The sequence below is a fragment of the Eublepharis macularius genome, chromosome 10 (assembly GCF_028583425.1).
Source record: "Eublepharis macularius isolate TG4126 chromosome 10, MPM_Emac_v1.0, whole genome shotgun sequence".
In the NCBI taxonomy this organism is placed as follows: domain Eukaryota; kingdom Metazoa; phylum Chordata; class Lepidosauria; order Squamata; family Eublepharidae; genus Eublepharis; species Eublepharis macularius.
The window spans coordinates 5716724-5860902 of record NC_072799.1 but is presented as its reverse complement, the minus strand read 5'-3'; the positions used below and the strand labels follow the sequence as shown (position 1 = coordinate 5860902).

Genomic DNA, 144179 nt, shown 5'->3' with positions numbered 1-144179 from the left:
TGCCAACTTCCAGGTGTGGCCTGGAAATCTCCAGGAGTTCCCCAGCCTGGAGTTGGCAGCCCTTTCCAGGCAGTGATCCCTTTGAAAATGCCACTGCAAATCATATCCTCCACCAAATAACTGATTATATATTTGCTTAGTTTATACTCCGCTTTTCTCCCCAGAGTGGCTGACAACATTCTCCCCTTATGTGTTTTATCCTCCCAGCAACCCTGTGAGGTAGGTTAGGCTGACCGTGAGTGACTGACCCAAGGTCACTCAGCAAACTTCCACAGCAGAGCGGAGATTTGAACCTTGGTCTCCCAGAGTCTGACTCTAACCTAGGGTTGCCAGATCCAGGCTGGGAAATTCCTGGAGATTTGGGGGGTGGAGCCTGAAGAGAGTGGGTTTTGAGGAGGAGAGGGACCTCAGTGGGGTATAATTCCATGGAGTTCGCTCTCCAAAGCAGCCATTTTCTCCAGGGGAACTGATCTCTGTTGCCTGGAGATCAGCTGTAATTCCAGGAGATCTCCAGCTATCACCTGGAGGCTGGCAAGCCTACTGTACTCTACTGGCCAAGAAGGGGCCATGAAGGGCATTTGCATCACCTCTGAGCAGCAATTGAGGTGAGGGGGACTGCCCAGTTTGTTTAATGCCAGGATTTGCCATTCTGAACCTGCCTGATTGGCACCGCATTATAGGGTTGCCAGTGCTGGATTGGGAAATTCCAGGAGATTTTGGGGGTGGAGCTTGGAGAGGGCGGGATTTGGGGAGGGGAGGTGCTTCAGTTGAGTATAATGCCATAGAGTCCACTCTCCAGAGCAGCCATTTTCTCCTGGGGAACTTATCTTTGTGGTCTGAAGACTAGGAGCCAAGCTACTGATCAAGTGGAGAGCAAGTGAATGGCAAGTGAACAGGGAGGAATACCCGTGAGTCTGTTCAAGTATAATTCTTCACTTGTAGCTTGGCTCTAGCTGTACTCCCTGGAGATCTCCGCCTACCACCTGGAGGCCTACCCTCTCTGCAAGCAGGCCTGCAGTCCTCCACCACCAATATTCAATGGCAATGGTGCGTACATGCATAAACCTCCCCGCCCCCAGCTAGCACATGCACACTGGTGCATTGACCACTGTATGCTCTGAATGAACCTTTTCATATTTAAATACAATACCTTTCAATTTTTTTTAAAAAAATAAGATTATGGCAGAACGGCTGACTTTTCAAACAGCACCATAATTTCAAAATTCAGACCACACCAGATTCATGGGATCAGCCAAAGAGACAGCAGAGGCAGACGATAACTTCAAGCAGGGCTTTTTTTCAGCAGGAACGCAGTGGAACGGAGTTCCGGCACCTCTTGAAAATGGTCACATGGCTGGTGGCCCCGCCCCCTGATCTCCAGGCAGAGGGGAGTTGAGATTGCAGCGCGGAAGGCAATCTAAACTCCCCTCTGTCTGGAGATCAGGGGGCGGGGCCACCAGCCATGTGACCATTTTCTCCGAGGGCAACCCACTGAGTTCCGCCACCTCTTTTCCCAGAAAAAAAGCCCTGACTTCAAGTATTACATGCAATGTTTAAAATTATGTATACAGTAGCATAAGAGGGAAGGTGGCATGGTATAACTTGATCTCATCAGATCTCAGAAGCTAAGCAGGGTCAGTACTTGGATGGGAGACCACCAAGGAAGACTCTGCAGAGGAAGGCAATGCAAACCACCTCTGCTTCCCTCTTTCCTTGAAAGTCCCAGCAAGAGTCGCCATAAATCAGTTGTGACTTGACGGTGCTTTACACACACATACAGTAACATCAGTATACCCTGAAAATCTTGTTGGTCTCTCAGGTGCCACTGGACCCGAATCCTGCTGTTCTACTGCAGACCAACATGGCTACCCACCTGAAACTAGTAACATCAGTATGTAACTTCTGCAGGCTATGCAAAACTGAATTATTCAAGAGGGCTTTTTATTCAACAGGAAGGCTGTACTGTACGGAAGCGTTCTCAAAGAGATGCATCAGTAAAAAGATAGGGACTGTAGACTTTGCTACTATGTACAGTCTGTTGCTGTAAGTTTGATCTTACTGGGTAGTTTCTACGTTGTTTAATATGCCCATCTTAGAATGGCTTGTGCTCTGTTTTAGCATTTCTTCAACTCCGGATGTCTGCTTAAATCTTTACAAATTTGCATTTATATCTCCTATTACATTGTTTATTGAAACGTCTTTGACTGTACTGACTCACGGTGTAATTTGCCTCGAGTCTCAGTGAGAAAGGCAGACTATAAATGACATAAAGAAATATAAAGAAAAGTTTATAGGCAAAAATGAAAACGGACAGATCTGTGACGACAAAGCACTCAGAATCCAGAATAAACAAGGAGGCAAAGAGCCAGTGAGTAAGGACGGAGACAGAGAGGTGAATGTACACCGAGATGTACGCAGAGAATGTACACACACCTACATTTTGGGGTGAGGATTAAGGGGACAAGTCCAGGAAGAAGTGGCAGCGAGGATAAGCTTTCAGCACTTCAGGTCCTTTCCTGGGGCACAGAATCAAACACACACAAGGAAACTAATAGCGCCCCTTAAAACAGTCCTACATAGTAGGCCAGAACTATTACTCAGTATTGCAGATGAAGAACTGAGGCTGAGAAAAGAAGGGCTTACTTTGTCTGAATTTGCAACTTCCTGGCTCATAGCTCCTGCCCTGCACCAGTCTTCAGTTGGTTCTCTCCCCCGCCCCCACAATAAACTCTGCCCTTCCCCTTCATCTTCAGAGTACAGGTTGCTATCAGATATAGTCACTTCCAGGTTAAGAAGCACCTTTGATGGTTGCTAGGATACCATCTTCCTTGCTCCCTCCTTGATGCTTATCTTTGACCTGCGGGCCACTAGGTAGCGACATCCTAACTCTCCCTATGGCATGGGCATACCGCTGTTTGAGATGTGCAAGAGCTGGCGTGGCCCTGCATGCATCTTCGGACACCAGAAACATGGAAGAAAGTCAGATCTGCAGGATTCATGTGACTCATTGGTAGGTACACGAATACTTCTTGCATAATAACACACATTCCCCCCCCCCCCCACATACACACAAATCAGAATTCCAAATGCAGTTCTCTGAAATTTTTGCTCTCCAAACCCACAAAAAGGCTCATCTCGCATTATAATAAAAGCGATTTCACGTGTCCTATTTTTTCCAGACCTCTTAAGGTTTTTGTTTATTTATTTACATCATTTATAGTCCACCTTTCTCACTGAGACTCAAGGGGCATCACACAGTGTGAGTCGGTTCAGTCAATTCCAAAGATGTTTCAATTAACATGTAATAGGGTATATACGTGCAAATTTGCAAAGATTTAAACCAGTAGAAATCCAATACAGAGTTCAGGAAACATTGAAAGAGAGCTTTAGCAATTCTAAGACTGACATTGCATGCTTTTTTTTCTTTTTTGCTAATATTCTGCACCAAGATTCTCCAAATTTTGCACAAACAGAACCTGAATTCTGCTTTGCTTGTATGCATTTCTATCTGTTATGCTGAAGCTCTGCTACTACCGGGTCGTTTCTGCGTTATTTAATATGTCCTGTCAAATTACTTATGTTTTGGTTCAGTAATGTTTTTCATTTCTATGCTTGTTTTCATATTTCTAATCAGGGCTTTTTTCAGCTGGAACGCGGTGGAACGGAGTTCTAGAACTTCTTGAAAATGGTCACATGGCTGGTGGTCCCGCCCCCTGATCTCCAGACAGAGGGGAGTTGAGATTCTGTCTGGAGATCAGGGGGCGGGGCCAACAGCCATGTGACCATTTTCTCGGAGGGCAACCCACTGAGTTCCACCACCTCTTTTCCCAGAAAAAAAGCCCTGTTTCTAATCAACTTTATTGTAAGCATAAGCTTTCGAGAACCACAGCTTGCTTCGTCAGATGCATCTGACAAAGAGAACTGTGGTTCTTGAAAGCAGGGCCGTAGCAAGGATTGTCAGCATCTGGGGGCAGCTCCAGGGCTGTTGCCGCCCCCCTGAGTACTCTTGCGCACATGCGAAACACGTGTGTGCGCCCGGACTGCGCGATGACATCACTGTGCATGACATCATCACACAGGGCATGCCGCTGCGAGCCAGCTGCTCCATCGGCGCAGCAGGCAGCCAGGACAGCGCGTGGGTGGCCTCCCAGCCCTCCCGCTCAGTTGGCCCATGTACCATCCTGGCTGCCTGCCATGCCTGGCCCACAGCTGCTGCGCCCGGCTGGGAGCACGTGCTGGCAGCAGCGGCAGCACGGGGCAACTGAGCAGGAGGGCTGGGAGGTTGCCCACTCAGTTGCCCTGTGCTGCCACTGCTGCCAACATGCACTCCCAACTGGGAGCAGCAGCTGCGAGTCAGGCGTGGCTGTTGGCACAGCAGGCAGCTGGGGTGGCCTCCCAGCCCTCCCGTTCAGCTCTGCAGCAGGCGCTCCTGGCTGGCAGCCACGCCCAGCACCCCCTCTTTATCGGTGCTAGGGGCAGGTGATCCCCCTGCCCCTCCCGTAGATCCGGCCCTGCTTGAAAGCTTCTGCTACAATAAAGTTTGTTAGTCTTAAAGGTGCTACTGGACTCTTTACTATTTTGCAACTAGAGACTAATACGGAAAACTCCTCGGGACCTATTTCATATTTCTGCAATCCATAGGTTATTGTATGGTTGATTGAATGTCCAAGCCGTTGATCGTATTGACTCACACCGTGTAATCTGCCTTGAGTCTCAGGGAGAAAGGTGGACTAAAAATATATTAATAAAAACTAAAGACTGATCCTATGCCTGCCCAGGTGGGCTCCCCCTAAGCTATCTGCCTACAGTGTCCTCAAGCCTTCTGCACTCAGCCCAAATCAGTCCATCCAGGGACGGTCTTAGCCAATAGGCAATTGGGGAAGCTCTATTGAGCCCTACACTGTGGGGCCCATTGAACACCAATGGCCCCACCCCACCCCAAATCGGCAGGAGCCAGCTGTCTGCAAGCCCAAGAGACCGTTGCTGCAAGTGAGTGGCCTGAGCCCTGAATGATTTGGGTATGAATAGTAACAGCAGAAGCCTATTCTAGTATTCTGCTGCCACCATTTGTACTCAAGTCAAGAGTCTTTTTACACAAGATACCTCCGCACATGTTGGTCAAGTGTAAGGAGACGCAATGTTAGCCAGGAAGCGTAGTTTAAAAAGACAGAGCCTATGGAGATTGCTCCTCAGAGGGTTTGTTAATTTCATCTTTGCCTCCCTGAAGGCTCTGTCAATTTCACCTCTCCAGTCTAAAACTGTGTGGAATTGCAACCAGAGGGCAGCGAGGAATGAAAATGGTCTGGAGCTGCCTTCCAGAGCCGGGCTTGGACCTGGAGGGGTTCTAATGGGCTGAAGTTTCCCTTCTGGCATTTCACAGCCCCTTCACTCAGCTCCAGTGTATATCAAAGCCTTTGCCCTGCTGCCGACTCTGTCTTTTTAAACTACCCTTCCCGGCTAACATTGCGTCTTGTGCAGAGGGACTCTCATTTGGGGCTGGGTCCATCCACTCACAGCAACAGCTGCTTGTGCCTGTAAGCGTCTGGCTTCTGCCATCTTTCATGGGGTGAGGGCCACCTTTTGCTTGGACCCTGCTGAGGCAGGGAGTGGGACTGGCAGCAGGGCCCAGTGAGGGGCGGCAGTCATCCTAGGCCTTTTGCACAAGGCCCCCAAATTTCTAACACCACCCCTGAGTCCATCCTTACCCAGACGGCAGCGCTCCCAAGTCAGAGGGCTGATGCTTTGCACCACTGAAAGCTTTGCTCCAGCCATCTGATCCAAGCAGGCCCCAGATAGAAAGATATTCCCTTTAACTCATGGCCTACCCCTTGGAACGGTGCCCGAGCTGGGAATCTGCTTGTTGATACAACTTTGCCAACTGTGGTTTTAAAATTTGTTCTGCTTTCCGTTAAGCACACAAATATTTGTGGGCGTTGCAGAATCTTAGCTGCTTGGGACATGTTGGGTTTTCAGGCTTAGTCGCTCTGAGTAACGCATTCAGGCAAAGGCAAGAATAGAAAAGTGCTAGAGGTCTGTCTGCTTTGCCACAGGAAGCTACTTCATACACTGTGCAGAACAAAGTAGAAGACTCCTGGGAATGAACCACTTCAGACTGTTTCACTCCTTTCCCTTTATTAAAAGCCCCCTACAGGTAGTAAAGTTACTAGCCGTCAATTTACTATTAGGTGGTCCACTTATTAGGGTTGCCAGCTCCAAGTAGGGAAATTACTGGAAATCTTGGGATGGAGTCTAGAGAAAATGGGGCTTGGGGCGGGGAGGAACCTCAGTAGGATATAATGCCATAGAGTCCACCCTTCAAAGCAGCCGTTTTCTCCAGGGGAACTGAGCTCTATGGTCTGATCAGTTGTAATTCCAGGAGATCTGCAGCCGTAATGTGGAGGTTAGTAATTTCCACCTACATACAATACAAGGTCTCCACTTACTCAGTAGATCTTCAAGGTAAGCAGAGAAATATGACCTTGTAAATGAACTGTAAGAAAGAAAGAAAACTTCCCCCCAAAATCCTGGCATGATGAGGAGTAAATATTCCCTACGAGGGATGGGATGTTGAGAGTGGCTCAGAGTCAGTTAAAGCAGAGAGGAGAAATCAGCTCTAGTCCCCAAAAGCTTAGAGTCCTGGAGGGGAAGATTTTGAGGGAGGAAGAGATTTCCAGTTTGTCATTCCCTCCTCCAAATAGGGTTGCCAGCCTCCAGGTGGTGGCTGGAGATCTCCTGTAATTACAACTGATCTCCAGGTGACAAAGATCAGTTCCCCTGGAGAAAACGGCTGCTTTGGAGGGTGGACTCTATGGCATTACACCCCATTGAGGCCCCTCCCTTCTCCAAACCCTGCCCTCTTCAGGCTCCACCCCAAAAATCTCCAGGAATTGCCTGACCTGGACCTGGCAACCCTACCTCCAAACCCTTGTGGATTGCTTGCCTGCCACTATATATAACAATAAAGTGGTTGGCCCCTGTAAAGATGCCAGTAGTCGTGAAGCAAACTTTCTGCCCACAGACAGAACAGGGGTCTCTACATACTCGGGGTCTAGGCATGCCAAAGAAGATGGTTTTGTAAATTAACCAAAAGAGGGGGGAAAGTCCTTATGCAATGGATTGGATCCAGATAGGTTTTCCGCTGATGAAAAAGGGAGGAGGGGGGAGGTTCCTTTTGGCCACTAAAAAAGTTTCTCTTGGGAATAATGGACGCTGCTAGGGTTGCCAGCCTCCAGGTAGTGGCTGGAGATCTCCTGGAATTACACCTGGTCTCCAGGCCACAGAGATCAGTTCACCTGGAGAAAATGGCTACTTTGGGGGATGGACTCTATGGAATTATGCCATGCCAAGGTCCTTTCCCTCCCCAAACCCCTTTCTCCAGGTTTCACCCCCCACCCCAAATCTCCAGGAATTTCCCAACTTGGAACTGGCAACCCTAGATGCTGCTAGGGTTTCCAGCTCCAAGTTGGGAAATTCCTTGAGATCTGGAGTGGAAACCACTCCTCAAAGTAGCCATTTTTTCCAGGTGGACTGATGTCTGTGGCCTGGAGACCAGGTGTAATTCCGGGAGATCTCCAGCCACTACCTGGAGGCTGGCAACCCTAGATGATGCATATGCAAAATTCATGTGGGACAGATGAGTGTAGGCGTACTCCCGGAGGCACAGAGGAGCAGCTGAGAGTGAGTTCAAGTGAAAATGGGGAGGCAGAGGGAAAACCAGTCTTCTCAGGTTCCTGAATCCTGGAGGGGAGAAATGGCAAATTGGCCTCTGTTCCCACAATGCCTTGAGGAGCCCCCATCTTGTACCAGATTATGGCCAGCAGCCACCTACATAGCAAGGGACAGTCAGCCAACAGTTTGTTGGAAGCAATGTTTGAATTCCTGCAGCTTCAGTATTTATGTAGACCCCACCCCTAGCCCCTACTAGGGCTAGGCCCTCTTCAAATCCCCCCTTCTACCCAGTTTTTAAAGTTCTTGGAGCTCTGTCTTTTTCTGCTAGTTGGCAACCTTGCACAGGCAAGCAGTTGATGTCTAGGATTGAGTAGGAGGCTTTTTCAACTGTTTGTTTCAGCGAGTGGTTTTTCTTAAAAAAATATTATGTAAGCGTTAAACTTAATTGTCTTATGAGCCAGTCTGTTCTGCTCTGCTAAGCAGAGAAATGGCTATCTAAGCAGGCTTTGTGGGGCCTGGCAGGATGTTGTAGGGGACGAGGGACAGAATTGAATGCAAAAGATGTGTCAAACCCGTCTGCCAGAGTTGGGACTCAGACCAGTTCAGCTTAACTAGGGATCCCCAACGTGGTGCTCATGGCACCTGCTGACACTTTTCCTGGTGCCTACCAAGTTTTTTTTAGAAAGTGGGTGGGGTCAGAAGGGGCTTTTATCCAAGAGGGCTTCTGATTGGCTGAGCAGAATTTTTAAAATGTTGCTTAGGGAGCAGCTGCCACCACTGCCCAAGGATCTTCTCTGAGAGCGGAACTACAAGTGACAAAAGGCACAGATTGGACACTTGTCAGCTTCCCTCAAGTTTTGATGGGAAATGTAGGCAGCTTGGCGGAATGTTGGACAAGTGACAGTTGAAAAGTCCGTTGGACAGCAGTCAGAGAGCGAAGCTGCGAGACCGGGACGCCTACATTTCCCATCAAAACTTGAGGGAAGCTGACAAGTGTCCAATCTGTGCCTTTTGTCACTTGTAGTTCTGCTCTGAGTGACTGATGGTTAGCTGAGTGTACATGCAGGGATATTTTGAAACAGTATGTTCATTTTAAAAGGCATCCTGTTAAAGCAGGCTGCTGCCTGAAATGTTCAAGAGTTACTATTAGAGTTATGCATAACCTCACTGAATAAGATTTTGAGGTTCGTTTTGCCTCCTGTGAAAGCCATTTTGTGGTTGGTTCTGTCTAGGGTTGCCAGCCACCAGGTAGTGGCTGGAGATCCCCCAGAATTACAACTGGTCTCCAGGCCACAGAGATCAGTTCACCTGGAGAAAATAGCTACTTTGGGGGGTGGACTCTATGGAATTATGCCATGTCAAGGTCCTTTCCCTCTCCAAACCCCTGTTTCTCCAGGTTTCACCCCCTAGATCTCCAGGGATTTCCCAACTTGGAGCTGGCAACCCTAGTTCAGTCACCTGTGGCAGCCATTTTGTGGTTAGCTCCACCTCCTGTGGCAGCCATTTTGTGGTTGGCTCGGCCTCCTGTGGCAGCCATTTTGTGGTTGGCTTGGCCTCCTGTGGCAGCCATTTTGTGGTTGGCTCCACCTCCCATGGCAGCCATTTTGCTGCTGTGCCCTCCACCCTGTGTCAGAATCCCAAAGGCGCTCATAAAGATTGAAGACTCTGTGCTTGACAATGCACGTAAGGAATTCAGAGAAGCGGCTTGGGATTGGTGGTCTTAAGGACAGTCTTGTGTGATTGCTCCCACACCTCTGAAAGCATTGTTCGAGCTGGATGTTTGTAAATAAACTGGGCATTCCAATGTTGCCATAAAAGTCTATAAGTTTCTCCCCTATGGTTGCCAGCTCCAGGTTGGGAAATTCCAGGATATTTGGGGGTGGAGCTTGGAGTGGATGGGGTTTGGGAGGGGAGGGGCCTCAGCAGGGAATAATGCCATAGATTCCACCCTCCAAAGCAGCCATTTTCTCCAGGGGAACTGATCTCTGTCGGCTGGAGATCAGTTGTAATTCTGGGAGAGCTCCAGCCACCACCTGGCAATCCTATTGTCTCCCCATTTAGGAAGGTGGCCTTGCAACAGGGTTGCCAGCTCTAAGTTGGGAAATTCCTGGAGATTTGGGACATGAAGCCTGGAGAAGGCAGGGTTTGGGGAGGAAAACGACCTCGGCATGGTATAATGCCATACAGTCAACCCTACAAATCAGCCATTTTCTCCAGGTGAACTGATCACTGTGGCCTGGAGATCAGTTGTAATTCTGGGAGAGCGCCAGCCACCACCTGGAGGCTGGCAACCCTACCTTGCAACAACTTCCTCGCTGCTCTGGGAAAGGAAGATGTCTGGAAGTACTGATTTTGGAAATGCTCTTACCAATGCCCAATAATGATAATGATAATGATAATGATAGTAACAACAACATTTGATTTATATGCCGCCCTTCAGGACAACTTAATGCCCACTCAAAGCGGTTTACAAAATATGTTATTATTATCCCCACAACAATCACCCTGTGAAGTGGGTGGGGCTGAGAGAGCTCTGAGAGAGCTGTGACTGACCCAAGGTCCCCCAGCTGGCTTCAAGTGGAGGAGTGGGGAATCAAACCCGGCTCTCCAGAGTCCCGCGCTCTTAACTACTACACCAAACTGGCTCTCGACTTTGGCGAGAGTGGTGTCTGGGTTTAGGAATGCCACCAATAGGAAAATAAGCAAAGATTGTGTTAAGTCCATAGCAATTTGAATGGAAGATGTGTTATTTACTGCCTCAATGCAGCAGGATCCAGTGTGACTGTGGTTACTCAGAACAAGTGGGTGCACCAACTCCTCGGCATCAAGCCGTCTTCTCTTTGCAGGGACCTAAGGAAAATGAAGAAACTGGAGCAGATGGCTTGAGGAGGCTGGTGGCAATTTCCATCAGAGGTTGCTAACCAAAAAGGACATTGAATAGCAGTTGCTTTTGCTGAGATTATTGGAGGGGTGGGGGGTAAATACTCAGGTAGGAAAAATGTACATTAATGAATAAAACCGATTAACTGGAAAGAGCTGATGAATAATCAAGTAAGGCTGCAATTATATGCACGTTTGGGTCTATGAGAATACAAGAGTCACTGGAAAAGGCAATAACAGAGCAATTCTAAGGAGAGTTACTCCAGTCTAAGCCCATTAAAACCATTGGGCTTAGACTGGAGTAACTGCTTAGGATTGTGCTGTAAGTCTAAGGACCAAACTACAAGTGATGAATGACACAGGTTGGACACTTGTCAGCTTCCCTCAAGTTTTGATGGGAAATGTAGGCAGCTTGGCGGAATGTTGGACAAGTGACAGTTGAAAAGTCCATTGGACAGCAGTCGGAGAGCCAAGCTGCAAGACCAGGATGCCTACATTTCCCATCAAAACTTGAGGGAAGCTGACAAGTGTCCAACCTTGTAGCTTGGCCCACAGAAAAGCAGAAGGAAAAAAGGAAGACTCAAAATGAGATGGCTTGACTCAATAAAGGAAGCCACGTCCTCCAGTTTGCAAGATCTGAGGAAGTCTGTTAACGATAGGATGTTTTGGAGGTCTTTCATTCATAGGGTTGCCCTAAGTCGGAAGCAGCTTGAGGGCATGTAACACGTACAAACACCTGGGAGTAAGTCTTGCTAAGTCATACATTGAAGCAGCGTAAGATCAGGCTGTCCAAATTCTACCATATGTTGACAGTTCCAAAAGTGGAGGAGGAGGACTTTTGTTCTTAGGAATTTTGCAGTGGGATGCCCCATTTCCCTGTTTACCTGCACCAAAAGATGTGACTGATTCATCTGATAAGGTTAGTTTTAAGCAGTGCTCATTTTTGAAACCATGCTGGTTCCAGTCTGTTTCTGCAGTAAGGAATGAAAAGATACAATAAATGGCCTTTCCTTCTAATACAGAGGCTGCATTATGGAGTATGCAGGAGCAGGGGAGGCTGTAGCTCAGTGGTAAAGCCTCCGCTTGGCATGCGAACGTCCCAGGTTCAATCCCTGACACCTCCAGATGAAAGGATCTGCCAGTGAGAGCAGGCAGTATAGACTGTGATGGACCCAAGGTCTGATTCAGTATAAGGCAGTTTCTCTGCTCCTCCCCTTTTGATGGTGGCCAGAAGATCTACAACCCCTTCCAATCGTCTCTGTTTGTCTCTGGGGTTAGCCATGTTAGCCATGTTAGTCTGTAGTTTCAAAATAGTAAAGGGACGTGCTTTTTTTCTGGGAAAAGAGGGGGTGGAACTCAGTGGTGGAACTCAGGACTGCACAATGACGTCACTTTGGGTCAGCTGGAACAAGGGGGGAGTTTTTTAAAGTTTAAATTGCCCTTGGCAAAAATGGTCACATGGCTGGTGGCCCTACCCCCTGGTCTCCGGACAGAGGGGAGTTTAGATTGCCCTCCACGCCGCCCGGCAGTGCGGAGGGCAATTTAAACTCCCCTCTGTCCAGAGATCAGGGGGTGGGGCCACCAGCCATGTGACCCCTTTTAAGAGGTGCCGGAACTCCGTTCCACCGCATTCCTGCTGAAAAAAAGCCCTGGTAAAGAGTCCAGTAGCACCTTTAAGACTAGCCAACTTTATTGTAGCATAAACTTTTGAGAACCAAGCTTATGCTACAATAAAGCTGGTTAGTCTTAAAGGTGCTACTGGACTCTTTACTATTTAGCTGTAACGGGAGCCAAGCTCTCACATTAACCTATGGATCTGGACGCCGTTCAGTGAGCATTCTCGGTTCAGCGCACACCAATGCTATGGGGAGAAATGTGCATGCTTTCTCCCCTGTGCCTGCAGCATCAGCTTCATATTTACCAGCCTCGCATGCAGTGTCACCGGGCTCCTACACACCCCAGCCTTGGAAGCAAAACTGTTTCCTACACAGCTTCTTTTTTGCCCAAATTATACATCTTTCAACCTCCTCCAACATCCATCAACGCTTGCAATCAGATCTCGGTTTTGCCAGTATTTGAGAGACTTTGGGTACCACATGAAGATGGAGAAAGCACAGGCTGTATGTGCATATGTATGAGAGAGGTAAAGGGGCAGGAGGAGGATGCATTTTCAGCAGACTCTTTAGAGTTGCCAACTCTGGGCTGGGAAATTCCTGGAGATTTGGGGTGGATCCTGCGAATGGTAGGGTTTGGAGAAGGGAGGGACCTCAGTGGGGTATAAGGTCATAGAGCCCACCTTCAAAGGCAGCCATTTCCTCCAGGGGAACTGATCTATGTCACCTGGAGGTCAGCTGTAATGCCAGAAGATCTCCAGGAACCACCTAGAGGTTGGCAAGCCCCTTCAAAGTGTTAGAGATTATGTATTTTATATATTTAGTTTAGTAACTTAGCAGAGTAACATATAGCAGAGTAATTTAGTCAGAAGTGTTTAAACCCTCACTAACGTGCATTAATTAATCCTCAGACAAAATTCATAGAAAGATAGAACGTACAGTTTATTGTAGCAGATTTCTCCATAGCAATATCTTCTGGTAATAACAAGGGAAAGATCCTATCTAAAGAGTTACATTCTCTAGGCTAATACCACGGCCTGAAACTAGGCAGCGAGGTTGTAGGTGCAGGTTTGTGGACAAAGAGAAGGGCTCCATGAGGAACATGGTGGCTTTTCATCTTTTCTCTTGGAAGAGCATGAGGGAAGGTGTGAAATCTCCCAAGAGGCACAGAGGCAAGAGAGGAGGAGTCAGTAGGCGTTCCCACCTTAGACAAGAGAGTGGCAGATTGCTAGACTTATACATTACATTCAAAGAGACATGCAGCGCCCCCCAGTGTACAAAGGCAGGCTGAGTCACCTATTCCAACACAAAGATGGCTGGGAGCACCGTGGAAAGCAGTCATTCAGCTCAGAGGGGCAGGATCAGGCCTTCTGGCTGGTTCAACTGCAGAGCAGCTGAGAGATCCACAGGGCAGAGCTCTATGAGGCAGCACATGGTGCGTGGACATACTTTTCACATGCAGTTGAGAAATTACTGAAGATTTGGGGGTGGAGCCCAGGGAGGGTGGAGTTTGGAGAGGGGAGGGACCTCGGTAGGGTGCAATGTCATAGAGTCAGTTTCCCTGGAAAGAACAACGGCTTCAGAGGGTGGACTGTACGGCATCCCATCTTTCCCGAGTTCCATCTCCTCCCCAAAGTCCAGCAATTTCCCAACCCAAATCTCCAGGAATTTCCCAAATTGGGGCCCTTTTCACACTACTTACCTGCTCCTGGAACGTTGCGAAATATCACGCAAAAACCGTGGAAGATAGCGTCTTCTCGCGAGAGTTTTGCGCGACGTTGCACAAAACTCTCACGAGAAGATGCTATCTTCCGCGTTTTTTGTGCAATGTTTCGCAATGTTCCGGGGGCAGGTAAGTAGTGTGAAAAGGGCCTGGAGCCTGCAGTCCTAACCCCACAACAATCCTAATCCAAGTCAGGATCCCGTGTGGCTGCTATTTTGCTTTTTTAAAACAAATGTTACAAAGATCTGTTATCTCTTGTTTAGTTTGGCCCCCACTAATTCCCTCTCACTCACACACATACACACAAACATGAGGTGTGTGCTTCGTATGGTGTGCAGCAACAAGCACCAAGCTTGCATGTTAGCCCTCCCATGTGGAATATTTAGTACAAACTATGAAAACATACTAATGTTTAGCATGAACTTAGAGTTTCTCTAACTGAAGCCTCTTACATGAGAATGCTAAAGTGTCGAGAGACACAATGCTAGCCGGGAAGAATAGTTTAAAAAGATAGAGCCAAAGGCCTAACTTCGACTAGAGCCAGGGCCTTTTCAGTCCTGGCTCCCACCTGGTGGAGCGCTCTGTCTGCTGAAATCAGGGCCCGGCAGGACCTACTATCTTTTCGCCAGTCCTGCAAGACAGAGTTGTTCCGACAGGTATATGGCTGAGGCTGGGCCTCCGCTGGCCTGGAAAAAGGGGTGTATAAAACCCTCCCTGTGAAGGCTGTCCACCATCCTGTTTTAAATGAACATGAATTTTTAATTGTATTTTAATTGTATTTTTAATATGTTTTTATCCGCCCTGAGCCCGCTCGCGGGGAGGGCAGAATACAAATTTGAAATAAATAAAATAAAATAAAAATAATTTCACCTCTCTACAGAGCTGCAAAGATCCTTCCTCAGAGGGTTTGTTAATTTCCTCTTCCCAAAGGGGAGGTGAAATTGACAGAGCCTTCCAGGAAGCTATGAAGAAATTGACAAACCCTCTGAGGAGCAATCTTGGCTCACTTTGTAGAGAGGTGAAATTGACAGAGCCTTTGACTCTGTCTTTTTAAACTATGCTTCCCAGCTAGCATTGCATCTCTCTGCACTTGAGCATTCAAGTGCAGAGAGGTCTGGTGTAGAGAGACTCTTGAGTTACACCCAGAATGCTGCACACCTTTTGTACCAGATGGTTGTTGCATTCATGTATGAATGTACACATATAAACTTTGGTTTATTCAAAATATTTGTTGCACAATGAAGTGTGTGTGTGTGTGGGGGGGTGCTATTAGCTGTGAACCTTGCACTCCATCAGTTTCCCTGGAAAAAATGGCAACCTTGGAGGGTGGGCTTTATAGCTGAAGTCCCTCCCCTCCCCAGCCCCCAAGTCTCCAGTAATTTCATGACCCGCAGTTGGTAAGCCCTGGCCCGTACTGGCAGTGGAATAGCCGCTCTCTCTCTTCTTCTTAAAAGCAATGAGCCGAAGTGATAAAGAATGAGTAATAAAAGATTATTCTCATAATAATAACACAAAGAGTGCAGGGAATTGAAACAGCTTCCCAGAGTTAAGCTGCTGTGAGTAATTATAACTTAGTTCAATATGGGTGCTATTTAAAGATAATATTAAAAGTGCCTTTGATAGCAATAGCTTGATTGGGCAATCATAGTCCGCCCTCCTCCCCGCCCCCCCCCCCAAGCCTGGTTTGGAGCTAACTCACAGTTTGCACAAGGATGCTTGCTTTGGAAGCATAGAAGCATTTTCTTAAGGAAATCATTTGGTAGGATCAGCAGTTGTTTATTATTAACCCCCTCTAGGGACATTGGTGCTTCCCAAATTTCTGAGAAATTACATTCCCACCCCCCTTGAAACTTTATTTTAAATATGTACAAGAATTACTGTCCCCTGCCATCAAAGGAGGCCACTGTATGAGTCACTGATCTAGGCATGCCTTCTGATTTTAAAAAGAGCAGTGACTCATACAGAGATGCAGAGGACAGACTCCTCCGAGGTTGAATATTCTGTCTAAGCACATCAGTCTCCCCAATGGGAACGAAATGTAACTCACAACATTGTCCTCCTCTCTTCTATTTTATCCTCACAACAACAGCCCTGGGAGGTAGGTGATGCTGAGAGAAAGTGACGGTCTGAAGGTCAACCAGAGAGCTTTCATGGCAGTGTGGGGATTCGAACCTGGATCTCCTGTGAAGTTTCCCTGGCTACTTCCTGGAATTCTCATTTAGAGCCTTGTACATGACCAGATGACATAACCAGAAATACCTGGAAGAGAAATAAGACCTGCCTGCCAATAAGTTAGTCTTTCTACAAGAATGAGACACTCATTGGTGAATGGGATCCTTATCTTGAAAGACCATCAGATGTGATCCAAAAGGATTATAACGCAGCCACCCTTCCCTTCTGAAGCCACTCTAAACTCAGACCCATGGAACATGTGTCAGCCAGTATTGTGTAGTGATTACAAAGCCAGTGTGGTGTAGTGGTTAGAGTACTAGACTAGGATCTGGGATTGTGTGTGTTATGTGCTGTGAAGTTGCTCCGACCTATGGTGACCCTATGAAGGAAAGACCTCCAAAATGTCCTGTCATTAACAAACTTGCTCAGATCCTTCAAACTGGAGGAGGTGGCTTCTTTGATTGAGTCCAGCCATCTCCTTTTAGGTCTTCTTCCTCTTTTCCTACTGCCTTCCACTTTTCCTAGCATTATTGACTTTTCCAGAGAATCTTGTCTTCTCATGATGTGACCAAAGTACAATTGCCTTGATTTTGTCATTTTAGCTTCTAGGGAGAATTCAGGCTTGATGTGACCTAGAACCCACTTATTTGTCTTTTTGGCCATCCATGGTATCCACAAAGCTCTCTGCCAGAACCACATTTCAAATGAATCCATTTTCTTCCTGTCAGCTTTCTTTACCGTCCAACTTTCACATCCATACATGGCAGTGGGGAATACCATAGTTTGGATTATCTTGATCTTGGTCCCCAGAGAGACATCTTTATCTTTAAGGATGTTTTCTAGCTCCCTCACAGCAGCTCTTCCAAGTCCCAATCTTCTTCTGATTTCTTCATTGCAGCCTCCGTTTTGGTTGATGATTGAGCCAAGGAATAGTGGTTAGAGTACTAGACTGAGATCTGGGAGAGACAGGTTCAAATCCCCACTCCGCTATGGAAGTTTGCTGGGTAACTTTGGGCCACTCGCATATTCTCAGCCTAACCTACCTCACAGGGCTGTTATGAGGATAAACTGGAGGGGATGAGAATGATGGATGCTGCTCTGGGGCCCATTGGGGACAAAGGTGGGGTATAAATGGTCAATAAGTAATAAATAAATAAACCCTTTTACAGTCCTTTTTGTTTTTATACATTAGAAAAGAGCAAGAGGCCAGTAGCACCTATAAAACTAACAAAATTTGTGGTAGTGTATGAGCTTTCGCGAGTCACAGCTCACTTCTTCAGTCTCGCAAAAGCTCATACCCTTCCACAAATGTTATTAGTCTTACAGGTGCTACTGGACTCTTGCTCTTTTCTACTGCTACAGACAGACTAACACAACTCCCCATCTTGCTCTATTTTCATACATTGTTATTGCGAGTCTTTTTGTTTCGCCCATTTTCATTGCTGCTGTTCCCAATTTGTTTGTTCCGTGCAGTTTTTTACGCCACTGATATGCAATCAGTGCAAAAACAATGGTGTGTGTCTTCATTTAACAGCAGAGGTTCAGCCCAAAGACACAGATAAGCAGTGTGAAAATTAAGAGTTGCCGGTTCAGTCCGCATCAGGGTGATGGTGGCTGTTATTTAGTTGAAAGGATTTGCCCAGTTTGGTAGCACCTCCAATTTCCCTTCTGATATCAGCTGGTGAAACGGTTGGGGAATTGATTTCTGAGCATAGCAGACCTTCCTGCATGAATGAATTGTAGCCCGTTTCAGACATTCCGTTGGGCAATCCAATGTGTGCTATAGGTAGGAATGATGCGACCTGCATATTTCCCATGTGCTTCGCTATGTGGAAACAGAACTCCAGATTTTTGGAGGGAATGCATTTCCGTGTACCAAAGATATCCACATGGCTCATCTTCCTTTTACCATCTTTGACAGACCAGGCAGCTTGACCCCTATGTTTCGACCCGCGATTTAACTACAGTGATTCAGGCAACGGTCACCGCTAGGTTAGATTACTGTAACACGCTCTACGCAGGGTTTCCCTTGAGTCTGGTCCAGCGATTGCAGCTGGTTCAAAATGCAGCGGCGCATGTCATCACCGGAGTGCCGAGTGGTACACATATAACACCGGTATTGCATCAGCTGCATTGGCTGCCAGTGGAGTACCGAATCAGATTCGAGGGTTTGGTACTAACCTATAAAGCCCTATGCGGACTGGGACCAGCGTATCTGCGGGACCGCCTCTCCCCATATGTGCCCCAGAGGACACTCCGATCAGGGGATAAACAACTATTGGTGGTCCCTGGCCCCAGGGAGGCCCGCCTAGCCTTGACAAGAGCCAGGGCCTTTTTGGCCCTGGCTCCAACCTGGTGGAATTCTCTGTCTAATGAGACCAGGGCCCGGCAGGATTTACTGTCCTTCCACCAGGCCTGCAAGACATAGCTGTTCTGCCAGGCATATGGTTGAGGCTGAGCTGGGCCAGCACAGGCTGAATAGAGGAGATTGGACCCCTCCCTGTTAGAGGTATCCACCACCTGTCTCTTTAGGAGATGGTTGGTTGGCAGATTGACTACCTTCCTGCTGCTATCTTGTATCTTTTAAATGTTTATATCATATTGTCTGTTTATTGCTGTTTTAAACTGTTTAAATGTAAATTTTATGGAAATGTTTTTATTGAATGTAATCCGCCCTGAGCCTGTCTGTGCGGGGAGGGTGGAATAAAAACCAAAAACAAACAAATAAATAAAACGAAAACCTCAAGAATTGGGAGGCTTGGCACAATGCTTGCTCCCCAGATCAACCCGAATTGGGGTTGATTCGGGTTTGCTTCGGGTTTCTGAAACCCGAAGCGCACATCTCTATTCCCCTTACCTGCAGTTGCAACACCAACAGTGAATGCATGAAAAGGACTTTGTCCGGGGCGGGAATTCTTCCTGCCTTGCCAAATGGGGATGCTGTGAAATGTCTAATGGGTGCTCTGATCCACAGATTACCAGGATGCTACTTATGGGTGTTAACCCACAGGTTACAGCACTCAGCGCGAGATTCCTCGCAGCTGCCTGTAAAATCCACCAGGAAGTTTTATGCACCAAACAAGAATTTTAACCATCTAAAAATTTAATCTCTGATGCCGCCTGCACTATTAGAAATTTTTAATTGGTGTGTCCTTGTAAGGCTTCTAAATTTAAATTTTAAGAACTGTGTTTCTTCTATGAACTGCATGCCCTTCTGAATGACTCTTTTATTTATTTATTTATTTTATTTATTTCAAATTTGTATTCTGCCCTCCCCACAAACGGGCTCAGGGCGGATACCAACATATTCAAAATACAATTAAAATACAATAAAAAATTCATATTCATTAAAAACAACACATTGAAAACAAGATGGTGGACAGCCTTCACAGGGAGGGTTTTATACACCCCTCTTTTCCAGGCTGGCGGAGGCCCAGCCTCAGCCATATGCCTGTCGGAACAACTGTCTTGCAGGACCGGCGAAAAGATAGTAGGTGTTTTAAGAATGGTATTTATACGACTTGTGCTGGTCATTGACCGTATCAATAAGATTGAATTGAATCGAAAATGTCTAACTGTCCGATGATCCAAGTATCCCCAAGTGGGTTTTCACAGCTGAGGCCTGCGGGGTCATGACCCTCACCAGCACCGATTTTCCTTTGCTTAGCTGGCAGGTTTGGCACAGGCGATGGAGGCGGTTTTAATTTTTTATGCCCGTAGCAATCAATATACTTGACAGGCTGAACAACTCAATAGCAGAGCAGAGCAGCCATAGTTGCTGCTTGCTTGCACTCGTCGGCCCGTAAAGATTTTGCTCTCCAGCTCTCTCCAAGGCCGTAATTCCATGTGCAACCCTTGAATGTCCTTCAGGAATGAGGCATTCATTTCCTGGCCTGACAGAAAAATGTTTGACAGCTACCATTCCCCTCTCCTCTCACCATGGGCAGGCAGTGATAAGCAGAGTTGCACTGCCGAAATTTCTGCCTGACATGGAGCTATTAAAGGCACAGGCAGAGCCCTTAATGTGGAGGGCGGGGGAGAGGGGATGGAATCTCTTCTCCATTCTTGCCTCTCGCCTACGCTTTTTGTCCATCTGTCTTAGAAAGTTGTACCTGAGGTCTCTCCCCCACTCTGTAAAACTTCTTGCCTGGAGCTCCTGACAATTGATCAGTGTCTGAAGTTAATCACGATAATATTTAGTATTCATACAGTGCCTTTCAAGCATCCCTAAATGCCCAACACATGGAGTACAATTGCCAACTCCAGGGGGGGAAATTGCTAGAGATTTGGGGGTGGAAACTGGGGAGGGCAGAGTCCAAGGAAGGGACGCAATTCTGCAGGGATGTGATGCCATAGAGTCCACCTTCCATAGGTGCCATTTTCTCCAGGGGTACTGATCTCTGAATGGATTGGCTTTGCGTTTACAATAATAGGGTAAGTTTTATCATAATACTAGCAATAAAGCCCGTTGTGGCAAAAAATACAACAGGCTGTAAAAAGGACAGGGGAGCCGGGCCGGGCATTGCCCCCTCCCCAGTGCCCCGATCATGGTGAGGAAGGGCTGGGAGTTGCGGCCGCCCGTCCTGCTGCCTCCTCGCCCCGAGCGGAAGGCTGTGCAGGCAGGTGGGCCCTTCCCTTGGCCAGCTGATCATCTGCGGGGGGGAGGCTGCTGGCTCACCCGCTGCCCCTTTCCTGGCTGATCAGCGGTGCAGGTAGGCTGACTTTTCCTGCGGCCAGTGCTAACCGATTGCAGCAGGGAAGGGCTGGGAAAAGGGCCTGTCCTTCTCGCTGGCAGGCAGATTGCACCTCTGCCACATAAAAGGTTTCTTTCAATTGTACAGTGATTAGACATTGTGTTTTTTCCTTATTGTCCACTTCACACATTGGCCTCCCTTTCTTGGTTTGGCATTGCTTGCCTGGAGATTGGCAACCCTAAGTGGGGGTGGACCCAGTAGAGAGTCCAGCCCTTTCCCCACATCGTTTTTCCAGTTGAAATGAAATCCCACTAGATGTAACTTAGTGTTGCCAGGTCCCCTTACCCTCCCAGCGGGAGGTGGAGAGACCTGGCTCTTTCCTCCTTCTTCCCGTCTTCTAACTCTTACAGCTGCGCCATGATATCATTTGCGATGACGTCACTTCTGGTGATGTCACTGTGCAGGCTCAGGAGTGGACGCTCGCTTCACAGCAGGCTGATTTGGGCCTCAAAGGGGCCTGATTCGGCCTGTTTAGGGCCCAAATCAGCCTGTGATGAAGCACAGGAGTCCTCTCGTGGTGGCACGATGAAGTCAATGACATTGTCATGTTGCCCTGGGAGCGCTCCCAGGAGGCCCATTCCCATGCCTTCCTCCTCTGCCGGCCGAGTAAGTGGAGGTGGGGGGGGGTGGAGGGTGAAAGACTTTAAATAGACTTGTCGATACCATCCCCCGCCCCCACTGGATGTATCGACAAGTCTATTTAAAGTGATTTTAAAATGCTACATGGGGAGATCAGGGTTGGACACTCACAGCATTTTAAAATCACTTTAAATAGAGTGGTGGCATCCACGTGTGACGCGTGGCTGCTGTAACGTCTAGTTTGGCCCAGAGACTCAAGCAGATCTATTTATTTCCCAACGTCTCATCTAGTTTGGCCATAAATCTCTGTTCAAGTTTTCTTAATGCTTATTTTGCAGAGAGCCATAATCAGCCTGTTCAAAAGTCGCCCTGGTTCTAGTGGTCTCTGTCTAACAGTTTCTGTCCACCTCACCCCAATCTTCCTTAAGCTCTGCCGTGTTAAAAATCTAAACTTGATGAAGGATGTGTCATTTGGTAGCTGTTGACCTCATAAACAGGGTTGCAAATCTGGCATCCAGGTCACCGAAGAGCCAACTGATGAGTGGCAAGAGATTTTTAAAAGCAATCTTTATTGTAAATGGTTAGGATTCTGTTTCTTGATGGTCTCTCCAGATGTTGGAGTGGGTTCCAAAGATTTCTGATCGAGCTTGAATCCCTCAGGGGAGAGAAAAAATAGAACTGCAACATACCCAGTTCCATTATTCAGAATATTTGGTCTTTTAATGAGGAGAAACTACAAGGGAACTGGCAAATATCTGTGATACTTTTGTGTGGCCCTTTGGTAATCTTGAACATTGTGCAAAACAGAAATGTTCCAGAGAGCATTTTAAAGGGATTAGAACTGCGATGACATCATGGTTCAGCTCAGAAGGTTTCTTCTATAAGGAAAAATACGTATGTTGTACATATCACCTTTTTTAAACACACTGTCCTTTACTTTCACAACTCCTTTCTTCATTATTGTATATCATGCTTCAGACCGCTTTTTGTTTGCACTGTTTCCCAGTTCTGTCATTCGAGACCTACCCCATTGTTTATTGGAGGTCTTTGCTGCCTCACTGAATTCTCTCCCTCACTTTCTCAGTGAGAAAGGAGGCCAAAAATGAAGTTAATGATAACAACATTAGCACAGAAGTGATATCAGCGCTTCGCTGGCGATACTCTAGCATTCAGTCAAAAGTCTATGGTTAAATGATAAGTTTGGGGAGGGGAGAGAGACCTCAGTGGGTGCAATGTGTCCTTTATAGCAGCCATTTTCTCAGGGGGAACTGATCTCTGTTGTCTGGAATTCTGGGAGATCTCCAAAACCCACCTGGGGGCTGGCAACCCTACCCCTACCAGCCAGTTTTCCTCCACTGCTGCTGGTCCAAATCACATCGTCTCAGCTAGAGTTGCCAACCTCCAGGTGTGGCCTGGAAATCTTTCAGAATTGCAACTGATCTCCAGGTTACCGAAATGAATTCCCCTGGAGAAAATAGCTGCTTTGGACAGCAGACTATATGGCATTATACCCTACTGAGGTCCCCAGGTTCTACCCCCAAATCACCAGGTATTCTTAGGGCTGCCAGGTTCCCTAGTGGGGACGAGAGATTCCTCGCTCCCACTATCCACCCCGCACCACCACTCACCTGGCTGGCAGGGGGAAAAGGTGGGGGAACATGCTCCTTGAATGTGCTCCTGGAGCATCACAAAGATGTCACTCTCAGCGTGGGAGCGCCCCTGGGCTTACGCGTTGATATCACTCCCAGAAATGACATCATCGCGCCATGCCAGGAGTGTGTGCCAGAGAAGTGTGTGCGCGAGGAGAGGGAAAAGGCAAGTACACTCCCCCACAGCAGGAGGGTAAGGGGTCCTGGCCACCCTAGGTATTCCCCAAAGAGGAAGGTGGGAATCCTGCCCTCAGCTAGTGATATTGAGAATCTTGATAGCAAATGGAATGTGGAAAATGGAGTAATCTTGCGGACTGGTAACTGATATTTGTGTATTCATGCATTATTTGAAATCCGACCTTTTCTTCCCTGGGTACTTGGACTCGCTTCAAGGTTGTCAAGGGCAGTCGGAGAGATCCTGAAAAACATGGTGTAATTGCTCAGTGTGCCAAAGAAGGCACTTGGGTAGGAGTAATTAAATGTCAAGTTCTCTCTCCCTAATCCAGCGCTTGGAAAAAAAACTCTGGCTGTTTCCATGTAAAGAGCAAGGAAAGAAACTCTAAATCTTCCTCTCCATTGAGGCTGGAGGCCCAGAACTATGTCATCAAAGATGAACATCCCAGGCAGGATGATATATCTCTATTCTCTATTCTCTTTGGCCCCTCCCATTCAGAGTTGGGTCAATGAACGGCTCCAGACAATATCCCAGCGTAGCACTATGAAAACAGAACAGTCGCCTTACGAGATCTGACTACAGATCCACCGAATTCAAGACCAAGTCCCCCTCTGTCCCGTGCCTGATTAATATCTGGTGTAGTGGTTAAGAACGGCAGGACTCTAATCTGGAGAGCCAAGTTTGAGACACTGCTCTTCCACTTGAAGCCAGCTGGGTGACCTTGAGTCAGTCACAGCTCTCTCAGAGCTCTCTCAGCCCCATCCAATTTTGGAAGAAGATGAAGGCATTTGCCAGTACGTAGCATCGGATATTCAGGCGTATACTGCTTCTGTTGGTTTGCTTGAACATCCTATTCTTTGGTATATTTCAGGCAAGAGGGTAAAACAGGCTTTTGAAATATAGCCATGCTAGCTACACAATGGGCATTATTCCTCTGATCAACAAGTAATTTTACGAGAAGATAATAGCGGGTGGTGGGCTACATCAGTTCAGCTGCAACCATGTCCCCTCGTACATGCAATTTTTGGTGCCTGACAAGAGAAGACATCTGTCTTTATAGTGAATTGGGAAGTTATTTTTCCCAAGGAGACACACCCATAACATTCTGCCAATATGAAATCTTGAGTCTATTTGCTTCTATCTGAAAAAACTCAGTATGATTTAGAAGGTCGGCTGAACCGCATGTTTAAACAAAAACAATTTAATATCAAATGACACCAACAAATAAGGACATGTGATTCAGTCATTGTGCTATTGTTACTGAGCAGACAGGAATGTTGGCTTAAGAGAAAATATTACCTAAAAATGGATATCAGTCAACTGAGGTGCCAGACTGGAAGAGTGCTTGTAAAGAATATGTGCCTTGCCTTGTGACAGGCTTCACATGACTCACACGCTGGCAACCTTAGGGCCACAGCATGGAAAGACCAAGTCTCCCTCTGTCCCATGCGCAATTATTATCTGGTGTAGTGGTTAAGAGCGGCAGGACTCTAATTTGGAGAGCCAGGTTTGATTCCCCACTCCTCCACTTGAAGCCGGCTGAGTGACCTTGGGTCAGTCACAGTTCTCTAAGAGCTCTCTCAGCTCCACCTACCCCACAGGGTGATTGTCGTGAGGAGAATAACAACACACTTTGTAAACCTCTTTGAGTGGGTGTTAAGTTATCCTGAAGAGTGGTATATAAATTGAATGTTACTATAATTTATTATTATTATATGTCTTCTTGCAGAGCTGTAACTAGCAACCTGGGTAGAACCCTATTTAAGATCTCTCAATACTTACCATGTTGTTTCTGTTTATTTACTTTAATAATTACCATATAGTCATTGGCCCTTTTCACAGTACTTACTTGCTTCCGAAACATCGCAATATGTAGCGCAAAAACTGTGGAAGATAGCGTCTTCTCGTGAGAGTTTTGCGCAACATCGTGCAAAACTCTCGCAAGAAGACGCTATCTTCCGCGGTTTTTGTGCTACATATCGCAATGTTTCGGAAGCAAGTAAGTACTGTAAAAAGGGCCAAGGTCATAGGTATGTGTGTACTGTCAGGTCACAACCAACTTATGGACAAGGAGTTTTCAAGGAAACTTAGAAGCAGAGGTGTCAACTACCAGGACTGAATCAGAACATAGGATTTTTTCCCCATTACAGATGCTAATTTTCAGCACTTTGCACCCATGCTGTATCAAGCTAATTGCAACATGTATTAAAGCTAGTTTCCTGGCACTGTCACCCCCTGCCTGGGCTATAAGGACTCCTTTCTTTTCCCACTCTTCGTATCTTACGAAGGGAGCTCTAACTCTCGAAAGCTCATATCTTTGGAATCTAGTTGGTCTTTAAGGTGCTACTGGATCCAAATCTTACTACACACCAACATGACTACTCACCTGAAACTATCCTCTGTTAAGCAACCCCAGTCTCCCATCCAAGTACTGATGGGAGCCAACCACGGTTAGATTCGAAGATCTGAGAAGATGAAGTTACATCAGGAGTCCCCAACATGTTGCCTGTGGGTACCATTGCGCCCCCTGACACCTTTCCTGGTGCCCGCCAAGTGTTTTTAGAAAGTGGGTGGGGCTTTTACCAAGCATGGCTTCTGATTGGCCATTGGAGATTTGATTATCTTCCACAGCATAAGGATCTTCACTGTATAACTGAAGGTAAGCTGTGGCAGCCATTTTGTAGCAGGCTCCGCCTCCTGCAGCAGCCATTTTGTGGCAGCCATTTTGTAGCCGTACCCACCATACCGTTTCAGAATTCCAAATGTGTCCACAGGCTCAAAAAAAGTTGAGGACTCTTGAGTTATACATGTCACCTTTGCACTATCTTTGTTTGCTTCGGTCTTTTTAAGGTGGCAGAGCCCGTGCTTTGCATTCTGCCTATCCTCCTTGCATCTCCACTGAGAAGGACCTAAGGGTGGCAAAGATCTTGCTCTGCTAGAGAGCTTCTGCCAATCAGAGTAGGTTATCCAGAGCTAGATGGGCCAAAGGTATGTCAGCTTCATAGGTGTTTGCCTGGCAGATGAGCTGTTATGCTGCTGGCGAGCACCACCAGGAAAAGTGACCGCTTCCTCTCCAAGGCATTTATGCAGCTGATACAAAAGCCTATGGAATTTTCGTGCCTCAGACCACTGCCTAGTTTAGCTGTATGGCTGAACGGGCCCTACCTGCTAGCAAATATGCCAATCCTCCTGCCAGCAAGCAAAAAAAAGCCATAGAGTTGTACCATAGAGTTTCCAGCAATCCCTAGAGCTACCTTGGTACAGGGCCGTATTAACCCATGGCTGACCCCCTAGGCTTTCAGGTATTTCGGGCTCCCTCCAGCACTTCAATCTTTCACCTCACTGCAGCTGACAGCCTGACCCTGGTACGGGAGGTGCTAGACCGCAGTACATAGCCCTGTATCCATTTTGAGGGTCTCCTGAAGAATTCTATTCACAATTTTAAATATATTTTTATTGCGCAAGTAGAACTCTTCAGGAAATCACATTTTGGGGGTATAATTGTTCAATACTGTAATATTTTGAAGTGAATAATTTTTTAAATTATTTATTAAAATACATAATGTATGGATAATTGTTTTAATATAAGAGACAATTTGTTTCACTTCAGTAAGGAAGCAGTAAATTATTAATAGAGGTTATATAAGAGAATCAATTAATTGTAATTTATGTGAGGGTGTGCCTCAGCAAAAAGAATTGATGGGCCCCTAGTCCCTGCGGGGTCCCTAGGCCCTGCCTTGGTAATTTCCAGTTTGTTCTTGCAGGTGACGTAGCGATGTAACCGATGGCAAACACCTCCTTGTCCCCTCCCACAGCACTTCTGCCAGCTGTCAGGAGTGGACTGGCAACAGTATGTCACGTTTGCACTTTACATCTAAGAGATTCATCTAAATATGTGCATGTGACTTCGCCCTGTCCCAGAAATGTAATGCATGAATCAGTCCATCAAAAGAATTCCCGATATGATTTCCGTTCACATACCTGAAGAAATGCTCTGACCTGGATAGCCCAGGTGAGGATGATCTCATCCGTTTCCAGATGGCTTACCTGGCTCCGGAACGTTGCGCCATCTTACGGGGAAAACGTGAAATATCACCTTTTCTCGCGTGAGTTTTGCGCGACATCGCATGACATCGCGCAAAACTCGCGCGAGAAAATGCGATATTTCACGTTTTCCCCGCAAGATGGCGCAACGTTCCAGAGCCAGGTAAGCCGTCTGGAAACGGCCCCTATCTAAGAAGCTAAGCAGGATCGGCCTTGGCTAGTAATTGGATGGGAGACCTCCAACAAAGACAAAGGCAGGCAATGGCCACCTCCGATAGTTTCTTGCCGTGGAAGCCCCACCAGGGGTCGCCATAAGTCAACTCTGACTTGAGGGCACCACACACATCTGAAGAAGTAAACTCAGACTCATAAAAGCTCATATTGAAATCAATGCAGTTGGTTCTTTAAAGTGCTACAGCCCGTCTCCCAATCCAGTTTTGCAAGTAAACAGACATCTGTGTGCCTGAATGGCATGCAAAATAACAACACACCCATTTATTTACACACTGTTTTTGAGTGTGAAACCTTCCAAAACCTTTTTTTATGCTCTTCCACAGGGGCAAGGCTAGATCAAATGGGTTAAAGTTACAGAAAGACAGTTACTGGCTGAACATTAGGAGAAACGCCCTAAGAATATCAGCCGTTTGACAATAGAACCAAATACAAGGGAGGAATTTTTCCTTACTAGAAGTCTTCAAGCTGAGGCTGACAGCAATTTCTGTGGGCAACGCTCTAGTTTTGGATTTCTTGCACTGACCAGGAAGTTGGTTTAGATAGCCTAAAAAAAAGTTCCACTTGACTCAGTGGTTTAAGTTCCTAAACTGGAAAGTGAGCAGTCAACAGAAGATATTGTAGAGTTCATTGCTTTGGAGGGGACTACATTTAGTCAGCTTCTAGATAAGGGTAGCCGTGTTGTTCTGCAAGAGAACAAGATTAGAATCCAGCAGCACCTTACAGAGTTTCAGCTTTTGAGATTCAATGCTCCCTTCTTCAGATAGCTTTCAAAAATCTTGTTGATCTCTATGCCACTGAACTCACCTCCTGCTATTCTAGATAATGGACTGTGTCTGAACAAAGATTATGTTTGCGGAGGTGGGGGTGCCATCAACTTGACTAGAAATCGCTTCTCAAGTGACCGCTCTGAAACGGTGCTTCACCAGTCTGCTATGTAGAGGGCTGAATGCCAAGCGCTTGTATTCCAGTCTAGCTGTTCAGTAGTTTCAATACAATTTTGGCCTTCAAAACAATACCAGTGACTCTCGGAGGTTAAATGAGAGGGCAGCTTATGCTGGTAGGGGAAGAAGGAGAATGGGAAGGGATAGATTTACTCAGAACATTTTCCAGTCCACTAATATAAAGATGAGATAAATATTCCCAACCCCCTAATATATAGTGTTCTATGTTTTCTGGGTTTTTTTCTTTTTAAATTTTCCTTTTTTATCTTTTTTATATTCTGTTTAAGCTACCTGAGCTCTTTTTGACCATCACAACCTTGCTGTACAGAATATCCCTCCAGGCAGGATGTATATACCTTAACCATAGTTAGTTTAATTAAATCATAGTCTTGTGTGATGTCTGAAGTGAGCCAGAGACCATTTAAGATCTGTTGTCTAATCTAGCCCATTTCTCCTGGGCTAGATTAAGGCGCTTTCCGGAGGAGGAGGAGGAAAAATGCATTTGTCCAAATTCCTTGGAGAAGCTCTGGTGTTAATTTGTTTCTTATTTAACTCTTTCTTCTCCAATTGTCACAACCTGGATCAAAATCAGCCCCGCCCCCCCGCCCCAGTCCATTGCTAAAGAAAATAGATCTCTCATGTAATGTGCAATTTGGCCCTTTAAAAAAATTGGAGTGGGAAAAATAGATCAACCCTGACTTTTGCTTTTCTGCCCATAGACACTCTCTAGGCTGGGTTTTAGATCCAGAGGAGTTAGCCGTGTTAGTCTGTAGTTGCAAGACAGTAAAAGGTCCCGTAGCACCTTTAAGACTAACCAACGTTATCGCAGCATAAGCTTTCAAGAACCACAGCTCTGATGCATCTGACAAAGAGAGCTGTGGTTCTCAAAAGCTTATGCAGATGAAGGGAGCTGTGGTTCTCGAAAATTTATGCTACAATAAAGTTGGTTAGTCTTAAAGATGCTTCTGGACGCTCTACTATTAGGCTGGGTTTGGTTCTGCTCCGTTGCAAGCAGGGGCCTGTGAAGATCTTCAAAGCCTTTCCAGCCCATTGATTCTATAGCTTAGCAGCCCTGGCAAACCTTATATTTGCTATTTCAGTCACTGGCTTCTTTAGAGCGCAGTGTCCATTTGAACTGTTTCCCACCAGATGTTCATATTATCATATAAGGAGATTCCAAGCCTTGGGGAGAAATCACATGGGTAGATTTCCCAGGACTAACTAAAATGCTTCCAGGAGAGAAAAAAGTGTATCCTGGCTATACATACATACTCTGCAAAAAGCAGAGAGCCAGATTTCATGACAAAAACAAAACTGAATATTAAAAGAAATGAAATCGGAAGCTTTGCTTGACTTTGCTGAGGGAGGTCAGTAAGCAAACCTTTATTTTTAAAAATTGGCAAAAACTTGGTTGCTATAGCATTATAATGTTATTATGGTCAGTCTAGTAGGTCTGAATTCCTAGCTTCTGCTTTCTTGCTTGCTTCCTTCCTTCCTAAAAGGTAAAACTCTAGCTCTTTTCGTTGCTGAGATAGACCTTTTCCTTTCTATCTCTTTAATGAAATGAGCTTAAGACTTACTGTTTAAAAAATGAGAGCTTCAGATTCAGAGAACCTAATAGATTGTTATAACGTTACAATGCTATGACGATTTAGCTATTATGGATTCTTTTACAAAACCTGAAAATGGTGGTGGGAATGGCAAAGGAACAGGGCAGGGGGAGTGCAGAGTAACCTACCATCTGGCAGCCCTGTTGCCAATGTGTTGAATCGGCAGCCACAGTGGCACCGGGAAAACTACAGAGAATTGTTGCTGTGTGGAAGACCTTCTATTATAATCCGCTCTGATCTATATAATTCCTTTAAACTATACTAACAGCTTCATTGTTTACTGTTATTAGGGTAGGTCAAACCATCCCCCAAGTTGCCTAAGGAGCCTTCCTCCATCTTACGTGGCTCTCCCTCCAAGGGAAAGAGCCACCTAATTTGGACATAGATCCAGAGGAGTTAGCCGTGTTAGTCTGTAGTAGCAAAATCAAAAACAGTCCAGTAGCACCTTTAAGACTAACCAATTTTATTGTAGCATAAGCTTTCAAGAGAAGAGAACTTGATTCTCGAAAGCTTATGCTACAATAAAATTGGTTAGTCTTAAAGGTGCTACTGGACTCTTTTTGATTTTGCTAATTTGGACAAAAGTTCTTTAGATTAGAGTAAGGCTTCAGTCTTGAGCCAAAAGGAAACACTGCTCCACTTGAAGCCAGCTGGGTGACCTCGTGTCAGTCACAGCTCTCTCAGAGCTCTCTCAGCATAGAATCATAGATTCATGGGGTTGGAAGGGACCTCCAGGGTCATCTAGTCCAACCCCCTTCACAATGCAGGAAATTCACAACCAACTCCCCTTCCTCCCCACACCCCCAGTGACCCCTGCTCCGTGCCCAGAAGAAGGCAAAACACCTCCAGGATCCCTAGCCACACTGGCATGTGAAAAATTGCTACCTGACCCCAAGGTAGCGATCAGCATTACCCTGGGCATTGTCATGAGGATAATAATAACACACTTTGTAAGCTGCTTAGTGGGTGTTAAGTTGTCCTGATGGTTGATATATAAATTGAATGTTATTACTATTATTCCAGAGGAGTTAGCCTTGTATCTGACGAAGAGAGCTGTGGCTCTCGAAAGCTTATGCCACAAATAAGTTGGTTAGTCTTAAAGGTGCTACTTAACTCAATACTATTACTATTACTATTACTATTACTATTACTATTACTATCATATTCAAATAAACAAACGTTGCTCAGTGAAGCTGTACGATAGGAGTATGATTCAACCGGTGGTGGCTGTTAAGTTACTGACATTATATCCATGATTGAATGAGGATTTTTCATTCTACAGTAAGTTTTTAAAGACGTTTTATACCAGTGTTCTAATAATTATATTTTGTTTTGCTTTAATGCCGTATGCTGCCTTAAGTGTTATTTTGCTAGGGAAGAAGCGGACAAACATCTTGTCATTAAATACATAAACAAAGCGTTAGATCTTACACTTGCACAAGAAAAAGATGCTTGTACGAAGGGATCTTTCCTTTCCCACAGCAGCCCTCTGCAACTTGCAACATGACACATTGCCAGGGGTCATGTCTGGAGATGGGCACGAACTGGAGAAAAACCGAACCATGCGGTTCGTGGTTCGTCAAATTTCACGAACCATGAACCACGAACTTTCATGAACCTGCCCCTGGTTCACGAACCGGTTTGTTTGGTTTGTGAAAACGGTTAATCCGGGTCAGAAAACCATCACTTCCGGGCCAGCAGAAGGTCACTTCCAGGTCAACAGAAGGTCTGCAGGAAGTCCATCCCCTGTTGCCTAGGAAACTGATTGATTGGCACCAGGCTGTCTGCCATGATGAACCAAAAAACGAACCAAACAAACCAGCCTAAAAAGTTCATGGCAGTTTGTCGGAAATGGGATCTGATGAGCCGTGGTTCGCGAACCACGAACCAGCCTGGTTCATGCTTAATTTTGGTTCGTATTTCGGTTCGTGCCCATCTCTAGTCATGTCACCCATAGATCCAAAGCCATCAAACATGGAGGGGCTGCAGTGATGAAGGAGAACCAGACAAGCCCATCTTTGCTCTTGCACCAATGGAGTTTCCCTCCCACCGAGTTCCTCTGCCAAGTTTTCCACGGTACAGGAGCGGGAGGGGGATTTTGCCTGATTCTTCTCACTGTACCATGTCTAGTATCTTTTTGCTCACAGGGATCTTATGATTTCCAGCAATGCCTGCAGCACGCCAAGCCCATTTTGCTTCTCTCTCACGCTCTCTCGCAGTGCTTCTACAGCAGCATTGCACATACCTCTGTAGCAACAGGGAGAAACGTGCGCACCTGTTCTTTGCTCAGTGGGCATGCTGCCAGGGCTGCTAGGGAGATGCATGAACGAAGCCAGCGCTGAACAGCTTAATCATGGGAGGATTTTTTAAAAAAGAGCATGACCTAAGCAACGTTTGGATTGATTCCTCTAGCCTCAATGGCATGAGCCGGTTCAGTCGAGAAGAATCCTGAACCTGCCTCCTGTTATTTCTAAAGAAATGAGTCACCAGTACTCGCTGTGAGCAGATGTTTCCCTGCACTTGGCAAGTCCGGAGAGCGGAACGAGGTCAAGGGAAGATCACAAAACCTGAATGGGAAAACGGACAGAGATCCAGGTGTTTGTTCCTGAAGCTTTTAGGAAGAGTACAGAAAGAAAATGATGGATGAGAAAGGTTTACTGAGCCCCGGCTCAAACAGCAAAGGCAAGGCTGCCCAGGGTGATTTGATGTTTGTGGTGGGCATATAATACTGCCACAGGTTCCTGCCTGGAGGCAGGAGGAGCAGTGGATTGCTGGAGACTGGAGAGAAGGATCCAGTGCCCTTTCCAGGGGGCATCAAATGGAGGCAGAGGAACCACTGATATCATATTGGTACAGGGCTGTTGAATGGCGAACAGCTCCTGGCATGGGCTGAGGATGGCATCGTCAGCAGTAGCACCCCCTAACAACAACAGCGGCAACAACAACTGTTCTTATATACTACTTTTCTAGACAGATTAATGTCCTGCTCAGAGTGGTGAACAAGGTCAGTGTTGTTATTATTCCCCCAATACAACTGGGGCTGAGAGGAGTGGCTTGCCTAGAACCAGCTGCAGAGCTCATGGCAGGAGTGGGAGTCGAACCAGCAGAGTGCTGATTCGCAGTCCAACCATTTAACTGCTATGCTAGAGCAGCTCCTATAATAATAACAATGAGTTTATGTCCAGAGGAGTTAGCCGTGTTATTCTGTAGTATCAAAATAGTAGTACTGTTTTGCATCTGACGAAGAGAGCTGTGGTTCTCGAAAGCTTATGCTACAATAAAGTTGGTTAGTCTTAAAGGTGCTACTGGACTCTACTATTACTACCAGTCCTTTGAGTTGGAGATGCCGAGGATTGAACCTGGGACCTTCTGCATTCCAAGCAGACGCTTTACCCATGAGCCACATCCCTTCATCAGGTTGTGTGTGAACTGGTGTGTTACAAGAATAGCCCCATGGAATGTTGGAGGGTGTTTAGAAATCTGTGCTTACCTGTGACATAGCAACATCATTCCTAACAACAACAACAACAATATTCAATTTATATACTGCCCTTCAAGATGACTTAACACCTATTCAGAGCAGTTTACAAAGTATGTTATCATTATCCACACAACAACAATCCCCCTGTGAGGTGGATGGGGCTGAGAGAACTCCTAGAAGCTGTGACTGTCCCAAGGTAACCCAGCTGGCTTCAAGCGGAGGAGTGGGGAATCAAACCTGGCTCTCCAGATTAGAGTCCTGCCGCTCTTAAGTGACTGGCCCAAGGTCACCCAGCTGGCTTCAAGCGGAGGAGTGGGGAATCAAACCTGGCTCTCCAGATTAGAGTCCTGTCGCTCTTAAGTGACTGGCCCAAGGTCACCCAGCTGGCTTCAAGTGGAGGAGTGAGGAATCAAACCCGGCTCTCCAGATTAGAGTCCTGTTGCTCTTAACCATTACACCAAACTGAATGACCAGCACAGAGAGAATAAGAATCATCTTGTGTTTATATATCAATCTTCAGGACAACATAATGCCACACTCAGAGTGGTTTACAAAGTTTGTTATTATTGTCGATATATTGTTTGTTATTATTATCTTCACAACAATCACCCTATGAGTTGAGTGGGGCTGAGAGTGCTTTGAGAAGCTGTGACTGACCCAAGGTCACCCAGCTGGCTTCAAGCGGAGGAGGGGGGAATCAAACCTGGCTCTCCAGATTAGAGTCCTGCCGCTCTTAACCACGACACCAAACTGCCTCTCTGTTCATCCTACACATGCATTCTTCTAGCCAGAGTACATAGTACAAAACCAGGGTTTTAATTCAGCTGCATACTTCCATGTGACAACTGTGACATAAGGAAATGTGACAGTCTTTAATACGATGCTGTTTAAACATCTCCAGCCTATATTAGAGAATTATTGGCACAAGAGCATCGTTGAGCTGGTGGGGCTGAAAGAATTTTATCCTGCATCCCCCCAAATCCCCAGATGTGTCACTGATATATCTACTAAATTTGGTTGCATAACTGCATTAAAAAAAATCTCATCTAGTAAGCGTGGATATTTTTAGCTCAGTTATCCAGCGAGTGCATCCAGGAAACATATGCTTCTTCCCTCAGCAAACTGCCGCTGGAAATATTTGGTCGCTCTGGAGTTTTGTCCTCCCGCTGGTGTACAGCTCAAATGAAATTGCATTGAATTCTGACAGCACTTGCCTTTTGAACCCAGACAAGGTCAAGGGTAATAGACCTCTCTTTGCCTTTCAAAAAAACTAAGTCCACATATCAAGCGGGTTCAGCCAGGTAATAAACTAAGGGCAGTTCATGAGGTTGCCAGCCCAGTGCTGGTGGCAACTGGTGGGAGATTTAGTGGGATGGGGACATGCAGGCAAGTGGTCTTCCAATGCCTCAGTGTCAATTCTGGTGCAAACCCAGATGCGATATCATTGCATCAGTGCCACACTCTAGGATTCCCCTCCAAACTTTATGGTTACCATAGAATTTTGGGGATCCCCTAGTGCATTGTGGCAATGGAATCATGTCCCTTCTGGAGAAGTGATCTTGTGGCATTAGAATTATGCCTATCTCCCCCACCCCATTCCACCTTCCCACCCCACCCCATTTTCCTCTGCCACTCAACTGAGTGCTGGTGAGTAACAGGGACAGCCTGGAAAATCAAGAGAGCCCCCCAGGAAGTATAGAAAGCAAACAACCAGAAGGAAATTCCGCATCCGGAGTCATACATCCCGATGGGTATGAAAAAGAACAATACATCAAATTCACAAAGTAGAAGTATGTATTCACAGAAAGTTCATGAAAACCTAAAGTGTCACGTGCTTATAATAAATCGTCAATTTCATATTACAATAAATGCATACGAATATCCTATCCACACATGTCAATCAGTACATCAATGAATTTCTTGATAAATATATAATAGTAATATCCAGCAATAATTTATGAGTCCAGTAGTTCACGGCCATATCAAACAACAGGTTAGTCCCATATCCATATAATTAATGCAGATTCTTGTCTTGTCTTGTGCCAAAGAAAGTCGTCACAAGAACTGCGGAGGAATGGTAAGTGTCGTTACCATTGGAGGAATGGAGGAATACCTGTGGAGGAATGGTAAGTCCCAGGTCAAGGCTCATGAGTAATGTTGTTATGTTCTTTCCACAGAGTGGACCATTGCATCATCTTGGGGGCTTGAAACCCGAGCTCAATAGCCCCCAGCCCCACAAGACGCCAGCTAACCAGCTCAGCTCGTTTCAGAATTCAGATGTACACTTTATCAAGGGCACTGAAATGGTCTTTCTTTTAACCATATCCAGGATAAATTCAGGAGAGATTCAAAATTCAAGTTGGCATAACCCTGCACCATCAGGACACCTGGCAGCCTTAGTCCCACATTAGGGACTGTTGGCGAACATGGAGGGATGAAGTTGATGGAAAGATTTAGACTGCTATGGCCTATTCCAGGCCTTTGCAGTAGTCCCCCTTACCCTGTGGGTTTTCCTGTTACAGCATTAGCGGCATATGGAATTACAATGGAAGATCCACACACTGAACCACTGAAATAATTCACATGGGTGGATTGTTTTGTCCAGACAGAGTAGTGTTATCTGATCAGAACTCCACCCTCTTCCCCTATTCATGGAGGGATGATACCTTTGTTCAGGGCTTTTTTTCTGGGAAAAGAGGTGGTGGAACTCAGGACCGCACAATGTCACTTTGGGTCAGCTGGATCAAGGGGGAGTTTTTTAAAGTTTAAATCACCCTTGGCGAAAATGGTCACATGGCCAGTGGCCTCGCCCCCTGATCTCCAGACAGAGGGGAGTTTAGATTGCCCTCCACGCCGCTCGGCGCGAAGGGCAATCTAAACTCCTCTCTGTCTGGAGATCAGGGGGTGGGGCCACCGGCCATGTGACCATTTTCAAGAGGTGCCGGAACTCCGTTCCACCGCGTTCCCGCTGAAAAAAAAGCCCTGCCTTTGTTACCTCGAACCGTTCTGCACAATTTCTTCACGGCACCGTATCACCCGTCTCCTGTTCACATGCTACTAAGCGGAAAATGCTCTATCCAATTCCTGGGAAGCAACTTGTCCTCCCACCCCAGCCATACAATTGCAGCCAACTCTAGCTAGAAACTTCAAGCTGTCCCTCTGAAATATAAAATTTCCTCTGAGAAATCCCATGCTGAGAAACGGCAGCAATGCTTTTGGGTGTTACAGAACCAATGTAAAAATAATAATAATTAAAGAACTGCAGGAGTTGTTCTTGCCTCCTGGAGGTTACAGGTAATAAGACGAGAAACTTCAGTGAACAGGAAAGATCAGCTGGCTTTTGGGAGATGTTACTTAATGGCAGATCCCTGAACAGCATCAAAGAACATGTCATTCTGAGAGTGTAGTGGAATAGTAGCGCAAAGAAGTTGCATTTCTCTTCCATAATGGGAACGGCACCTCTTGACAAAATCAAGAGTGTAAAAAGGAGAATTGTACACTGTTAACTGACACTGTCTGAAACCACCCTACAACTGAGGGCGACTGTTCCACCACTGACTGATTTGGAACCACCTAAATCCACGGATTCTCAACATCCATCTGAGGAAAACGGGGGGGGGGGGTTCTTTCAAAACCAATTGAGCTTTGCTGAGAAGGGAAATCAGGAGTGGTAGAGAAGTTCATCTTGCCTTCACTGCTGAGATTTTCATATAACAGGCACAATATAACACAAGGGTGCTTTTCTATGTTGCATTTTTGGATCAAATGGAGGAAAGGTGAGGCCTAAAGTGCCAAGATGGCAGGGAGAAGGGGAACAAAATCAAGGGGTTAAGTGACAACCTAAATAGAGATAGAGATAGAGATAGAGATAGAGATAGAGATAGAGATAGAGATAGAGATAGAGATAGAGATAGAGATAGAGATAGAGATAGAGATAGAGATAGATAAAACAAAATAAGAGTATTTATTATAGATGTGCACCAATATAGATGAAAAACAAGTTTAAAACATAAGGCCTGAAAACATAAGGCTACATATATATACTAAAACTTGCTAAAACATCTCAAAATACTATTCTAGCACTGAATAATAGGCTATATTATATTAAAAATTTTCCTCCCCCCTTCTCCTTTTGTTACAGCTCTAGATAAATCACCGGGAGCATTGCATGATTGGTTTCTATATGTGTGGGTGTGTTGGATCACAAATTGTTTACAACTGACCACTGAGGAAGGCCTAAGGGCCGAAACGCGTCTGGTCAGTTTTGTAGTGTACCTTGGTCTATTTGTGTTGGTCATTGCACTGTATTTGCAATCTGTATTTTGAGATGTTTTAGCAAGTTTTAGTATGTATAGGTAGCCTGCCATTCAGGCCTTATGTTTTCAACTTGTTTTTAATCTATATTGGTGCACATCTATAATAAATACTCTTATATATAGGTTGTTACTTAACCCCTTGATTTTGTTCCCCGGCTTGTTTGGGTTGAGTTTGTGGGGATCCCCCCCCCTTTTTTGTGCTTGCTGGGGATCCCCAGCACGGGGATGTTATCTGGCAGATCTGACGTGGCCAAGTGGCATAAAATTGGATCCTTTTGGGGGGGGGGCAGAGGGCTGAAAAAGTTTGGTTTTGCCTCACCCACCTAGGAAGGGGGGTGAGTCGATGGAAAGATTTTGATAGCTACCACAACCTTCCCAGGCCTTCTCAGCAATGGTTCCTCACCGGTGGAAATTTGGAATAGTTCTGAACACATCAGGAAAGTCTCCCAGATGATACAATTTTGAAACTTTGCAAGTCTGAATTGTTCATCTCTTGGAGTGGACGCAGAACTGCTCCTTTGGGGACTTCTTTCTTTGCATCTGGTTTATCCCTGTTTCATGCTTAAAACGATATCAGGGTGATGTAGCCAAAGCTAAACTAACGATTGGCCTAGAAGGAGTTTTCTTTTTATGCTTTCATCTATTACTGGCGTCCTGTGACCTGCACATAAAGAGATCAGAGGCCCCAGACTTTGATTACAGATTTCAGTGGTCCAAGAGTGGCACGTACTCTTTCATTTTGCACAGCCACGGCATCCGGAAGGGTAAACAGAGCACAAAAGGGTCTGTGAGTTGGTTGTAGAATGCTGAATGGCATGCTTGCTGCTGGAAGTCGCTGTGCAATAATGCACGCCGTCGCTAACGGCGTAATTTAATTAGCCTTTTCTATGCATTTTGCCTAGAATGCTAAGGGCCTCCTCTTGAGCCATTGTGCCTGCTTGTGCAGGGTTAGATGAGAGTCGGCAAGAAGACGATGAATGCTCCATCAGAAAGTTAAATATTAAAAGGGTGAACTTCGACATTGGACTGCCGGCTTTTCCTCCTGCCGTTCGTCTGGCTGGCTGTTTTTTATTTTCTGATCTTCTTTCATTCAGGATATGCACTGAGGATTTCTGTGATACAAACGTGCACTCTAGTCCACTCCAATCATGACATAATTGTCTAAGTGCCTTCACAACCAAAATGAAGTTTCATGTCTAGCTGCAACGGCTCACGTTCATTGTTTATTACACCGAGGCGGAAAAGATACAGGTGGATTAGACCAAAAAGCCATTGAGCCCAGCATGTTGTTGCCAACGTGGTCAGCCAGATATTCCTGGGAAGCCCACAGGCAAAAAGCGAAGAGCATCTGTCAGAGATGTATTGCCAGAGTGGAGTAGCACAAGAGTAGCAGTTAGTGTTAGTAGTCGAACCTCTGCTCCTGCGGAGGGACAGTTTATAGACATCTATATATATAAATGGGAAACTGTGTTCCCAACGACACACTTTTATCTTGGTGTGCCTGTGCAGGAGCACCAGGATAAAAAGTGTGTGCTGGCCAATGTGGCCTCCAGAGGGTGCCGCCGCCACAGGACAACCGGGCAAGCCTGCCTGCCCCTTTGGAGGGAGCTGTGGCAGCGGGAGTACCCCCAAAGTAGCCATTTTCTCCAGGTGAACTGATCTCTGTGGCCTGGAGACTGGTTGTAATTCCAGGAGATCTCCAACCACTACCTGGAGGCTGGCAACCCTAGACCCTCTCCACATCCTGGAGAGATACATAATTTAGGACAGTGGGTCTTCCAAGAACTCCTGACTAATCTCATTCACACCCAGCCTTACTTCCTCTCATCCATTTACCCTGATGAAGTACCACCAACACTATTCACCAAACCTGGCAGATTTCCCCACCCGGTACTCAAAGGGTCATAAAGCACCAGTTACACCTATTATCCATCTCCGGAAAACCCATCAAGTTATTGTTTGGGGGGTGGACACATCAACTTATCCCAGGGAGCATTTTACCCTAAATCTGTAATCCTTAGCCACCAGTGTGTGTGTGTGTGTGTGTGTGTGTGTGTGTGTGTGAGTTCTGGGACCCATATATACACCCCCAAATCCATTTGGGCCTTCCTTTCCATGAAATGCTGGCCATTTTGCTGCTGCCTCCATGTCTGTCTATCTTCAAGACTGGTAACTATAGCTTTCCCTGAAATTGATTTCTCCCCTTTTCCTCCCTGATTTTCTCTTAGCCTCGTATATGTGCTATGTGTGCTTTTTGTACACTTGCCCTTTAGAAATCTTTCTGGTTGTTCATCTGGTTGGTTTATTTTGAGAGTTCTCTTAAGTGAATAATCCCATAAACACTGATGGAGAATCCCAGTTACACCTTCTCACTCTGTCTCCTTTAAGCTAATTTCTCCCAACAAATTAGGAGACCAACCTATTTGTGTAACATTATGTTCAAATTTCTCCTTAACTGTGAAATTAACTGGATGACCTTGTATATGTGAAGCTGTCTTATCCTGACACAGACTGTGCACTTTACAGGGTCTACTCTGACTGGAAGTGGCTCTCTAGTGTCTTAGGCAGAAGGTCTTTCACATCACCCAGTACCTGATCATTTTAACTGGAGATTCTGGAGGTTGAACCTAGGACCTTTTGCGTGCCAAGCAGATGCTCTACCACTCAGTCATGGCTGGTCTCCATAACTCCTTTATTCCTTTATATTTTTAATGCTGTTTGTGTACACAGTTTTTAATAAATAATTGAAAAATTTTAAACACTTTTAGATGTTAGCTTGACCCTCCCAGTTCATTCTTTACTTTGGGTTGAGTTGTTAAACATTTTCCTTTTGTTTTTGGTCTCCATAACTCATCATCTGGCTAGATGTGTGTGGGGATCTTTTAGACCAGGGGTGGGCAATTGTTTTGGCTCGGGGGCCACTTTGTGGGAGCGGAGGTTAGCGGAGGGCCGCACCTTTTAAAATGATTGCATTCATTAGTTAACTTTGCATTTCAGAAAAGGTATAAACTGTATCATAAAAAATTTTTCTGACTGTCTTGGCAGGCCACAAAAAACTCTGTAGTGGGCCGCATGTGGCCTGCGGGCCGCAATTTGCCCACCCCTGTTTTAGACTATGATCTTAAGGATTTGTACATCCTGTGTACAGTGCTAAGCAGATTTCAATAGTTATTGGTGTCAGGTTGCACCTTTAGCCTTCTCAGAAGTAGCAACCAAAATGGAAGCACCCAACTGAAAATACAAACACCAGCAGATGAGCAAATGTCTTTCAATCTAGGCCCAAACTGACCACACAGTCACCTTCTCTGAGCCTAAAGTGGATATAATGAGGAAAGGGAGAAGCATGCAATAGGTACAAGATGACCCTGAATGAGAGGTGAGGAGAGGTGGCTCAGTGCTAGAGCATCTGATCTGCATGCAGAAAATCCCAGGTTCATTCTCCCTCATCTCCAGTTAAAAAGTAGGAGATGATGGGAAAGACTTCTGCTTGAAACCCTGGAGAACCGCTGCCAGTCTGAGTAGACAATACTAGGAATGTATGTTTCAGGTTTCCGATCCAGGTTTTTAACACGAATTGGGGGCCCCATTCGGAAAGATTCGGGATTTCTGAATTGGCCTCAGCATTGCTGGGCCAATTCGGGAATCCCGAAGCAAAGCTTTCCGCTTTGGGATTCGGGTTATTCCCAAACCCAAATCTTTTTCGGTGCCATACTCCTCAACGATACTAACCTTGAGTTAACTTACACGTTACTTTTTTTACAAGCTCTCCATGGAGCCAACCCATGCTCTGCACAGACAAGACATCAGCTTGGGGGATTGACTTCTGTTAAAAAAGGAGAGTGCAGCTGGGCTCTGAAAGCTGCTGCCAGGGAAGGGAGAGCTCTTGCCTTTCTCCCAAGGGGTTTTCCCTGTGCACAAACAGGGTGAAAGGGAGATTTCCCCCCATTTCTGCTGCTCCAAGTGGAGGTATTGTGTGCACGTGCAGCAGCAGACGGGAAAATTCTCTCCTACTGCACTGTTTTTGCATGGGGGAAAAATAGCTTGGGGGAAAGGCAGGAGGTATCCCTTACCCGGTGGCAGCTTTCTGAGCCCATCTGCACTCTCCTTTTTTAATAGAAGCCAATTCCCAAGGTGATGTATGTCTGCAAGGAACATGAGTTGGCTCCATGGAGAACTCGTAGTATGTGTAGAGTAACTCCTTGATGGACCAATGGTCTGATTCAGTATAGGGCAGCTTCGTTCATTCACTATACTGGACCAGTTTCAGGTGGAGCCCTCCTGGAGGGCTCTATCAACCCTGTTGGTCTGTAGTAGAAGAGCAAGATTTGACTCTCAAAAGCTCCTACCCTATAAATCTGGTTGGTCTTTAAGATGCTACTGGGCTCGAATCTTGCCCTTATACCAGACTACTTTCTTCGGTCAGGAAGTAACACTCGATTAACTGTGCAATCCTATGCAAAGTGACTCCAGTCTAAATCTCTTGAACCCCATAAGCTTAGACCAGAGTAATTCTGCAAAGGATTGCACTGCCTGTCCTCTGCAGCTCTGTGCTTCTGTAACCAAGCTGAGTAGCGATTTCGATACTACAGATTCCCATTCAGGCAAGTGAGCTGGAAACATCAAAGGGAAGGGGGGGTGTCCATTGCCATAGCAACCCTTCCTTGTGAAGGCTTGCTTACATCATAGGGTCAGGTGAGCTGGGTCATACTGGGGTGGCACCTTATTTTGCCAACAGGGCTTTCATAGCCCAACAGGAAACAACGGATCTCCCCTTCTTGAGATTCAACAAAACCCTAGCAGCTGTCCTGGTGGTTACCCCTCCTGGCCACAATCCAATCCAAGCACAGCTCAAATCCTGCAAATATTCAAATATAAGGGGAGGGGGAATCCATGCAAGCTGGACGGCTCTCTGCAGAACTTGCTCCGTGTAGATTATGATAGCACTTAAAGTCAGCATGCAGAAGAAAAGTTAGCTGAAGGAACTTGTGCAGCAGGCATCTGGAAAGACCTTCCTTGGTTCAGTTGCCAACTCCAGGTTGGGAAATTCCTGGAGATTCAGAGGCAGAGCGTGTAAAGGATGACGTTTGCAGAGGGGTGTGAACTCAGCAGGGATGTAGTGCCATGGAGTCAACCCTCCAAAGCTCCATTTGATTCAGGAGAACTGATCTCTGTCATCTGGAGATCGGTTGCACTTCCAGAAAAACTCTACCTCCATCTGAAATTTGGCAACCTACTTCTTGAACTCCAAAAACGAGGGGAATACTCCCCAACAGGGCAACAATGTTAAGGTTATTTAAACATACTCTCATGAATGGAATAATAAATTACTATACACCCATAATAAATAACTTCTTTTAAAAAAATCAATATAATAATAACATTCAATTTATATACCGCTCTTCAGGATGACTTAACACCCACGCAAAGCGGTTTACAAAGTATGTTATCATTATCCCCACAACAACAATCACCCTGTGAGGCAGATGCAGCTGAGAGAGCTCCGAGAAACTGTGATTAATACAAGGTCACCAAGCTGGCTTCAAGCGGAGGAGTGGGGAATCAAACCTGGTTCTCCAGATTAGAGTCCTGTGCTCTTAACCACTACACCAACCTGGCTCTCTATTCTGAATATACTAAATATACTGAAGTGCAAAGTGCTCAATTACCTACTTATAATCAATGGTGCTATATTATAGTAGACATTACAGAGACAAAATACAACACCTAATTAACAAAATCAACTTTAAAGTCCACAATGGCCATAGAAAAGGCACCGTTCCTTTTTGGATGTAATTTTGATCTGTTATGTTCTATTGTAGATGTATTGAATGGATCTTCCCAAGACTGTATACACTGGAAGTATGTATTTACAGGAAGCAATACATGTCAGCTCGGTCATGATGTACTCTATCCTTTTGTTTTCATAGGCACATTGGAAAAAGTCAGAGGACTGGATGACTCCCTTGGCCCCGCCCAACAACGAACTCGATGCTAGCAAAGACTATTGTTTCGCTCACTGCTTTGTCAAGGGCAACCAATACTGTTAAAAAATTTTTAATCCTATTTCTTGGCCTGAGAATCCAGAGAGTTGTTGCCAGTCAGAGCAGACAATATTGAGCTAGACCGACTGATGGTCTAATAAAATAATAAAATTGTCACTTCCAGGTTTTCCCAGAAGTGATGTCATGCTGTCATCAACGGTGACTTTTAAAAGAATCTCTCTCTCCTTAGGGCCGCCAGGCCTCCCACTGGCCACCCTCTTTGCCCATCGATGCTTGGAGAGATGACGGGGTGGCGGGGGGAGGCTGGTGTTGTCTGTGCCACTATGCAGCGCCGGATTTAGGGTCGCCCGCACCCAGGGCTACCCTAGGCTGACCACTTTGCGTGTGCAGCACGCATGTGCTCCCCGCGCAGCGTTATGATGGCACTTTGGTGACATCATCATGCAGGGCGGAACGGTGGGGGCAGCATGCGGGGCTGGGAAGCCGCTCGCGCCATTCGCCTCCCCGCAGGTGAATGGTGTGGGCAGCCTCGCAGTCCCCCGCACTGCTTTCACCTGCCCCGCAGGATAGGGGGTGGCCTGCTTGCCATGCACCCCCTGCCCTGCAGGGCAGGCAAAAGGCCGCACGGCCACCTGTGCCATTCACCTGTCCCGAATGGCATGGGCGGCCCCGCAGCCCCCCGTGCTGCCTTTTGCCTGCCCTGCAGGACAGGGGGTGCGCAGCAAGCCGGCCATCCCCTGTCCTGCGGGGTAGGTGAAAGGCAGCGTGGGGGGCTGCAAGGCTGCCCGTGCTGCTGCCTGTGTCCTCTGGCAGCTGCTCCCGGCGCCTCCTCCCTGGTGGCGCCGGGGGCAGAATACCCACTGCCCCCCCCTCGATCCAGCCCTGCCACTATGTCACTTCTGGGGGAAATCCAGCAGTGACATAGGGTAGCTCTAGTAATCACTATCCTCTTAACAACATTTTATTCTCATAACTCTGTGAGGTAAATGAGGTTGAGAGAAGTACAGAAGAGGGCAACCGAAATGGTGGGAGGGGGAGTTGGAGCACCTTTCCTATGAGTTTGGGACGTTTTAGTGTAGAAAGAAGATGACCAAGAGGGGACATGATAGAAGTTTCTAAAATTATGCCTGTGGGAGAACTTTTTCTCCCTCTGCCAAAATGCTAGAACTTGAGGACATCCTATGAAGCTGATGGGCTGTAGATTTGGAACCAACGAAAGGAAATACTTCTTTACACAAGGAGCAATTCAATTGAAGAATTCACTGTCAGAGGATGTAGTGATGGCCAGAGGCACAGACAGCTTTAAAGGGGAATTAGATACATGGAGGAGAGGTCAATCCTTGGTTACTAACCATGGTGACGAAAGGGAACCTCCACCTTCAGAGGCAGTCAACCTCTGAATACCAGTGCCAGGAGCAGGGCTTTTTTCCAGCAGGAATGCAGTGGAACGGAGTTCCGGAACCTCTTGAAAATGGTCACATGGCCGGTGGCCCCGCCCCCTGATCTCCAGACAGAGGGGAGTTTAGATTGCCCTTTGCACTGCGGTCGAGGGCAATTTAAACTTTTTAAAAACTTCCCCCTTGTTCCAGCTGACCCACAGTGACATCATTGGTCCTGGGAGCACGCGTGCACTTTGCGCACATGCATGTGGTACCAGGGGCACCACCTCTAGCCAAGAGTTGCCTCCTGTGCTGGCAATGCAGTGAGTTCCACCACCTCTTTTCCCCGAAAAAAGGCCCTGGCCAGGAGGCAACCTCAGGGAAAGGCCTCAGCCTCTGCCCTGCTGTGGTCCTCCAGTGTAACTGGTTGGCCACTGTGTGAGACGGGATGCAGGAATGGATGGGCCGCCCGTCTGATGCATCCCAGCTCTTCTTATGTTCATCCGAAAGTGAATGGCCCAAAGTCATCCAGAATGCTTCGTGGCCGGGTGAGGGGCAAGTTAAACACAAAACTCTTTGATTCTAGGTCAGTATCTAACCACTACACCACATGGTTCAAGATTTGCCTCCAAATGATTATTTAGACAAATCCCCACAGCATATAATAACATAATAATCTTCAATTTATATACCACCCTTCAGGACAACTTAATGTGCATTCAGAGCAGTTTACAAAATATGTTATTATTATCCCCACAACAAAACTCCTTGTGAGGTGGGTGGGGCTGAGAGAGCTCTGAGAGAGCTGTGACTGACCCAAGGTCACCCAGCTGGCTTCAAGCAAAGGAGTGGGGAATCAAACCCGGCTCTCCAGATTAGAGTCCTGCGCTCTTAACCACTACACCAAATTGGCTCTCTCCTAGCTTCCTAAGGATATATGGAGCGCAAAAAAACACACAGACAAGCAAGAACTGTTATCGATCATAATATTTTTATTTTCCTTGATAATCCTGAGCAGGATTTTTTAAATTTGCCTTGAAATTATACTTAGGGCAAAATTCAACTGCGCCTCTCATAATGAAGTTTTTCCTTGAGGTACTGTTTATCATACGGGGATATAGGAATGCTCCTCTCTCATCCTAAAGAGTTTTGTTCCCTCAGCCAACTGCCAGTTGCTGTTGTGAATGTTGTGTAGCACTCTGAGTCTTTCTACATGAGAACACTCAAGTGTAGGGAGACGCAAGGTTAGCCAGGAAGCATAGTTTAAAAAGACAGAGCCAAAAGTTCATCAATTTCACCTCTACAAAAAAGCCAGAAGATCACTTTTCAAAGGGTTTGTTAATTTCATCTTCGCCTCCCGGAGGGCTCTATCAATTTCACCTCCCCTTCTGAGGTGCAAAAGAGTCACAGATACCGGCTGGCTAGTACCTGGGAAGTCACTAGGAATGAGTAACACAAATGCCCTCCCATGCTATTTTGTAGATTTCTGCATGAAACTTCAAATGTTACAGGCATTTACACCATTTCTCAAGTCAGTCCCATGATGTACATGTTTCTTCAAAACATTCTCATCGGCATAAAAGATGTTAATAAATGAGTTTTCATGAAACTTATTCTCAATGTTTCATTAAATACCAGTTGGGTGGGGGGACTACAGTGGTCCAGGCAATGGTCACCTCTAGGTTAGACTACTGTAACGCGCTCTACGCTGGGCTTCCCTTGAACTTGATCCAGCGATTACAACTGGTCCAAAATGCAGCTGTGCGTGTCATCACCAGAGTGCCTTCTAATGCACACGTTACGCCAGCTGCATTGGTTACCGGCAGGGATTTTTTTCTGGGAAAAGAGGTGGCAGAACTCTCAAGAGGAAAATGAGGAAGAAACACATGGGATTCTTTGAAATCATATTATTTTCAAGCACTGTTGCAGAGTATTTTCAAGAGATGCGGGAACTCCGTTCCCACGCATTCCCCCTGAAAAAAACCCTTGGTTACCGGTGGAGTACCGGATCAGATTCAAAGTTTTGGTATTAACCTATAAAGCCCTATGTGGACTGGGACCGGCATATCTGCGGGACCATCTCTCCCTATATGAGCTCCAGAGGATGCTTCGATCCAGCGACAAACAGCTGTTAATGGTCCCTGGCCCCAGGGAGGCCCGCCTAGCATCGACCAGGGCCAGGGCCTTTTCGGACCTGGTTCCAACCTGGTGGAACGCTCTGTCTAAAGAGACCGGGGCCCGGCCAGATTTGTTATCCTTCCGCCGGGCCTGCAAGACGGAGCTGTTCCGCCAGGCATATGGTTTGACGCTGGTTGGGCCTCCCCACCAGCCGACTGGAGGAAAACATACCCCCCAACCCACCCAGCCTGTTAAATACTTTGGAGATGGTGGGGTGGTGGTGATTGGAGAAGTCTGCTGCCGTGTGTTTTAAATATTTATGTGGTTTTATTGGATTTAAAGTTATATGTATTTTAAATTACTATACCGATTGTAATCCGCCCTGAGCCTGCTGATGCGGGGAGGGCAGAATATAAATTGAACTGAGTAAATAAATAAGTAAGTAAATAAATAAATAAAATATTAAAACAGATAGGCATGTTTTTTTCTCATAATAAGACTCCATTTTAGTAACATTTTGCTAATCATATTTTGTTAAATAACTCCAACCAATATTTAAAGACATTAGAGCTCGATTACGTTATAAGTAGCAAGCGGTTTATAGTGAGGTTAGCTTATTAGGGGAGGGGGATGCAAAGGGATTAGGAGGGGGTGGGGGAGGACGGACAACTGTGAATCAGCTACCGACGATTCCAGGGGTTCGGTACTGGATATGCCATTGCTCTGGCAGTGTTATTATCCTTGGCAGAAGCTCTGGTTAAATATCTCGTCTTTCCACTTTACGCTTTTCCTCAGTTCATTGTCTAGGGCTACGCCTCACTTTCCCTTCACACAATGCTTCTATTCATGTAAACTGTTGGCTTGGCAACTCCCCCCTCTCCAAAAAAACCCCCTAAAAGTGAATGAATAACCTTTAATGGATACCAAGTCCACCGGAGCGCTCAGACAGGTGGTGCCTTGCCCGAGGCTGGTATGCGTGTAAAGAATTCTAGCCGAGAAGAAGAATATGGAAAGAAAGTTGGCTACTGCAGGCGAGTAAACCACTTGCGGATCTTTGCCCTGCCTTGTTTTTGCTGACCAGACTTTCTTGATCCTGGGTATGTTGCTATAGCGATGTGACACAGGCATTCAAGAGAGACTGCTGCCATCACCTGGACAAGTCATGGATTGCCCTTTTGGGAGAACCAGTTTACCTTAAGTTCATAAATCCCTTTTAAAAAATATTTATTTTACTTCACTTATTCTCTGCCTTCCTCCCCAATGGGAAGCCAGAGCAGCTTACATCGTTCGCCTCGCCTCCATTTTATCTCAACAACGGTCCTGCAAGGTTGGTTAGTCTGAGCATATGTGACAGGCCTGAGGTTACCCATCGAGCTTCCATGGCACAGAGGGGGTTTGAACCTGGTTCCTCCATATCCTAGTCCAGGGGTGGCCAAACTTGCTTAATGTAAGAGCCACATAGAATAAATGTCAGATGTTTGAGAGCTGCAAGACATGAAACATTGAAGTGACTTCAGAGGAGGTGGGTTTAGGGGAGCGTCCTGAAAGTGACATCACAGAAAGGGGTGGGGTTTTGGTGCAGTATGCTGGAAGTGACATCATTGGAAGGGGTGGTGCTTGGGAAGAGCCATCACCTGACCTTTGACTCGGAAGTGAGATCACAGAAGTCACATCACATCCTTGCTAGGCTTCACCCCTAGATATTTTCTGAGTCAGACCTGGCAACCCCAATATTTTTATTGAAAATATGAAAGACATGGAAAAAACAGAAGGAAGGAAAGAAGGAAAAAAGGAAAAGAGAGGGAAAGACATGGAAAGAAAGGAGGAAAGAGAGGGAGGGAAATAAATGAGACTAAAATAAAATGTATGGCCATGGTGATACTGAGACACCTCTGGGAGCTGCGCAATATGTCTAGAAGCGCCACGTATGGCTCCTGAGCATATGGCCACCTGTCCTAGTCTATCACTAGGATAAAGTGTTGCCAGTACACCCCCCTGGCTCTACAGTTGCCAGTCTCCTGGCAATGGCTGGAGATCTGGAATTACACCTGGTCTCCCAGTGACAAAAATCAGTTCCTCCGGAGAAAATGGGTGACTTGGAAGTTGAATTATATGGCATGATATCCAGCCGAGGACCCTCCTCTCCCCAAACCCCGCCCTCCCTAGGATCCATCCCCCAAATCTCCAGGAATTTCCCAACATTTCCCGATGGCAACCCTAAGTCTGGCTCTCATAGTGGTTTGGAGACCGTTCCCAGATGTGTCTCACAAGGAGCTGCTGAGATGATTTTTAAAGCTCTGAACCCTGCTATGGGACAGGCCACGTTGGTGGCTTTAGCAAATGATCTCCATTTGAACTGGTTGCTCTTCTGGAATTTCTCAGCAGCCTTTAATACCGTGGGTCATGTCATCCCGGAGGCGTTTGGAGACAGAAGCAGGGATGAATGGATATGCTTTGGACTGGTTTAAATCAGTCCTTATGGACAGGACTCGGAGGGTTGCTATTGGAGACCAGTTGTCATCTGCGTGGGTCATGTCTCGTGGAGGTCTACAGGGCGCAGTTTTATCCCCTCTGCTATTCAATCGCTGTGCAAAGCCTTTAGAAGAAATCACCTTCGTCCTAATCCCTTTATAAAAATATCCTCCTGAGCATTTGTTTTGCACATTCTGTGATAGAAATGTGCCGCCTTCCTGCTCTTCAGGCATTCCGCAAGACAGGAGCTACCACAGAGAATGTTTATGTACAGGCTTTTGCTGAGATTTTGCATATTCAGGGTGGAGCCCTCAGAAGACTTTGATCAGGTGAGTGACACTCGTTCCGTGGAACATAGAAGGAGAGGTGGTCCTACACGTATGTAGGTCCAAGGCCATGAAAGGCTTTGCAGGTGATGACCAGTAACTTAAATGGACACCAGTACCCAATGGAGTGACAACAGAATGGGTGCAATATGCATGTTCTGCCGAGCTCACCATAGCATGCATGCGTGCATGCACACAGCCACAGAGACATGGTTCCCCGCCGCTGCCCTATCAAGTGGTGGCAGGCAACAAAGATCAATGGAGAGCAGTTGTCCACTAAAGTGGGCAACCTGGCCACTTTAGGTTGAGACAGGGAATGGTGTGAGCCACTGTGTTGTGTGCTAAAGCAAGAAAAATTAAGATCATGCACCAAGAAAACCAGAATCCTGTGTCTTGTGTCCGTCAGAACGATGGAGCTCACTTTTGCTATTAAATTTCTGCGATTTCAACCTCTCCGTTCTGTTGCCATGACTGCTCGGAGTTCTGAGCGGGACAAAGAGAATTTGAGAAGCAACCACACAGCTGAAGGAGTGGTTGAACTGACCCTGAGGTTATGGTCCTATAGAGCAAAGGAGCAGAAAGTTTGGACTAATTACTTGCGTGACGCTTGTAGATGTGTGCAGAGCCCTACTGGATCCCACCAATGAACTTTCACAAACAGTCAACTTCTAGCTGTATAAATGTTTGCTTTACAGAGCTTTCAAAAATGCACCTCTGCTTTTGTAGCATATTTCTCCTGGCTTTCTGCAAACGATGCAAAACAGAATTATTCAAAAAGGCTTTTCACTCAGATAGGAGGGTTGTATTGTAGGGAGGAGGTCTCAGATGCTTCAGTAGGGACCATAGACTTCACCACCATGTTGCCTTACATACTATCTCTTGCATTAAGTATGTGCTTCTATGCGCTACCTGTGCTTCATGTGGTCTAATGTCAGCCCTAGAATTGCTTATGTTCTGTTTCAGCATTTCTTCAACTCTTTATTGGATTCTTGCTAATGCAATGTCTTTGTAAACTTGCATCTGTTTACCCTATGGCATTGTTTATGGAAATGTCCTCGATATTGACTGTACTAATCTTGCACTGTGTAATCCGGCTTGAGTTGCAGTGAGAATGGCGGACTAGAAATGAAATAAATAAATAGGTAAATAAATTCCAAGCCTTGAAATCCATGCCACAGCACTGAAACGTGATTGTTTTGAAATTCAAATATAACAGTGTGCATACAAACTTCAAATGCTGCGCGCAAACAAAGGAGAAACAAAACTGCTCCAAAGAGCAGAATGGTTGTGTGCGTCAGTCCTCCCTTGGGACACAATTGGTGAAAAAGATAGCCCTGTCATTTGTACTCTCATGGTGAGTAAACCGCCAACCTCAGCCCAAATCCCTTGCACCCTTGAAAATCTGAACCAGCACAAAAATGGCTGAAAAAGGGCCTCCATAGTGATGCTCTAGGAATTTCCCCATGTCTTTATAGTCTTTGCTATAGAGATTACAGCTAATTCCTAGAAGGGCAAGAATTGGGTCCAGTAGCACCTTATAGACCAACTAGATTTCCAAGGTATGAGCTTTTGAGAGTCAGAGCTCTCCATCTGACAGAGAGAGCTCTGATTCTCAAAAGCTCATACCTTGGTCTTTAAGGTGCTACTGGACCGGATTCTTGCTCTTCTACTACAGACCAACATGGCTACTCACCTGAAACCATCTTCAAGGAAATTCCTACAACGTCACCCAGAAGTGATGACACATCCCCAAATTCCACCCTCTCCTGGCACCATTCTCAAAATCTTCTGGCATTTACTGAAGCAGTGCTGGCATCCCTAGTTAGGGGATGTGAATTCCTCCTGCTTTTGACTCGCCATAAATTGCAGTACTGCAGCCCAAGCTCTGCTCCCGACCTGAGTTCGATCCTGGTGGAAGCTGGGCTCAGGTAGCCGGCTGAAGGCTGACTCAGCCTTCCATCCTTCCGAGGTCGGTAAAATGAGTACCCAGTTTCCTGGGGGTAAAGTGTAGATGACTGGGGAAGGCAATGGCAAACCACCTCGTAAAAAGTCTGCCAAGAAAACATCATAATGCGATGTTCACCCATGGGTCAGTAATGACTTGGTGCTTGCACAGGGGACTACCTTTACCTATTATACAAATCAGAAGCAAGTTCACCTAAAGGGGTGCAATCCTCAGACCCAAGCCCACTAAGACACACCTGTATGAACTTGTTTCAATTTTAAGCAGACCCTCGCCCACAAACCAAAAGAAGAAGCTGAGTTTGAACAGTTTACCACGAGAAAGGCAGGAGTGTCCCATTTTTATAATGTGGAAATAAGAGAGTGACGATGTATACCTCTCTGAATTAAATATCTCTATTAAAAGGCAGCACCGGTTGAGAACAAAAACTACAATTAGATTATTTTGAGCTCCCAAACCATATGTAGAACACAGAGATCAAACACCAGTGGAAGAAGTGACACCCTTGAAGTTTTCAGAGCGTGAATTCAAAGCATGCCTGTGTTAAGAGTTCTCTTTGGTGGCACCCTGAAGTGCCCTTTATAACTGTTCTCCCAGGTGCATGGAAGAGGCTTACTCATGAGTAGTTACCACATGGCTGGGTGCTGCATCTCAATGTCTTATCCACATGGAAGAAGTCCTTCTGTCAAGATGACCCATGCGAAAGCAGATGTGTGCCCTGAGACATCAGAGTGGACAGATATAGTCTATGAATAAGTATCAATGGCCAAATAAACTGTTTATGTACATAACAGACCAATAGCTGAATTTTGGGGGAAATGGAAGGATTTCTTTGACTGCTTAGGCCAGTGGTAACTCAGTATAAAGATAAGAGGATAAAACACAAGGAAATGACTAATCAAAATAGTTGCTATTAAAGTTTATACAGGGCTTTTTTTCTGGGAAAAGAGGTGGTGGAACTCAGTGGGTTGCCCTTGTTGAAAATGGTCACATGGCTGGTGGCCCCGCCCCCTGATCTCCAGACCGAGGGGAGTTGAAATTGCCCTCCGCGCCGAGCGGCGCGGAGGGCAATCTAAACTCCCCCGTCTGGAGATCAGGGGGCGGGGCCACCAGCCATGTGACCATTTTCAAGAGGTTCCAGAACTCCGTTCCACCGTGTTCCAGCTGAAAAAAAGCCCCGAGTTTATATAACTATAAGTAATCAAGGAGAGGGAAGGAGAGCTATTATACAATTAAGTTCTGTTATTAAAAAAATATTTGAATGTATTTTTCTATCACTTTAATCCAATTTCAAATGTAGTGCTGAAGTTGTAAACCAATCCTAAATCTCCTGATTGCATAAATTAGTATAAGTCTAAAATTAATCTCAATGTACCGTTTGTTTCTTTTTATGCATTTTCTATTGTTATATCTTGTCTTTTTAAATAAAATTTCTATACGTAAAAAAAAATGATGACAATATGCGATTACATGCCTGGGCAAGTCAGAGGTTCTTCTAGCCACGTAAGAACTATTCACGAATAAGTGGGTCCAATATGATTGAGAGAACCTTTAAAGGGTACCTCAGCATCAAGGTTAGGGCCATGTTCGAATAGACGCTTCCCCTGTGCTAATCAAGTGAGTGGAAGTGGCACAGCGCAGAACCACAACCCGCTGTGTGTGCAACCTGTATCCATTTCAAAGAGAATGATTATTCAGATCTCGAGGCTGGAGAGGATGGCTCTCTTCCAGGGAGTCAATGCTGGGGTATTTACTCAAAGATAACGGCAGGTATTAATGTTAGAGCCTAAGAGCCGAAACAGATGAGACACCTGATGCGTGGAGGACACGCGTCGGTTTCACGCAAGGTTCCACAGGAAGTGTAGCGAAAAAGAACCTCAGCCAGGGAGAAGAGAGAATTCCTCTTCTCCCTAGCAGAGGTTATTTCTGTAGTCGTCTTGTCTAGTCTGCTCGGTTCCTTCTCGCCATCGCCAACTTGCTCCCCTAAAAGCACTCCACAGCCAGAGGGAGCCAAGCACACTGGCGACAACGAGAGGGAGCTCGGCTCCTGCTGGCTGCAGAGTGCTTTTAAGGGAGCAAGAGGAGCTGGCAGTGGCGAGAAGGAGCCAAGAGGACTAGATGAGACACCTAGAGAAAAAAACCTCTGCCAAGGAGAAGAGAGATTCTCTCCTTCTTCTCCCTGGCAGAGGTTCTTTCTCATTACACTTCCCGTGGAATCTTGCAGGAAACCAATGTGTGTCCTCCATGCGTCAGGCATCTCCGTTTTGGCTCTCAGGCTATGGGCCTCAGCCACACAATGCAGGTACCTTAAAGAGAGCTACCTCTCCCCTCCATCTATGTCATCCTGAATTCCTTTCTGGAAGAAAAGAAGGGTATAATAAAAATGGGGTAGGCCTAATTGGGTGGAAACAAAATGTGCCATTCAATGCTGCCGTTTGCCGTGGCCATTCTGCATTCATTTTGTGGTCCCAGTATTTATGTATCTTGGGTCTGGGACCAGCCCACCTCTCCTGCCATCTTAGAAAAGCTTGTCCCCTGTTTACTAAGTTATTTGCTAAGAAAATCGTGTGAACCGCTGCTGGGGTGTGTGCATGAGTCAAAGGAGGTTTAGACTGGCTAGGAGAATAGAAAGGAGCAGAATGAATTTTAATCATGGAATATAAGGCCGTTTTCACACTGCTTACTGGCCACAGAACATCGTGCCAAGCTCCTGGAACGACAGCGTCTTCCTGGCGCGATTTCGCTCGGAAGACACTGTCGTTCCAGGAGCTTGGAGCGATGTTCCGTGGCCGGTAAGCAGTGTGAAAACGGCCTAAATGAGGTGCTGTGACAGGGGCTCATAACTCCTGTCCCAAAGTAGAAAGCCCTTTCAGCAGGTTCAGGAAGATGCTGCCAGAGAGAAATGCCTTAGCCACAAGACTTTTTCAAAGCGTCCTTTATATTATATCCATTAGAAATTGTTTAAAAATGGCGAATGCTTCCTTGCAACTTAAAAAAAAAAACCCAAATGTTTTAGAGAGCTATAAAACATGTGGAGACTTCACTGGGTTTTTCATCACAGTTTATTTTCCCAAAACCGAGAAGCTGGCTTTCTTAGGCCGCTCCCTTAGCTATAGCTCTGGCCTCGGGCTGAAGGTTGATGAGAGAATTGCTCTGCTGAGCCAGCTCCGTAATGGAGACACGGCCCCTCCGGCGAATGAACTCGGCCACCGCTGTCATCTCCTCTGGCGAGATGTAGATGAACTTGCCACGGTCATCTATAACACCTATAATACCAGACCAAATGGGATTAAACTTTAGACTCTGCAGATAACGGTTTTAATTAGCTAACTAGGCCTTCTAACTGGTCTCCCTAAAGTCTGGGAGAGTTTACCAAATATAAATTCCTGGATTGCAATCTTTAATTGATTAACTGACACCGTTAGGGTGGTACAAGTGATTTCAAAAGTCCACCAATTAATTAGCGGGGCTGTTACTTGGCAGATTTCTCCAGCTCACTCTATCAGTGTGGGTCAGGATACTTTCTGGGATGAGTGTATCTACAGAACATCACTTACAAGCAGGAAGAGAGCTAATGAACTCCAAAGATAAACGAATTAAGAGTCAAACTAAACCTGCAGCAGAATCACGAGTCAGCCTATCCCAGACGGAAGAGGAAACTTGTCTGAATGCTCCTCGGAGTTTAAAAAAAATCAAAACCCATGCCCGAGAAACCAGACAAGCGGATTTCCTGGGCACATGGCAGTTTGATGGGAAAAGCAGAGCAAACATGATTGCCTTCATTCGGAATATGAACTATACAGTCCCTTTTAAAAAAACCTGAACCATGCGATTCTGCTACACATATCTATTAGCTATAAGGAATGTAAACTACAATATTTCTTGAAAGTTGGTTAACCCAGATGGGCAAATATCCACAGACATGCTCATAGGGGAGGCCAAGAAATGAAGCTCTTCTGAAGAACAGAACTCTGCTGGATTGGCTGAAGGTCCACCAAAACTAGCACCCTGCTTCTCAACACGGGCCAGATGCCTCTGGGAAGTTCATAAACAGGACATTTAATTATTCATTTACTTCATTCCTAGTACAGCTTTCTTGCAGAGACTCTTGAAGGCATAAAGGATCGAGCTCTCCTTGCTGTCTGACTACCAGCTACTGATGTCCGGAGCATAATTTGCTTCCTTTCCAACCCGCCGTCTGTTTCCGGGGCAAAAGGACCAGTTGTCCTAATTAGAGATAGGCACGAACTGAAATATGGACCAAAATGAAGCATGAACCAGGCCGGTTCATGGTTCGCGAACCACGGTTTGTCAGATCCCATTTTCTGACGAACCGCCATGAACTTTTAGGCTGGTTCGTTTGGTTCGTTTTTTGGTTCATGACTGAAGACAGCCAGGTGCCAATCAATCAGTTTCCTAGGCAACAGGGGATGGACTTCCTGCAGACCTTCTGCTGACCTGGAAGTGACCTTCTGCTGGCCCGGATGTGACATTTTCCTGACCCAGATGTGATGTTTTTACGAACCAAACAAACCGGATCGTGAACCAGGGGCAGTTTCATGGAAGTCTGTGGTTCATGGTTTGTGAAATTTAACAAACCACAAACCACATGGTTCGGTTTTTTTCCGGTCCATGCCCATCTCTAGTCCTAATCAACCGTTTTGGTCACCATATCAGTACCACAAAGGCAAAGTACCACCAGGTGCCCTCTTTCTTCCCATTGCCTTCCACCTCGCTTTTACTGTTTCACTCTCCATGTCCGGTCCATCTCTTCTACCCCTTCAGAAGCTTGTAACTCTGATCAGCCAAAAGCCAACACATTTGAGTCTTCTCAAAAGCAGCTCTTTACGTTTCCATTTATTTTGAATCAATTTGCAACTTTTTTAAAAACACAAATAGCTGAAATCTCACCACCTCAGGGCTGCAAGCTGGAAGAGCAGCTGCCTAAAACTGAACATGAAATCAACAGAAAATGTTCAGGTGTGCAACTACTGTGAGACAGACATCTGCTTCCATCTAAACCAGACAAACAAACTCCGTAATGTTTTCACTGGTACCTGTTAGTGTTCCATCTGCCATCAGGTCCTGTACTCTATTAATTGCTTCCTGTTAAGAGAAAAAAATCCAGTAAGCAGCACGTCTTGCAGGTTCACCAGAACGTTTTCAGAAAACACATGCATTTCCGAAGAGGCTTGTCAAGTGTCCATTTGAGGAGCGGGCGGACTATCCTGCGGGTCTCTCGCCTGGTCTGCTCCACTTCTGCCATCTTAATCAGATCTACTGTACCTGCCCCACACAAGTTTGTGACTGAAATTGTGGGGTAAGAGCCGCATCTTGGAGGGTCCTTGTGGATTGTGTTTATTGTTTTTATACTTTATTTTATAATATTGTATTGTTTTATGGATTGTTATATTTATTGATATTTATGATACTGTGACCCGCCCTTAGCCCACTTGGGGGAAGGGTGGGATATAAATCTAATTAATAAATAAACAAATTAAGGGACATTAAGAACATACTAAAGGTCAGCCGAGATCCTATGCCAGAAATAGTAGAGTCCAGTAGCACCATTAAGACTAACCAACTTATTTGTAGCATAAGCTTTCGAGAACCATAGCTCTCTTCATCAGATGCATCGTTAGCTTTTGAGAACCACAGCTCTCTTCATCAGATGCATCGTCAGCTTTTGAGAACCACAGCTCTCTCAGATGCATCTGACGAAGAGAGCTGTGGTTCTCGAAAGCTGACAATGCATCTGACGAGGAGAGCTGTGGTTCTCAAAAGCTAACGATGCATCTGACAAAGAGCTGTGGGTCTCGAAAGCTGACGATGCATCTGATGAAGAGAGCTGTGGGTCTTGAAAGCTTATGCTACAAATAAGTTGGTTGGTCTTAAAGGTGCTACTGGACTCTACTATTTTGCAACTACAGACTAACACAGCTAACTCCTCTGGATCTATGCCAGAAATGTTTTTCAATGGGTATCTGGGATTCCATGTATTGAATGGGGAACCTTGGGAGCCACCAGTTAACTAACCAGACATCTTTAAGTGCAGCCAAAAGAGCGTGACACCAGCCCGACATCAGCAGGCAGTACGGGGACTCTAGATGAGACAGGCCCGACATAAAAGACACTGGCTTGGATCCTAAGAACAAGTTCCATGGGCACTAGTCACCACCACCAAGTAAGTTTCCCCTTGTGCCAGCACTTCTGTTTGCATGAGTCTTGATGAAAATCACTGATCTCCAAATGGAAGTGACAGAGCAAGAGCAAGCTCTGTGGCAGAGAATATCTAGCCTGCATGCAGACATGGAACTTGTTCGTAGGATCCAAGCTTAGGAGCCCAACTGTCTGCTTTTGCCTGTTGCCTGCTTTCCAGCTTGCCACTTCCGTATCACCTATGATCTAGTCCTACTGAAGACGCCGGGGACTGAACCCGGGACCTTCTGCATGCAAAGCAGGTACAGAGCCATGGCCCCACCATTGCCAGATGTGCTGGTATCCAAGGGCGGGAGAGATGTCCAGTTGTCTGCCCACGTCACTGGCTGTTGCTGACAGGAAATGCACAGGACGCCGTGACACAGTGCCATGTTCAAACACGTGGCTTAGAGTGCAGAAGTGAAGGACTCAAAACACAGCCGTTTTCAGTGGCGTCCCCATGTTGCCTACAACGTGTGCAATTCTGCCATAGTCTCTCATGCAAACATATACCTGCGTCCTTAATCCCAGGTGAGAAGCCAGGTCTTCCAAAAGAACCACTTTCATGCTCTGTAGAAAGAGATAAGAAACGGGCTAACCAAAATGAAGATTTTTGTGGGGCTGAAACACCCTGACTTGTCTGTTTTAATTATCAGTGTAACTGCTGATCCCAAGTGTGCACTGGTGTGCCTGCAGGGGGCTTCTCAAATCTGCTGTAAACGGGCATTTATATTCACACCACCTAGAAACCCAACAGCTTTTGGGAAGGAAACTGTTTAAACCCGGGGGGAAGAACATATGCTGGGAAAGGCCCCAAGTCAAACTGTACTTCAGCCACCAACTTACCAGATGTTTTCCATTAAGGCCATCCTCTCTCTCCTTCACTCTCACAACTGCAATATGGGGATAATCATACCAGGCCTGCCTTACAGGGCTGGTGTGAGGATCACTGAGATTGTATACGTTAAGCAGTTTGAGCATGGGCTATAGAAATGCTATTATTGTTCTTGCACTTGAGAGCCCTGCCCCTATATCTCGGGAGGTGTAGCAAGTGGCGGGGGGCGGGAGCTCAATAGAGCATTACTTCTACATATTTTCTAGGGTCAAGGGCCCATCGCTTAAAATGGATTTGGGGACTGAGCCCTGGCTTATACAAAGCTTTGCAAATGTAACCAAAGACAATTCAGGCAGAAATCAGAGACAGTTAAGGACACTTGAGATGTACAGCTATAGATAAAATCATTTCAGTTTTGTTTCTCATCTATTACCTAAAGAATTTTCTAAGAAGGTTTGGACTTTAGGCTCCGGGTATTGCCACAGCATAGGCTGACATTTTCAGGTTTTAATATAAAGGATTAGATCACTTTATAAGCATGTAAGAATACCACGGCCCCACCCGAACCAGTATTCTGTTTCAGAGGATGCCCGGGCAGATGCTTTGGGAAAGCCCACAAGCAAAGCGGGGAGCCAACGGTTCTTACTTAATGTACACCCGCAGAAACTGCTGTTCAGAAACATGCCGCTTTTGTAGAAGTAGGTTCTGTTTTGAAAACTCGGCCCTTGATATATCATCCTCCTTAAATTAGTCAGATTCTTCGTTAGAGCTATCTAAGCTAACGGTGCTCATTACATCATGTGACAATGAGTCCCACCGACTGTGTTCTTTTAATTTCAGCTTTTGCGATTATTATTCTTATATGCCTTGGGTGTGTGTGCGTGTGTGTGTGAAGGACTACTAGTCATCCTAAATTCCTGGCCCAGATTCTGGCTATAAAACATATATTCCTATGTCTAAGTTCTATAGCAAGGAGTGGAAATAGCTTCTCAAAAGGCAGTACGAGGAAATAAAATCACACATTATATAAAACTCAGCCCCACAAGCCCCTTAGTTATGAAGTCAGATACAGTCAAGCTAGAGAACTAAGTATTATGGACTGAACATATGGAACTAGAACCAGTCCATGAAAACCAGTTCTCAGAGCTTGGAACTGCCAGGGTTCTGCACGTCTTCTTTTAAAAGGGTATGGGGCGGGGGGGGGCGGGTAAAACAACAGGCAGGCCTGATCGTGTGGCATTGCTCTGCCAGGCAGCAGCCTTGCTAATATTAATGCTGGCATAACGCTGCAACGGCCCTATGTGCTCCACCGAGCAAAGCGAAAAGCCCAATAGCCGTGGAAACAGAGACGCTAATGCAGCAACACAGCCAGCCGTGCCCATGGCATTCCCAGAAACTCTGCTGCTACCAGCCGCACAGTACACCATTGCGTCCCGATGATGACCACACAGGGGAAGCACTCCTCAACACACGGTGGTGGCCGGAACGCCAGATAACGTTACCCTCCCCGCGCACAGTCTCCTTACCCACCAAATGCTGCAGAGAGGGTGTCTACAACAGTGGATAAGTGGCTAATTTAGTGCACCTGGTGGTTGTCCTGGATTAGGCGGCTCCTCCCCCAGGCTTAAGAAAAGTCTGGTATAAACAGGCGGGGCATACTACTCTGGGAGAGCTTTTGGGGTACCGTGTGGCTATCAGCACCAGAACCAGGCCCACAGGGCAGTACCCCAAAAGCTCTCCCAGAGTAGTATGCCCCGCCTGTTTATACCAGACTCACCGGTTTCAGGGTTCTTAGCTGGAAGCCCTTGTGCACAGCAGGCAGACACTCAAGACACAGGAAAGATAACTATTTAACTATTTATGAGCTCAAGAGAATAGCCAAAATAACAATACTCGCTCTTGAGGCAAAGCAATGGCAATAAAAAAAAAGAGCTTGACCTAATCTTAGCTAAAACAAAGCCCTCGAGACAAATAGGTACTCAACCTGCATGCTCCTGTGATTCAGCTCCTGTGATTCAGCCCACTCTTTACAGAGGGATCATAGCATCTCTCCGTGAGGTCATGGCCTAGTGGTTAGAAGGCCAGTAAGTGGCCAAGGTTTATCTTAGAGAAAGGTCTGAATCCTCCGGAAGCTCAGCACAGCCTACAGCAGCTTCCCAAACCCCCCATTCTTCTGCCACACAGTGAAGTAAGAGATGCTGCTCTATTCATACCAGCCACTCAGCGCCACTCAGAGGCGTGGAAGGCAATCTAAACTCCCCTCTGTCTGGAGATCAGGGGGTGGGGCTACCAGCCATGTGACCATTTTCAAGAGGTTCCGGAACTCTGGTCCCCTGTGTTCCCCCTGAAAAAAAGCCCTCAGCATCATCATCATCACCACCATCATCATCACCACCATCAACCTTTATTGGCATCACAGCAATCACAAGATTGGAAAGGTATCCGAACCATAACGTATAAAAACTCCAACGGTACAAATCCATACAGACTACTCATTAAAATTACCTTTAAATTTACGAACTTCCACAAGAAATTTGGCAACCGCTTCAGTAATTTCAGGAACCAAATCATTTAAAAGAAACTGACGCTACAGGAAAGACAATCAGCTCACAGCAGGCAAAGCCTTTATCCTGGCCAGGACGGAGCCCGCTGGGGAAAGCGTGACGCAATACTCAACAGCAGATGCAAATTCAAGTCCCAGCCCGGGGAGACTGCAGAGTGGTCTCCACGAGGCAAGGCCTAACTGTTGCATGCGCTGTTGCATACTTAGCAAAAAAAACAGCTTGTCGGACTGAAAGAAAAGGGAGAGACTGAGCCCGTGCCGGTCTTCCCAGTTCTGGAGCTCCATTGCAGCACCGCCAGTGTTTCAGAATAAGCCATTTTGTTCCCGCCCCGTCTCCAGGTCTTTGCACTCTTTGGGTGCAAAGTAGCATGCTGCATGCCTCTCGGCCTCTTCTCCCATCACCTTGACTTATTTTCACCATAATTTCTACAGGGTGGTTAAACCTGGTATCAATCGAGGGCAACAAAATGGCTTCAGTTGCTGCTACTGAGCACGCTCTATTGTAAGCTTCCTCAGGCGTGTTTAGCCGTGAAATGTGACTCTCTGCTTTATGACACAGACTTGGGCTAGGAAAGGTCAACGAACGGAGACAATTTAAAAAATAAACTGGCTGTGGTAATTACCCGAGAAACAACTGCTTCGAGTATTTCACGTGAAAGTCACATACACCCCAACACACACACACCATTTACTGTTTTATGTTTCATTTTTTCCATCCTCTTTAGAAAAGATTTGCAAAGATTGGCACTGAGGTCAAGGTTTTCTCTTACCGACTGGCAAGAGTGGGAGGGATTCTTAAATGCACTAAATGGGGTGATTCACGTTTCCAGGCTTGAAAACCTGATGGTGAGCACGCAGACTGGAAGCTGCGCCAAAAGGTCGGTGCGACCTTTTGAAGGTAGTATGTGCTTTGCACGTGCATGAAAAAAAAGAATTTCCTCGGAAAAGGAGCAAATTAACAGGATGTTACCTGGTAAATGCAGATAGTTTCAGGTGGGTGGCCTTGTTGATCTGTAGTAGAAGAGCAAGATCTGGGTCCCGTAGCACCTTAAAGATCACCTAGATTTCCAGGGTACGAGCTTTTTGAGAGTCAAAGCTCCCTAGCATGAAAATGCCTTATTGTGATTCAGACCCTTGGACTATCAAGGTCAGCAGGGCCTACCACAATCCACAATCCTACCACATAATGAAATGCTGGGGATTGAACCTAGGACCTTCTGAACACTTGTACCTCTGAGCTACAGCCCTTTACCTTGAAATGCCAAGAACAGAGTTTGGGAGGCGACCCTTGTAGAACAGGAAAGTGGTTTGGGGTGGCTGGAAGGAGAGGCTGCTGGGGAGAAATCAGCAGGCAAGGGAAAAGTGAAGCATTCATTCACCCTCCAGCCTGTAAACATGTTTGCCGAGATCAAGGTTCTCCCCACCGGAGAAAGCAACCCCATGGGATGGTCCGCCTAGCTCAGACTGGAGAAGTCCCAGGCAGAGAAAGGTCTTTCCCAAGACCTGCTACTTGAGGTTCATTAACTGGAGGTCAAACTTGGGACTTATTACATGCAAAGCGTTCACGGATGCCTCTTGCCATCCTATGCCAAGGATGTGACTGCCATCTAGCCCTGGTCTAGCCCATATGTCAGGCAAAGGCCACAGTTTGCTGTAGCTGAGTGCTATCTCCTCTGGGGGTCTTGGGCGGTGACAGGTCTTCGCCAACGCCTGCCCTATCCGAAATACTTTAGCTGCAGGACTTAACTGGGAGCCTGCTGCAGGCAAAGCATGGGCTCTACAACGGAGCACCTCCCCAGAGACAAAGCGGTCCCTCTATCGACTCTATTTGTACCCAGCCCCTTCTGCTGTAAGGAGATCCCGATGGCATAAATGGCTGTTATCTCTTTATCCTTACAACAACCCTGTGTGGATGGGCTAGGCTGGGAAAGGGACTGGACTCAGTTGCGTGTGGCTGCTGAGCAGTAACTTGAACCCAGATCTCACACAAACACACAGGAAGCTGCCTTACACTGAATCGGACCATCAGTCTATCAAGGCAAGTATTGTCTACTCAGACTGGCAGCTGCTCTCCAGGGTCTTCAGTGGAGGTCTTTCACCCTCATCTACCACCTGATACTTTTAAACTGAAGATGATAATAATAAGTAATACCATTTGATTTATATACCACCCTTCAGGACACTCCGAGCAGTTTACAAAGTGTGTCATTATTATCCCCACAACAAAACACCCTGTGAGCTGGGTGGGGCTGAGAGAGCTCCTAGAAGCTGTGACTGACCCAAGGTCACTCAGCTGGCTTCAAGTGGAGGAGCTGGGAATCAAACCTGGCTCTCCAGATTGGAGTCCTGCTGCTCTTAACCACTACACCGAACTGGGAATGAACCCGGGACCTTCTGCACGCAACTTGAAAACCTGATGGGCGAGTATACATAGACAGGAGTACTCCTGCTTCAAGTCCAACATGCTACCTGCTAGCTCACACTGGTGGTCTCGGATCTTTACACACCTACCTTGCAAGGCAGGTCATTAGGATTACCATTTACACGGTAGTCAAAAAGGGTGGAAGAGCATCGTGCGCTCAAGGTCGCCCTGAGAGCTACTGGCTGAGCGTGGATTTGGAACTAACTTTCCAGACTGACGGCAGTAATCTGTTTGCTAGGGCACACTGCAGGTCATCCCACTGGCACATTTTAAAAATTCATATTAAGCATTCGAAAGAAGCAACACGTAGAAAATAATTGCTACATCCAACAGGAATCCAGCCGAAAAAATTACTCCCATAATTAAGAAAATTGAGACCATGTATCTGAACAATCGTCTCTCAGTCTGGTGCCTTCCCTCATTTATTATTATTAAATTTATATCCCGCAAGCTCCACCGAAAAAAGGCTTTCACAACAGCTTACAAAATATTAACATACAACAATAAAAACAATCTTAAGCCAGCTACTATACAATCAGCAGCAAGCCATTAATTTCTCCCCTTTCAGCTCTTTCAAGCTGCTTTGGAGACTTAGCAGAGTTCCATGTTTTTGCAATCACAACACTCACAGCCATTAAAAGATTTGCTACAATAGATCTCTCTTGGGCGCTTTTAAGAGAATTCACGGATACTGAAAAGAATCGAGGTAACGTGCTGGTCCCTGCCTTGTCGCTATGTGAATTCTTCTTCTTCTTTTTTTAAAAAATCCCTCTATTGTTTAATAGATTTACATTCTGGTCACATAAAGCAGAACTCAAACCTCGGGGAAGAGGATGCTTTTGAAGATCTAAAGATTCGGCAAACCGGCAGAGCAATTCCACTTTATTTTAAGGCCGCGCAGTATCTCCTGCTTTTTGCAAAAGTGCAGGGAATAAGACGTGCAAACTTCCACACCGTTTCAAAGTGTTTTGTCTGTCTAGTACACTGTTCTCCCTTTCTTTCTCCAAGGAGCTCAGGAGAGCAGATTCGTCTCTTGTCCTCATTTTACCCTTGCAACGGCCCAGGATGTTAGGTTAGGCTTAGAGGCTGTGTGACTGGCCAGAGGTTAGCAGAAGGCTTCATGGGAGAGAGAGGATTTCCACCGTCTCCCGGATCTTAGTCCCAACATTCTAACCCAGATTGTGCAAAAAGGAAACATATTCATAAGGAGCTACACAGGTTCAGAGCTGCACGAAAACTGGCCTGCCAAACCCCCTCTACACGTTAGGCATGGCAGCGATTCACGGACAGGTGGTGGCTATACTGACTGCATTTATTTATTATGCACTTTATTTTAAATATTTCTATCCTGCCTTTCAGCCCAAAGCTTCTGAGAGTGGGCTTATGGGGAAAAAATGGAGTAAAAGACAGTCTAATATACACTAACCAACCCCCAGTTCAGTTATCGATGTCAAAAGGCTGACCGCTTACTTTGGAATTAAAAGCAGAATTAAGGAGGGCGGGAAATAGCAGTAGAGCGCCATCAAAAACGAAACAGCAGTAAAAATGTGAAAAGATGCAGCCTACTGATATTAAAATGGCAGAGCAATAACGAAAGCAGCAAAGAATTTGAACAAACCAAATAGCCACAGAATATATTCAGAAACAATGTTATGTTCACGAAAGAAGGGGACGCAGCAGAATGCTTGAGGAAAGAAACAAGTCCTACCCTGATGCCAATAAAGAGAATAGTTCTGGGAGGATGTTACACCTGTGGGGAGGCGGCTGTAAAGGAAAAAGCCTGGCTTCTGTCGTACCAGCCTGCCTCATCTCAGTTACTCAAGCTGGGTGGCCTCGGATGATAAGCTCAATGGATGGGCTGGGCTGAAGCCCTCTGGTCCCAAGCCACTTACTGCCTTGGATCGCACCCAGTAATGCATCAGCAGCCGGCGCAACATGCCAGCAGTGCCCACCTAGGAACCAGCACCTGATCCGCAGAGAACATGGGCTGCCGGGTAACACTCCCCCGTCCAAGAAGTCTCTTTTTTACACATTTGGCATCGCTTTGAAAACAGGAGTCGGTTGCATGCAGGCAAGCATTCCTACAAACAGGGGATCAGCTCAGCCTTGCCCTGTTTTCCCTCCTCAAATGACACATGTGCTTGCCTCTGAACCCAAGAGATTGATCCCCCCCCCGACACACACACCCTGAATCAGGCAGGCAGGCAGCCTTCTTTCCCAATGTTTTCAGCGCACTGCAAGGTTATCCTATTAAACATTTCCTAGATGCCTCATTTTTTTTTTAACTCCCAGATATTTTTTTTTAACTCGAAAAGCTGCTTTGGGGGGAATAGAGGAGTCGAGGTGGTTCTGTGATTGTCACAAAGGCCAGCCAATGAATGCAGTGCTCAGGTCCCGCAGTGGTAGAGAGGAAATATGAGTCTTCCCTGTGCTCCATGCTTAATGATCTACATCTGATGAAAATGGGAGGGGGGGGCAGTTTCAACGATGGCTTGCAACCTACGTTATGCATATCTGGAGACACCCACAATCTACCTCTCAACCCTTGATGAATGCCCCTAACCCCAATGTCATTGTCCCTTAACCACGTTCCTAAAAAGTAGCTCTCTCTGCTCCTTCTTGCCGTCCCTTTTACACCCAAGCGCATGTCCATTTATTAAGTCACGAGCGCTCGTTTATTCCGATATTACAGGCTGCAAACTTGTAGCACTCAATATCCAGAATACCCAATGCAGAGCAAAAGACCATATAAAATGGGCCCGGGAGTTTGTGGTCCACAGGCCCCGATTCTGGTTTCCCAGTAGCACAAGAAGAAGGGGGGGGGGGGACGGAAGGCCTAGCCCCTCAAGCTATACCGCTGCAGCCCAGTGAAAATATCAGCCACCAGCGGCCCAGATTCATGGTGGTTATTGGCTGCTACATGACATCTCTTTTTAGATATCGTTTGGTTGTCAAAGCAACACAGACCTGTTACGACAAAGGATTATTTGTTTAAACAAAATATCATAGAAGGGTGGAGAAAGGGGAAGAGAAAGGGGAGAGTCAGAATCACGTACCTTAATGTAGTTGAGCAGTTCCGTGAGGAAGCTACGAGACTAGGCACAGCAAGAAAAAGAGTCATTAATTCAAATGTGTAGGAAGCATGAGAAATGAAAACCATGTTGCCATGAAAAATACGAGATTTTGGCTGCAAATCGACACAGGAGGTAAGCCATGAGAAGGGTTACCACCTGAAGGCCCCCCCTCACCCACTGCCTCCAACCAGAACAACCTCCATCCTCCCCAATCATGTTCAATTCCTTGAGTTTGGTAATCCCTTCTGGGCAGGTAGTTCCCAAACCCCTGCGACCGAACTAATCTGGGGGAGGTAGGAGAGAAGCAATGGGAGTTGCTCAGGCTCCTGGGTGGGGTAGTGACCATCCGGTCAGGCAGTAACCAAGGTTGGCACCCCCTAAAATCTGCCATTTTTGGTTGCCTGACCCTTGAAGGGCAGTGGCTGCCAACTTCCAGGCCGTGTCATTGAGAATGACTGGACTGTCACTTTAAGAGAAACGTCAGTTTCCAGCTATGCACCTGCCCAATTCTTAGAGATTTTTAGAAGCAGTTTCAAAAGCTGCCTCCCACCACTGAGAGTTACTGTCACATTTTCTGTAGAAGATTTAGTGCTTTTAAAGGGCGCCAAACTGGCCCCCAAGAAAGGTTTGGATTCGGCTCTTTCAGGCAAGACAGTTATCTCTATTAAGTTGTGAACCTGCCTAGAACTTACCTCCCAGGACTTCTGCATTAAACTTCCTCCCCCCTTTCCAACTCAAATTCTTTTCTCAAAACCCGTCACTGCAGTGAAGCAGTTGGCTGGGCAGTCAACTCAAACACAGTGTACTTATGTGTAATTATCTCCTCTCTCTCTCTTGTCAATGTATATTGTATGTTCCTCGGTGCGGGGACTTGTCTATTTTTTTAACCCTGTAAAGTGTCGTGGTGCTGTATAAAAGCAAAACCTTTACAGATACCCCAGATATGCCCCCAAAATGTCCATATAAACGTCTTGTCTTCTCTGCAGACATTCTCGCAATCTCTAACATGGGGCAGAATCCTCAGGACAGCTGTGTCAGGGAAAAAACCGATTTTTCGCATGCCTGGGGGACTGTGCTGAAATACTGGCCAGGAAATACCATGGAAAATGTATGCAGAGAGAAAATAAATAGATTCTCTAGATTTTCCCATTGAACTTTTGGGATGCTTGAAGAACACAGTTGATACTAGAGGCAGGAGTCTCACGGCAAATTTGCTCATTCTTGCAAGAAACAAAACATTCTGCCTACTAAACAGCAGGAATAATTAGACTCAAATGCATGCCACTGGCTAGCAAAAACTCTGCAAAGTGTTAGCGCTACAGAAATGCATTAACTTTTTGGGAAGGACTTTGGAGCTACAAAGTTGTGTTTGCGAGACTTCTAGAACTAGAAACGTGCAGACAATACAGTTGCTCATCACATACTCTCTAAATATCTTTCTAAACAAATGGTGAGAAAGAGATCATTGCCACAAGCAATGTCACTCCATTGGCTACCTATCAGTTACCATGCTCAATTCAAAGTATTAGTTATTATATACAACGCTCTTCATGGCCTTGGCCCAGCATACCTACAAGACCGCCTCCCTCCCTATGTCCCTCCACAGCAGCTTCGCTCATCTGAACAGGGTCTCTTGCAGGTGCCAGCCTGCACATGGGTGAAATCAACAGCAGCCCCTACATGGGCTTTCTCTGTGGTGGCCCCCAACCCTGTGGAACGGCCTGCCTGAGGAGGTCAGGACAGCCCCCCCTCTCCTGGCTTTCCACAAATGATGCAAAACCGAATTATTCAAAAAGGCTTTTTACTCAGATAGGAGGGAAATATTGTAGGGAGGGGGTCTCAGATGCTTCACTAATGAGTTAGGGACCATAGACATCACCATTATGTTACCTTACATATCATCTGTTGCTTTAAATATGTACTCCTATATACTACCTGTGCTTCATGCTATCTAATGTCAGTCCTAGAATTGATTGTTCTGTTTCAGCAATTCTTCAAATTTTTATTGGATCCTTGCTAATCCTCTGTCTTTGTAAAGTCCTATGGCATTGTTTATGGAAATGTCCTTGCTACTGATTGTACTGATCTCACACTATGTAATCCGCCTTGAGTCTCAATGAGAAAGGTGGACTATAAGTGACATAAATAAATAAATAAGAAAGAATGCATCAGAAGGGTGGGAAACAGTGTTAAGGGGTAAATCCATGCGATCCAAAGTTTGCACATGGGTACTCAACACATTTATGATGAAATTTTCCTTTCTAAGGGAAAAGATATCGCTTCTCACCCTGCTTTTTCTGATCTTAAAGATCGCCGAAAGCTACTCTGGCTAACACAGCTGCATTACTGTGCATGTCTTGCTTTTAGGTTTCTAACACTTCTCAATATGCATTTCAATTAATGCAAGTCTTTGGATGCTGTTCTGGGACCATCTATTTTTATTTTTAAAGTATTCATAGACTGGGATTTAAAGTAATGAAGTTAAACGCTCAAAAATCCATTACAAATAAAGTAAAGAGTAACTAAGAGTCTCTCTACGTGAGAGGCCTCGGTGCGTGTTTGTTAAGCGTAGGGAGATGCAACGTTGGCTGGGAAGCGTAGTTTAAAAAGACAGAGCCAGCAGAGATCTCTCCTCAGAGAGTATGTTACTTTTATCTTTGCCTCCCCAAAGGCTCTGTTAATTTCAGCTCTCCAGTCTAAAACTGTGTGGGGTGGCAACCAGAGGGCAGCAAGAAATGGAAATGGGCTGGAGCTGCCTTCCAGAGCCGGGCTTGGACCTGGAGAGGTTATAATGGGCTGAAGTTTCCCTTCTGGTATTTCGCAGCCCCTTCACACAGCTCCAGTGTATAGCAAAGCCTTTGCCCTGCCATCAGCTCTGTTATTTTAAACTACCTTTCCCAGCTAACATTGCATCTCCCGACACATGTTCTTCACGTGTCAGATGTCTTGTGTAGATAGACTCTAAATAAAGAATTATAGTTTATAAAAATAATAAACTTCTCGAAGACTTTAGTTTTGTAGTCCCTTCGGTATGCTCTCAGAGTAGAAGCTTCAAGAAGCCCCTCAAAAATGAGGCAAATGGGCGTTGGTGACCCCACCCCAAATCCAGGCAGACAGCCCTCCTGAGGATCTAATGCTTCCAGCTGCTGTAGCTAAAGTGAACTTTCCCCTGCAAACCCCTTTCAGTTCGACCTTTGTCTTGGAAATGAACCCTTGGAGGGCTTCTTACCCGCTAGGCACTCCAGTGGTGACACTCAGGCCAGGTGAACCGGGCAGCTGCTCCCTGGCAAGAGCCCGGGCAGTTCTGGGGCACAGCAAGTTTGCCTGGCATGAGGGGGGGGGGTTCCCAAGTGGGAGCTGGACAAGGTGTGCTGCACAGAAAGCATGCTATAACGCAGGCACAGGTGAGCCAGAAAAAGTGCAAAATGTGGAACTGCTCCTGGACGAGCTGGAAGTGACACTGTGCTGGTGACACCCCGAAGGGAATGAATTATCTGATCACCAGAAGCACAGTTTGTGGGGCTTCCCCTGGTTGAAAAAAAAATATATATCAAGGCAGTGGAGAGCAACTGTCACCCAAGGTGGCCCAGAGTAACTCACCTCCTCTTCTGACATGGCTTCATCCAACCCTTCTTCTTCCACGACAAAACTCTCTTTCAGCTTGAGATATTCTTCATGTTCCCTCTTCTCCTCCTCCTCTTTAGCCTTCCTCTTCTCTTCTTCCTAGGAGAGCGATTGTATTATTAATTTTCACCTCGCTCCACAAGGACGCAATAAACAAACAGCAAAATCGGCCGTGCGAAGAAGAAAAATGTAACGTGCCTTGTATTTTAAAATAATCTTTCGTTTTCAGCTTTCAGCGGCTGATCATTAAAAGTCTTTCCCTCTTCCCCAAATAAAAGGGAGGAGCCAGGCACGCACACATTTGTTCACAAATCGGGCTTTTAATTTCATAGCAACTAAAATCCTAGTTTACCTTGCCACGGGAAGAGGATTCAAACTCATCCGAACGACAACACAATACTGGGGAGGTCTTTTTCGATTTGGCCCATTCGTTTCGCAGGCTGCACCTTCGGCAGTCCTCCCCCTTGAACGCACCAGAGCCAAAGCTCTGAACCACACGTCTGCCTGTGCTGCCACCTGCAGCGGGCCAGACTCACGTCTTCTCGTTTTTGCACACGCCGGTTTCGATCATCTTGCAGAATACAGGAAGCCCCTCCCTGAAGCCCCTTCCTCTCCCACCTCCAGCCCAGCCAACACATTCTTTTTCATTTATCAGACGTGACCATAAACTTGTGCAAGATCAAGAGCTGACTTCTGAACTCCACCAACAGGTAAATCTCTCTTCCTATCGTGACACAATCAGTTATCACCAGCCTTCATCTGGCCACAGTCACATGTGCTGAGTTATATCCAGAGTAGACCTGGTGCAGCATGCTCCTGAGGAGGCTGCCTTTAGAAAAAGCTCAGAAACTTTAGCCGGCACAGAATGTGGCAGCTGGTTGCTCACAGGGGCCTGTTTGATAAGCCTGAGGCTTTACTACTGTGCCGAGGACTCCTGGTTTCCTTCCAAGCCCACCTCAAAGTGCTGCTTATGTTTGAAGCCCAAATGGTTTGCAACAGTTACCTCCCAAATAAGCCCTATACACTCAGACAGCCTGATGAGTCTTTACTTTCTATCCCACCTCCGCCCAGGGTGTAGTAGATGGCTTCAGAAGGCAGGGCCTTTTCAATGGTGGCTCCCAGGCACTGGAACTCTGGCTGTGGGAGAGTCCACTACACCTTCCTCTCTGTGCATCTCTCATCTGACCTGGTGTTTCAGTTTCTCTTCAGCTCTGGTGCTTTTTGCTACTTCTTTGCTCCCGGATCCCTTCTCCCCTATTATTTTAATGCTATTAATGTCACTGTAGTTTTTAAAGCTCTAATTGTACTATATTATTGCCGTTTATGATATTGTTAGCGTTACATTTTAGAACTGTCAGATACACTGAAGGATGGAGAAAACAAAGACAGACGTATGTTAATAAAGAACTAAAACTAGGAAATTCACGGATTTAAAAAAGGTGCTGGTACTCAGATGTAAGGTTCCACTGATTTCCACCAATTCCTTCCTCGGGATCTGGGACAGCCCCCTCACCCCAGATGCCGGTATTCAGTATTAGTGAGGACTGCCAAACCCCACCCCACCCCCAGACAGACTCTATGGCAGGGGTGGGCAAATTGTGGCCCGTGGGCCACATGCGGCCCGCTACAGAGTTTTTTGGGGCCCGCCACAGTCAGAAAAATCCGCCTTGAACCGAGATTTCCTTCTAAAATTAAATGTGCTTGCAGCTATAGATGATATGAAATTAGCACAATAAATAAATTGAATAAAATGACCACTATTTTATTTAATTTATATTGATTGATTTTTATGATACAATTGATACCTTTTCTGAAATGCAAAGTTAACTAATGAATGCAATCATTTTAAAAAGTGCGGCCCTCCGCTAACCTCCGCTCCCACAAAGTGGCCCCCGAGCCGAAACAATTGCCCACCCCTGCTCTAGGGCATCAAATCTCCACCGAGTTCCCTTCCCTCCCCAGGCACGGCGCCAAGCTAGAACTGGCTCCCTTTCCCAGAAGCTGTATTCAGGGAGGTAGAGGCGAGACAGTCAACACCTTAGCTTTCCCCAACAGCCATGAAAACTCCGTCTGGAAAGTGGGGCACTGCCTCTCTGCCCGGCCCCCCTACCCCTTTGGGCACTGCCATCAGCGGTAGCTGGGAACCAGCAAGCCACATCCTCTCCAAACAGCTCTGCTTTTCGCCATCACATTTATCTTCCGCCTCTCCTTCAAAGAGCGCAGGGGGCTTCTTGCTGCCTCGATGGATCTTCACAACCATCCTGTGAGGCAGCCGGGGCTGAAGGAGGCCCAAGGCCACGCGGCGAGCAGCATGGCAGAGTGGCGGTTGCAGCACTCCCCTATCCTTGTCCAGTATGCTGACCGCTACGCTGGATGGGCTCTCTCACTCATGTGACGCTATGCCAGAAACTAGAGGAGTTGGCCGTGTTAGTCTGTAGTAGCAAAATAAAAAAGAGTCCAGTAGCACCTTTAAGGCTAACCAATTTTATTGCAGCATAAGCTTTCGAGAGCCACAGCTCTCTTCATCAGATGCATGGAGGGCAGAAAGAAACTGGCCAAATATAGAGGAGGAGGGAGGGGGAAGGGGGGAAGGAGGAGAGGGGGGAAGTAAACAACTCCTTTGATATGGAGATGCAGACAGCTCCTTTTGGTGTGGGGATCAGTTTGCTTGTGTAAAGTTTCAAAGGAGTTTGCCGTGTTAGTCTGTAGTAGCAAAATCAAAGAGTTCAGCAGCACTGCAGCACAAGCCCTCGATAACCACAATCCTCCCCACCAGATGCATCTGACAAAGAGAACTGTGGTCCTCGAAAGCCCACGCCAGGTGCCACTGGGCTCCCCCAGACCCCGCCTCTGTAAAGGAAATCAGTTACCTGTGATAATGAGATAACCATTATTCATAGTCCCTATTCAGTCCCAGCTTGACAGAGTCAAATTTGCATATGAATTCCAATTCAGCAGCTTCCCGTTGGATTTTGTTTTTGAAAGGTTTCTGTTGAACTACAGCGACCTTTAAGTCTTTGATGGAATGTCCTGGTAGATTGCCAGAAACTGGCTCTTATATAGATCCGGAGGAGTTAGCCGTGTTAGTCTGTAGTAGCAAAATCAAAAAGAGTCCAGTAGCACCTTTAAGACTAACCAATTTTATTGTAGCATAAGCTTTCGAGAATCACAGTTCTCTTAGTCAGATGCATCTTATGCTACAATAAAATTGATTAGTCTTAAAGGTGCTACTGGACTCTTTTTGATTTGGCTCTTATATACACTCTAGGACTGCCTGCACCCATTTGAAGTTGCCTGATTAAGATTTTCCACAGAGGCCCTGCTCTGTCCATCCCTACCTCCTGAAGGGGGGTAAGAGGTTACCACAGACAGGGCCTTCTCCATGGTGGCACCTCAGAATTTGACGCCCATTTCTATACAGATGGAAACTTTCCTCAGAAGCCCTGCTCCGTCCATCCCTACCTCCAAAAGTGGGGTGAAAGGTCACCGCAGATAAGGCCTTCTTGATGGTGACACCTCACAGAATCTGATGTTTATTTCTACACAGATGAAAATATTTTTACCCTTTGAGCTGTGAATGCAATAATATTAAGCGATGATGATATGATTTTGATCCTGTGATTAATGAGCGAGTTGCGGTGGGTTTCCTTTTTTTGCTGTAGCACCTTACAAGAAGGGCAGAACAACAAGCAGATAACGGGCTGCGTAAACAATGACTGCAATAAAGAAGCAAATGACCAGACAGGAATTCAACAGGTCTATCGTTTACAAATATTTTCCCCTCCCTATGTCCAATACTTCCAAGTTGGACAAAGACAGGAAGCAGAGGTGACTTCTTTGAAAACACAGGGAGCACATCAGTGCATACAGATGTGCATGGAGCCTGGAGAAGATTGCTCAAATGGGTCAGAGCTGGCAAGACCCCCGAAGGGAAGGGATGGCCAGCCAATGCAGCCCCAGTCATTTGCTACACAGAGTTCTGCCCAACATGCCTCTCAATGGCACAGCACTCCACTACCAAAGAAAGAGGCGCAGTTAAGTGTCTAGGCATACATTCAACAGGTGCAGCTTTCCAAGCCACATCCCATGCATACCCTTATACAGCCCTGTAATATAGGACCGTGTTAAGAAATTATATAATTCAGAGGGGCTGAAAGACCAAGAAAAAGAATGGGCGGATTCTAGGTTGTAGCAGAGAATAGAATGCAGGACCATAGCATTTATTTTTTTTACTGCTGACAGCGTGTGCAAAGTAAACTCGGAGCCCTAGCTAACCTCCAAGCATTTTGGAACCCGCATTTGTAAGAGCCTAAACCTTTCTCTCCAATCAAAGCTTCTTTTTTTCCGGATCCCGGGATACTGGAAATGCATCACTACTAAATCGAGTTTGCTCGTAACGGAGATCATTTGCAACGTGAAGAAATACCAAGCAAAGAAAGGCAGCATTTTGGAGGGGGTGGGGGTGGGGGGTTGGACAGCAAAGCCTCAGAGGTTGCCAGCAAGAAAAAATTGCTCTGCAACATGAAACGGTTTGCTCTTGCTGATAAGACGTCCGTGGTAAACCATTTCCTCCACAGAAAAAAAATCTACAGGCAGAAGGGAAATTCCCAGGGCTATGCGACGCTGAAGCAAAGAGCATTGACAGGGTGTGGATGTCTTACGGAACAGAGTCTATCAGGCTGCCGGGGCTTTTCAGAGGAAACAAGTCATTTTAACATGTATTTTCAGGTTTCGAATCCCATTAGCAGAGGAGGCACTTTGAAGTGGGTGGGTGTGTTTGCATGCGTGAAAGAGTATAGGCTGTGCGCCTTCCTTCCAAGGAAAGTCAACATTTGTGTTCACAATAGTATATACCTGGCCAATAAGTAAAAAAAAAAACCCGTTTCTTTATGTACCCCAAAATGGTGTTAAGTCGCTCATGCTAGAATGGAAAGTGGGGTGAGGAAATTTTTTGCAAAATTAAGAAGCCGGTGACAGCAGCAGCAATGTAAGAAAGCAAGAAGAGCCCTGCTGGATCCGTCCAGCATCCTGTCCCTCAGTGGCTAACTGGATGCCCCAGGAAGGCCCTACAAGCTGGTCAGAAACCAAATCCCCTCTGCTGTCTCCCCACCACTTTCGATGGGCGTGGATGTTTCCTCAATGGAGATGTTCCCCGGACAGCTCAGTTCTAAAGAGGAAGCTGTATTAAGTCTTGCAGTGAACACAAACCAGGCCCTTAACGACTAACAAGGTTTTATTAAAGCATAAACCTTTGTGGACCAGAGTTCCCTTTGCCCGATGACGAAGCGGACTCTAGTCCATCAAAGTTTATGACTGGGATAAAATCCGACTCGTCTTGAGTTGCTGCTAGACCCTTGTTTGTTACGACAGCTCTGTGTTCTTGAATGAAACTGCCACCAGGGTTTGGAGAAGTTTCACTTCCTCTGGTTTCGGGAAGGGACGGGGCATGTGTAAGTGTATGCGAAGGAACACCATTTGGGTGAGAAGGAAGGAAGGAATGCAGAAGCAGAGAGCTGCCACTTAGGAGAAGCACCTTGAGGTGCAGGGCCAGTCCCTCCCTCCCTCTCTCTCTCGAGATTTCTGGTGCTCTGGTACCAAACCCAGGTGGTGGCACCGCTCTACGTCTCACTACTCATGGGCTGGATAGTTCGTATCTTGCTAAATGATCCACTGAATTTAAAAGTCCTATGGAAGTGGCTAGGGCTGAGTGGCAGAGCACGGGATTTGCAGGCGGAAGGTCCTAGATCCAATCCCCACCATCTCTGGGATGAGAGACAGGAGACCCTGTAGAGCCAATGACAGCTGAAGCAGACATCGCCTGGCTAGAAAGAGCAACAGCCCTACTGCAGCTGTCTTGCACAGCGTAGGGATTGTCTGGCAAAAAACTGCCGCAGGTCTTGGAGAGAGGGAGGCTATTCTCTGATCTAAATAATCTTCAAGGAGCGGCGATGGGAAGAGCAGGAGGTCTGAGAAAAGAGGAAGCTGCATGCTTATAATCATTAAGAGCAGCAGCCAGTCCCCACGCAGAAGTCGCTGTCATTTGTATGTTTATACATATCCAAGCGTACTAGATCTTGTTCTACATTTCTATAGATCTGGCTGGGTCACCCTGTGCTGATAGCAGAATAAAGAATCCCTGGACCGGGGCAAACGTTTTAAAACTTGAGCCCACAACGTGGATGACTTTGCAACTTGCCTAAAAAGTAGCTGGCCTGAGCCCAACTAGTAAGTTTGTGGCCACCATAAGAGTTGCACTGGAGACTTCTGGGCTCAAAGTCACACTGTGGACTCATGCGTTACACCTTTCAGAGGGCGTGTGAGCGACATGAGAGACTCAGTGTGCATTTCCTTCGTTCAAATGCCCAAATTTGCTATCCTTTCTGAGTCAAGGTCAATACCAAAAAGCTGCTTGCACACAAAACCTGAGGAGTTCTCCTAGGGTGGATGAACATCCCAGAGTGACCTAGACAGAACGGTCATCATGAAGTGCCTGGTTCAAATTTGACCTCCGCTGGGAGTTTAGAAAAGGATATTCCACAAGCCTCTTTCCTTTCTCTGCCTCAGCCCCTCACTCCCAACACGAAGAAAATAATACAATCGTTCATATACATCGCTCTGATGTACATGAAGTGCATCTAAAGAGATGCTAAATATTATGACTCAAAATAGTAGAGTCCAGTAGCACCTTTAAGACTAACCAACTTGATTGTAGCATAAGCTTTCGGGAACCACAGCTCTCTTTGTCAGATGCAACCTGACGGTTGCATCTGACGAAGAGAGCTGTGGTTCTCGAAAGCTTATGCTACAATCAAGTTGCATCTGATGAAGAGAGCTGTGGTTCTTGAAAGCGTATGCTACAAATGCATCTGACGAAGAGAGCTGTGGTTCTCGAAAGCTTACGCTACAATAAAGTTGGTTAGTCTTAAAGGTGCTACTGGACTCTTTACTATTTTGCTTCTACAGACAAACGCAGCTAACTTCTCTGGATCTATAAATATTTTGACTGTGGTTTTCATAATCATCAAGCACGGTATGTACTGCTGCATTAGACTCAGACTTAAGTTCAATCCTGGGTAAACCTGGATCAGTAACAACCTCCACGTCCTGACTTACGTTGCAGGGCAGCAGTGTGTGTGTGGTTTAGGGGGCTAATATGCTGTCTGAGGGTCTTTGGAGGTAGGGCAGGGTTTAAAATATAACCAACAACCCCCTCCCGTTAATGAGCTGCCCACCCCACCGGTATGGGACGTTGCCAAATGCAGACGGTGTCCAACCCCGCTCCCACACCCCAAGCCAAAGCTCCCACCTGCCGTTCTTCCTCCTGGCGCAGATGCTCCTCTTCTTTGCGCCGATCCTCATCACGTTTTTGCTCGAGCTTCTTCCGCTCCTCACGCTCAGCTTCCTCTGCCTTTCAAGGAAGAGACAAGGAAGGATGTAAATGATAAACGATTATTTACTTAATTTTTTATATCTCGCCTGTCAGGTCTGTTGCCCACAGAACTGCCATCTTGTGTTCTCACTGCTGGACTGATGTATTTTCTCAGCAATATTTTGTCAGCAGGGTCACTGAAGCAGATGTGGTTCCCAGGACTGCCTTATCTGAAGTGGCTAACCACGGAGGCCTTGGAGTAGTCTACTCTCACATTCCTATCTCCTATACTAACTGGTCATATGGGGGGGGGAGGGAAAGGAGGTGTTGATATATTGCTACAAGTCACTAACACGGCATTCTCAACAAAGCTTTGTGTTCAGCCAGAAGCTTTCCTAGCCTTTGGATTATCTATAGACACTTGTACTTTGAATATATTCTCTCAATAAATAACCTTTGACTCAAGAGGCCTTGGATTTCTTGCTGCAAGGGGTGGGAGATGAAATCAGAGTAACTTGAACTCCTTAGACTGACATCACCTTTCTCCCCTATAGGGACTGAGAGCAGCTCACATCGTTCTCCTCTCATCCATTTTTGACTCACAACAACCTTGTAAAATAGGTTAGGCTGAAAGTGTGTGGCTGGTCCAAGTTCACCCTGCAAGCTTCCCTGGCAGAGTGGGGATTCGAACCCGAGTCTCCCAGATCCTCGTCTGCCACTCTAACCTCTACGCTACACCGGCTCTCAATTAGAAGCCATCCCATGTTAATAGAGGATGTCCTCTCACTTAAAAAGCTGAAGTCTAATTATTTAACTAACAACTAAATGCAATTTTTCTGATAACTTCTGATCAAAGTCTACGGCACAATTCCACATTAAACAGGCCAGTAGTTCCCCAAATGTGTGCCATGAGAAATCAATCGATTAAACTGCCAAAATTTCCGGCAAATGCCGACCAAACACACCAGGGAGGATGCCTGTTGCATCTCTGCAAGATTTGCTCTCCCAGCGTGAACTCCTAACCAGCGCCAGCTGGGGTGGGCAACTCTAACACATGTCTGAACCTTAAAAGGTCACTGCCAAGTCACAGCCGACAGTTTCTATTGGGTGTACCTGTACCGGGCTGATACACACCAAAACCACTTACAGAAGAAGCTGACCGATGTGCCTCTGCATGAGTCACTGCTCTGTGCTTGCAATCCAGTTTCGTGAGTCATGCAGAAATCCTGGGGTGGGCTGCTGAGTGGGCAGGTAATTCTCAGTCTTAATCTTGAAGTGTTTCTGCTCTAAACAAACGGTGTTTTTTTTTAATGGCACTTCCTGTCTTTTCCTTATTTTGGCTCTCGCCTTTCCTTCGTACTCCACATGCTGCAGGAAACACCTACCTCTCGCTGAGCTTTTCTGGCTTGCTTCTCCTCTAACTTCCTCTGTTTCTTTGCTCCAATTTTCCCAGAAACATGGGGTTCTGCTGCTTCAGCGCCATCGTTCTCGTCTGCATTTGTTTATTAAAAGAGGGGGGGGGGGGAAGAAAAGCATGAAAGGCTGTGATCAAAGGGATCATGCCACAGGACACCCGTCACTTGGCTTTCAGGAAACTTGTCAGATCTCTCCTGCTCAGAAGGGCTTTGGCCAGTTCGTGCTAAAATCTGGGGCTGTTACAGTGACCTCTGCCGATCTGCTTTCGGGTTGATGCTTATAAGATAGTTATTCATCATTTGTTGATGTTCACGTGCCCTGCATGGCGTGCTTTGAAGTGGTGGCAAGAACCTCTCAGGTTATTTGTCAGGGCCTCAGATACGAAAAATGAGCCTGAACAGCTCAGCTTAGCCCGAGCTCATCAGAGTTTGGAAGCTAAGCAGGGCTGAATGGGAAACCGCCAAGGAAAACTGGGATTACTGCATGGAGGAAAAAGGTGAAGGTAGTCCCCTTGTGCAAGCACCGAGTCATTACTGACCCACGAGGGGATGTCGCATCACGACGTTTTCTTGGCAGACTTTTTGTTACGGGGTGGTTTGTCATTGCCTTCCGCAGTCACCTACACTTTACCCCCAGGAAACTGGGTACTCATTTTACCGACCTTGGAAGGATGGAAGGCTGAGTCATCCTTGAGCCAACTACCTGAACCCGCCTTCCACCAGGATCGAACTCAGGTCGTGAGCAGAGCTTGGGCTGCAGTACTGCCGCTTACCGCTCTGCGCCACGGGGCTCTTTCACTGCATGGAGGAAGGCAATAGCAAACCACCTCCGCTCATCTCTTCCCTTGAAACGCCCACAGTCCTGGGGTTGCCACGAGTCTGCTGCAACTTGATGGCATGCAATTATTATTATTGTTGTTCTTGCTAACTTAAACAATAAAAAAGGAAGAACGTTTGCACCCAGAGCATCATTCACGTCTGGCTGTCAGAGCGGACAAGGCTTCAGAAGAAGATTAGAAAAACGTATGGAGGAGCAGAGGTCTACCAAAAGTTATCAGTCCTGATAGCTGAGACCTTCAGGTTCAGAAGGGGCACCAGTTAAGCCAGGGTCAAACAGTCTCTGCTTCTTTGCTCCCTGGAAGCCTCTCCTTACCTACTGTTAGAATGCTGGTCTGATCCAGGAGGGCTCTTCTGCTTTACTTAATTTCCATTCTCCCCCCACCCCCCATCTTTTACAGAGCACGCTCAATGCCATATCACTCTCACTACAGCAACAGACGCTGCAGCAGTCCTCTTTCCTTGGCTCGTGAAACATCCGCCATTGCAGTGGCTGTCTGCGTGTTTCATGCCTTTCTCCTGAACCCTGTTCTACATCCTTGTCCTGAAATGCACAGGCCCAAGACATGGGGCTATGAGGCGTAACTGGCAACGAAGGTGGCAGAGGTGCCCTGGAGAGAGAGGCAAGGCAGGGGTATGCCCACTCTTCGCTGAGACGTGCGCACGGGTGTGGTCCTGCCTGCTACAAGGCCGGGATGTGAGAGGCCCTCAACTCCTGCCGTTGTTTTCAGATGCTGTTGAAAAGACAGGACACTACTTATACAAGGACTCAGGAAATCTGACAATCTTTGATTGCAGTCAACCCGAAGGTGAGCAATGGGCAAAATATTACTGGGCAAGAGACCATCATCCATAGCCAACTTCAGCCCTGTCTCCTGCAGTCACGGGGCGCACTCCTTCGCTGAACTGGAAGATTAAATGCCGTCAGGGCCAGGCGTTTTTAGATGACTTCAAGGGAGTCTGGTAATTCGACAGAAACTGTGAGCAGCCTAGCCTGGAAACATCAAAAGCATTTTTTTCCAGATTTCATTCTTTTTGAAATGCCTTCACACTTCAAAGAGATACGCCCTAAGTTGAAAAGTTCAGAGCTGTCAATTTACCATCTGCATGCCGCTCAACGCGCTCAGGAAATCAGCAAGCCCACCGTAAAGTGGAACAAAGGCAGAGCCGGGAAGGCTCAGAGCGGAAAAGCACAGCCACCCCCACCCATCAAAAAAGAAGGCATCTGAGGGGGTGTCACGCTTCTCCGGTCACCTTTTTAGGTTTTGTGCATGCAAAATTCCAGCTGATGGCGAGGCTTGCAAGACATATGAGAGCTCTAAAGCAGCAGACAGAATGAAAGGGCTACTGCCCACGGGTGGTGCAGGGGCTCTGCTCAGGGATAAAGCACACATTTTGCATACATCACATTTAGAGATGTGAAGGACTGGAGTGGGGAAGGAGTGGAAATTTTTGAGGAAAACAGTGCCCCCCCCTAATTTTTCTAACAGAAACATCGGAAATTTGGGATAATTTTTTTTTAAAAAAATGAAATATTTCCTCAGCTGGAAAGAATGGACAGCTTTTAAACAACTGCACAACTGGCATGCAATGTAAGAAAAGGTACGGAGTATCCTGTGGTGCATCTGACTCATTCGTGGTAGGGGGATTTGATGTGCCCCTCCCTGTGGCTATTAACTGCCAAAGAGCTTAGCTAACGTAACTGAGTACAAAAGCATTCCTGTAGTACCTTCAGTCTCTGTAGGATGCTGCAGCCATGCAAGAAACGTGGGCCAGCACGGCTACAGCAACAGCAGCCAGATAAGGCAGACTGCCAGTGAAGGTGTGACAGAGCACCAGGCCATCCGTCATCTAGTCTGATGGATTTCCGCCTTTCCAGCCTGCAACTTCCTTTCCCACCTGCAGAGTTTACGGACCGCAGATGGAGCCAAACCAGGTAACACGACCCGCTTTTGTCTAAGTGCCATCAAGCCCCAGCTGACTTGAGGCAACCTCATAGGGTTTTCAAGGCAAGAGACGAACAGAGGTGGTTTGCCACTGCCTGCCTCTCCATAGTGACCCTGGACTTCCTTGGCGGTCTCTCATCCAAGTACTCACCAGGCCTGGCCCTGCTCCGTTTCTGATATCTGATAAAACCGGGCTAACCTGAGCCATCCAGGTTACATTTGTGCAAAAGAAGCTCGTGCGTGGGCGATCTCTCCAGAACATCATGAAGCAAAACGGACCCAACCAGGAGACGCCACCCCCCCCTCAATTACCTTCTGCGGCCTCCTCTGCCTGCTGCGACCGCCTCTGAGCCAGAAGTCTGCTCCCCATGTTCCGCCGGCGCCTGGGCATCCCCTCTCCCCGCTCAGCGGCATGGGGCTGAGGTCTCCCTGCCGCCGCCGCTGCCACATTCTGCTGGTGCTCCTCATCGGCTGCAGAACAGAAAAGACGTTAGAGCATCTTGGCCACGGTCCACTCCATCAGCCAACTGTTCCCCATGTCTGCTGGTGGAACTGAAGATGCAAACATCGTACATAAGAATGCTTCGGCTGAAAAGCAAAAATGTGTTCCATTTTGGCATTTGCATGCAATAGGAGAAGGGAGAGGTATGTTCAAATTCCCGTTCTACCAGGAAGCTCAGCGGGTGGGCCGGTCATCCTTAGCCTAATGGAGGGAAGGAGGAGAATGTACGACCCTACTCCAGGCTCCTTGGAAGAAGAGCAAGATGAAAGCAAGACAGAAAGGGAAACTAATTAGGGAACTACATGCTCAACTCTCGAAGGCGCCATCCACAGGACATGAGGTTGTTGCCGACTTCTCTCTTGCTCTGAATTTAGCAAACATGCTGCAGTGTACACTCAGCAGGAATCAGCTCAAGGGAGCCTGTGAGGGCCATATTTCCCCGTCCCGCTGCATCTCTTCCAGAAATAAATGGAGAGCTGGGAAGGGAAATATTTGGAGTTCTCCCTCCATGTCGAGTTGGTGCTGAATAGCTATGCATTTCTTGAATGCTTCTTAGTGCCAACAGTTCCAGGGAATTTGCGATCTATGATGAGGGAGACATACAGTACCACCGTTTAATTTTTCACTGCAGACGGAACACTTTTGGGTGAAGCAGCAGGCAATCGTAAGAGGCCTTGGTGTGGCTAAAGTGCAGAACAGGTTCACTGCCACTCTGGGAACCTGGCCTCTCTTCCTCTCTGGTCCAAACAGTGTCTGTCTTCCTTACAGGCCTTGTTCTCCATGACAAAGGGAGAAGATTACACTTCCACAATAGTTAAGTACACACCAATACAAGGAAGTGTGCTAACACAGCTGGATCTCTAAATGTAAACCTGAATGTAAACCAGAATGCTTTTTGAGTTTGGATACGAAATACTTTGATTAACTGACATTGGTGGCCTGATGAAGAACTGGGTTTGAAACGAGCCGAAAGGAATAGACCGGTATAGCTCGTCGCCACCTTGGAGCTCATAAATCTTGGACGCCACCGATTAACTTCACAACTGGCACCGTTTGCAGCCTGTGATAAAGAGGTTCCGTTAACATATGGGACTTGACTCTCTCAGTCTATTGGAACAAGTTTGCAGCCACATTGAATTGAATGAATGGAATCGAAACTGTTGTGTTTATATTGATTGTATAATTTACTTGTGCTGCAATAATAATAATAGCTGTGTTGGCACACTTCCTTGTATTGGTGTGTACTTGTTCTCCATGAGGCAGCAAACCTGTACACTGTTACAGTATCCTCACACTGGCATCAATTCTCATTTACCGTACATTCCCATTTGAGAGCCAGTTTGGTGTCGTGGTTAAGAGCGGCAGGACTCTAATCTGGAGAGGCGGGTTTGATTCCCCACTCCTCCACTTGAAGCCAGCTGGGTGACTTTGGGTCAGTCACAGCTCTTCCAGAGCTCTCTCAGCCCCACCCACCTCACAGGGTGTTTTGTTGTGGGGATAATAATAGCATACTTTGTAAACTGCTCTGAGTGGGCATTAAGTTGTCCTGAAGGGCGGTATATAAATCGAATGTTGTTGTTGTTATTATTATTATGCGCAGGGAGTTCTATATGAAGAATTCCCAAGCATGTGTGTGTTGGGGTGAGAGGAGAACTTGGACTGGGATTGTGATGAACACAGAGATGGGGAGGGGGGGTTAAGCATTCCCCTTGCATTGTTTTCCTGACCCCAAATAGCCCCAGAAGTCAGTATCTGCTCCACTGGGGAAAATTCCTTAAGTATACATGTAGCCCTCCAACCGGGCAGAAAGCAGGGATGTTTTAGGGGCGGGGAACACCATGGGGGGGTCTCTCTATCTGTATACCACAGTCATGATCTGAATTTGGCCCTCTGATGCCTGGTCAAGATGGAAACTCCCAAGGGCATGTAATGTCACCACAATCTGGGGTGGACTCTGGCAATGTACTGAGAAGCTAAAAGTCCATAGGTGGTGCTCAGATAACTGAACATTCTTCTGCACGCACACAAAGCGCCTCTACAACTCCCTGCATGGAGAAAGCTAGCATGTCAGGGGAAAGAGATCCACAATAACCCTAATAAACAAGTTTTTGACTCTTTGTCTACAGAGGTGCATTCTACCCCGCAAGCCTCTACGTATTAACTGAAGTGTGTAGTTCAGACACAGTGAGAAGAGGTCTCAGTGAGGACAAAAGTTTTCGCACCGCCTCCTCACGGCCTTCAGGGCATAATAGCGCTAGTCTTCACCTAAAAATTTCCCAGGGACTTCATCTTTCAAATCTACGTCCTTTCCCACCTCCTCTTACACAGGCGGTAGGAAATCAGAGAAGGGATTTGTGAATCGCAGACAAACCCAGAACCTGTGCCAAAGGCTGTTCTCCACCCCTTGCAACTCCCAACTTCTGGGAGCTCATGCTTTGAGATTCAATTTGAACATCCTAACTGAATGTTTTATTCTACCATAGCTTAGCCACATGGGAAGATCCCTCTACCCATACCTGTTTTACAGCCAGAGAGGAGAGTTTGAGACGACAGCAGAGAAGATAAAGCACAAAAATAAACTAACTGCAGAATTTTGGAAAGACAAGGTAGTGATTTCACGGTCTTCATTCACCAAAACAAAGGGCGATCCAATGGGGATTAAAAACTAAGGGACTGGGCTAGAGATCTAACATGTTGAGAAATGTTGAAAATTATGGTCACAAGTGGTTTTAAAAGTATAAATGCTTTAGTTTTCCAAAAGCAAAATAGCAAATACCTGTAATACTAAAATAGGAGAGCAGCAAACTGCTGCACCCTACACTGTCGACACATTTTACTTATTCCAAAAGACAAAGTTCTTCAGTGCTTCTCCAAATTTCCCAATTTTTCCGATGGGAAAAACCTGGGTTGGGGGGGGGGACGTCCTGTCTTTTTCATGCTACGCGTTGAGTGAAATAAATCTTGTCTGTAAAAGCATACCACTCATTTCAAAATAAAAAAATTCTTATGATTTTTTTTTCCCCAGCGCTCCCCGGAATTTCCATCTGAATTGTTTTTTAAAAAGTTCTCGGACTTCCATTTTAAACATCTTGAGTGAGTAAAAACTTGGTTCAACCAGCATTGAACTCATTTCAAAGAAAAAAGTTACAGGATCTTTTTTTCAACGCTCCTCTGAATTTCCCATTTTTTCTATCAGAAAAAAAAATTGGGGGGGAAAAACCCTTGGGATAAAATTGAAAACTCCTCAGCCTTCACATCTCCCTGCAACAAATCCAGTGGGCAGCAGAGGACAGGACTCGAAGCAACGGGCTTAAATTACGTGCAGAAAGGTACCGGCTGGATATTAGGAAAAACTTTTTCACGGTCAGAGTAGTTCAAAGGTGGAATCAGCTGCCTAGGGAGGTGGTGAGCTCCCCTTCGATGACAGTTTTCAAGAAGAGGCTGGATGAATACTCGTCAGGGATGCTTTAGACTGATCCTGCACTGGGCAGGGGTTGGACTAGATGGTCTCTATGGCCTTTACCGACTCTGGGATTCTGTAAGACGAACCAACTTTATTGTAGCATAAGCAATTTGGGGGCAACCAATGAATTCATTGGGCAATAGATTCAGGGCAGAAAAATAGAAATGCTTACTCAGTGAGTAATTGTGGTACTGCTACTGGATGTAGCAATGGGGACTTGGGGTAAGAGTGGACTGTAAACTAAATATGAGCAGTTGGTGTGATGCGGTGGCAAAAAAGGCCAGTTTAATCCTGGGTTGTATCAAAGGGGCCATAGCGTCGAAATCCCAGGAGGTCGTAGCCCCTCTCTATACTGCCTTGATCAGGCCGCACCAGGAGTATTGTGTGCAGTTCTGGAGGCCTCACTTCAAAAAGGATGTGGACAAAATCGAGCGGGTGCAGAGGAGAGCGACGAGGATGATCAGGGGTCTGGAGACTGAGCCCTACGAGGAAAGGCTGAGGACCTTGGGAATGTTTAGTTTGGAGAAGAAGAGATTGAGGGGGGACATGATTTCTCTCTTTAAGTATTTGAAAGGCTGTCATGTGGAGGAGGGCAAGGAGCTCTTCCAGTTGGCAGCAGAGGGTAGGACCCGAAACAATGGGCTTAAATTACATGCACAAAGGTACGGGTGGGATATTAGGAAGAACTTTTTCACGGTCAGAGTAGTTCAAAGGTGGAATCAGCTGCCTAGGGAGGTGGTGAGCTCCCCTTCACTGGCAGTTTTCAAGAAGAGGCTGGATGAATATTTGTCAGGGATGCTTTAGGCTCATCCTGCATTGGGCAGGAGGTTGGACTAGAAGGTCTATATGGTCCCTTTCCACTCTGGGATTCTGTGAAATCCTGGTGCCAACTTTGCCCCCATATCCACTCAAGTAACAGTATCACAGAGCCCAAAACGCCAGGGAAACCAGCAAGAATGCCGCCACCTCCAAGATGAAGCGTACCATCATTTCTCAGGAATGCCCTTTCACCGTACGAACTGGCCAAACTGGACAATCTGCACTCGAGAGAATAAACGGACACAAAACTGACATTAAATCTGGCATTAAAAGTGACTTTAATGCCAGTTTTATGTCCGAGTACAGCAGCACTTCAACCTTCCCGAATATTCAGTAACAGATGAAAAGCTACAGTACTTCTGCTGACAAGTTTCAAAGAGAAACTCCCTGAGAATCTGCTAGGCTGCAATTCATATAACGATCTGATACGATCAGCCTGAGTTTCAATAGCGAACAGGGGAACTTCAAAAAGCAGTTGTCCCTCCTTACAGAGGTCCAACCATCCTCCAGGTAGCCTTCCTCCAGCCTAAGGAGTCTTCCTCCAACTTAAATGGCTCCCCCCCCCAACGGAAAGAGCCACTTCATTTTGGAAGAAGCCTGCTTAGATGCAAGGAAGGTTGAAAACTTGAGTGAAAAGGAAAGGTGGATTATAAATATTTTAGTAAAAATTAAATAAATAAACTGCTCAGTGGTAGGATAGGGGCAGAGTTATTTTAAGTGTTATGGAACCAGAGGAGTTAGCCGTGCTAGTCTGTAGTTGCAAAACAGTAAAGAGACCAGTAGCACCTTTAAGACTAACCCACTTTATTGTAGCTGACCTGGTGGAACTCTCTGTCTGAGGAAACCAGGGCCCCGCGGGACTTGTTATCTTTCCGCTGGGCCCATAAGACAGAGATGTTCCGCCAGGCATATTGTGGAGGCTAGGTTGGGCCCCCACCGGCCACACTAAAGATCTGTCCACCACCCTATATATGAGCTAGGCCCTGAAATGTAGTATTTTATTGTCGCCATCTGAAGAGAAGATGTATTGTATTTATTGTATAAAGTTGTTTTAAGTTTATTTGTATAATGTTTTATCTGTTTTTAACTGTTATTTATGTAAATTGAAATGTTGTACTCCACCCTGAGCCCGCCTGGCAGGGAGGGCAGACTAAAAATCTAATAAAATAAATAAATAAGCTTTCGAGAACCACAGCTCTCTTCGTCGGATGCATTGTCAGAGAGCTGTGGTTCTGACGAAGAGAGCTGTGGTTCTCAAAAGCTTATGCTACAATAAAGTTGGTTAGTTTTAAAGGTGCTACTGGACTCTTTACTATTTTAAAGTGTTATGAACACTCCAAAGTCGGGACTGGTGGGGTAAGTATTATCAATGGGCAGGTAACTGTTAGCTATTTAATTTTCTATTAGGATTTTACCACAGAGAGTTGTTGTACTCCTTAGATATTGTGCCGGCGGCACCAAAATATCTTAGGCATCTTTGTCTAAAGCTTTCCGTGAACGCTACATATTATCAATTGGAAGGAAACGTAAAAAGGACATTTATTGTAAGACAATTTGCCTGAAAGTGACATTAGAACAGCAATTGCATAAAAAATACATTTAGATAACCAGATCCCAGCTTCCTAAGGCTCAATATTAAAAGAACTTGGAGGGAGAGGGGTGTTGCTACTGTGCCCTTTGCTAGCAAATATGCAGTATGTTACAGTCAGGGCAATTCAGGAAGCTCTTTACAACGAAATCTGCACCCGCTACAAAAAATCTCTAGTTGCAATGATGCACTGCGGGACAAAGAAGCAGCGGCCCTTTGAAAATATAAAAACCAGTAGTTATTTGGTTCTGGTTCTAGCATTATTCCAAATTCATGAGCCCACTGTAAGGTATGAGTAGAAGCTTTAAAAAACTTCTCTCTCGACCAATCCGTTTCAGAGGGCACCTTCCGTCGCAACATCCGGTATGTGCCGGGGCCGAGCAGCTGCACCAGTATGTCAGTCCAGGGTTTGTCACATCCAGGCTCCAGCCACCTGGGCACAGCAACTGCAGAAGGGTAAGCCCTGAGAGGCTTCTCATCCCAACACACACATTTCCGGTGTTCCCACGGCATTAGGGACATCAGAACTGACAGAAAACATATTCAGAGTTTCGGAACGCCCCTCCAACCGTGGGTGCAAGGTAGCTCCATACATATTGATTTGAGATGTTGCACAAACTATACATTTAATAGAAGGCCAATGGGATATTATGATCTTGTTGACACCCTTCCGACCAGCCATTAGATGTTCATCCGACAGTTTCAGGACTTCCCCTCCTGGATAGTAAAAAAAGCAGCATTCTCCGCAATAGATAAAATAAACGCAGGCAGCTGTGTGGGGCCACTAGTTAAAAAATCTAAATTGACAGGCTACAGTGCCTTTATTAGGACCCAACATACATACATTAGAAAGCAATTAACTAGCTTTTGTGTTTCACAGATCACTTCCTCAGGCTTAACTCTGAGTATGCTATACTCTTTGAGAATACTTCAAAAACAACAGACTCAACGAAGGCGATGAGACAAGTACATGCAAAATCTTGTAGGTTTAAGAAGCAGGGGAGATATTGTAACTTTTGAGAGATCTACACTGCACTAGGCAGCTGTGTGTAAAAACAGTGACATGTCCACGTGGCCTCAAATGCAAAACTAGCATAGGCTTTCTCAGCTTGTGAATAGTAAAATCTGAGAAAGTGGATGGATGGGAAACAGATGTAATGAAACACACCAGTGACAGGAGTGCACAGGTATGTTGAAGGATGGCCGACAACTCCCACAGAAGGGGCCAGATGCACCTTTTGTGACCCTATCTATGGTTCAAGCACAAGTTCTCCTCAGAGGACAAAGATCTGGCTAGTCTACACATGCAGAAGAAAGAGGTAGCCAACAGCAGAGGACTGAGAAGGGATGAAATTGTTCAACATTTTTCTACACGTACAATTCCCTGTAAGAGGAAAATTAGCATGGCTCAGGAAGGGCTACACTAGAACCTCCCCCTCCCCAATACTATCTCCTTCTTTTATGATCTAGAGGAAGTTTTTACAGAGGAGAGATTACAAAACACAACCACTGTCCACCCACAGCCCACACAGCCACTGCATATGTAGATCCAAAGAAGCCTTGAGTGCCTTAATTCAGGACAGAGCATGAGTTAGTAAAACCAAAAGCACCAGTTTGGTCTGAAGGTGGCAAGACTCCAGCTACGGATGTTAACTTGCATCACATTAAAAGCACCTTGCAAGGAGAAAACCAGCAGAGAAGGCAGGGAGGTTCTACAACCTCCTGCAACCTCCATGCTAGTTTCCTAGCCACAGGGAGTTTTAAACAGAAGGGACCATTCCAAAAAGGTGAAGCTGCAGTCTGACATGGTGCACTACAACCTGCCACCTTAGGCACACTTTATTGATTGCATGTATCGGCCACCTTCTCCTGTGAAAATGAAAAAAAAAACCATGCCTCTGAGTGTGTGCAGAATACCTTTCCTTGTCACAGGCTGGGGGAGGGAGGAGATGGGCTCTATCTCAGACTGTGGTTAGAAGCAGAAAGTAGGGGTGCCAGCTCCAGGCTGGGAAATTCCTGGAGATTTTGAGTATGGAGCCTGGGAAAGGCAGGGTTTGAGGAGGGGATGGATATAATACCATAGCGTTCCCCCCTCCAAGACAGCCGTTTTCTTCATGGGAACTGATCTCTGTTACTTGGAGACCAGTTGTAATCCTGGGAGATCTCCAGCCGCCACCTGGAGTTTGGCAGCCCTAGCAGAAGGCGCTCTGCAAGCACTCATGTGGTCCTGGAAGACAAGGGAAATGGAAATGGAGAGGCCAGACACACACTTGTCTTCAAGCCCCATTGGGATGCAGGCCATTCCAGGATGCCTAAGAAACCACTGCTGAGGTTGCCAGCTTCAGGCTGTGACATTCCTGGAGACTGGGAGGGTGGAGCCCGAAGAGGGCAAGGCCCGGGGAGGAGCTTTAGCAGGGTCGAATGCCATAGACTCCACCGTCCAAAGCAGCCATTTTCTCCAGGGGAGCTGAGCTCTAGGGTCTGGAGATGATTCTGGGAGATCTCCAGGAGACACCGGGAGGTTGGCAACCCAAGCCGCTCCAACGGTGCCGTTTCCCCAGGCGCTTCTCATTAGCAGCAACCCTTACAACCATCCTGCAAGGTAGGCTGGCTGCCCCTCCAGGCCACGCCCCCTCCCCAAAGGCCACGCCCCTCCCCTCAGCCTAGAGCCCCTCCGCCCTCGGAAAGGAAGCAAAGGCTCGTACCCGCGCGCGCCTGTCCTTTCAAGCGGGTGACGAAGACGATGAGGGCCACCAGCAACGCCGCCGCCAAGACGTAAAGCGCCGGGTCCATGTTTCTCCCCACGTGACCTCCCTCGGATTCGCTCCCTCTCGGGCCCTGCCCCTTCGCGTCAGCCGCTCGGAGGCGCTCATCCAATCCTGACCGAGCCGAGCCCGGCCACGCCCACTCTCCGTTACCCCGCCCCTAAATCTATGCCGACCGCCCACGGGAAGAAGGAAGTGGAGCCCTGGCAGGTCCACCGCCTCGTAGCCTAGCAACCGCTGAGGATCCACCCTCCCTCCCGCCATTATATAGTTGTCTAATTGAGTGCCTAATAGATTCTTTTTTTCTCCTTAGTTGTGAAACATAATTTATGGAAGAACAGGATGCTGTTGCTTGCTTAGCGGGTTCACTGGAACATTTTTAGAGCATTTGATTTAAAAAGGGGGTCTTTTCCTAGGGATTCATTGGGGTGTCTAAGTAGTTGCCTGAAGGACAGACGGGAGTTGCTTACTTGACTCTCACACTGCAATCCTAAACAGAGTTACGCCAGTCTGAGCTCATTGAAATCAATGGGTTTATACTGGTATAACTCTCCTTAGGATTGCGCGGAGTGAATTCCTTACTTTAATTGCTCAAAGAGCAAAGAAGTATTTCCTTTTCTCTGTAACATCTAGAAGTTGCCTGAATCAGCAGGATAGCAAAATATCCAAGTATGGATTCAGCCTTCATTGGTCACAGCTTTTAAATGACCTCAGCTGAGTACGTGATTGAAGAGTCTGGCTATAACCTGCCCTTGAAACGGGGTTGCCAACACAGTTGGGAAATTCCTGGAGATTAGAGAAGCTAGGGAAAGTTTCAAAACTTGAATTTCTACACCAAGAAAACAGAATTTAATTTATACCAGTAACTGAAGGCTTAGAGGTAGGGTTGCCACCTTCAAGTTGGGAAATTCTTGGAGATCTGGGGGTGGGGGGTGAAACCTGGAGAAAGCGGGGTTTGGGGAGGGAAAGGACCGTGGCGTGGCATAATTCCATACAGAAAAGTAGCCATTTTCTCCAGGCGAACAGACCTCTGTGGCCTGGAGACCAGTTGTAATTCCGGGAGATCTCCAGCAACTACCTGGAGGCTGGTAACCCTACTTAGAGGACACTACACTTGTCAGGAATGGATAGGAGTCATGCTCTTTATTAATAATTCTATACATTTATATAGTAAAGCTCAATGCACATCACATATTAATATATACAGCATCCCTGGATCTTTAATCCTCGTTGAGTTCAGAGCTGCCAGGCTAAAGCAAAATGGCTTGTCTAAGGCCACCTGCTGAATTTGTGGCTGAGAAGATCCAGTCCAAAAAACCTTTTGGATAACAGTTCAGGCTCGGAGCCACTTAATACACCAACTCTTTATTGGCTTAAGAAAAGGGAAATAGTAACAGGAAGCTTCCAGTTAAGCCTAGTGCAATTATATACCTAGTGCAATTATTCAAGGCGAAGAATAATTCATAATAATATAAATTATATAGTGTTCTCAAAAGGGACTCTTGACAAAATTATACCAGGGGTATGTAAAGGCTGTAGATGTTTTCTCCATGGAAGCTAGAAGGAGTTTCTTATCAGCTTGTCCAGAGATGGTCTCCTTATACCTTTTGAATGAGAAACCCATCAGATCTTTGGGAAGATGCCGCACTTCCGGCTGTGGGAAAGGGGTAGTTGTGTAAGTACGTGTGAAGAAACATTCTTTGGAAGGGACAGAAAGAGGCAGAGAAAGCCATGTCTCTCTGGGTAACTGATGTGGGACAGCTGATCTGCTGCCTTCCAGGAGTGCCTCTTTTCCTCCTCCACCCATGAAACGCAAATATTTCCTCTGAAGGAAATAGAATGGCCAATACACGGTCATGATATTCTGCAATAAAGTAAGATGGCTGGTCCATGGGATTGTAGGCCACCAGATGCCACTAGAGTTCCAAAAAGGAGACTGAAGACTGAGATCGAGGGGGAAGAGACCTCAAAGGAGAGCAAAAGAGAGCGCTTCCCCGCTATCCTGAACTCAGAGGATGGGGGATGTTATATGTATAGGAATTAGGCATCTCTAGCACCCAGACTGGTCAGCACAAAGCGATCTCTGAGACAGGGTTGCCACCCTCCAGGTGGGCCCTGGAGATCTCCTGGAATTACAGCTGATGTCCAAGCTACAGGGATTAGTGCCCCTAGATAAAAGGCTGATTCTAGGTTTGCCAACTTTGGAGTGGGAAATTCCTAGAGATTTGGGGGTGGAATTTCGGAAGGGATCTGAATCCATAAAGTCCACCCTCCAAAGCTGCGACGTGCTCCAGGGTAGCCGACCTATGTTGTCTGGAGATCAGCTGCAATTCTGAGAGAGCTCCAGGCACCATCTGGAGGTTGGCAACTCTAGGCTCATCTGCAGCATGGCCTCTGGCATTATACTCTGTTGTGGTCCCTCCCTTTCCCAAACCCCACCCTCCCTGGTTCCACCTCCAAATCTCCAGGAACCAAGGGGCATGAAAGGGAATTGCTGTAGAGTCTCCAGAAGGAGCCAGGAGGCCTGGTGTTCCTGTCTAGGGTTGCCAACTCCAGGCTGGGGAATTCCTGGTAAGTTTGGGGTTGGTGCCTGGGGGCGGAGTGGCTTGGAGAGGGGAGGAAGCTCAGCAGGGTATAATTCCAAAGAGCCTACCCTTCAAAGCAGCTCTTCTCTCCTGGGGAACCAATCTCTGTAGACTGGAAATCATTTGTAATTCTGAGAGAACTCGGCCTCACCTGGAGTTTGGCAGTCCTAATTCTCAAGAGTCATGCCAGGGCCTACCATTAGAATTCATTCGCTGCTTTCCCTATCTGTTGCTGTAGCACAGTGATTAAGTGGTTCGGCTGCAAATCAGCACTCTACTGGTTTGAATCCCACTACTGCCATGGGTAAGCCACTCCTCTCAGCCCCATCTGTATTGTGGGGATTTTTCACCTGTCTGGGTGATGCACTAATCTGTCTAGAAGAGTGGTATATAAGCATAGCTATTATTGTTATTGTTGTTATCGGAATCACCTACCTTCAGCAGTGACGCTAGACAGATTCAGTGGAATTCCATATTCAGATAGACTCTGCAATTGCGGCCACAATAACATTGACTCTGTAGACCACAGATTGTCCTAAATTTTCAGAACTAAGAGCGCAATTGATCTCCCCATGATTTAATCAGAACTCTTTTTTTCCAGAAACGAAATCCTGGCTACTCAGAGACAAAGATAAACAAACTACTCTGTGTGTGGCGAAATCTTTGGCAGCTGTTGTTAAGTTACATGATAACTAACTTTTAGGTTCTCCTCCCATAGGACGAGGCTTTGTTGTTTATGACTTAGGCTGTAAAAACAGTAAGAAATAAAGTAAAGCATGTTACCTTCCCCTTCCCTGGCAAACATTCTTGAACATTTTTTGTGTCTTGGTTTAATCCCTTCTGTGCCGCTCAGAAAAATTGGCTGCGAGTCTACCAGTATCTAAGACCTGGTAAGCTACGTGTCCTAAGAGCACGCTCAGTGCTTTACCCATCTCCTCTTCCAAAATTTGATACGGATTTTTTCAGCAAACTAGCTTCAAAGAAATGAATAGAGCATCCATGATTTCCTAAAAAACCAACCAGGACTTCCGTAATCCTGTAGCCCAGTCTAAGCATCTAGAATGATGTATTTTAGTGCCTATAAATCACTTGAGTCGGAAACAAAACACTGATAACATCATACAAGGGACATCTTCCTTAATAATCAGAACTGGAAAGGACCTTCTAGCCCATCTAATCCAATCCAGAGCTAGAGATTTCTCTGCAGACGGCTGTCCTGCTTCTGCTTGAAGACCCTCACCGAGGGAAGTGTTAGATTCTTTACTTCCCTTCTACTTACGTATATCCTTACAAGTTCGTCACTTATATTCTTGTAGATGGTCAAGCCGACCAACTGATCCGCAATGATAGTATCTCCTCGTCATGGATGTGAGAGGAGCACAGAATGTAAAACTGTTAGTCCTGCACTGTTTTATATCCTTTTAAGGGGCCAGTTTGGTGTAGTGGTTAAGAGCGCGGGACTCTAATCTGGAGAGCCGGGTTTGATTCCCCACTCCTCCGCTTGAAGCCAGCTGGGTGACCTTGGGTCAGTCACTTAAGAGCAGCAGGACTCTAATCTGGAGAGCCGGGTTTGATTCCCCACTCCTCCACTTGAAGCCAGCTGGGTGACCTTGGGCCAGTCACTTAAGGACGGCAGGACTCTAATCTGGAGAGCCGGGTTTGATTCCCCACTCCTCCGCTTGAAGCCAGCTGGGTGACCTTGGGCCAGTCACTTAAGGACGGCAGGACTCTAATCTGGAGAGCCGGGTTTGATTCCCCACTCCTCCGCTTGAAGCCAGCTGGGTGTCCGTGGGTCAGTCACTTAAGAGCAGCAGGACTCTAATCTGGAGAGCCGGGTTTGATTCCCCACTCCTCCACTTGAAGCCAGCTGGGTGACCTTGGATCAGTCACTTAAGAGCAGCAGGACTCTAATCTGGAGAGCCGGGTTTGATTCCCCACTCCTCCACTTGAAGCCAGCTGGGTGACCTTGGGCTAGTCAAAGCTCTCTGGAGCTCTCTCAGCCCCACCCACCTTACAGGATGTTTTGTTGTGGGGATAATAATGACATACTTTGTAAACTACTCTGAGTGGGTGTTAAGTCATCCTGAAGGGCGGTATATAAATTGAATGTTGTTGTTGTTGTTATTATTGTGGTATTCTCTGGAGTGACTGGAGGTAGCATAGACCAATGTATATATAGGGTAACATAGTGTTTACCACACCCTGACTGTATGCATATTTACCACGTGGGACATTGCAAGAGAAGTTGTAAGTTTATTACGGAGCTTGACAATGTTATGTACTATGTATAGGACCAGAGTTTATTGTTATGTTTTTTGTGCTTATGTGACTCAGGAAAATGTTTCTGTATATCCATAACTTCCTTGAGAAAGATAACCCAAAACAGGATTAGAACTTGCAGCCTGTTGGACATTAGGGACATTTAATCCTGGACTCGGCACAGTAGCGACTTGGAACACAATTCGAGGAGATATGATCATTGCAGATCAGTTGGTCGGCTTCGCAATCTACAAGAATGTAAGTGATGAACTTCTAAGGATATGCATAAGTACAAGGGAAGTAAAGACTCTTAACACTTACCTGTTTCTGGATTTACCTCTTAATCCGGTGCGATATGTTAATCCAACAGGGGAATGCGCTTCCAGCCGACTGCTTTTAAGCACTTTGATGTGGAGAGATAAAGAACTTTCCATGGTCCTTACAAATGGTGGACTGGGACTTTAAGAGTCATATGATGTGAACATATTTATTGGTATTTATTTTGAGTATTTATTGGATATATTGTGATATTTATTAGCCTGAATATTTATTCAGTTTTGAGCTCTGTGCACTTTCATTATTAAATGTAAGAATTAGTAGACAACTGTTCCCCACGGAAGATTTTGTATCTTTCGTTAGGGGTCTGTGTTCCATGGTGCCCTTTAAGTGAGCTTAGTACCAGATTTTTTTCTAGCTGCAAATAATACTATTCTAAACACAAGCTATCATTCTTGAAATGTTTCAGGTGGGTAGCTGTGTTGGTCTGCAATCGTAGGACAGGATTTGAGCCCAGTAGCACATTAAAAGACCAACTAGATTTCCAGGATATGAACTTTCAAGAGTCAACCTCCCTTCTTCAGATACAAGTAGGAATTGATAAAGAATATGTATCCATTTGTACTTGTCTATGATGCAGGGAGGTTCCTGGAAGCGTATACTCCAGAAATCTTGTCGGTCTTTAAGGTGCAACTGGGCTTGGATCTTGCTCTTGAAATGGACACTGTCAAATTAAAAAGTCAACCCCCTTCCAAAAGCCCCACCCAAACACCATTCTCAGGTGGGGCATGCCGGTGCCCCAGGTGAGGCCATGTGACCACGGGCCCCACATGCCGTGACTCTGGAGGAGTACCAGCGACTCTTCCTGAAGGTAAGGCGGAATCTACCCAATCTGGCTTGAAAACGGGGTGGGGGAACCCCTACTTTTCCGAGTCCCTTTTATAAACACACAAGCCATTGACAGTTACTTCTGAGCCAGAAATGGATGATGATTTTACAATAGCATGATTAATGCAGCAAGCGAAGGACAGAACGCTATCTGCAGATAAGAACAGTGGGAGGCCCGAATGTTGCCGTTTGCAGAGCACTTTCCCGCTTGTCTATTGTACAGGCTCATGCGCTGACATAGCTCCAATCTGCCGGGAACTAAACAAACCCCCACTAAGTCAACCGGCTGTATTTACTTTTCAGCCCGAACCACTTGTTTGGAGTTACCTGGAAGTGCAGTAAGTCAGTTTTACCTTGCCCTGGATACTACCAACTTCTCTTCTCCATCAAAATATTAAGCATAGAGTCGGAAGGAGCCTTACAGACCATCTAGTCCAGTCCCCTGCTCAATGCAGGAACAGCCTAAAGCATCCCCGACAAGCAGGGGTCATTTCGTAGAAAAAGAGCTGCAGGAACTCATTAGCATAACTCATTAGCACAACTCATTCGCATATGCCGTGCCCCCTTGACAATCACCGGAAGTGTGTCATTAGCATAACTGATTTGCGTATGCCCCGCCCCCTGACATCACCTACCCTGGCTGTTTTGGACCCAATCCTGGACATTCAGGGCCGAAATTGGGCCCAAAATGGCAAAAAGGGGCTGAAAATCGCTCAAAAGAGGCCCAAAATGGTCAGGATTGGGCCACTGCTGAGTGGGAGAGGGATCCACCACCTGTCAGAGGCCCAATCCTGGCCATTTCAGGACCAATCCTGGCTGTTTGGGGCCTGATCCTGGCCATTTTGGGCCCGAATTGGGCCATTTCGGCCCCGATCCAGGCCGAAACGGGCCCCAAATGGCCAAAAACCAGGTGGGCGGGGCCACCTGACATGTGACCTTTTTGGAGAACCACTGGAACTGCGTTCCTGCGCGTTCCCCCTCAAAATGAGCCCTGCTGACCAGGATTCGTCCAGCTGCCCCTTGAAGACTGCCAATGAGGGGGAACCCACCACGCTCCTAGGCAGCCAAGGGTGAAGACATTTGTCCTAATGTCCAGCTGGTCCCTTCCCTCCTGTAGTTTAAACCCATTGTTTCGAGTCCTATCCTCTGTTGTCAACAGGAACAGCTCCCTTCCCTCCTCTAAGTGACAGCCTTTTAAATGCTTAAAGAAGGCAATCATTTCTCCTCTCAACCTCCTCTTCTCCAAACAGAACATTCCCAAGTCCCTCAGTCTTTCCTTGTAGGGCTCCAGGCCCCTGATCATCCTGGCTGCTCTCCTCTGCACCCGTTCCAATCTGTCCACCTCCTTTTTGAAATGAGGCCTCCAGAACTGCACACAAAACCCCAGGTGGGGCCTGACCAACGCTGTATATAGTTCCAGAGGAGTTAGCCGTGTTAGTCTGTAGTTGCAAAATAGTAAAGAGTCCAGTAGCACCTTTAAGACGAGCCCACTTTATTGTAGCATAAGCTTTCGAGAACCACAGCTCTCTTCGTCAGATGCATGATGAAGAGAGCTGTGGTGCTCAGAAGCTTGCTGTATATAGTGGGACAATGGCATCCTGTGATTTGGATGTTATGCCTTTGTTGATACACCTCAAGACTGCATTTGGCTTTTTTTCTGCTGTGTCACACTGACTGCTCATGTTTAGCTTCCCATCCACCTGTATCCCAAGATCTTATTCGCACACACTGCTACGCAGAAATGTACCCCTCATCCAGTATACATGCTTTGCATTTTTGTTACCCAGGTGGAAAACCCAGCACTTACCCATGTCAAATTGCATTTTATTCATATCTGCCTACTTTCCCTGTATGTTCATATTTGTTGAATTCTACCTCTATCTTCAAGGGTGTTGATACTCCTGTCAGTTTAGTGTCATCTGCAAATTTAATGAGGAATCCCTTCACACCGTTGTTCAGGTTGCCATGAAAATCTCTGCGGTTGCGGCTCAACCACAGAGCGCCGTTGAGCACATCGTTCCAGGTTCGGTCTTTGTCTTCTCCGCCAGTATGGGGTAAAAACATTGGCCAAGGACTGGGGAGTTCTGGGTTCAAATCCCTTCTCACCATGGAAGTCACCAAGTGACCCAGGGGCCAATCAAACCTACTGTACAGGTTTGTTGTAAGGAAAAGGGAGGAGGGGAGAACTATATGTGCCACCATCTTGAGCTTCCTGGAGGAAGGACAAGACAAAAATGGTCTAAATACGTAGAGGGAAAGATTTTGCTTTTTTTGAGACCCCTGAGAGCCACAGCCAATCAGTAGAGACGATGCCGAGCTTGCTGGACCATGGTTTTGACTCAATACAAAGCGACACCGGATGTTCATCTGTTTTACTCCCGGCTAGTGGCCATTTCAATTCCGTGGCTCAGTGAATAAGCAGAGTGCTTTTCTCAGGAGACAGAATTGCCAACTCTGGGTTGGGAAATCCCTGGAGATTGTGGAGGTGGCGCCTGGGCAGGGTGGGGTTTGGGGAGGGGTGGGTCCTTAGAGGAGTATAATGCCATAGAGCCTTACCCTCCAAAGCAGCCATTTTCTCCAGGGGAAGGGAACTGATCTCTGTTGTCTGGAGATCCGTTGTAATTCCAGGAGATCTCCAGCCACTACCTGGAGGCTGGTGACCCTAACTCCACCCCACAAATCTCCAGGAATTTCCCAACCTGGACCTGGCAACAAGGAAAGATACAAAAAAAGAAACCACCTCAGAATCAAGTTTCTAACCCAAACCCCTCCAATATTATTCTCATCTCAATTCTCATACCCCTTTGTTCAGAAAGTTTCAATGTACCATGGTTTACTTTATACCTGTCGGCGGAGTAGTATATTACGTGACTAATAGGAAGGTTACAGCTTCCATAGGGTTAGTCTTCACCATTCAGACATGGAAGAGCTCCTCAGAAAACCATCAGAAATTTGCTGTGGATTTCAGAGGTCTTTTGGATTCATAATATAGCTTCGCCTTTGATATAAGAATGGCAGGGTGATTTGGAGGGAAATGTGCCAGAAATCGGCGCATTGTGTTAGAAATTAGGTTGCCAACTCCAGGTTGAGAAATTGTGGGAGATTTCGGGGGGTGGAGCCTGGGGAGGGCAGAGTTTGGGAAGGGGGGGGCCTTGGTAAGGTATAATGCCATTCTGTCCCCCCTCCAAAGCAGCCATTTTCTCCAGGGGAACTGATCTCTGTGGCCTGGAGATCAGTTGTAATTCCTGGAGAGCTCCAGACCCCACCTGGAGGTTGGCCATTTTAATCAGAAATGCTTCTTTTGTACTTAATTCCATTTCCAAACATTACAAATAAACAAGTCGGTAGCAATATTGTTTATTGCCCCTTTAGTATTAGTAATTCATTTGATTCTTCAGCGGTCTCGTCACAGGGAGTAACATAAAAGCCTTGGGGTAGGGTCTGGAAATGGCACCCTTTCTCTTCCTTTGTAGGATCACATTTCAGATCTCAAAGGTCGGTTGCATATGAATCTTTTGTTCAAAGCCTGTGGCCTCCGTGAGGGTGGTAACGCTTGGAGCCGTTCATTTGCATTCAGCCGACGGTAAGCAAATGTTTACCCGCCGTTTGCCTCGGAAAAGCCCTTGGGACTATTGTACAGTCAATCTCTTAGTAATGTATTTGTGGTCCACGTGGCCCCCTTGGCCTCCGATGCTGCTCCCTTGGAGGACGCTGGTCAGAAAAACAAAGCTGTAATTCAAACCTCCTGTGGCAAGGTTTCACACTTGATAGGGCGAGAGCCATTTTTAAGTCATCTCCACATTGTGGACCTAATCGGACAGGTTGAATGAAGTGGGGAATCTCTTGTCAAAAGTAAGATCCGAAGTGGTTGGGAGTGATGGAGCCAGCAGGGCTGAATAGTTAAAGGAGCATAATTTCCCATATAATCGCAGATTCGGGAGCAGGGGTGGATTGGCCCATTAACATGCCTGGAAGGTTCCTGCTGTGCCGCTATTCACGAGTGAGCTGAGCCAGTCTTGGGCTCAACCAGCAATGGCATGGAAGAAGGTGCCTGTTGCTATCACTCCTGACCAGGGCCATTTCTACACACGTTGAATAATGCACTTTCAATGCACTTTAGCAATCCTTTGGAAGTGGATTTTTTGTTCCACACATGGAAAAGCAGTTCCAAATGTTCACTAAAGAGTTTTGAAAGTGGATTATCCAACGTGTGTGGAAGCAGCCCAGAACTCCTTGTTGGCTCGGTTTGGGCTGCTCCGTGCCTGTTTTACTCTCCGGATCAAACCCTGGTCAGGAGTGACTGCCTTAAAATTTATAAAGAGTCCAGTAGCACCTTTAAGACTAACCAATCACAGTTCTCTTCGTCAGATGCATGGAGGGCCAAAAGAAACTGGTCAGATATAGAGGAGGAGAGGGGAGGGCAGGTTAGATGCAAACAGCTCCTTCTGATATGTAGATGCAAACAGCTCCTTCTGATATGGAGATCAGTTTGCTTCTGTAAAGGTTCAGAGGAGTTAGAAGTGTTAGTCTGTAGTAGCAAAATCAAAAAGAGTCCAGTAGCACCTCCAAGACCAACCAATTCCACTGCAGCACAAGCCTTCGAGAATCACAGCTCTCCCCGCCAGATGCTTCTGACAAAGAGAACTGCGATCCTCGAAAGCCCACGCCAGGTGCCACTGGCCTCCCCCTGACCCCGCTTCTGTAAAGGAAATCAGTTACCTGTGACAATATCTGTCCTTTCCAATAGCAGTATCTATCGTAGGCCAGCTTCACGCACCGTTGGCTGATGTGCTATCTCAGTCATTCACTTCCTGGATTTTCTTGCCCATACATAAGAACACGGTAGGTGAATTATTACAACAGCACAATAAACCGTGATGTTTGGATACAACTCTTGACATGCAACGCCTACCCTAATCCCTCATTCAAGTAGTTAATTTCTGTACTTTCCGTACAGGTACTTCAGGGGGTAAATGATATTGCTGTTCCTCTGGGCTGAGTAGAAAAGCAATGGGTGCCCCTTTGTCCCCCGTGGTAAATAAAGGAGGTTAATTACCTAACAGGAGCACCCTGGTGCACAGTGGTAAAGCGGCAGTACTGCAGCCCAAGCTCTGATCACGACCTGAGTTAGATCCTGGAGGAAGCCGGGTTCAGGTAGCCGGCTCAAGGTTGCCTTCCATCCTTCCGAGGTTGGTAAAATGAGCACCCAGTTTCCCAGTGTAGATGACTGGGGAAGGCGATGGCAAACCACCCCGTAAAAAGTCTGCCAAGAAAACGTTGTGCTGCGGCGTCCCCCCATGGGTCAGTAATGACTCAGGTGCTTGCACACCTTTACCTTTTAATCACCCAACAAAAAAGAGTTCTTCTGAACCGTTTCCACTGTCACTGAATGGCTCTGCTGACCTCGTATGCCTCAATGCCCAACAATAAAACAGCAAGGAATTGTCAGGATAAACGTGTTATAAACGTGGGGTGGGCGAGAGAATGGCACAGATGCCCAAACAAAGGCAGGCTGCTTCCTCTTCTGGTGGGGGTGGGGGTGGGGGTGGGGGTGCCGTTTCCTCTAGGGAACCTGCAACAGCCAGACTGTTCACACTGCTACACTCCTTGTTCTTTCTGTGCAACCGTGTGGTTGCATCAAAGCATCTCGTGTTTCTCAGTTGCAGGGAGCTGAATTGTACAAGCAGCTTGCGGCAAAGCTATTGCCACAAATTCACAACAGCTCTTGTGAACTATTCGCAGATGTCTCAGATGCCTTCTGATTCTACGGAGGTCCATGCAGGTATCAACTTTCCCTTCCTGCAGGTCAGAGGGGACAAAATTCCGTCCAAAACGCCTACCTTGGATCTGTTTACTAGTCCAGCGTCACTTGCGGCGCAGCCTCCTGCGGTGCCACGGAGCTCTACGTTCTTCCCTGTTCGTATTCCTGAGCTGGCTTTGTCTCGCTTGCTTTCCACTTCTTTTAAGCGTAGTTTCAGCTCAAGTCCCTTTTAAAATCCCAGCTTTGTCCCCCTCCCTAACTCAGTCTTCCTCCTGACAAGGTCCATTATTACAGCTGCCTGAAACGTGGTAAGATGGTGGTAGCCTTAAAGTTGAGCTGTAACTTCAAGGAGGAAGTCTAGATATCAAAAACATTGTAATCTGTGTAGAAGAACCAGAGGACGCAACACAGGCCACGATCCATTGCAGCAATTATGGATCTACCAACTGCCCTGTAGGGCCTTCTTCTAGTCCTCTCCCACCAGTGGGGAAGCTGAATAGGGCAGCCAAACAAGATCCAGGCATTGATTCTGTTGGATACCTTGTCTCCAGAAATGCATAGGTTATATTTTTCAGCCAAGAACCAGAATTTAGTGAGTTGGAAGATGAGAATACCGGTGGACTTGAAGCTGCCCATTGCTGGTCCATCCCCCTAAGTCAATCTCTCAACCATGGTGGGTCTTGCACACCTCAAGCACCAGCAGGCTTCCATCAGGTATTCTCGGACTTTCCTGTATCCAAGCACCACAACAAATGAACTGGCTGAGTAATAAATGGAAGACAGGACGCCGTAGAGGGCATTGAGGATGCTGTTTTCGAAACTGTTTTTGATGTATCCTGAGACAATGGCAATCCAGACGATGTCATTGGATATCCAGCAGACCACATAGATGGACAACAGCGAGAGCAGGATTTTGGTGGCCTGGGCGGTGTGTTTGTTCCAGCCGCTGTTGGTGACCGAGGAAGCAGCCTTCACTTTCCGGCTGTGCTTCCAGAGGAGGTCAATAATGAAACCGTTCAGGACGACGACCAGAAGGACGAAGACAAAGTCCAAGCTGACCGACGCGTACGTGGTGAACTTCATGGCGAAGCTCTCTGTGGATCTCAAGCACGTCGAGGTGGCCAGGAAGGTTATCGTCTTGTTTCTCCCGGCCGCCGTTTTCTCGTACAGCATGTAAGGGATTTGCAAGATGATACTGAATATCCAGCAGCCGACGATGGTGCTGTTGACATATTTCCCTTGGTGCCGGTAGATGAATTTTGACCATTGGTGGTTGGGCCTTCGGATTTTGATCAGGTGCAGGAAGCTGAGGTTCTCGACGGACCAGATGCTAATCAGCCGCAACGTGTGGTACGTATAGAGTAGGATCCGGCAGCCCAGTTCCCCAAAAACTTTTGCGCTGCTGAAGATGAGCAGCCCAGGAATGGCCTTGTAGCAGCAGAGGAAGAGGTTCACCAGAGCCATGTTGACGATGATGCGGTCCAGCGGCTGAAGCGACTTGTGCCGGATGGCGTTGCTGATGAACGCGAACAGGACGATGAGGTTACCAATCATGCCGATGAAGGACGACAAGTAAATGATGATGGACGTGGCGAACATGAGGTCAGGAACCATGCTGAGAAAAGTCTTCGGGGATGTCCCCGTTCATTCATGCCCTGACGAGGTTTCAAAATGCCGTTCTCGGTCAGTTGACTCTGATAATTCGGTAGCCTCTAATGCAACCCTTTTGCCTTCTGCACCAACCCTTCAAGAGAACTATTTTCCCAGCTCAGGGGATGGACAGCCTCTTTTATGCACTACCTGTTCTCTTTCTCTCCCACACACACCCCTTGAGTTACTTAGTGGCATGATTACTCGGTTATTTGTTTAAGCCGTGTTATCTTATTTTTCTGAAAAGGGTCACGCAGAAAGCAGATTAGCCAATGACTGATATTAGACAGAGCAGAAAGCGGGGGGCTGGAGGGAGGGTGTAAACCTCAAACTGTGCATGACTGGAGCAACTACCTGTTGGGAGCAATATGACCTGTTTTTCTCTCCTTTCTGTATAGACCAACTTGTAGTATTTAAGAACAGTCTACAGGTCTGGCTCTTGAGGGCTAGTGCGGTGTAGTGGTTGCTGTGCCAAACAAAGGTTGGGAAGACCTGGGTTCAAACTACACTTGCCAACCTCCAGGATCCCCTGCCCCAATCGGGGGAACAGGAACCCTGCTTGGTGGCCCTGTGAGGTTATAAAGCTGGGTAAAAATCCTATTAATAAATAAATAATTTAGAATTATTTTAATGACTTCCTGTGTTTCCCCCCAGTTTTCTAACCAGGTAGACAACAGGTTGCTCTCTACGAGGGTCACGAGTCCTCTCGTGGGGGCAGAGGATCCCCTGCTCCCAGCCTCCTCTCCCCACCACCATTCACCTGGCCAGCAGGGGGAAAGGTGCCGGAACTCCCAGAAGTGATGTCATCATGCACACCCCAGGAGTGCTCCTGGGCTTCCCATTTCCTGGGCTTCCCGCTAGGCCGATTTGGTCTAGCTGGGAGTGTGATGCCCGGGGGCACTCCCGGGGCCTGCACTTTGACTGCACTTCCAGAAATGACATCATCATACTGCGCCGGGAGCAAAGTTCACGCACGAGGTCATCTGACAGGTAAGTGCTGGGTCCTTCCCCACCACCCCTACTTCCTTCTCCCTTTGAGAAGGCTGGCTGGGTCTAGCTGGAAGTGCTGGAGGTGTTAAAAAAAAGTTTTTGTCTTTAACATTGGAGTATACTCAAGAAAGCACCTGTTGCACACCTCATTCTGTCATGGCATCACCCCCCCTGCACAATCCCAGTCTTGTCAAGATTGGCCGGCAATGTGTGAAGTTAATTACTTGGTGTTGAGCTGCCTTTGGAAAATGTGATTTAAATTAACCAAGCGAGCGTCACAAAAGCATCTGGGGCCTGCCAGAAAAACATTAACACGTTAGCAAAAGGGGGGGAATAGTTGCCAGGCATGTATGGCAACCTGCGGCAAGTGGAGCGCTCCAACAATAACCTGCTTGAGTGTGTCTGATACGTAACACTGCAAGATAATATAGTCTAAAGCTTCTCTTCCAGAGAAAACTCACTACCAGGGCTCATTTCGAGGGGGAATGCACAGGAATGCAGTTCCGGCAGTTCCCCAAAGAGGTCACATGTCAGGTGGCCCTGCCCGCCTGACTCTCGGCCATTTTGGGCTCATTTTAGCCTGGATTGGGGCCAAAATGGCCCGGATTGGGCCTCTGACAGGTGGTGGATCACTCTCCCGCTCAACAGCGGCCCGATCCTGACCATTTTGGGCCCCTTTTCGGCCATTCTCAGCCCCTTTTTGCCATTTTGGGCCCAATTTCGGCCCTGAATGTCCAGGATTGGGTCCAAAACAGCCAGGATAGGTGATGTCAGGGGGTGTGGCATATGCAAATCAGTTATGCCAATGACACAGTTCCGGCGATGGAAAGGGGTGTGGCATATGCTAATGAGTTCCTCCAGCTCTTTTTCTACAAAATGACTCCTGCTCACTACACTTACTGTTTTGTTCATGCTCCCCCCTTGGAGAAATTCTAAGCAAAGGCAAGCCACCTTAGTGTCTAGTGGTAACAGGTGTTGTGAAGTCTGATGTTTCTGTCTTAATTTCTTTTTACCAAATTGGCATTGCTTTCCTTTTCTTAATAAGCTCTTTTGGCCAGAGAGCTTTAAAAAACTACAATAGCATAAAATTACATAGCAAAATAAAAGGTTGCAATACTCATATACAACGGTCACAGCATTTGCGAATTAAAACCCATCCGAAGAACACCTTACAGAAATCACTACACCCCCAAAGTTGACAACTGATCGAGTTATTACTGGATCGGAATCTGGCTGAAGAAAAGAGATCGCCCAGGATTCAACAGGGAGCAGATATATGTTGCCAGGTGCAATGCAAAGATCTCCAAGTACAGTCCACTGATTGCAGGATAACATGAGATGATCTAAAGCCTCCTTTGCACCAGATCTGAAAACAGAGCTTTAGCAAGGCGCCCCCTCAATTCTGCATTCAGCAAATCGTTCAGTCTGCCAGGCATGAAAGCGTGCCTATGACTGGGGTCCTGAGGAAATTTAAGTAGCGGGAGGAGGGTTGGAGAAGGGGAAAACTGGCATTGCTGTCCCATCCGTTCGTCCTGATTACTGACATGCAGCAAGCAAACAGGGGTAGTTTCTAGACATCTGAGTTCATCCAAATGCAATTCCAAGGTGCAAGCACAGGTTAGGCAACACTCACGTCTAAAAAAGTATTCCAGAATCAGGCTTTGTTGAATCTTTCTGCACAAGACATTTGATACACGAAGAACACACATTGAGAAATGCAATGGTAGCCAGGAAGGGTAGTTTAAAAAGACAGAGCCGGCGGCAGGTCAAAGGCATTGCTATACACTGGAGCTGTGTGAAGGGGCTATGAAATGCCAGCAAGGAAACTTCAGCCTATTAGAACTTCTCCAGGTCCAAGCCTGGCTCTGGAAGGCAGCTCCAGCCCATTTCCATTCCTGGCTGCCCTCTGGTTGTGCGATCCCACACAGATTTAGACTGGAGAGGTGAAACTGACAGAGCCTTCAGGGAGGCGAAGGTGAAATTAACGTACCCTCTGAGGAGCAATCTCCACAGGCTCTGCCTTTTTAAACTATGCTTCCCAGCTAACATGGCGTCTCCCTACACTTGACCAACACAAGCCGAGGCGTCTCGTGTAGAGAAACTCCCAGGTACAGGCCAAGGTCAGGGAACAGGAAATCAGTTCCAAACACAAGCAGTAAGTTAGCAGACACAACTCCTCCCTTCTCTGCCGCTTTTCAGGCCCATGCTGTTTAACCAGGGCTTTTTTTCTGGGGAAAGAAGCAGTGGAACTCAGTGGTGGAACTCAGGACTGCACAATGACGTCACTTTGGGTCAGCTGGAACAAGGGGGGAGCTTTTTAAAGTTTAAATTGCCATAGGTGAAAATGGTCACATGGCCGGTGGCCCCGCCCCCCTGATCTCCAGACAGAGGGGAGATTAGATTGCCCTCTATGCCGCCAAGTGGCGCGGAGGGCAATCTCAACTCCCCTCTGTCTGGAGATCAGGGGGCGGGGCCACCCACCATGTGACCGTTTTAAAGAGGTGCCGGAACTCCGTTCCACCACATTCCCGCTGAAAAAAAGCCATGCTGTTTAACCCCCTGTGTTGCATCCTGCAGCTGCCAGCTGCCTCCGTCCTGCTCCTGCAAGCACTGATCATCGCGGTTGATGCTGGGCCGGTGTTGTGCTGCTGGGAGGGCACTGCACCTTCTGATTTAAAGGTCTCTCCTTGTCTTTCTCTGACCGTGTTCCTGAGGCTCTGGTGATGAGGGGGGAGAGCTGGCTGGTGCCTGGCTTTCCATTGTCAGCCCAGGGCTGGGAAGAGGAGGAGCCAATGTGCTGGGTCCTGGCTGCGGATCTATGTCTGACCCCTCAGAGACCACCTCTTGCAGTGGCTCTGCCACTGGCAGTGGATCTGGGTCAGGTTCACTGGCTGCCTCTTCCTCAGAAGAATCCTCTGCGTCTCTTTGCTCTGCTGAGCTTGGCTGGTCCATGATGTCGTTCCATTCCATGTATATTCAATGTCCTTAATTAGGACATATATCTACATTCTTATTAACAGGGTCTCCTGCAGGTGCCAGGCTGCACACGGGTGAAGTCAGCAGCAGCCCGTACAAGGGCTTTCTCTGTGGTGGCTCCTACCCTGTGGAATGACCTGCCTGAGGAAGTCAGAAGAGCCCCCACTCTCCTGGCTTTCCGTAAACGATGCAAAACCGAACGATTCAAAAAGGCTTTTTACTCGAGTGAGAGGACTGTATTGTAGGGATGGTGTCTCAATAAAGTTGCATCTGACGAAGAGAGCTGTGTTTCTCAAAAGCTTATGCTACAATAAAGTCAGTTAGTCTTAAAGGTGCCACTGGACTCTTTGCTAGATTTCCAGAGTATGAGCTTTCGAGAGTCAAAGCTCTTATCTGATGAAGGGAGCTCTGCCTCTCGAAAGCTCACACCCTGCAAATCTAGTTGGTCTTGAAGGTGCGGCTGGACAGGAATCTTGCTCTCTCACACAGAGAATTTAGCTTTAGTCTTTGGTTCTGCTGCCATCTAGCGTTGATATCTCATTAAGGACAGAACTGGAAAAACTGCCTGCATCCCAGAAGCAGGCCAGGGGTATTTGTTCCTATCCATTTAGAGGCATGCTAATTGGCCTTTGAAATGCGGAACTGATAATTAACAAATGGTGTTTTAAAACATTTATAATGCACATTAGCCAAAGTGCCATTCCTGGAAGCTAGCTCAGTAATGAAATATTGGAAGGGCTGGCTCTATTATGAGGCCACCTGAGAGTCTCTGGACATGAGACATCTTATACAAGGATGCTCAAGTGAAGGGAGACGCAAAGCTAGCCGAGAAGCGTAGCTTAAAAAGACCGAGCCAAAGGCCCTGTCAATTTCACCGCTCTAGGAGCTGGCAGAGATTGCTCCTCAGAGATGGTTGTTGTGGATTTTCCGGGCTGTAGCTGCTCAGAGAGTGTGTCAATTTCCACTTCTCCTCCCCATAGGCAAAGAGGAAATTAACAAACTTTCTGGGGAGTGATCTCTGCAGGCTCTGTAGAGAGGTGAAATTGACAGAGCCTTGGGCTTTGTCTTTTTAAACTACACTTCCCGGCTAGCATTGTGTCTCCATTCACTTGAGCATCCTCATGTAAGATGTCTCATATACAAAGACTCTGAGACAAGAATTGCCAACCTCCAGGTGGTGGCTGGAGATCTCCTGGAATTACAGCTGATCTCCAGATGACAGAGACCAGTTCCCCTGGAAAAAAATGGCTGCTTTTAGAGGAGGGACTCTGATGTTATAACCTGCTGCGGTCCTTCCCCTACCCAAACCCTGTCCTCCCAGGCTCCACTCTCAAAATATCCAGGAATTTCACAACCTGGATCTGGCAATCCTACAGGTGGTCCCCTCCAGAGGCTGATTTGTGGAGGGGGCAAAATGCCCTCTCACATGCCCCTACTCTCCCTCGCCAGCCAGCCAACCTCTTTTACTGGAACCAGAGAAGATAATTCTCCTCTCCTTCTTGCTCTTGCTAGGCCTCTTCAAATTCGGAAGCAGCCTGGTGAGCTGAAGTCTCACAAGATTCTTTCTTTTGTGAGTTCAGCTGCTCTTTTGGGTCACCTATTCTCTGGGCCACCTGAAATGGTGGACAAATCCTTGCTATAGGAATCACTGGAAACTCTGTGGTTTTATTATAGAGTTCCCAGCAATTCCTAGAGAGATGTGACATCAAGTCCAGGTTTTCTCTGGAAGTGACATCACTCTATCATTGCTAGCGCCCTCCCACGTCCCTGCCCTCCAGTTTTATGCTGGGTGCTTGGCAACCCTAGGATCAAGAACACGGGCCCTTGCGATAGTGATGTTACCTTGTGAGTTGTGGGGCTTTGCAACGATTGCAGCAAAAGGCCCCTGGTGGTGGCCTGGCTAAGCAAGTCAAGACAATGAAAATGCGCAGATGTACCTGAACAATGCAAGGCTGTGCAAAGATCCATTTCACAAGGACCAATAAACACATCCCTCTATTGCCGTGATGTGCCATGAAAGTGAACTCAGAAACTGGTGTTCCGCATGCCAAAAGAAAAGCTGAAATGGGGTCAGGGGTTGTGATACCAGGAATATAGAAAGCCCAAGTGGATGGCCTTTGGCAAGCTCCAGTTTAGGGTTGCCAACAACTTAGAGAAAAAATGTCTTGCCCCTTTAACAGAGGCTTGATAGGATGTTTTTTTAAAAAAAACTTTTATGAATACAATAATACCTTCTTAACATGATAAGAACAAGAATAACAACAAGAACAAGAACGTTAACAACGAAGGTGATGTGCTATAGCCAGGGCTTTTTTAAAGGGGAACACAGGGGAACGGAGTTCCAGCACCTGTTGAAAATACTCGGCAATAGTGTTTGAAAATAATATGATTTCAAAGAATCCTGTGTGTTTCTTCCTCATTTTCCTCTTGAGAGTTCCGCCACCTCTTTTCCCAGAAAAAAATCCCTGGCAATAGCCATTAACAACCGTACATCTGATAACTGTCAAACTAAGGTCCGTAAAGTAGGTATTCAGAGTAGCTCCTACGAATTAGCTAAATAAAGCCTGATCAATAAGAATTAAAAATCCTTATTAATAATCATTTGGTATGGAAGCTTTGTTAATAACAATCCATTATTCAACAGAAAGTCCAGAAACGGTTTCTATTTTGCATATAAATTCATTGTGCAGTGTGGCCTTTCCCTTTGTTGCAATCTATCAGTTATTTTCTCTATAATTAGTTGCTCCCAGATTTTGTTATACCAAGTATTCAAACTAGAAAACATGAGACTTCCAGTTAAGAGCTACAGAGGTTTTTGCCGCAATCAGCAATGATGAGATTAACTGTTGTCTAATAGTTGGAACTTCTCGATCTTTCCAAATATCTAAGAATATTAAATCTGGCTTTAATGGCATATTGTATGATGTAATGAGTGCAATTTGTCACTGAACTGTGTCCCAAAAGTCTGCCTCCAGATTAGACTACGGCAACTCGCTCTACGCAGGGCTTCCCTTGGGCTCGATCCGGAAACTGCAGCTGGTTCAGAATGCAGTTGCACGGCTGGTTGCCAGAGCACCAGTCATGCATGGCTCATATAACACTCACAATTTATACAGTGTAATATATCAGTGTATTTATCATAAAGTCCCAAACCTTACATAACCATAAAGTCCAAATTATTGGCTGGTGAAAATTCCAATTCAGGAACCAACGTTCAATATTGTTTGCCGCTAATGCGGGGTAAGTACACTATTTTCCGCTAATGCGGGGTAAGTTCACAAATTCACAATTACTGGCGTCCACAATTATTGATGGTAACAGCAGCGACGTCACTGATATATTACACTGTATAAATTGTGAGTGTTTGTGACTTCCTTGAGCCTGCGTGCTCCCTTAGTTTTGCAAGTCTTAGGAAGTTTATCCCTGTTGTTGTTAATGGCTCATATAACACCCATCCTCCGTCAGCTGCACTGGTTACCGGTGGAGTACCGGGTCTGGTTCAAGGTTCTGGTGCTGATCTATAAAGCCCTATGCGGGCTGGGCCCAGCATACCTTCGGGACCGCCTCCCCCCATATGTTCCCCGGAGGTCGCTTCGATCAGCCACTACGCACTTGCTGATGGTCCCTGGCCCCAGGGAGGTCCGCCTGGCCTCTACCAGAGCCAGGGCCTTTTCGGTCCTGGCTCCGACATGGTGGAACTCTCTGTCTGAGGAAACTAGTGCCCGGCAGGATTTGTTATCTTTCCGCTGGGCCTGCAAGACGGAGATGTTCTGCCAGGCATTTGGTGGGGGCTAGGCTGTCCTCTCGCCCGCCGTACCACTGAAGACCTTCCACCACCCATGCAGGAAAATGCTTTATTTTAATATTTTGTACCCGCCAATTTTAATTGTTTATGATATAATGTTTTAATGTTTTTATAATGTTTTTATGGTTTTAAACGGTTGTTAAACTGCCCTGAGCCTGTCTGACAGGGAAGGTGGTCTAGAAATGTGATAAAATAAAAATAAAATAAATAAATATGCATGGATGTTAATAGCCAGGTGATGTTACTTACCTCCATGCCATGAAAAGCATCACCTGCCCATTTCCTCACATTAAGCCTCTGTTAAAGACAAAGATATTTTCTCCAGATTGTTGGCAACCTTACCCTAGCTGCATAGTTGCAGGGATTGCGGCTATGGAGGCTGGGGTGTACAGGGGAGCAAGCAAACAGGGAGGCTAGCTTAGCCTCTCACAGTATGTTCCCTGGAGGGTACTCAGATGGCGTGATAAACAGGTGTTGGTAGTCCCTGGCTCCAAGGATGATCGCCTGGCCTCAGCCAGAGCCGGGGCCTTTTCGGTCCTGGCACCCACCTGGTGGAACTCTCTGTCGGTGAAACCAGGACCCAGCGGGATTTGCTATCTTTCCGCCGGGCCTGCAAGACAGACATGTTCCACCAGGCATGTGGTTGAGGACGGGGTTGAGTGGGGGCTCCTTATTTAGCTGGTCACTTGTAGAAGGGAGGATCCAGCCCCCCTCCTCCCAATTGTCTGCCAACCCTCCCAACAGGTATACCATCACCCATCCCGTGGGATTTATGGGATGTATCTGATTGGGCTTCCGCATATGGGCTGCAGGAAAAGTTATGGCACTGATCTGTATGATTTTTTATGATTTTATGTGTTAATATGATGTAATGTATGTTTTAGTGTAATTTATAATAATGGATTTTAACGTGCCTGATTATTGTTTGCCGCTCTGAGCCTGCGTGCAAGGGGAGCGGGGTACAAATGCAAATGAATGAATGAATGAATGAAACAAAACACTCTCTGGACCTGTCACTTCTCGTCTACAAATGCTCCCAGTTCTGATCCTTGATGAGGGGTGGGGGGATTTGCAAGTGAGAATCAGCAGGAGGGGGCAGGATTAAGCACCCCACTTCCAGCCACAGATTCTGATCTGCCAGTGCCCCCTAGCCCTTGCAGGGGTGCTACAAGGGGTCTCCCTCTCTCACAACGTCTAACTGGCCCTGTGAAGAAAGGAAGAATTGCTTGTGTGTGTGTGTGTGTGTGTGTGTGTGTGTGTGTGTGTGTGTGTTATGTGCTGTCAAGTCACCTCCGGTTTACGGTGATCCTGTGAATGAAAGACCTTCAAAATGTCCTGTCGTTAACAGACTTGCTCAGGTCCTGCAAATTGGAGGACGTGGCTTCCTTTATTGAGTCTTCCTCTTTTCCTACTGCCTTCTACTTTCTCCAGCATTGTTGACTTTTCCAGAGAATCTTGTCTTCTCATGATGTGACCAAATTACGATAGCTTCAGTTTTGTCCTTTTAGCTTCTAGCGAGAATTCAGGCTTGATTTGATCTAGCACCCACAAAACTCTCCTCCAGCACCACATTTCAAATGAATCCATTTTCTTCCTGTCAGCTTTCTTCATTGTCCAACTTTCACATCCTTACAGAGTAATGGGGAATACCACAGGGTGCATTATTTTGATCTTGTCCCCAGAGTGACATCTTTATCATTAGATCCAAAGGAGTTAGCCATGTTAGTCTGTAGCTGCAAAATAGTAAAGAGTCCAGTAGCACCTTTAAGACTAACCAACTTATTAGTAGCTGAAGCTTTTGAGAACCACAGCTCTCTTTGTCAGATGCATCTGATGAAGAGAGCTGTGTTTTTCGAAAGTTTGTATGCTACAAATAAGTTGGTTAGTTTTAAAGGTGCTACTGGACTCTTTACTATCTTTATCATTAATGATCTTTTATAGTTCCATCATGATTTCTCTTCCAAGTCTCAGCCTTCGTCTGATATCTTGGTTGCACTCTTCCTTTTGGTTGATAATTGAGCCAAAGAATAGGAAATAAGGTAGATCTTGATTAGCTTGAATTTCACAGCCCACGTTTGTGTCGTGACAGAGATGTCCACATGATGGCAGTAGACTACACCCCTTCAAGATAGTCCTCCTAAGGACGAAAGATGTCTGAGTTTGTTACACCTGTCCTAGAGAGAGCACCAGGTGTGCACAGGAGCACGATAATCCTCCCTTCTTTCGGATGCAGAGAACAAGATGGGATTTTGGACGGGGATGCTGCCATGCAGGGTATTGAAAAAGCCAGCTATTACCCTATTGGAAGCACACACAAAACTAATCAAAGAATTTACAAAATTGAATTCAAAGTGCAAGTGCTATAAATAGTGGTAATTCATACATATATCAATTTCATTCACATTATCTCATTCCATATCCATAACAAACTGTACAGGGAACACCTTCACAATTGTACATCCAACAATCGGGCATAAACACAAACAGAGTCTATTGTAGATTCCTATGCAAAATCTTGTGTCGAACAAGCAAATTCCTGGAACCTTCCAGATGAAAAGGAAGCTGTTCTGATGTTCTGATGAGAAACAGGGAAACGCTCAGCGTTTTCAGTGCACAAGCAAGTAAACTTAGCCATTGTGCTCCGGGCTTCAAAGATTGATGATGAATTAACATTAGATTAAGCTTGTTCCTCCCATAATGAAGCGAACAACACGATCCTGATGAAGGTGCTACGAAATCTGCAGCGTTTAGCCGGCCCCAGATTGGGCGTGGTTTGAGAGTTTGTTCCTCATTTCAAACGGTGACGCTTCCTTTTCATCTGGAAGGTTCCAGGAATTTGCTTGTTCGACACAAGATTTTGCATAGGAATCTACAATAGACTCTGTTTGTGTTTATGCCCGATTGTTGGATGTACAATTGTGAAGGTGTTCCCTGTACAGTTTGTTATGGATATGGAATGAGATAATGTGAATGAAATTGATATATGTATGAATTACCACTATTTATAGCACTTGCACTTTGAATACAATTTTGTAAATTCTTTGATTAGTTTTGTGTGTGCTTCCCGTGGGCTTGTTCCCTCTCTGTCCACTTGTATATACGGGGGCAGCCAGCTGCTTTTTTCAGCTATTACCCTATGGCTGATCAGGTGTGCAGCCGTACCACTTTTTGTTCACCTGTAAATGTGGCACAAGCACAAAATATATCTTGCTTCTCACAGATGAGAAGAATGCAATGATGTTAGTTCAAAGTATTGGTTATTACATACAAAGTTCTTTGCAGCTTTGGTCCGGCATGGCTGTCGCTGTGTGTGATCGCCTCGATGCAGAACTTCCGGTGCCACTTAAAATATTGAAATAGAAGTGTAAAATCAGGAATATATAAGGCAAGTCTGTACAAATATGTGAACTATATGATTTGAATGATTTGAACAATGTTAATTTAGGTTTATTAAAATGTATCAGTCTAGTCGATGTTTTATGTAGATAAATGTAGATGATAATAGATGTATGATTTACAATGCAATCCTATGCAGAATTACTCCAGTCTAAGACCATTGATTCCAATGGTCTTAGACTGGAGTAACACTGTTTAGGATTTCACTGTTAGTAATTATATGGTTATATTGTTGAATTTATAAACTGAAATTAAATTTATTTAAATGGGGAAAATATCCCTTTTTTTAGCCACCTTGGTCTCCCTGATTGGACAGAAAGGCAGGATATAAATAAAAAATAAAAATAATTCCAGAAGGTCTCCCCCCCGCCCCTATTAACTTCCCACTTTTTGTTTATTTATTAATTAAAGTACTTACACTCCACAGCTCTGTCTGGGTTATAGTTTTATATATACAGATGCTTTTTTATTTATAAATTATTGTAAGATGCTGTCAGCATTTCTTTTAATGAAAAGGCAGCATGTAAATCCATCGACTTTTTTTAAAAAATAGCACACACAACATTTTTTGCCAAACGTACAGAGATGCCCTTTGGAGGAGAACTCGGCATCACTCCTTTCCGCAATGAGCAATCCATTGAAATTGTAAAATGGGTAATAAGCAGAGGAGAATGTTGTATGGATCGTTATTAATATTGGCCACAGGATCTAGCACGTAAACTTTAACGAAAGTCATTTTGTAAGGCTTATTAAACAATGTAATTCCATTGCATTGTCAGGGAGAATCGCACATTTTAAAGAAAAAGCTGCCCTTTATTTTCCTATTAAATCAATGAAGTCTGGCTCCATGCAGGATAGAGCAGCGAGGGGAATAGCAGAGAAAGAAGGCGCAGCCGATTTTGCCATGAGAATACTGCAAGTTGCACTCAGCCTCCCCAGTGGCTTTTATGTACCATTTCAAAGGGACAAAATGAAGTCAATTAACTTACCTCAACATGGCCAACCTGGCCACCTGTATCCATGCAATGTTAACATCAAGACTTGGCTATTGTAATGCACTACACATAGGTCTCCCATCCAAATTAAGTGGAAGATTCCAGTTGGTACAAAACACTGTGGTGCGACTAATATCAGGAGCTTGAACTTCAGCCCCATTCTGCAGTCTCTCCCTTGGCTACCTATGAGCTACTGTGCTCAGTTCAAGGTATTGGTCATTACATACAAAGCTCTTCACAGCCTTGGTCCGGCATACCTATGGGACCGCCTCCCTCCCTATGTTCCTTCACAGCAGCTTCGCTCATCTGAACAGGGTCTCTTGCAGGTGGCAGCCTGTACATGGGCAAAATCAACAGCAGCCCGTACATGGGCCTTCTCTGTGGTGGCCCCTACCCTGTGGAACAGCCTGCCTGAGGAGGTCAGGAGAGCCCCCACTCTCCTAGCTTTCCACAAATGATGCAAAACAGAATTATTCAAAAAGGCTTTTGTATTGTAGGGAGGGGCTCTCAGATGCTTCGCTAATGAGTTAAGGACCACAGACTTCACCACTATGTTGCCTTATGTACTACCTGTTGTCTTAAATATGTGCTTCTATGAGCTACATGTGCTTCATGTGGTCTAATGTCAGCCCTAGAATTGCTTTAGGTTCTTGCTAATGCTATATCTTTGTAAAATTGTGTTTACCCATCCTATGGCATTGTTTATGGAAATGTCCTTGAAACTGACTGAACTAATCTGACACTGTGTCATCCACCTTGAGGTTCAGTGAGAAAGACAGACTATAGATGACATAAAATAAATAAATAAAATAATAGACTGCGGCTGACAAACCTTTCCGTTAGCAAATGAAACCCCTTTCTTCCTAATCTCCTTTGCTTGATGGGAACATTTCTGAGACGGCTGGTTTGAATCATTTAGGGCTGGCCCAAGATTTCTTGGTATCTTATAACAAACAATAACTTCATTTAATAGAGAGACCAACTTTATTGTAGCATAAGCTTTCAAGAATCACAGCTCTCTTCATCAGATGCGTCTGACGAAGAGAGCGGTGGCTCTCGAAAGCTTATGCTACAATACAGTTGGTTAGTCTTAAAGGTGCCGCTGGACTTTTTACTATTTTGCAACTACAGACTAACACGGCTAACTCCTGTTGATTTAATAGAGAGAAATGTCTGGAGTAAAAATAGATATTATTGTGTTGTTGTTGTTTTTTTAAAAAAAACCCTTTTCATTAATCCCTCAGCAATTTCTTTCTCCCCGGCTTCCTAAACTGACCACAACAATTTCCTGTGGGAGTGTGTGTCGGGGATGTGTGTTTTGTTCTATTGAGCTTTGATACAAAAAAAATCAGAAAGAAGCAAACACAATTATGTGTTAATAAGCTGCTTGCCTTCCTACCCGAGAACATTTCCAGCAGCTATAAATACTATGAATAATGTAGTGTTTATTTCTCTTGTCATTTGTTTCTAGGGCCATGCCTGAAGTTCATTAGAGAAGTAAGAACATTACTTCTGGGTCAGACAGGAGAGTTAAAAATGGCCCTGGGAAAAACTGGATAGCGGCCTGTGAGTTTGTAGTCTGTTTCTCGGGCTAACATGGGCTCTGAATAGGATTGCCGGGTCTCCAGCTATGGCCAAAATGGGGGAAATTCCAGTGGTACTCCCCCCACCCAATCCTGCTTGTAAGGCCATCAGGATGAAGAAAAAACATCTGTGACTTGATGATGTTATATTACTTCTGGAGTGAACCTGGAAATGATGTTATGCTGTTCTACAATTCAGCGGAAACTCTGTGGTTTGCCATAGAGTTTCTGCTGAATCTTACAGCAGCATAATGTGAGTTCCAGGTTTGGCCTGGAAATGAGATCACAGAGTCCATGCAATCACCTCCCATGTCTCTGCCCCCCAGTCTGGTGCCAGCCATCACCTGATAACCCTAGCTCTGGATGTAGCTCAATCTTATTCATGTGTACTCAGAAGTAAGCCCTTCCATATTTACTGGGTATTCCTCCCAGGTAAGTGTGCACAGGATTGCACTGTAAAGCTACAATCCTATGCACTCTTACCTGGCAATAAGCCCCAGGGAACAGAGCGAGGGCTTTCTTCTTAGTAGCAATCAGTAGCATTGCACCATAAAATTACGATGCCGTTACCGAAAATGGTACACAGGCTGCAAATCAATCTCAGTCGAAGGAGAAGAAAGAGAGAGCTTGGCCTTTATTTAAAAGAGGAATAATGAAAGGGAGGGGGGACGAGAGACAGGAAAAGGAGGAATGCTCAGTTTTGCAAAATAACAGCCCTGTTCCCTTGAAGAGTTCAAAAGCCAGCTCCTGCCGAGTCTTTTTGCAGATGCACCAGCAGTGGTTGAAAAAGAGAACACGCACAGGAGGGGTAGAATTGTGACGGGCCCTCCCTTCATAGGAAGAGCCAGGATGCAAGCTTGAATTGCACTTTCTATCTATGCAAAATAAGGAACATGGTTTGCAGGCAGAAGGACAGCAGAGCAGCCTGTGGACTGGAGCACCCTTCTAAATTGGGTGGTCTCCGTGATGCCATACTACATCGGCCTGGATAAAGAGGAATTTTATGGTGCCTTTGCGATTAACAAGATTTTATTTCCATATAAGCTGTTGTGGACTCCTGATCCACAATCACTTATGCTAGGATAAAATCTTGTTAGATGCCTCAAGGTTCTTGTTTGTTTCTTGCTGCGACAGACTAACTCGGCAACCCCTCTGGAAATATCACACACCCTAAGTTTTACAAGCTTGTTGCTATGCAATGTGTAGAACTCTATGCTGAGAATGATATATAAAGCCGGTTCTCTTCAGATTGCTGCTTGTGAGCATCCTACGGATATCTTGTCGGCTGTGCTCCCCGATAACTACCGCCTGACACCCTCTGGTTTTTAAAATCAAAGTTTTAACCTGAGTTTCAAATGCAAATTGGGATGAATACCATCAATCTTACATGCTAGCTGCTTTTTAGATTCTGTAATACGAGGTGGAGGGGGTGGTGGTTCATAACTTTGCATGTCTTCCGTGCATAAGGACTGAGCTATCTTCTCGGCATTGTGCCGGATTTTGCGTGCGTGCTACTGAAGCACTCTGCATACGTTGTATTTTAATAGCTGTTATTTATTCCACTGGAGGTGTTTAGAAGTAGAGGTGTTTGAACACTCACCAGTTTGGGCCTCATGTTCTGTTCGCTGGTTGTGAGTAGAAAGTCAATTTATCTAGCAGTTTGACGGTGAGCAGCTTGACCCCGTTTGGTGGGTTACTCTCTGTGCATATTCAAATGGTTCCATACAACTTGTTAGCAGCAGTTCACACAGGTTTGTTTTCACACAGCCTGGTGGCAATCCCAGTCCCACCTCCATGGACCTGTCATGTGATGCTTAGGGTTGCCAATCTCCAGGTGGGGCCTGGAGAGCTCTCAGAATTGCAACTGATCTCCAGATGACAGAGATCAGTTCCCCTGCAGAAAATGGCTGCTTCAGAGGGGGGGGGGGGACTCTGGCATTATATGCCACTGAAGTCCTTCTTCTTTCCAACCCCCACCCTCTATAAGCTCCACCCCCCAATCTCCTGGAATCTCCCAGCTCAGACCTGGCAACCCTAGCTGCCACTTGGCAGCCATAGAAATGCCATCTATACAAGTGTTATATGGTCAAAGGGGAGAAGGGAGCTGTGTGGGGTGGATCCCCATAGCTGGAGATGAAGACCCTAGAGCAGAGCTGCTAGGCCAAGCCAAACCTGGCAACTCGCAGGAGGTTTGGGGGCAGAGTGGGGCATGATGGTGGGGGTTGGCATCACAGGCATGATGACATCACTTCTAGAGAAAACCCTGACGTGACAGCAAAAAGCTCTAGGAATTGCTGGAAACTCTATGGTAAAATGGTAGTTTAACCACGTTTGGTTTTTCCTAGAAGGTACATCAGTATGCCCACAAGGATAATGGAAGTCAGGACAGGGGAATGGTAAGTCCAGAGGTATGCCAGCCAGTGCATACATTTTCTCCATCCTTTGCTGCAGGGTACTCAGAGTTCTCCCGGGGCCATTTTATCTTCACAACAACCCTGTGAGGCAGGTTAGCCTGATAATGTGTGTCTGGTCTACAGTCAAATCTGCTTTTAATTGTGCTTTAAAAAAATCCCTTCCCTCCACATTGGCAGTAGAGAGCAGCATGACACTGTGAGCTTTTGGCTGAGCAAAGGGAAGGAAGCAAACAGCCTGCTAAGTGCTGGAAAATCTTGGAGATTTGGGGGCAATGCCTCGGAAGGGCGGGATTTTGGAAAAGAAAAGAACTTAGCAGGGATGTGAGAAGCCATAAAGTCCACCCTCTAAGCTGCCATTTTCTCCAGGGGAATTGATGTAGGTTGTCTGGAAATCAGCCGTAATTCTGGGATAATGGCAGATCCCAACTGGAAGTTTGCAGCTCTAATTCAGTGGAATTTGAGTCCAGTGGCACCTTAGAGCCAAGCTACAAGTGACGCCTGACACAGGTTGGACACTTGTCAGCTTCCCTCAAGCTTTGATGGGAAATGTAGGCGTCCTGGTTTTACAGCTTGGCTCTCTATTACAGCTGCAAGACCAGGACGCCTACATTTCCCATCAAAGCTTGAGGGAAGCTGACAAGTGTCCAACCTGTGTCAGGCGTCACTTGTGGCTTGGCTCTTAGAGACCAGCAAGAGTTTCAGGGTATGAGCTTTTGAGTGTCAGAGTCCACTTCTTTGGAAAAAGTTATCTAAAGAAGGGAGTTCGGACTCTCAAAAGCTTACACCCTGAAAATCTCGTTGGGCTCTAAGGTGCCCCTGGACTCAAATCCTGCTGTTCTACTACAGACCAACATGGCTACCCAGCTAAACTCTAATTCAGTAGCCCAAAGTGTGTGTATTTGTGGCGGGGGGGGGGGGGGAATGCATTTGGAGAATGCTTGTCCATTGGCTTTCTGAGACTAGTGGATCCTTCATACTGCAAAGGGCTTTAAGATCCAGGAGAGTCATTCTGTGTTGTCAGTGTTCATGCACAGTGGTCATAGATCCAGAGGAGTTAGCCGTGTTAGTCTGTAGTTGCAAAATAGCAAAGAGTCCAGTGGCACCTTTAAGATGAACCAACTTTATTGTAGTATAAGCTTTCGAGAACCACAGCTCTCTTCATCAGATGCAACTTTATTGTAGCATAAGCTTTCGAGAACCACAGCTCTCTTCATCAGATGCAACTTTATTGTAGCATAAGCTTTCGAGAACCACAGCTCTCTTCATCAGATGCAACTTTATTGTAGCATAAGCTTTCGAGAACCACAGCTCTCTTCATCAGATGCAACTTTATTGTAGCATAAGCTTTCGAGAACCACAGCTCTCTTCATCAGATGCAACTTTATTGTAGCATAAGCTTTCGAGAACCACAGCTCTCTTCATCAGATGCAACTTTATTGTAGCATAAGCTTTCGAGAACCACAGCTCTCTTCATCAGATGCAACTTTATTGTAGCATAAGCTTTCGAGAACCACAGCTCTCTTCATCAGATGCAACTTTATTGTAGCATAAGCTTTCGAGAACCACAGCTCTCTTCATCAGATGCAACTTTATTGTAGCATAAGCTTTCGAGAACCACAGCTCTCTTCATCAGATGCAACTTTATTGTAGCATAAGCTTTCGAGAACCACAGCTCTCTTCATCAGATGCAACTTTATTGTAGCATAAGCTTTCGAGAACCACAGCTCTCTTCATCAGATGCAACTTTATTGTAGCATAAGCTTTCGAGAACCACAGCTCTCTTCATCAGATGCAACTTTATTGTAGCATAAGCTTTCGAGAACCACAGCTCTCTTCATCAGATGCAACTTTATTGTAGCATAAGCTTTCGAGAACCACAGCTCTCTTCATCAGATGCAACTTTATTGTAGCATAAGCTTTCGAGAACCACAGCTCTCTTCATCAGATGCAACTTTATTGTAGCATAAGCTTTCGAGAACCACAGCTCTCTTCATCAGATGCAACTTTATTGTAGCATAAGCTTTCGAGAACCACAGCTCTCTTCATCAGATGCAACTTTATTGTAGCATAAGCTTTCGAGAACCACAGCTCTCTTCATCAGATGCAACTTTATTGTAGCATAAGCTTTCGAGAACCACAGCTCTCTTCATCAGATGCAACTTTATTGTAGCATAAGCTTTCGAGAACCACAGCTCTCTTCATCAGATGCAACTTTATTGTAGCATAAGCTTTCGAGAACCACAGCTCTCTTCATCAGATGCAACTTTATTGTAGCATAAGCTTTCGAGAACCACAGCTCTCTTCATCAGATGCAACTTTATTGTAGCATAAGCTTTCGAGAACCACAGCTCTCTTCATCAGATGCAACTTTATTGTAGCATAAGCTTTCGAGAACCACAGCTCTCTTCATCAGATGCAACTTTATTGTAGCATAAGCTTTCGAGAACCACAGCTCTCTTCATCAGATGCAACTTTATTGTAGCATAAGCTTTCGAGAACCACAGCTCTCTTCATCAGATGCAACTTTATTGTAGCATAAGCTTTCGAGAACCACAGCTCTCTTCATCAGATGCAACTTTATTGTAGCATAAGCTTTCGAGAACCACAGCTCTCTTCATCAGATGCAACTTTATTGTAGCATAAGCTTTCGAGAACCACAGCTCTCTTCATCAGATGCAACTTTATTGTAGCATAAGCTTTCGAGAACCACAGCTCTCTTCATCAGATGCAACTTTATTGTAGCATAAGCTTTCGAGAACCACAGCTCTCTTCATCAGATGCAACTTTATTGTAGCATAAGCTTTCGAGAACCACAGCTCTCTTCATCAGATGCAACTTTATTGTAGCATAAGCTTTCGAGAACCACAGCTCTCTTCATCAGATGCAACTTTATTGTAGCATAAGCTTTCGAGAACCACAGCTCTCTTCATCAGATGCAACTTTATTGTAGCATAAGCTTTCGAGAACCACAGCTCTCTTCATCAGATGCAACTTTATTGTAGCATAAGCTTTCGAGAACCACAGCTCTCTTCATCAGATGCAACTTTATTGTAGCATAAGCTTTCGAGAACCACAGCTCTCTTCATCAGATGCAACTTTATTGTAGCATAAGCTTTCGAGAACCACAGCTCTCTTCATCAGATGCAACTTTATTGTAGCATAAGCTTTCGAGAACCACAGCTCTCTTCATCAGATGCAACTTTATTGTAGCATAAGCTTTCGAGAACCACAGCTCTCTTCATCAGATGCAACTTTATTGTAGCATAAGCTTTCGAGAACCACAGCTCTCTTCATCAGATGCAACTTTATTGTAGCATAAGCTTTCGAGAACCACAGCTCTCTTCATCAGATGCAACTTTATTGTAGCATAAGCTTTCGAGAACCACAGCTCTCTTCATCAGATGCAACTTTATTGTAGCATAAGCTTTCGAGAACCACAGCTCTCTTCATCAGATGCAACTTTATTGTAGCATAAGCTTTCGAGAACCACAGCTCTCTTCATCAGATGCAACTTTATTGTAGCATAAGCTTTCGAGAACCACAGCTCTCTTCATCAGATGCAACTTTATTGTAGCATAAGCTTTCGAGAACCACAGCTCTCTTCATCAGATGCAACTTTATTGTAGCATAAGCTTTCGAGAACCACAGCTCTCTTCATCAGATGCAACTTTATTGTAGCATAAGCTTTCGAGAACCACAGCTCTCTTCATCAGATGCAACTTTATTGTAGCATAAGCTTTCGAGAACCACAGCTCTCTTCATCAGATGCAACTTTATTGTAGCATAAGCTTTCGAGAACCACAGCTCTCTTCATCAGATGCAACTTTATTGTAGCATAAGCTTTCGAGAACCACAGCTCTCTTCATCAGATGCAACTTTATTGTAGCATAAGCTTTCGAGAACCACAGCTCTCTTCATCAGATGCAACTTTATTGTAGCATAAGCTTTCGAGAACCACAGCTCTCTTCATCAGATGCAACTTTATTGTAGCATAAGCTTTCGAGAACCACAGCTCTCTTCATCAGATGCAACTTTATTGTAGCATAAGCTTTCGAGAACCACAGCTCTCTTCATCAGATGCAACTTTATTGTAGCATAAGCTTTCGAGAACCACAGCTCTCTTCATCAGATGCAACTTTATTGTAGCATAAGCTTTCGAGAACCACAGCTCTCTTCATCAGATGCAACTTTATTGTAGCATAAGCTTTCGAGAACCACAGCTCTCTTCATCAGATGCAACTTTATTGTAGCATAAGCTTTCGAGAACCACAGCTCTCTTCATCAGATGCAACTTTATTGTAGCATAAGCTTTCGAGAACCACAGCTCTCTTCATCAGATGCAACTTTATTGTAGCATAAGCTTTCGAGAACCACAGCTCTCTTCATCAGATGCAACTTTATTGTAGCATAAGCTTTCGAGAACCACAGCTCTCTTCATCAGATGCAACTTTATTGTAGCATAAGCTTTCGAGAACCACAGCTCTCTTCATCAGATGCAACTTTATTGTAGCATAAGCTTTCGAGAACCACAGCTCTCTTCATCAGATGCAACTTTATTGTAGCATAAGCTTTCGAGAACCACAGCTCTCTTCATCAGATGCAACTTTATTGTAGCATAAGCTTTCGAGAACCACAGCTCTCTTCATCAGATGCAACTTTATTGTAGCATAAGCTTTCGAGAACCACAGCTCTCTTCATCAGATGCAACTTTATTGTAGCATAAGCTTTCGAGAACCACAGCTCTCTTCATCAGATGCAACTTTATTGTAGCATAAGCTTTCGAGAACCACAGCTCTCTTCATCAGATGCAACTTTATTGTAGCATAAGCTTTCGAGAACCACAGCTCTCTTCATCAGATGCAACTTTATTGTAGCATAAGCTTTCGAGAACCACAGCTCTCTTCATCAGATGCAACTTTATTGTAGCATAAGCTTTCGAGAACCACAGCTCTCTTCATCAGATGCAACTTTATTGTAGCATAAGCTTTCGAGAACCACAGCTCTCTTCATCAGATGCAACTTTATTGTAGCATAAGCTTTCGAGAACCACAGCTCTCTTCATCAGATGCAACTTTATTGTAGCATAAGCTTTCGAGAACCACAGCTCTCTTCATCAGATGCAACTTTATTGTAGCATAAGCTTTCGAGAACCACAGCTCTCTTCATCAGATGCAACTTTATTGTAGCATAAGCTTTCGAGAACCACAGCTCTCTTCATCAGATGCAACTTTATTGTAGCATAAGCTTTCGAGAACCACAGCTCTCTTCATCAGATGCAACTTTATTGTAGCATAAGCTTTCGAGAACCACAGCTCTCTTCATCAGATGCAACTTTATTGTAGCATAAGCTTTCGAGAACCACAGCTCTCTTCATCAGATGCAACTTTATTGTAGCATAAGCTTTCGAGAACCACAGCTCTCTTCATCAGATGCAACTTTATTGTAGCATAAGCTTTCGAGAACCACAGCTCTCTTCATCAGATGCAACTTTATTGTAGCATAAGCTTTCGAGAACCACAGCTCTCTTCATCAGATGCAACTTTATTGTAGCATAAGCTTTCGAGAACCACAGCTCTCTTCATCAGATGCAACTTTATTGTAGCATAAGCTTTCGAGAACCACAGCTCTCTTCATCAGATGCAACTTTATTGTAGCATAAGCTTTCGAGAACCACAGCTCTCTTCATCAGATGCAACTTTATTGTAGCATAAGCTTTCGAGAACCACAGCTCTCTTCATCAGATGCAACTTTATTGTAGCATAAGCTTTCGAGAACCACAGCTCTCTTCATCAGATGCAACTTTATTGTAGCATAAGCTTTCGAGAACCACAGCTCTCTTCATCAGATGCAACTTTATTGTAGCATAAGCTTTCGAGAACCACAGCTCTCTTCATCAGATGCAACTTTATTGTAGCATAAGCTTTCGAGAACCACAGCTCTTTTCATCAGATGCAACCGTCAGGTTGCATCTGATGAAGAGAGCTGTGGTTCTCGAAAGCTTATGCTACGATAAAGTTGGTTAGTCTTAAAGGTGCTACTGGACTCTTTACTATTCATGCACAGTAGCACTGACCTGCAAGATTGGGTGGTTTTTAATAACGTATGTTATTCACTATTTTACCAAGTCATATTTCAAAAGTACATAGCGCATTATTTAAATACATGGTGACCACGGCAAGAGTAGTATTTGCAGCAAGATGGAAGGCAGAACGACGTCCAGCTCTGACAGAACGGAAGAGCAAGTTGTATAGATACGCGTCAATGGCAGAAAGAACATCTTATATACACAATAGGCCAATCCGAGAATTCCAGGAAAAAATGGAAAATAGCTTTTGATTATGTCGCCGGAAACGAAGAATGATTAAGAACAACTATTATTAAATATGACGATAGACGGAAAAATATTTAAACAGAAGGAGAAGATTAGGAATATATATGGGCACGTTCTGTATAGGTATATGATTTAATGACAATTTGATTTGATTGATAGTAGTTTAGCCATTATTTGTCTCTCATATAGGATGTAGATGCTGTGCTAAGGTGATTATTGATGACTGAGAGCCAAGCTACAAGTGACGAATGACACAGGTTGGACACTTGTCAGCTTCCCTCAAGTTTTGATGGGAAATGCAGGCATCCTGGTCTTGCAGCTTGGCTCTCCGACTGCGTCCAATGGATTGTTCAACTGTCACTTGTCCAACGTTCCACCAAGCTGCCTACATTTCCCATCAAAACTTGAGGGAAGCTGGCAAGTGTCCAACCTGTGTCATTCATCACTTGTAGTTTGGCTGTGAAGTAGTGGATGTCTGTAGATATATGATTTGGATGCTTATATGATACAGTTATGTAAGCTTGTACTGAAAAAAGGGTTTGGGGCATAGGACCTGGGTTTGATTAATAGACTACAGATGCATAGATAGACCACCAGACTAGCAGACAGGACTAACAGATAACTGAGGTGTACATAGGTTTGTATGAATTTGCATGTTTAGCAAAGGCTCGTGGGGGCATGTGTTGAAAAAGGCCACCATGACTAGAAGAGGTGGTATGATACAGGACTCGGCTAGATGAACAGCCTGGAAGAGGAGTGCTGAGGCTACTGCTCTTCGGAAAGCAAAGCTTGTTTCCAAGCTTTGGATCTAAGAAGGTCCTAGAGCTGAAATCGCTAGCTGGGAAGAATTGAACCCTTCTCCCAGGGAGAACAGCAGTAGCTGGGAAGAGCTGAAGAAGCAAGAAAGAGCATGAATTGCTGGCAGCTGAACTGAGTCTTCATTGACTGCCTGAGACCAGCACCCTGCTGCCCCACTTCATCTTGCCAGGAGGAAATGGGAACTGCTCCTAGGGCAACAAGCAAGCCCCAGCATTCATACAGCATTTGCACCAAAAGAGTCCTGCTTTGGGACAGCCTCTGCCCCAACCCACAGAACTGTCTGCCCCCTCTACCAAGTGGACTGTGATTAGGACTCTGCTCTGGGGTCGCGGTTAGTGACCCAGTATTGATAACTTTGGGAACTTTTTCATAGTTGTGTTATATTTAAATAAATTGGATTTCCATTTTGAATTTGTAAACATATCTCTAGAAATTGAACCTGGCCCTTGGGACTCTAGGTGTGTGTGTGGAGGGGGTCACAGTTATACTGTCAGATTCATCTGTAGTGTAAGCTTTCACGAACCACAGCTCTCTTTGTCAGATGCATCTGACGATGCAGCTGACGAAGAGAGCTGTGGCTCTCAAAAGCTTATGCTATAATAAAGTTAGTTAGTCTTAAAGCTTCTACTGGACTCTTTACTATTGCATCTGACGAAGAGAGCTGTGGCTCTCAAAAGCTTATGCTACCATAAAGTTAGTCTTAAAAGTTCTACTGGACTCTTTATTATTGCATCTGACGAAGAGAGCTGTGGCTCTCAAAAGCTTATGTCACAATACAGTCGGTTAGTCTTAAAGGTTCTACTGGACTATTTACTATAACATGAGACAAAACACTGTGCAAGCTTCAGAGTTTTGCATCAGGTTGTATGTTTTTTTAAAAGAAAAGGAAGGGGAGGAGGGGGAAGCACTGGAGAATGAGGGTTTGCCTGCTCCGCTTTGGAGAGTGCGGCAGGCTTCACAGGAACCATCTACTGCTGGTATCATTTTGCATCTTTGTCATTTGGGAAAGACGGAGAGACGTTGGCAAATATAAAGGCCAGTGATTAAGGAAATGTCTTTCTGACACCAAGCAGAATACGCAAGTCCCTCGAAAGGCTGATGACAGAGGGGAAACATGGCAGAGCTTATATGAACAGTACAGAAGATCAGTCTTAGATGGTGCACTAAGCAGAGAATGAGTGGGAATCAAACTGGATAATGTTATCTAGGGCTTTTGGAAGGTGGGGCAGTCTAGCCACTCCATCAGTGGAAGGGAAGAAGGAGCAACCTTCTGTTTCCCCTTTCAGCCCCAATACTACTTATTAACTTCATTGTCCTCCAGAGGGACCCAAGGCAGCTTGCGTTCTTCTTCTTCCTTCCAATCTATCCTCCCAACAACAACCCTGTGGGGTAGGCTAGGCTGATAGTGTGCAGTTGGCCTGAGGTCCTCCAGCAAGCTTCCAAAGCAAGGATAACAACAACAAACAACAACAATAACGTTCGATTTATACACCGCCCTTCAGGATGACTTAACACCCACTCAGAGCAGTTTACAAAGTGTGTTATTATTATCCTCATGACAATCACTCTGTGAGGTGGGTGGGGCTGAGAGAGCTCTGAGAGAGTTGTGAATGACCCGAAGTCACCCAGCTGGTTTCAAGCGAAGGAACGGGAAATCAAACCTGGCTCTCCAGATTAGAGTCCTGCTGCTCTCAAGAAGTACACCAAACTAGATTTGAACCTGGGCCTCCCCGATCCTAGTCCAACACCCTAACCACTGCACCACAGTGGCTTGAGAGCTTGCAGCTTAGGGGATAGACTCCACTTGCCCGTTCACCCTCTGAACCTGCCCCCCACCCGGCCCCCCATTGACTTCAGGGCTGCAGACGGAGGGCAAAGGGATCAACACCCCGGACAGCCACCCTGCCTTTGATGTCTCTGTTTGAGCTAAACTTGGGTCCAGTTGCACCTTAAAGACCAACTAGATTTCCAGGGTGTGAACCAAGATGCTCCACCATAGGGACCAAGACAGACCTCTCCAGCTCCAGTGCCACTACACCACACAGCTCTGGGGAGAGCAGGTCCTTTTGCAGCCTCTCTGCATGAGCTGGGCCCTCCTGAAAATCGGAGGATGTTATCCACAGATCGGAATGAGGAGGTCACCAAGCGCCTCCTTCCCGACAATCCTACTGCTCCACCTGGGAATTAGGTGAGGTGACCTTGGACTCTCTCTCTTCCCCATTCTGCTAAAAATTAGTTATGACAGTTTGTTCTCTCGGGCTTTTCCCCCCTCCACGAAAAGTATTATTATCAAGGCGTTATTGACGAGAAGCACTTATCTATAAATGCACGGTGTTATTAGTGACAAAGTACACCTTTCTCTGCAGTCTGATTTCACGTACACCCTCGTCTTCCTTTTTCTTTTATTTTGCATTAAGAAGTTACGGGCAAGCCTCATCCAATCAACATGCATTTGTGATAGAGGCATCTTAGTTTGAGAGGTGTTCCCCCCCCCCTACATATCTGCTGGTCCAGTTACACGGCCTTTACAAAACTCCAGCCTGATAAAGATGGGTAGCCGTGTTAGTCTGTCTGTAGCAGTCGAAAAGACCGTAAGACTAAAAAAATTTGTGGGAGGGTATGAGCTTTCATGAACCACAGCTCACTTCTTCAGATACCTTCAGATTCTTTAGAAGCTTACTGGTAGGTGCTACTGGACTCTTATAGGTGCTACTGGACTCTTGCTCTTTTCTACTGCAAAAGTCTAGCCTGTTAGCATCTCTGAAATGTTCCCCCAACCCTATCCGAATTCTTACCTATTTTATTTTTGTTTTGTCTACCAGTTTACTGCCCCTCTCAACAACTCAGTGTCAGGGTTGGGCCTGAATAGTAAAGAGTCTGATGAAGATAGCTGCGGCTCTCAAAAGCTTATCTTACTATATAATTGAGTAAATGTATTTCAGACAACTCACTTTATACCCTGGTGTACCACCAGAGGGCGCTGCCATGGAGAGAAGCCTAGGCAAGGCACCATGTCCCTCCAGAAAACGTGCCATGGTGGGAAGCCCAGGCCGGAAGCAGGAGGGGAGCAGCTGGCAATGCCCGCCTCCTGCCTTCACCCAGCTGGTATTAGGAGTGAGGCAGGTGGCAGTGCCCACCACCCAACTTAACTGTCATGGACCAACCTGGCCCAGCAGAGCAGAGAGACACAGAGGACTCTTCTGAGGAAGAGGCAGCTGGTGAACCTGACCCAGATCCACAGCCAGTGGCAGAGGCACTGCAGGAGGAGGCGATCTCTGAAGGACCAGATACTGATCCACAGCCAGGTCCCAGCACATCAGTCCCTCAGCTTCCCAGCCCTGGGCTGGCAACAGAAAGCCAGGGGCAGGCCAGCTCTCCCCCTTCATCACCAGAGCCTCGGGAGCGCTGCCAGAGGAGGGCTAGAAGAGCCCTCCAAGCCAGAAGGTGCAGTGCCGGGCTAGCAGCAGAGCACCGGCCCAGCATCATTCATTAGTGATGATGAGTGCTCGCAGGAGCAGGACTGAGACAGCCGGCAGGTGCTTGCTGTAGCACAGGCAGCTGAGCACTGTGAGGGTTAAAAGCAGCCGAAGAGGGAGTGGCTGCGTGGAAGCAACGAGTCCGCTTACTACTGACCTTGCTGCTGTGTTTGGAACTGATTCTCTTGTCCCTGACCTTGGCCTGTTCCTGTGGATGTGTTTTTGGAATCCCCCTTTGGACTTGAAGCTGTGAGTGTGCCCAGTTGGTGCCTGAACCTTGGAACTGGGTGCTGCCCTGCTCGGACAACTTGGGAGTTTTCCCTTGCCTGCTGCCCGTGTGAGTCTGCACTGGGACAGTAACCCAGCTGGTATTAGGAGCGGAGCAGGTGGGCAATGCCCACCCCCACCTTAACACAGCTAGTATTAGGAGTGGAGCAGGTGGCAATGCCTGCCCCCCTTTGAACCCGTTGGGATCAGGAGCAGAGCTTTACAGGATGCTGGCTAGAATCCTGTTGGAAGCGCCTTGGCCTCTATGCCGTGTTGTTGGCCCTCTTGAGTAACTGCTTGGCCACTGTGTGAGACAGGATGCCAGGCTAGATGGACCTCTGGTCTGATCCTGCAGGGCCCTTCTTATGTTCTTCTGACTTGCGCATCAGTACAGAAGTTCTGGAATTTAATACATAAGGAGATAGTGAATACTTTGGGTTAACGTCAACGACCTGTCCATTAGGTGAGGTCCCTCTTGGATCAAAAAAACGGCATGAAGGTCTGTTATAACATCTCATTATTGTAGCCAGGATGATATTGGATCAAATTTGGAAGCAGTGAAAAAAGTTCATTAATTAGACATAAGGTTTGGTATACAACGATTATGAACAGAATCACAACTCATAAGTGTACGCAGATAGAGCCAGTTTGGTGTAGCGGTTAAGAGCAGCAGGACTCTAATCTGGAGAGCCAGGTTGGACTCCCCACTCCTCTGCTTGAAGCTGGTTGGGTGACCATGGGTCAGTCAAAGCTCTTTCAGAGGTCTCGCAGCCCCACCCACCTCACAGGGTGATTGTTGTGAGGATAATAATAACACACTCTGAGTGGGCTTTAAGTTGTCCTGACGAGCAGTGTATAAATTGAATGTTGTTGTTATATAAAAAGTGTGGTCACTTCAGAAATCTGTACAAACTATTGGAATTGTTACAATCCATCTTGTGAGGTGCAAGAACAGCAGACAGAATGTATTGAGAAGACCCCGCTATTGTCTGTTTACCCCTGAGATTCATAAAAGGTGTTTATGAACTATGATAATTGATAGAGATGGCAGCTTGTTATTTTAATTGTGCAATAAGTTCAGGACAACGGTATGCTACACCTGCTGTTCGAGAAAATGTTTTTTTGTTATAATTAATTTTTTTAAATGGCACATGTTGGATTGGGTCCCATGAATACACTCTGCTGGCAGAGGCGCTTTCCTCTCGAGGAGCCAGTCATAAAGAAACAAAAAGGATCCAATTTGTGCAACGCTACCACTGTGAAAGGCAGCAGGCCAAGTCAGGTTTTTCTCCATCCGTTGGCAACTCCGCTTCTCCAGGACAAAAAACTAAAGAACTAAATCCTTGCCTATAGAAAAGTGGCAGGCTTGGGCTGAGCTTCCCCTTACCCCGAGGTAGCACCTTCTCCTCTGTAAGCCCATGAAGCTGTATACTGGGCTGGGCAGCCTTTGGTAGCATGGTTGATTTTAAGCTTCAGACTTTCTTCTTTGTCCCACCCTTAGGAATATTACAATTGGTTACCCAGCCAAGTCTTTATAGGGGACAGATCAGAGGTTTGCGCTTCCCTTTATCAGAAACAGGCACATGAGGCTTGGGGAGATTCAAAATATAAAATGAAGGTTTATTAACAGAAGTTGAGCTTAAAAGGCAGGTAGGCAGGTGTTTGAACGAAATGACGGAAAGGTTTGGGTATGACAACTTCACTGGCGTGAGGCACAACACATTTGGTTACTGGCTGCTTTTAGAGGCACACACTGCTCCACAGATGTTTCACTTTATATCCTTCAACACAAAAAACAGCATGCTTTCCCCTCCTCTCCAGACTTAGGGTTGCTCCACAGAGACAGACCCTTCCCAGATCCTGGCCAGGTATTATAGCTGTGAACTATGATCCTGGTACTGGCACTGAAGGGGAGACTCCTTGCTACCTCCTTCCTTGGCCCTTTATACTTCCCACATCTATTTAGTCTCAGAGCAGAACTACAAGTGACAAAAGGCACAGATTGGACACTTGTCAGCTTCCCTCAAGTTTTGATGGGAAATGTAGGCATCCTGGTCTTGCAGTTTGGCTCTCCGACTGCTGTCCAACGGACTTCAACTGCCACTTGTCCAACATTCTGCCAAGCTGCCTACATTTCCCATCAAAACTTGAGGGAAGCTGACAAGTGTCCAACCTGTGCCTTTTGTCACTTGTGGTTCTGCTCTCAGTAAGGATTAGTACAGGTTTTTGCCACTTTAGTCCTAGGACTAACGGTGCTTCACAAATCACAGAGGACTTTCTGGCTGACCCTCACCGGTCAAAAGCCAGGCTCCAACGGACAGCTTCCCCCAACATCCCATCCCCAACTGCCATTCCAGGCCAGCAACCAGGGGGGAGGAAACCTGTCAATCATAACCCTCTGACTAGGAATCTCAGTGTGTAAAGCTGAGTTCGTCACATGCACATTTTCTCTGTGCACAGATTCTTTGTAGGGAGGAGCGTCCAGTCCTGAGAGCATCCAGTGGCAATATGAAGAGGTACGACTCAGATGCAAGCAGAGCGCTCCTATAAGAACTATAATTGGGACACCTTGGAGGATCCTTGCCTCAGTTTGGCTGCTGATGAAGTGGAGATCAAATGGATCCTTAGTCAGTCCCAAGATCTCCTTCTTTGGAGGTTTTTAAGCAGAGGCTAGATGGCCATCTGACAGCAATGCTGAGTCTGTGAACCCGGGCAGAGCATGAGAGGGGGGGGCAGGAAGGGTTACCTCAGTGCTTAGTTCTCGTGGCCCTTATATGCCCAGGGTAAGGCCATTCACCGTCTTGGGGTCAGTAGAAATTCTCCCCAGGCCAGTTCGGCTAGGAATCCTGGCGGTGTTTTGCCATCTTCTGGTCATGGAGTAAGGGTCATCGGGTGTGTGGAGGGGGAGTTAGTCGTGAATTCCTTGTATTGTGTTGGGGTTGGACTAGATGACCCTAGAGATCCCTTCCAACCCTATGATTCTATAAGATCCTCTGGTTTCCTGCCACCCTGTCATCTTTGCCACTGTTTCTTCTTGCATTCTTCTCCCACCTCCATTTTGGTTAGAGTTTCTCTCTAACTCTGGTTTGCGTTGAGTTGTTCTGCCTTGGGTGGAAATGTATCCCACAACATTGCCCAGCGTCACACCTCATCCTGCCAGGATCCTGGCACGTCACCTCCTCCTCTGGCAAGAGTTCAATGCTGCCAGCGCACAGGGGAGGCACCAGGCCCACCGAGTCCTATCTGAATTATCATTCCTTTTAATTATTCATTATTCATCAATTGTGCATCACCCTTAATAAACGAAAGCAGTGGCCAGCGCCAAACCTGCCTTCCCCCCGCTTTCAGCACTAGAAACAATACCACTTAAATCTGACATTTTGCAACACGTCAGTGTGAGAACAGCTGTAATCTCTCTCTGCTGCTACTGTCAGCCGCCAAGAGTGGAAGAGTAGGAAACGACAGGACTGCCGCTGGACAGATGGGTAATAAACTCAGTGCGGTGCCCTTTGTGAGAACTTTGTTAGCTTGGCAGGGAGCTGACGACAGCGAAAACGACTACCTTGGGACCAATCGCCTCTGACAGGACAGCAGGACAAAATTAGAAATGTGTTCTAACAAAAGCCTCCCACTGAAGATTGCAAAGGGTCTCTGGGCAAAAACCTCTCCCATGGCCAGCAGGGAACCTCAACCTTTAGAAATCTGTTTACCCGGCTCAGGGGTCTGTGGCTATCTTGCTTTGTTTTTAGCCAGACACAAATTTGGTTCTTGAAAAAGAATTTCACTGCTTGTGTGTCTCACTCCACCTCTTTTGTTTTTTTCGTATTCGAGTTTTAAAAATAGAAAATAAGCCAATCAATAAGCTTTAGTCATGATGGCAGTTTGATGAGCCATGATGAGCCAGTTTGGTGTAGTGGTTAAGAGCATGGGACTCTAATCTGGAGAGCCGGGTTTGATTCCCCACTCCTCCACGAAGCCAGCTGGGTGACCTTGGGCTAGTCACGGCTCTCTGGAGCTCTCTCAGCCCCACCCACCTCACAGGGTAATTGTTGTGGGGGTAATAATAACACTTTGTAAACCGCTCTGAGTGGGCATTACGTTGTCCTGAAGGGTGGTATATAAATTGAATGTTATTATTATTATTATAAAATGGAACCTCCCAGTTCAAAGGCAGTGTACCTCTGAACGGAGGAAATTGAGTCCGGCCTTTTAGCCCTACTAATATGCTTTCTGAGAGGCATCTGGTTACCCACTCCGGGAAAAGGATACTGGATTAGGTGAATGCTTGATGTGATCCAGCAAGGCCATTCTTACAGGTATGAATTCCCAGTCCTATTTTGACCCCTTAATTATCCACATGCGAGTTATCCCTTTACTAATCAGTAAAATTATAGCTACCTTGAGATTCCCACCCCCACCCCGCTCCAGCAGCAGGAGAAGCACGTAGTCAAGTTTAGCAGCTGAAAATAAACTGGTGTTCCCCTTCCCCTTTTTAATGAAAGGCCTCTTTTTAATACAATCTATATTTTAATTGCTAATTACTGGAACACTTTTGGACGGAGAGCATCCAAGAAAGGTGGTTTCTTCTAAGGCTTGTTAGCTCTTCAGCACCATCACCTCGATGGACAGCTCTTTTTGGACAGTATTGGCCTCTCTCTCTCTCTCTCTCTCTCTCTCTGTCACTCACACACACACACACACACACACACACACACACACACACACACACACACACACACAGCATAGATGGGCAGAATCTTTTCCCAGGCAATAGCACTTGGAACTGCAGGTGAAAACCAGATCTCCCTCCTTAAAAAGCTTGTAGTACATGTGAAAAAAAATGAAATTCTGCTCTCAAGTCATAATTGACTTATGGCGACCCCTGGCAGGGTTTTCATGGCAAGAGACTAACAGAGGTGGTTTGCCACTGCCTGCCTATGCATAGTAACCCTGGTCTTTGTTGGAGGTCTCCCATCCAAATACTAACCAAGGCCAACCTTGCTTAGGTTCTGAGATCTGATGAGATCAGGCTTTCTTGGGTTATCCAGGTCAGGGCTAAATACATGTAAAGCTAGCATATTAGGTTCCAGCTAACCTTCTTCCCAGAATGCCTTTTCAAATTTTATTTATCTGGATGGGATTTTATCCATAGGGATGAATTCTCCTCCCCTGCATTCTGAAGTGGTACAATCCAGAGACATGGATACCGCTTGACTAAATTCTGCTGCATTTATAGATGAGGTCTTGTTTCGACAGAAGAGCGGGGCAGATGCTTGAGGAACTTTTTTATGTACATACCGAAGAACCAGTCACTGGACAAATATTTGCTTGTGGTTCACAAGCTTATATTTCAATATTTTCAGCTCCTAGATTAGAGCTGTACCAGAAATGGTCCTAATTTTATTTTTAGGTCAAACACAGCATTTTATGAAGGGTTTTTTTTAAAGATATATTTCAATCTCTTTTGGTCTTTGTGCAACTGCTTTCTTTATTGGCTGCTTATTTCTAGAGTGTTGGACTGGGAACTTGGAGACTAAGATTCGAATCCTGATTCTGTCTTAGGAGCTTACCGGGTGACTTGGGCTGGGCACACATTCTCAGCCTAGCCTACTGTACAGGGTTGTTGTGACGATAAAAAGAAAGGACAGGGTAATGATGTACGCTGTTTTGGGTCCCCATTGGGGTGAAAGACAAGATATAAATGAAGTACGTAAAGAAGTAATAACTGGTGGTGGCAGAGAGTGCCCTCAAGTCATAGCTGACATGTTGGAAACGCTGCCACCCCCCCCCCCCCCGCGGTAGGGTTTTCATAGCAAGAGACTTACAGAAGTGGTTTGCCATTGCCTGCCTCTGCAACCCTGGTCTTCATTGGAGGTCTCCCATACAATTACTAACCAAGGCCGACCCTGCTGAGCTTCTGAGATCTGTCAAGATCAGGCTCACCTGGGCCATCCAAGTCAGGGTAAGTAATAATTAAATAATAATTTCGTCTGCAAGTCTTTGTTCTTCCTAGATCATTTTGAGGACATTAATCTCAGCCCCGTGGTGCAGAGTGGTAAGCGGCAGTACTGCAGCCCAAGCTCTGCTCACGACCTGAGTTCGATCCTGGCAGAAGCCGGGTTCAGGTAGCCGGCTCAAGGCTGACTCACCCTTCCATCCTTCCGAGGTTGGTAAAATGAGTACCCAGTTTCCTGGGGGTAAAGTATAGATGACTGGGGAAGGCAATGGCAAACCACACCGTAACAAAAAGTCTGCCAAGAAAACGTGATGTGACGTCCGCCCATGGGTCAGTAATGACTCAGTGCTTGCACAGGGGACTACCTTTACCTTACCTAATCTCAACCAATGAGGGATCATGTTGTGAACTAGATGTCATCACAATGCTAGGCAGCCAATCAGATTTGGCTGTGAAACATCATTGCAGGCAAATGAAGTCACCCGAGTTTGAGCATGAAGCTTCCCGTTAGAAGTAGTAGTGGTAGAATTTATTGCAACTGGCCAAAGGTTGTTACAATCTTGTACTAAAAACTAATGTATGAAATGCAAATTTTTTTAAAATGCTTCCTAGATTACTGGGAATTCCAGACAATCAGGGATTAAATAGTGATTGAGGTTATTAATACTCACCATAATATATAGACAATCATATTTGGCTTTACAATATTATTGAATGAAGCCAATTAGGAGAGGGGGAGAACAAAAGAGGGTGATGCCCATGAACAAGTAAGGATTGTCTCAGGCTTACTGGAAAAAAAATAATCAATTGAGAGAGAGATGCTTTTCTATGCAAAAATTTGCAAACTACTCTGAGTAATTTCAAATCAGCATTATCAGTTATGAGAATTTTTTTTGAGTCCTTGATTTGATAAAGTTGTGGGGTTTTTTTCTGGCTGTTAAGCTCATGCAAACAAAGAAACTCTACCTGCCTGTAACATATAGTGTGGGGGGATGCTTTCTTGTGCTATTCTGGGCTTGTGTTTTGGAGAGCTTGAACTCTGTAAGAGTCATTTAAGGTAATGAAGCATTCCTGGAAGCCAGGAATGAGAGATTCAGAGTGCCTTTGACCAACAGCTAAAATATCATACCCCTTTTTCTTCTCCCCAGTCTCCCCTGTAACAGTCTCTCTACATCTACACTGGATTTCTAGCCACTGTGTGTGACAGAATGTTGGACTGGATGGGCCACTGGCCTGATCCAACATGGCTTTGCTTATGTTCTTATGTTCTTATCAGACATCTGGAACCTGAAGAACACGTGTCGGGAGATGCAATGTTAGACGGGAAGTGTAGTTTTAAAAGACAGAGCAGGCGGAAGGGCAAAGGCTTTCCTATACACTGGAGCTGTTTGAAGGGGCTGTGAAATGCCAGAAGGAAAACTTCTGCCCATTAGAACCTCTCCAGATCAAAGCTTTGGGGAAGCAAAAATGAAATTGACAAACCCTCTGAGGAGTGATCTCCGCTGGCTCTGTCTTTTTCAACTACGCTTCCCAGCTAACGTTGTGTCTCCCTACACTTGACGATCATGCGCTGAGGCCTCTGATGTAGAAAGACTCTGAGGATTTAAGAACGCCACTCCCTTATGAACCTGCCCAACCACTGTGATCATCTTTAGCATCCCTCTTTCATGCGCCCCTGCTTTCTAGGGAGGGTAGTGACATGGGATAGGGCCTTCTCGGTAGTGGCACCCAAACTCTGGAACTCTGTCTCCTGGGAGATTCCTCTGTCCCCTTCTGTTGCACATCTTCTGCCAGCAGGTGAAGCCTGTTTTTTCCATTTGACATTCCCTCAGTGATTCCTCCTTTGTGTCCAATGTTTTGATCGTTTTAAGTGTTTTAATTGTTGTTTTTATGTCTTTGTGTGTTTTTAGCTCCAGTTTAACTGTTTTAGTGATACATTATTATTCTTTAGGTTGGTTTTAATAGTTTTACATTGGGATTTTATGATGCATGTTTTAATTTGTTAATTAATTTAATTTGTTAGCTTTCTTACCTGCCCTCCTATACAGTCATATAATAAATGAAAACAATAAAAGATAAAACGCACCATTTCATTGTTCCAATACAAAAGTTAAAACCATAATCTAAAAGGCAACGTGAATTGGTTCACCAAAATACATCCCACACACCAGTTTCATGGAGGTAGGGCAGGCAGGTTGCCAGAATGTAAAACAGGCAGGCCAAAGGCCTCAGCAGAGAAGCCAACTGGGCAGTTTGACCACGCCTCAACTACCACCATGGGCCTGGTGGAACATCTCCATCTTAAGGTCCGGTGGAACTGTAGCAAGTCCCGCAGGACCCTAGTCGAGAGAGAGAGAGAGAGAGAGAGAGTTCCACAAGGCTGGAGCCAGGGCTGAAAAGGCCCTGGCCCTGGTCAAAGTTAGGCGAATGTCCTTGGGGCCAGCGGTCACCAGAAGGTGCTTGTCAGCAGAACGAAGTGCCCTCTGGGGATATGGATTAAATTAAATTAAATTAAAATAAATAAGCAGATGCTCTACCATTGAGCCATGGTCCCCCCCACAGGCTACCCAAAAAAGCTATGCTGGGAATCAAGGGACCTACATGGACAAAAGCTATAGTAAGGAGATAGATCCAGAGGAGTTAGCCATATTAGTCTGTAGTGGCAAAATAGAAGAGAGTACAGTAGCACCTTTAAGACTAACCAACTTTACTGTAGCATAAGCTTTCGAGAACTAGAGTTCTCGAAAGCTTATGACGAAAAGCATCTGACGAAGAGAACTGTGGTTCTCGAAAGCTTATGCTACAGTAAAGTTGGTTAGTCTTCAAGGTGCTACTGGACTCTTTTCTATAGCAAGGAGGTAGTTTTAGGTGGGTAAACCATGTTCGTCTGCAGTAGGACAGCAGGACTTGAGTCCAGTGGCCATTTTAGAGACCAACAAGATTTTTAGGGTATGAGCTTTTGAGAGTTAGAACTCCCATAGTAAGGAGGAGAATTGAACAAAATTGAGTTGCAAATCTTGCACATCCAACCAGTATTTATGCAGTCCCAATTGTGTTCGAGCCAATTTTTAGATTTTCTGCCCCTGGAAACTGGTTTGAAGAGGCACGCATTGATCACCAACGCCGACAGATCAAAGCATATCAAGGAAACGAAAGCCACACTTCTCAGCTGAGAATGTGACATCACAATTCCAGTAACAAGAAGAGGAAGGAGCTCGCCAGCCCGTGGTTCTCTCCTCTCCCTTTTTTGCATGTCAAGGAAAGGAAACAGATGCCAGATATTAAGCACAACTCATTTTGCTACAGCTGAGATTATGGTTATATGCCTAGCAATAAGGCAGAAGGACAGATCGATGAAAGATTCCCGAGAGAGTTTAGTTTCCGCTAGCAGAACTGAAAACTCCTATCTATGAACTGCTGTATACAGAGTCAGACCCTCTAGCATTGTCTCATCTGGTTGTCAGCACCTATCTAGATCTCAGACAGAGAAAAGTCTTTCCCAGCATCTGAGATGGCAGGGATTTATCCTGTATTCCTCTGCGTACAACCTGCTGCCTTTTCCTTTGAATGGGTAACCCCAAGAATGTACAACAAGAACAACAACAACAACAACAACAACATTCGATTTATATACTGCCCTTCAGGACAACTTAATGCCATACTCAGAGTGGTTTATAACGTGTGTTGTTATCCTCACGACAGTCACCCTATGAGGTAGGTGAAGCTGAGAGAGCTCTGAAAGAGCTGTGACTGCCCCAAGTTCACCCAGCTGGCTTCAAGTGGAGGAGTGGGGAATCAAACCATTTTCTCTGGATTAGAGTCCTGCCGCTCTTAAGTGACTGACCCAAGGTAACCCAGCTGGCTTCAAGTGGAGGAGTAGGGAATCAAACCTGGCTCTCCGGATTAAAGTCCTGCCGCTCTTAACCACTACGCCAAACTGTAGGTAGGAAGCCACCCTTACCTAGTAAAATGATTGGTCTGTCTAGCACAGGATTTATTCTGACAAGTGGAAGCTTTCCTGCAATCTTTCTCTAACCTTCTAAGAAGCGGGGATACCGTGGCTTGAACCCGGGACCTTCTGTATGCATACCACCAAGCTATGGCCATTCTATTGCCTCCTTTGGGTGTAATCAGACGAGATGTTGAACATGGAGTTGCTGCTGGAAGGGAGCATTGCTTTCCTTCTCCTCTATCAGTAAAGAAAATCCTATTGGGTTGCATTCCACAGATCTGTCCCACTAACGGCAGCCTCTTCTGCCCCTGGAATGCAGAACGCCACGTGCTTTTTCGTATTTAGCATCGTGACAACCAGGGCTTTTTTTCTGGGAAAAGAGGTGGTGGAACTCAGTGGGTTATACAGCCCAAAAACAACCTGCCAGAAACCCCAAGCAAATACCAATATCAGTGAATAAATATCAAAAGTATTTTAGTCTTTCAATGTGCTAATTTGCAATATACAAAATCTCCTATAAACAGTTAAAGGACCATGTACAACCTGCTGCCTTTTCCTTTGAATGGGTAACCCCAAGAATGTACAACAAGAACAACAACAACAACAACAACAACATTCGATTTATATACCGCCCTTCAGGACAACTTAATGCCATACTCAGAGTGGTTTATAACGTGTGTTGTTATCCCCACGACAGTCACCCTATGAGGTAGGTGAAGCTGAGAGAGCTCTGAAAGAGCTGTGACTGCCCCAAGTTCACCCAGCTGGCTTCAAGTGGAGGAGTGGGGAATCAAACCATTTTCTCTGGATTAGAGTCCTGCCGCTCTTAAGTGACTGACCCAAGGTAACCCAGCTGGCTTCAAGTGGAGGAGTAGGGAATCAAACCTGGCTCTCCGGATTAAAGTCCTGCCGCTCTTAACCACTACGCCAAACTGTAGGTAGGAAGCCACCCTTACCTAGTAAAATGATTGGTCTGTCTAGCACAGGATTTATTCTGACAAGTGGAAGCTTTCCTGCAATCTTTCTCTAACCTTCTAAGAAGCGGGGATACCGTGGCTTGAACCCGGGACCTTCTGCATGCATACCACCAAGCTATGGCCATTCTATTGCCTCCTTTGGGTGTAATCAGACGAGATGTTGAACATGGAGTTGCTGCTGGAAGGGAGCATTGCTTTCCTTCTCCTCTATCAGTAAAGAAAATCCTATTGGGTTGCATTCCACAGATCTGTCCCACTAACGGCAGCCTCTTCTGCCCCTGGAATGCAGAACGCCACGTGCTTTTTCGTATTTAGCATCGTGACAACCAGGGCTTTTTTTCTGGGAAAAGAGGTGGTGGAACTCAGTGGGTTATACAGCCCAAAAACAACCTGCCAGAAACCCCAAGCAAATACCAATATCAGTGAATAAATATCAAAAGTATTTTAGTCTTTCAATGTGCTAATTTGCAATATACAAAATCTCCTATAAACAGTTAAAGGACCATGTAACTCAGTTCATAATCACATGATATTTGATATTTATTCACTGATATTGATGTTTGCTTGGGGTTTCTTACAGGTTGTTTTTTGGCTGTATGTCTTTTGGAACTCTTCCTGTTTGGTTTTGGAACTCAGTGGGTTGCCAGCACAGGGGGCAACTCCTGGCGGGAGGTGGTGCCCCTGGTACCACATGCGCACACGCAAAGTGCACGCACGCTCCCAGGACCACACAATGATGTCACTTTGGGTCCGCTGGAACAAGGGGGGAGTTTTTTAAAGTTTATATCGCCCTCGGCGAAAATGGTCACATGGCCGGTGGCCCCGCCCCCTGATCTCCAGACAGAGGGGAGTTTAGATCGCCCTCCGCACCGCTCAGCAAAGAGGGCGATCTAAACTCCCCTCTGTCTGGAGATCAGGGAGGCCATGTGACCATTTTCAAGAGGTGCCAGAACTCCATTCCACAGCTTTCCAGCTGAAAAAAAGCCCTGATGAGGACACTCTTATTGTCAGAACTATTAATCCCAGCACAAGGCAACCCCATCGAGGAGAGGGCTGGAGAGGGGAAATGACAAGGGGAGGCCGTCTGCCTGTGCCCTGCTTGTGAACTTCTCCAAAGACAACTGGCTGGCCACTGCTGCTCCCACTGGACTCTTCTTCTGATGTCTGAGCCATTTAACAGGGCAAATTCATTTCATTACTGCAGCAGAGCACCGTTGGCCTCTTACGGCAAGCATACTGGTTGATTACGCTGAATGTAACATGCAGCAATGATCATCGGAGCCTATTTGCACATGCTGAGGATT

At 46.1% G+C, this 144179-nt stretch overlaps 2 protein-coding genes across 3 annotated transcripts; both read right to left on the bottom strand.

Moving 5' to 3' along the window:
* Nucleotides 1-55143: 55143 nt before the first annotated feature.
* On the bottom strand, nucleotides 55144-94699 carry DDRGK1 (DDRGK domain containing 1). Of its 2 annotated transcripts, none has more exons than XM_054990539.1 (9): nucleotides 94540-94699; nucleotides 82695-82853; nucleotides 79570-79676; nucleotides 78122-78223; nucleotides 70792-70914; nucleotides 67174-67212; nucleotides 58811-58867; nucleotides 57157-57205; nucleotides 55144-55365 (listed from the first exon to the last, which is right to left on the bottom strand). In XM_054990539.1, exons 1-9 carry the CDS (start codon nucleotides 94613-94615, stop codon nucleotides 55193-55195), a joined length of 885 nt encoding a protein of 294 aa, XP_054846514.1. In that variant the 5' UTR covers nucleotides 94616-94699; the 3' UTR covers nucleotides 55144-55192. The 2 variants fall into 2 exon arrangements, with proteins under 2 accessions (XP_054846514.1, XP_054846513.1); XM_054990538.1 differs by lacking the exon at nucleotides 94540-94699 and adding an exon at nucleotides 91460-91553.
* A 9240-nt stretch (nucleotides 94700-103939) lies between these two features.
* LOC129336945 (vomeronasal type-1 receptor 92-like) lies at nucleotides 103940-104902 on the bottom strand. The gene has a single exon (XM_054990375.1). The coding sequence runs from the start codon at nucleotides 104900-104902 to the stop codon at nucleotides 103940-103942; it is 963 nt and encodes a 320-aa protein (XP_054846350.1).
* Between the last annotated feature and the right edge of the window lie 39277 nt (nucleotides 104903-144179).

What these genes read in the sequence shown, in the direction of transcription:
- DDRGK1 (XM_054990538.1), bottom strand. Translation starts at nt 91,547, where the DNA reads ATGGACCCGGCGCTTTACGTCTTGGCGGCGGCGTTGCTGGTGGCCCTC. An exon ending in AAGCCATGTCAGAAGAGGAG is followed by an intron (nt 67,213 to 70,791) that starts GTGAGTTACTCT and finishes TGCTGTGCCTAG; the next exon opens with TCTCGTAGCTTCCTCACGGA. An exon ending in GGCAGATGGAACACTAACAG is followed by an intron (nt 55,366 to 57,156) that starts GTACCAGTGAAA and finishes CTGGTATTATAG; the next exon opens with GTGTTATAGATGACCGTGGC.
- LOC129336945 (XM_054990375.1), bottom strand. Translation starts at nt 104,902, where the DNA reads ATGGTTCCTGACCTCATGTTCGCCACGTCCATCATCATTTACTTGTCG.